The sequence below is a fragment of the Ceratotherium simum genome, chromosome 6 (assembly GCF_057802395.1).
Source record: "Ceratotherium simum simum isolate JZ-2026a chromosome 6, ASM5780239v1, whole genome shotgun sequence".
Taxonomy (NCBI): domain Eukaryota; kingdom Metazoa; phylum Chordata; class Mammalia; order Perissodactyla; family Rhinocerotidae; genus Ceratotherium; species Ceratotherium simum.
In genome coordinates this window covers 61342445-61480841 of record NC_141905.1, presented here as the reverse complement: position 1 = coordinate 61480841, position 138397 = coordinate 61342445, and the positions used below count along the sequence as shown (strand labels likewise).

The 138397-nt window shown below is 48.3% G+C and overlaps 8 protein-coding genes across 18 annotated transcripts; 2 read left to right on the top strand and 6 right to left on the bottom strand.

The window, feature by feature from the left end:
• Nucleotides 1-279: 279 nt before the first annotated feature.
• Nucleotides 280-3958, bottom strand: KAZALD1 (Kazal type serine peptidase inhibitor domain 1). Its single transcript, XM_014785661.2, has 5 exons — nt 3778-3958; nt 2834-3390; nt 1538-1698; nt 1311-1458; nt 280-1123 (listed from the first exon to the last, which is right to left on the bottom strand). Exons 2-5 carry the CDS (start codon nt 3336-3338, stop codon nt 1029-1031), a joined length of 909 nt encoding a protein of 302 aa, XP_014641147.2. The 5' UTR covers nt 3339-3390; nt 3778-3958; the 3' UTR covers nt 280-1028.
• Nucleotides 3959-22221: 18263 nt separating this feature from the next.
• On the bottom strand, nt 22222-30548 carry SFXN3 (sideroflexin 3). 3 transcript variants are annotated; one of them, XM_087432472.1, is made up of 11 exons: nt 30330-30548; nt 27997-28160; nt 27150-27324; nt 26698-26792; nt 26251-26326; nt 26003-26088; nt 25606-25733; nt 25401-25450; nt 24438-24487; nt 23921-23968; nt 22222-23656 (listed from the first exon to the last, which is right to left on the bottom strand). In XM_087432472.1, the coding sequence occupies exons 2-11, from the start codon at nt 28155-28157 to the stop codon at nt 23560-23562; spliced, it is 966 nt and encodes a 321-aa protein (XP_087288598.1). In that variant the 5' UTR covers nt 28158-28160; nt 30330-30548; the 3' UTR covers nt 22222-23559. The 3 variants fall into 3 exon arrangements, with proteins under 3 accessions (XP_087288598.1, XP_087288597.1, XP_087288599.1); XM_087432471.1 differs by lacking the exon at nt 30330-30548 and adding an exon at nt 29394-29623; XM_087432473.1 differs by lacking the exons at nt 27150-27324; nt 30330-30548 and adding an exon at nt 29394-29965 and having other exon boundaries at nt 26698-26796.
• Nucleotides 30549-31491: 943 nt separating this feature from the next.
• On the top strand, nt 31492-49930 carry PDZD7 (PDZ domain containing 7). The gene is given in 16 exon segments (XM_014785658.2): nt 31492-31903; nt 36055-36195; nt 36522-36696; nt 37222-37398; nt 37566-37713; nt 38920-38980; nt 39361-39768; nt 40290-40484; nt 42068-42118; nt 42711-42886; nt 46568-46659; nt 46786-46877; nt 47046-47117; nt 47951-48544; nt 48859-48959; nt 49373-49930. Coding segments are annotated over 16 exon segments (3105 nt in total). The 5' UTR covers nt 31492-31680; the 3' UTR covers nt 49772-49930.
• A 476-nt stretch (nt 49931-50406) lies between these two features.
• Nucleotides 50407-60554, bottom strand: LZTS2 (leucine zipper tumor suppressor 2). Of its 3 annotated transcripts, none has more exons than XM_014785657.2 (5): nt 57691-58972; nt 54636-55085; nt 53356-54003; nt 52550-52807; nt 50407-51749 (listed from the first exon to the last, which is right to left on the bottom strand). In XM_014785657.2, the coding sequence occupies exons 2-5, from the start codon at nt 55041-55043 to the stop codon at nt 51066-51068; spliced, it is 1998 nt and encodes a 665-aa protein (XP_014641143.1). In that variant the 5' UTR covers nt 55044-55085; nt 57691-58972; the 3' UTR covers nt 50407-51065. The 3 variants fall into 3 exon arrangements, with proteins under 3 accessions (XP_014641143.1, XP_014641141.1, XP_004428023.1); XM_014785655.2 differs by lacking the exon at nt 57691-58972 and adding an exon at nt 60418-60554 and having other exon boundaries at nt 50408-51749; nt 53341-54003; XM_004427966.3 differs by having other exon boundaries at nt 50408-51749; nt 53341-54003; nt 57691-58971.
• A 2359-nt stretch (nt 60555-62913) lies between these two features.
• Nucleotides 62914-68139, bottom strand: TWNK (twinkle mtDNA helicase). 2 transcript variants are annotated; one of them, XM_004427964.3, is made up of 5 exons: nt 66201-68139; nt 65770-66010; nt 65510-65617; nt 65041-65182; nt 62914-64109 (listed from the first exon to the last, which is right to left on the bottom strand). In XM_004427964.3, exons 1-5 carry the CDS (start codon nt 67441-67443, stop codon nt 63795-63797), a joined length of 2049 nt encoding a protein of 682 aa, XP_004428021.1. In that variant the 5' UTR covers nt 67444-68139; the 3' UTR covers nt 62914-63794. The 2 variants fall into 2 exon arrangements, with proteins under 2 accessions (XP_004428021.1, XP_087288595.1); XM_087432469.1 differs by having other exon boundaries at nt 65770-66060; nt 66201-66608.
• Nucleotides 68140-68198: 59 nt separating this feature from the next.
• MRPL43 (mitochondrial ribosomal protein L43) lies at nt 68199-69410 on the top strand. Of its 2 annotated transcripts, none has more exons than XM_087432474.1 (3): nt 68199-68367; nt 68441-68565; nt 68680-69410. In XM_087432474.1, exons 1-3 carry the CDS (start codon nt 68237-68239, stop codon nt 68919-68921), a joined length of 498 nt encoding a protein of 165 aa, XP_087288600.1. In that variant the 5' UTR covers nt 68199-68236; the 3' UTR covers nt 68922-69410. The 2 variants fall into 2 exon arrangements, with proteins under 2 accessions (XP_087288600.1, XP_004428020.1); XM_004427963.3 differs by having other exon boundaries at nt 68200-68367; nt 68459-68565.
• A 638-nt stretch (nt 69411-70048) lies between these two features.
• Nucleotides 70049-83773, bottom strand: SEMA4G (semaphorin 4G). Of its 4 annotated transcripts, XM_087432466.1 has the most exons (17): nt 83687-83715; nt 81329-81410; nt 80261-80736; nt 80017-80165; nt 79673-79735; nt 76742-76840; nt 76532-76625; nt 76267-76380; nt 75930-76099; nt 75679-75848; nt 75235-75379; nt 74884-75106; nt 74376-74491; nt 74077-74237; nt 73814-73875; nt 71297-72352; nt 70049-71170 (listed from the first exon to the last, which is right to left on the bottom strand). In XM_087432466.1, exons 3-16 carry the CDS (start codon nt 80379-80381, stop codon nt 71523-71525), a joined length of 2517 nt encoding a protein of 838 aa, XP_087288592.1. In that variant the 5' UTR covers nt 80382-80736; nt 81329-81410; nt 83687-83715; the 3' UTR covers nt 70049-71170; nt 71297-71522. The 4 variants fall into 4 exon arrangements, with proteins under 4 accessions (XP_087288592.1, XP_014641139.1, XP_087288593.1 ...); XM_014785653.2 differs by lacking the exon at nt 81329-81410 and having other exon boundaries at nt 83687-83773; XM_087432467.1 differs by lacking the exon at nt 83687-83715 and having other exon boundaries at nt 75679-75767; nt 81329-82996.
• A 4160-nt stretch (nt 83774-87933) lies between these two features.
• On the bottom strand, nt 87934-128767 carry SLF2 (SMC5/6 complex localization factor 2). 2 transcript variants are annotated; one of them, XM_014785652.2, is made up of 20 exons: nt 128476-128767; nt 125857-125900; nt 124624-125351; nt 123199-123256; nt 118107-119101; nt 117060-117130; nt 113892-114014; nt 113349-113516; nt 112249-112351; nt 108421-108496; nt 107479-107620; nt 102734-102836; nt 101934-102110; nt 100153-100250; nt 99497-99584; nt 98362-98493; nt 97822-97899; nt 96064-96150; nt 93957-94025; nt 87934-91242 (listed from the first exon to the last, which is right to left on the bottom strand). In XM_014785652.2, exons 1-20 carry the CDS (start codon nt 128613-128615, stop codon nt 91207-91209), a joined length of 3516 nt encoding a protein of 1171 aa, XP_014641138.1. In that variant the 5' UTR covers nt 128616-128767; the 3' UTR covers nt 87934-91206. The 2 variants fall into 2 exon arrangements, with proteins under 2 accessions (XP_014641138.1, XP_004428018.1); XM_004427961.3 differs by having other exon boundaries at nt 118107-119104; nt 128476-128766.
• Nucleotides 128768-138397: the final 9630 nt, after the last annotated feature.

Sequence of the window (138397 nt, the reverse complement as noted above, 5' to 3'; positions counted from 1 at the left end):
AGAGTGAGCTGAAGAGAGGGGCAGGCACTTGATCTCTAGGCCAGCCCCAGGGGAGTGCAAACTCGGATCCTCTCCCTCCAACCAGATGGCTCCAGCCTTCCTTCCTAGAAGGCAGGGTAGGCTCCAGCTCTAGCTTCCTCTCTGTACATCTGGCAGGCAGGTGCTTAGAGAGCAGGGCCTACAGCTTCTGGAAACCGGAGTCCTACTACCATGGGAGGTCTCCCAGAGAAATTCGGTCTTCATGTGCACATCTGCATGAACCATCTGTGCATTTGTGTCTCAGTTTGTTCATAAATCTTTATTGCATGCCTACTGTGCCTAGTCCTGTGCTAGGCATTGTCCAATACAGAGTGGTATAAAATATGATGCTGGTCTTTTGGAGTTTCCAGAATGACAGGAGAAATTAGACATGACCAAATGCCCATCTTACTGCACTGAACTAAACCATGATCCACTGTGCTCTCCTGGACAGCAGATGGCGAATAGCAAAGAGGACTGCAGTTAGTAAGTGCACTTGGGGCTTAGCAGAGAGGGAAAATTTCTAGAAGGTGAGTTTTGAGTAAGGGTAAACTGAGGCAAAGCTCAGGAGCAAAACTTAGGAGTAGGAAAATATTAGCAGGAGCTGTGGGGAAGGGCAGTTAGGAAGACTGGCTGAGCAGGGCTGGAGGGAAGGCTGCCAGAAAGAAGTGGAGGATCCTAGTGTCTGTACCACCACCCACCCCGGCCCCTGACCCCAGCCTGGAGACCAGCATGCAGCTGTTGCCTTCTGCCTGGTTGGTCCACACTGGAGACTCTCCTGGCCAGGGCATCTCCTGCATGGGCCCCTTTGCATCCCACCTCCCCTAGTCTCTGCCTCTCTCCTTACCCTCCTCCAAGTTTGTCTCCCCCACACACACACACCAGATCTCCCCTACTAAGGGCACTAAAGCAATCTATGAAGGGGCCCTACTCCCTCCTTGCAGATGTTTCCAAGAGCAGGGATGAACACTATCCCTACTCACCCACCCCCATGGGCCAGGGCTCCAGGCCTAGTAGTAATCCTCGCCCTCTTCACTCCCAGCCTCCTCCTCAGGAACCAGGTGCAGGGACAGCAGCTGGGGGATGCCTGTGGAGTTCAGCTGGTCTGCAAATACATGTGAGTAAAGAAGAGAGAACAGGAACGAGGGGCTGTCAGTGCATTCCAGTCTGGGGGAAAGCCAAGCTTGCGTGTGCACCCACATGCGCATACACATATGGACACATATTCAAGGGCCTGAATCCACCACCATCCCCCCAAGCCCCAGGGCCCAGGGCCCAGGGCCCCCCCTTACCCGGTGTGAGCACTGTCAGGCTAGCTGGGGCCTCAACCTGGCCCAGGGCATTGCGGGCCAGGCAGCGGTAGGTGCCCTCATCGCTGGGACGCACAGACTGGATCTGCAGCCAGCCCGTCACCTCAAACCTCTGGGGTCCACCCCTAAACTAGAGCCAGAGGAGGAATCAGGAGGGTCCTTCTAGGGGACTCTGGGCAGCCCGGGGAGGCTCTGCTTCTTGCCCCTACCTGCACAGAGATGTGGGGGTCATCCCCTGGCAGCTGAATGTCCAGGCCGTCCTTCCTCCATTCGATGGAGGCCATGGGGTAGGCAAATACCTCACAGCCAAAGATCACGTCCTGCCCCGTCACATTCCAAATGTCGTATGGGTGCAACACAATCTGGGGCTCTGGAGGTGGAGGTGCGAGGTCTGAGAACAGGATGGCACATCCCGCCCAGCAAGGACCCATATACAAACCACTGTGGATGTATTTGCAGGAAACACAATACATGCTGAGGTAAATACACATCCCTAAACACCACATGGCATGTACACGCAGGTACACACAAATGTAGGTGCAGGTACACACAAGGGTACAAACGCAGAGATGGAGATGTAATGCAGACAGAATGCACAAACAAGCACACAGACCCACACTTTATCTTGGCGGCCACACTCTGTCCCTGACTGCTCTCCTGTCCTCATTCCACCCTCTAGGCGCCTACCCTGCTGTGCTTGTAACCAACACCTCCCTCCCACCCCTCCCCCTTCTCTAACCAGGTCTAGTTCCCACAGGCCGGAAGAGCAGTCCTTCCCCACCCACCCTGCGGGGGTGGGGAGTCCACTTGGAAAAGGCAGAGAACCTGAAACCGACCCGGGCTGCAGGAAAAAAGCCTGGAGTTGTGGGGGAAAGTGTTGGGACCCCCCGCGGGGTGTTTTTCCCGGCAGCCCCAGCCAAGCCAGACCTCTCAAAGGGGCTCAGGAAATGAAAGTTACTAAAGCCGCCAAAGAAAACTTTAGGCTCAAATGGCCCTCAGCCCCCTGGGATAGGAGGAGGGGGAGCTAGAAGAGCCCCTCCTTCACTAATTTCTAAGCGCTGAAGTGGGGAGGAGCAGAGGCGGGGAGACTGAGGTAATTGCTCTAGGCATCCGAATCCACCCAAACGAATCCTAACTGAGTCTCAGGAACCCAAGTCTCGCTGGCTCCAGGGGTCTAAGCAAAGTCTGGCAGTCTCTTCACTCTCTCAATTTTGAGGCCAATCATTGGCTATGTGCCTGCTCGCTCAGAGGGTTGGTCCCTGCCAGCCAGGTCTGGAGCTTTCACGCTCCTGAGAGCACGCAGCTTGCCCGCAAAGCTCGGGACCCGCACCTTCAGGCGGCGGTCTTTGCGGACTAGCAAGGAGAGCAGGCTTATATTGGACTCGAGGCTTCTCTGGCCTCATCTTTTTCGCTCCGCTGGCCAGAGAACAACGCCGTCGGGGTTCAGGGAGTAGTGCCTCGAGGAACCCCAAGTGCTGGAGGTAGGGGCCCCAGGCCGTGCGTACCCGATTCGCAGGGCCCTGGGTGCGCCACAGTGAGGTTGGCGTCGGGCCGAGCGTGGGCGGCTTCCTGCAAGCGGCAGATCTGCGCGTAGGTGCGGCCGTCGGTACCGCAGAGCGGGCGCTGCGAGCGGCAGGCACACACCGGCTCCGGCACCTCTCCGCGGCTCAGGTCGCCGCCTGCATCCAACTGGCACTCAAGCTGCTCGCCGCAGCGCCCGTAGAAGTGGGCGCTGGGGTCCAGGTCGCAGAGCTGGCCCTCGAGGTTGGCGCATTCCCAGCAGCAGCCGCACGCGTCGCGCACCCTGCCGGCCAGGCAGCCCCGTGGCGCGGCGCAATCCTCTGGCCGGCAGGGAGCGCAGCCCTCGCCCTCCGCCAGCAGCCGCAGCCAGCCGCGCCGCAGGTAATCGGGGCCAGGGGACGGCCGCGCGCCAGTTGGGGGCGGCGTCCGCACCACCAGCAGTAGCAGTAGCAGGGGCAGCGCCAAGGTAGCTGCCGGCGGCTGTGGCATGGTTAGCTGGGAGCCCTGCGAGCACTCGGGGCATCAGCGCGTTCGTGGCACCCTGCCAGGGAGGGAAGCCAGTTCAGGAGGTCAGAAGCAACCTCACTGTTCCTTGTACCAAAGTTTGACCTCAGCACTACCCCTCCCCTGCTACCTTGGAGTTAAGTAGACCCTCAAAACAGAGGCATAGTGACCCTCTAGAGGGTCATCCAGTTATGCTGGGTGGTATTGATTGGGCTGTTCTTGGGGGGTTGGGGAGAGGAGAGAGGAAGGGGTGATAAAACTCAGGCACACACACACACCACCAGCACCACCACCACACACCATCCAACTCTGAAACTTCCTGCCCTAGAGGTGGATGGGAATGGATGGCCCCAGGAGAAGTAAGAAGTTGTTAATAAGGTGGGGAAGGGGGGGCGGGTGATGCCTTGGGACCCAGAGCGCTCACCTAGTGTCCGGGACTGAGCCCTCCAGAGCTGCCGTGACTCCAGTCCAAAAAAGCAGGCAGTGGAAAGAAAGCAGAGACGAACAATCAATCAGCTGAGCCCTCCGGCCACCTCTGCTATGGCTTGAGGATCTCCGAGAGAGCCCACGGACTTGGATTCACAAAGCAGCTCCTCCGCCCCCTCTCCCCGCCCCTCGACGTCGGACACCACCCCCTCCCCTAGTTCTGAAGCTGCCAATTTTATGCAGTCGCACGGGACCCTCCTGGGCCACTTCCCCTGCCCTGGGCCAAAGTCACAGTGAGAACAGAGGAGCCGTAACCGGACACCGAAGCTGGGAGGGGACCAGAAATGGGGTAGAGTGGGGGGTTGGGAGTAGGGGATGGAGGGGTGGCTGGGAAGCTCGAAGAGTTGGTTGAACGGCTAGGCCCTGTCCCATCTGCCTTTGCAGTCCCTGGGGTCTGCCAGAGCAGCGGCATAATGGGGAGGCGGTAGGAACTCTGGTGCCAAGACGGGCGCTCGTGGAGCGCAGGGCCAATCAACGTCGTCTCCCCGCAGCCCAGGGCCAGCTTCCTGGGGGCGATTGTCATTCCAGCTTCCCCACCAAGGCGCCGACCAAAGACTCGGCGCTTACATCTGCTTTCCCACATCTGGCCTCCTCCTCCCTCCCTACATCCGGCAGGTGCTTCAACTCGCGAGATTAGAAGTCCGAGCCGACTAGCGGCCGCAGGGAGAAGTGAGCCGAGCGTCTCCCCAGCGGGCGTCGCTCTGGGTCGGGATTACATGTTACGGTTGCGCGGCTGGCAGGGCCGGAGGCATTCGGTGCCACCGTGGCACTTTGGGCTGGGGGCAGGGAGGAGAGTATTCCTGGAGGCCCGCCCGCCTTGCCGGGGGTCGGCCAGGCCCCGCCCCGGCCTGCCCCAAGCGGCTTACAGAAGCCGCGCCGCAGTCCAGTATGTAGGGGGCGGAAACAGTTTTGCAGCCGGGGAGGGGACTGTATTTAGTCAGGCTCGGCCCAGAAGGACCTGGCTGCCAGCCAACCGGCCTGGGCTGGGGCCTCCTGACCAGCCCAGAAGTTCAGGGCGGGGCCGCGGCCTCCCGACCGCCCAGGGGGATGGGCTCCGCATGCGCACTGGAAGCCTGGAGAGTCCAGCTCCCCGATGCGGTCCGGAACTCTCCCTCTGGGCCTGAACCATGCCAAGCCCTTTCACTTAGGGGTTTCCTAGCCGCATACACTCCTGGCCACAGGGTCTTTGCTGAGGTGGACGAAGGCACGTACACTGTCACCTTGATCTCTAAAACTCAAAAGAGGGACGGGAAACGAACTTCACGCGAGGTCTCACAAACCGTCGCGAGAATCAGCACAGGAAGTCTAGGAATTCAGAACAGGAAAAGCCCGCGGGTTTTACACCGGAAAAAGAATGGGCGGAGCCAGTTGTGGCTGGAGTTGTTGGTTGTCTTTAGCCGTGGGGGCAACTGAAGTGTAGACTTGGGGCAGAAGTGAACTGTAAGAGAATTGCAGGAAGACCTGAAAAAAAAAGGGAGGAGGCCTTGAAACTGCAGAGCTGACTAAGGAGTCACCCAAGGAGAGGCCTCTGGCTCTGACTTACAGAATACCTTGAGGCAGAGAGAGATGTCCCGAATACAGAGTGGAAGCAGTCCGGGATCTCTTAATGAATTGTTACCGGCTTCTAAGGCTTGGAGCTACTATTTAAACTAAAAACTCCACAGACCTAGAAACTGTGCACTTACCCCACTTTATTGTAGCTGGTTGTTTACTTGCAGTCTTTGCTATGCTCTAAGCGTCTGGTGGGGCCAAGCCCTGGTGGTTTAGTGGTTAAGATTTAGCCAGGGTTTGTTTCCTGGCCAGGGAATCACTCCACCTGTTTGTTGGTTGTCATATGTGGTGGCTGCGCGTTGCTGTGATACTGAAAGCTATGCCACCAGTATTTCAAATACCAGTAGGTCACCCATGGTGGACAGGTTTCAACGGAGCTTCCTAAGACAGATGGAAGAAGGACCTGCCACCCACTTCCGGAAAAATTGCCCATGAAAACCCTATGAATAGCAAGGAGCATTGTCTGATATAGCGCTGGAAGATGAAAGGATCGCGCAATAAGACGGGAAAGAGTTCTGCTTTGCTGTACACAGGGTCCCTAGGAGTCAGAATCCACTGGATGGCACTAACAACAAAAGCATCTAGTATTAGGAATTGTGCCTAACTCACCGCTGTATCTTGTGAAATTAGCCCCCTGCCTGGTGGCACAGTAAATTCTTGGTAAGTATTTGTAGATTAAATGTGAGAGGCTTTTCCTCAGTGTGAAAGTCAAGTTTACCCTGGATTCTCTGAGTTGCTGATGAAGAAAACTGGATAGACAGGGAAGGAGCGCCCTCTGGTGGGCTTGCGGCTGGTGATAAGAACATGACCGTGCATACAGTAGGCGCCAAAGATGTTGCCTGTACAGATCTGTTTTTTTAGGTAGAGATTTGTTCCAGGAAGACGCCACATATTGTAAAAATACTTTTAGAAGGGAATATTTTGCATAAGACACAATTTGGAACGCTAGGTATGTTCCCTGATCATCTGACACTTTATCCATTAAGGCTCCAAAACACATTCTATAACATCTATTTGCATCATGAATAGTAAAGAAATAGCAAAAAATTTTTGTATATTCATACTTTGAAAATATCAACTCCGTTTGACCGGGTCATGCAAAACTGTTGGGCCACAGGAAAAGGAGTCTCTAATTTAGATGATGTGAGTATTGCAAGGAGAGAAGCCAGGTAGCAGCATCCTCTGCATCTACGTGAAGGAGGCTAGACTCAGAGGAGAAGGGTCAAGTTAAAATTTGTTGAAGAACAGATAGTCCTGCCTCTTTCCCCTCCCAACCTTTCCTGTAGATGCTTGTTCTGAAGAAGGAATGAGGTATAAAACGTAGTTTGCTTTCCACTGTGAATCATAGCCTGGAACTCACAGGTTATCATACCTTCACTTTCTTTCAGCCACTGACTCATGAAATAATTGTTAAATATAATGACAGAATGAAATGGGTCCTATGCAAATGAATAACATAAGATGAAACAAGGCATAAAAGATCAATATATAACTTGGTAAGAAATTATTGGGAGGACTTACACATTCTAACCTGTCGCTTCTTGAACCCTGTTTTGATACAGCTGGTGAAAATAGTGGGTTGCAACTTTGAGGAAGCAGAAGTGAAACAAATGGTCCAGACTGACCCATTAGGATACAGAGAAATTGTACTTCCTGTGAACATTAGAATCAGTTAAGTCAAAAAAGGCTCAACATAGATAATTAAGACGGAATACCTTGTAGCTACCTACTAGGACAAATAGGTGAACTCAGTCAAAGTGAAAAATATGTGTAGGAAAATAAAGTTAAGTGAAAAGGGGAAGTATATGAATACTGATCACAACCATGTAAATATTTATCATATATATCATTAATAAACACCATAAGAGAATTTGAAATGAGGCAAATGGTTGAGTATAATGCTATTTTTCATAATAAAAAAGTAGAAGCTATCTTTATAGGTAAATTAGGATGTTGAGATAAATGTGGAAAGTTGGGACAGCCGGGTGGGAAGATAAGCATTATAGTTCAGCTACAAATAATGTTACCAAATGGAAGCTGGAATACCCAGGAGACTAGCTCTCTGGAATACCTAGTCTCCTGGAATACCCAGGAGACTAGCTCTCTGGAATATGAGCTTTAAGAAATGCAGAAAGATATTAGGTGAAAAATTTCTTCAGTTTACCTTTCTTATATCCCAGAAGGCAACTCCACCTCCAACCCCCCTGCCCACCAGTTTCCCATCCCATCTACTGGAGGTGGAGTCAGTAGCTCCATCTGACCTGATGACTTGGCCACATTTTGTATTGATAAACTTAGAAAAGATGTTTAAATCATTTAGACTCTCTCTACATTTCTTCTTCTCTTTTTGTTTTTAACTTTATTTCATTTTGAAATATAACAGACAAGCAGAAAAGTGCACAAAATAGATACATAGTTTGATTAATTATTACAAAATGAACACTCATGTGACCATCACCCAGGTCAAGAAATAGAACATTATTAACACCCCCAGAAGCCCATCATGCCCCCTCCCAATCATTAATCCCTCCTTTTCCCCCTAGATATCTACTTCCAACTCTATATTTTAATTTTACCTGGTTTTGACTTTTATATAAATTGGGATACACCTAGGAATGGAATTACTGCTTCATGTGATATGCACGCATTCAACATTAGTAATTAACAAATGGTTTTTCCAAAGTGACTGTATCAATTTACATAGTCACCAGCAATTTATGAGAGTTCCCATTGTGCCACATCCTTGCCAACACTTGGTATTGTCAGTCTTTTTAAGTTTAGCCATTAAGTAAATATTTTAGAGCCTAAGATTCTAAGATGGCCAGTTCCACAAGGATTTCCTCTCCTGGATTTTTTAAAAACTTTTTTTGAAATAATTTTAGACTTGCAAAGAAGTTGCAAAAATAGCACAGAAAGTTCCCATGTACCCTTACCTACCCTACCCCAGTGATAACATTTTATATAACCATAGTATAATGATCAGAACCAGGACATTGACATTGCTACAATACTAACTAAACTATAGACCTTATTCAGATTTCACCAGTTTTTATATTTATTCATATGTGTGTGTTTATAATTGAAATTTTATCACATGTATAGGTTTGTGAGTAAATGGGTTTTCTGAGATATGAGAGGCTAAAATTCACGCCAAGGGAAAACCTAGTAGAATCTAAAATACTAGACAAAATGTCATTTAATATATAAGTTGCTTTTTAAATTATTATCAAAAGTCATTGAAAGGAAATGAGGATAGTTGTCAGGAAAGCTAAATACTCTCACACATTTTCACAGTCTACATCTACCTGTTGGCGCAGCTGTGGGCACAGGTAGAGTCGCAGGGTCAATGGTTGAAGTCTACTTTTCATTATGTGACACTCAGAAGGAAAGATTTGGTGATGACCACTGATGTTCCCCAAAGCGGCAGGCTCTTCAGTCCCACCTCACTTTTTTCTTGAAGACAATTTTCTGTAAGTGAAGCCAATGAGATAACTTTCTGCTGCCCCCCCTCAGGGATTCCTCATTCCTTCCACCATTATTTTATATAATGTCCAGATGACCCCCAAATTTCTATCTCTGGCCCAGACCTCTCTCCTGAATGTCACACCAATATATCCAAACTGATGAATGCACTTCTCATATTTTCTTCCAAGCGGCCAGGGAAGGCCATAAACAGCTCCAACCTGCATCATACTAATGGCTCCCAGAAAAAGCATCAATATTTCAAATCACAGGGAAATATTTTATTGATTCTGCTTGGGTGATGCGCTCAAGAGGAATTAATCATGTGGCCCAGGCCTAGCCAGCCTGGAGCATGAGTCTCCCCCTGTAGCAGGTGCAGTTGATGCCCAACCCATTTACCCTTGGCCACACCAAAGGTCACCTGCAGACAGTTCCTGTACAATCTCATGGGTCTCTCTGCCTAAGGGAGTTGCTATTCTCTAGAGTGAGTTCAGCTAGCAGGGCAGTCTAAAAATTCCACAGAGTTAACTCAGGAGCAAGCCATGTCCAGTGAGAGCCAGGAGTTGAAGGATAAATATCCCTGCTTCCTTCCCTGTCAGTGGGATAATTCAGAGGTGTATTCTGTCCACTCTTGCAGAAGGGCTCCAGTGGGACTAAGCCCCAGTTACCCTCCATGGTAACCCATTCGTTGATGCACACTTTATTTGCCTTCCTTCCCTTCTCTCACTTCCCTTCTTCCCTTCCTGTGTTTTCTGGGATAACCGCCCAAATAAACTACTTGTACCCAATCCTTGTCTCAGGATCTGCTTTCTGGGGGAACCAAAACTAAGATAACCCCTGTAAAGGGAGGAGGCCATCTGTCCAAGAGCCCCATCAAGACCATACAACCAGGAAAAGATCTTGGACCCCAAAACTACATTTGTTTGTGACGGTATCCATACTCACATCCCACTTTAAACCTTTGCTCTTAAGACATAGAGTTTAGTGTTGGCTTCTGTAGGGAGCTGGGCAATAAGTTAACGTCCAAGACTCCTCTGAACTGACCGCGTCTCTGAAATCAAAGAAGAATCTGGGAAATGTATGCTCAGAACTCCAAGGAAGAAATGATGGGATGCTTTCTCAAGGGCTGATGGAAAACAAAGAGGACTATTGGGCAGGAACTACTTGGCTTTTAGGCAACCAAACCACATAGAGAATTCTGGGCCTTAGGAGAGCATCAGAATATGGTGAGTATAATGCTGAGCAGAGAACAACTGCCATCTCTGTTCAGTGTGGGCAACTCAGTACTAAGAGAACAAACATGTTAGAAAGAACGTGGGCTAGAAGAACAAACGTGAGGCTCAGCATGAGCCTCTTCAAAAGTCCATAAACCTTACACGTCGATGTGCTCAGCCACACAAAACCCCAGATACGTTCATGCATTTTCTACCATTTTCCCCAAGGATAAGGTACAGGAAGAGAGGTACCAAAAGGTGGCAATCAGGAGAACTGTGCCTAGCAAACCTCCTGCTGGCTCTGTCCCCTGACTGGGGGAGACCCAAGTGGGGAATTTGTTGAGTAGAATCACACTGAAGTTGAGCTCAAGAAAAGTGTAGAAATATGGTGCTTTAAATTAAGAGGTTGAGGTCTCCAGGGTCCTGGGACTTGCTCTCACACTGCCCTCTACAACATTTTAAAAGAATTTGGATTTATTACAAGAGAGAAGGCTGTTGTGACCCAGGTCTTGTGCTTCAAGAGCTGCCAAGTCCTAACACAAGTCCAGCTGCTGAGTGCTATTGGCAAAGTGGGCAGCATCCGCAGTGGGTGACAGCTAGAAAGGCCCCACAGTCTAGGAAGGGCCTCCTCGGAGAAATTATTATTTTAACTTAGAATCCATGCTTCCAGTTAGCTTTGCCAGCAGCTGCAACCCATCTGAACCTCAGTTTCTTCTGAGAAACGAGGATGAATTCAGCCTTCAGACATGTTGTATTTGGCACAGTGTTTTTAAGTTTTTACTTAATTTCCAATATTTAAATAGTGAGAAATTTATGTAAAAATCCAGAATTGGGGGGCCAGAGTCATCAGGCCAGAATTTTCAGAGAGGCCTGGGGGAGAACCCTCAGCTGCTCCTAGTGCTGAGACAGGGAGGTAAGAAAAGTCAGAGATAATATCTAAGTGTCTGGTGCTGCCAGACTTTTTGAAAAAAAGAGAAAAAAGAAAAGAAAACTGGGGGAATCTGGCCCACCCAGCAACCACTGAAGATGAGCACTGGCTGCTGTTTCAGGTGGGGCTGGCCCTCTCCAGCTTGCCACAGTCTCGATGGGGCCTACTTCCCTCATTTAAGATTCCTGCCTGCCCCTGTAGCCTTTGAGTTTATGACGCTTGAACTAGATGGTTCCTTTAGCTCTAACATGCAATAACAACAACAATAACATCTACCACTTATTAAATGGTTCCAGTGTGTCAGGCACTGTGGCAAGCAATTTACATATATTAGCTTGTTTCAGATGTACGAAGTCTTCTAAGGTAGGATTATTAACCCTACTTTTTAAATAAGAAAACTATGGTTCAGACCTGTAGGTAAGTTTGCTCACTGGTACACTGACTAGTAAACAACAGAGCCAAGACTTGAACCTGGGGCTGCCCAGGTCCAAGGCCTGATTCTAACCACCACGCTATCCTGACACACTCAGGGCATCTTTGTCAGCCTAACTTCAGTGCAGCTGGAGCCAGACCTGCAGCTGGCGTTTTATAAATTTAAATACCCCATATTCAGAAGCTAAGCTGTAGAAATACAGGTGAGTGTGTGCCCAGACAGCAGATCAGGAGGTGGGGAGGTGATGGGAAACATCATTGGTCACAGCATCTGGGCTCCTGAGGCCAAAGTGTTTCAGGGCTGGCATCAAGAGAAGAGGAGAGAGGAGCTGAGGCTTCCGGCGAGGTGCTAGGGGGCGGCAGGTCAGACTCTTGTGAGGCCAGGACGTTTGAGAGGCCTTGGGGAGAACCTCCAGCTGCTCCTAGTGCTAGGACAGGCAGCTGGGAGGTGAGAGCAGTTACAGCTAATATCTGAGCTGCTGGTGTTGGCAGGAACTCTCCTGGCTATGGATGGTTGGGGTGAGGGGAAATCAGGAGGCTCTCTGAGCCATGGGGCGCAGGGGTCCCACCCCAGGCTTCCTCATTCTTGCCCCTGTCCCCTCCTTGCCTGAGTGATCTGTGGTAACCAGCCAGGTTCCTCAGCTACTTCATAGGGAAAAATATGATCGGAGCCCTTCTTAGGTGCAGAAACAGCAATTTACCTAAGACCTCGAGGCCACCGCCCTGTGCAGTGCAGAGAGGTGAGAAGGAAAAGGAGGAAAGGACTTGTGTCCAGAGGCCCTTCACCTCCGCCCACTTGCTTGGCTCCGCGGGTAGCATGGAGGAGGAGGCGCCATCCGGGGGCGAGGGCACCGCGCGGTTCCGCTGCCCAGTCAGGTGGGTGGCCCGGAGCCCAGAACCCGGTGGCTTGGCAGGGATCCCGCATCCCAGGCCTGGAGCGCCCCTGTGGGGGCCGAGAACACCGCAAGCAGGCGGTAGCGCGGGGCGAGGAGGCCGGCGGAGGGAGCTCCAGCTCCGCCGGCAGCGTGGTGCGCCCCATCCCACCTGCGCGAGGGCACCCCGCCCGGGGGAGGAGGGGCGGGAGTCCGAGGCGGGTCGGATTCCCAGCCAGCTCTCTCCTCACAGGAGGCGGCCCATTATCCGGCGTCGTTAAAGAGCAATTAGATGGAAATTAAGCCGAGAACAAGTATTGATTATCTCATTAAGGCCGGGGGAGCCCGCTCTGTCGGTGAGAGTTTACCGCCGCTCACCCCATTATATGCAAGGTGAAAGCCTGCGGTCATTAAAACCCAGTGAAGTATCGATCTTACCCCCATCCCCAAACCCAGTCCCGCCCCCTCCCCCTCTGCCTCCCTCTCCCCTCTAGACTAAGTGGGTTCTAGAGAGGTGACACCAGGGGTGTGATGAGGTGGAGGAAGAGCTCAGGCCCCGCTCTCTCCGTCTTAGCACTTCCTCTGTAGTTCCCTTCATTTTCTGCTCCCAAATCATTATTTTTCCCTCATGCTCCTGGGGTTGGGGGGAGTGGGAGACAGTTGACATCCCTCCAGGGCGGGAGAGAGGGCGCTCCCCTAGTTTTACACCCAAGGAATGGAGGAACTAGAGTTGAGACTTAATGGAAAGAATTTGCCCTGTTGACACAGAGTATAGGGTGTCCCTGGCCCCAAACCCCTTACCCTGGAGGGAGGGGGAAAGGCTTAGTTCTGAATCACCACCATCGGGGAGTAAGAGATACCTGGAATCACCCCCACAGACTCCCCAAGGCTTAGAAACCTCAGAGTTCAGAAGGGACTTCCTCAGGGTCCCACATGATATGACCTTTGGAGAAAACGCATAGTGTGTTAGAGAGAAAAGTTGTTTTCATCCTCGCTTTGCTTCTAGCTGGCTGTGTGACCTCAGGTAAGTCACTCACTTCTCCAGGCCATGGAGTCCTCAAAATAATGGGGTGGGAAGATCTCTAAGGCTCCTGAGCCCTCAGACACCATAACTGTCAGACTATGTGCTGGCATTGGGGATGCAGCTGTGTGCCCAGTCCCTGCCTGCCCTCCAGGAGCTTATGGCCTCAAGGGGAAGAACTGATAATCATGGAAATAATAAGTTACAATTATGATATGAATTAGAAGGAAAAGTGCAGGTGCTATGAGGGTGTTTAGGAAGTGGGTAGGGGGCCCTTGCACAGGAAGAAGCTATTTCAATAAAAACACAGCGACAAGCCTGTTGCCCACTCATTCATTCAACACACAGTTACCAAAGGCCTCCTCCAGAGCCCGGGGTGAGCAAAACGACAGTCTCTTCCCCCTGGAGCCCACCATCCAGTGGGGGAGACAGATGTCAATGATAAAATCACAAATATGTACACATATGGCACATATACTGAAAAATATGACGGGGAGCAATGAGCGAGAATAAGAGGAAAAATGGGCTTAGGGGAGAGGGGGTCAAGGAAGCCCCTCCGAGAAAGCGATGGTCAGTCCATCAGTCAAGATCAGAAGTCTTTCAGTCGAGCCACGGGGAAAGCTGGCGGAGGCCCCTGGAGAGGGCGCACCTTCCTCCCCTACTCGCCTTGCCCTTAAGCACGCCCAGATCGGAGACCGAACAGGGAATAGGGTTCCTGTCTCTGACACTCCCAACCCCACTGTGGGGCTCACCTGAGAGTCTCAGGTGCGCCTGGGGGGCGGAAAAGGAGGCGGAGGGAGGGATGGCGGCGGCAGGTGGTGCGCCCGGCCCGCACCAAGTTGGCCCACGCGGAGCGAGCGGCCCTGCAGCGGTATCTGGGCTCATCTGCCTGCCCCGGAGCCGGGCAACTATTAATCTTGGTTGACGGTTTCTAATGTCCTAATTGGGAGGTGGGGATAGCGGCCCAGTCCGCCCTAAAGGTAGAAGCGGCTAATGGGCCTCTTCATCACCGCCAGGAGCGGGTCCCTGGCGAAGCGCGAGGGGCGCTGCAGCAGGTGAGACTCGGAGCTGGCGGCGGCGCTTAATGAAGCTGCCCTGGCTGGGGCGGACTGAGAGGCGAGCTCGGGAGAGGAAGGCGGTTCCAGGCGGAGAGGACGGTTCACCCACCCCCGCGCGGACAGCCTAGCTCGCGGGCTCACTTGGGCGCCTTTTACCTGAGAAAGCCTCCTGAGGGCGCAGCGCTGGGAGCAGGGGTTGGTGCCAGGTTAGACCTGCGTAGATATGGATCTTTTCAAAAGTGACAGGAGTTGGGTGGGAGGGAACTGTCTGAAAACCCGGGTCGCCCTGCAATTAAGCGAGGGCCGGGCACGAAGTAGGCGCTCCCAAATGTTTGCTGACCTACAATGCCTGTGTGCGGGGGCGGGGAATGTCAGGAGCAAGTGTGAATTCGCGGGCGTCCGGGACCTCAATGACGCCAGCGGCCCTGTCTTTTCGTAGCCGCGCCTCTTCCCCCTCTGTGACTCAGTTTCCCTTCTGGGGCGGGTTTGTGAGCTCCCAGCCCTCCAGCTCTCAAGCTCATGCCCTCCTCCAGCACATGCTAGTGGGACCTCTTGGTAACGCAGTCCTCCCAATGCAGTCTCCCTCACCTCCCCGCCAGTCCTGGCCCAAACTGCCTGGGGGCGGGGGCTAGGGGGTGGCTGGGCCCAGCCAGCCGGTCAGCGCCGCTCCTCCGCCCTCCCCTGGGACACGCTGCGTCCTAGAGCCCAGGCTTCTCTTCGAGCTTCGCTGTCTCTCGCTCGCTGTCAGCCTCGCTCCCACCTCCTCCCCCCTCCAGCCGCATCGGAAATATATTGTAGCATTCTCACCTAATCCTGTTCAATTACAGCATAATAAAACACATAATAAAAACCTAATTCATTTTTCTCCCGCGGCCCCCATCTCCTGGCATCTTCTTGCTCGGGATTGAAAATTTGTCTTCATGTTTGTGGCACTGCAGTCCGGCGCCTCGGCATCTTTAATGTATGAGCGAGGGAGCTAGAGACCCGCCGGTTCTGCGGTCTTTGCGCCGGGAAGGCACCCGCCAGTCACCTGAGGATGCAGGCAGGAAACGAGGGAGAAGCATAGACTTGCGTGGGGCCCTAGCGGTGGCCACCCCCTCCCTTCCACGGGATGCGGGCTCAAAGGCCGCCAGATTTCCAGCGGCAGAGAGAGAGTACGTCCGTCCAGTCCAACAGACCCAGTGTGGCCTCCAGGGGGCGCAGTGCGGGGCAGATCTCTGGGAACGAAGTTTACTGAGACCCCGCTACCTGGTGCAGCCCAACCCCAGATGCAGAGCAGAGCCAGGCAAGAAGGGGTCCCACTGTCCTCAGCATCCATTCTCTCCTTTGCTTCTGATCTGAGCTGGCCCGGCCAACACAGCTCTGGTTTCCAAAGTTACCACCACCATCCCCAGTCCCTAGGGACTCTCTACCACCCCCTGATCACATTGTAACAAACCTGGATCACTGAAACAAGGTTAGACTTCCCAGAAGGAATTATTAAGAATTCAATAAGAGGCCTGCAGAAGCCCAGTACCTGGTGAGTTTACAGAGGGTAGGTCTGAGACCCAAACACAGCCCAGTGATATTCCCTCATTCCTTCATGGAAACATTTTAGCTTTTCAGTAATTTGTTCACAGTACCTTAGGCCAAAAGAAAAACCTAACAGTTCCCTTTAAGTACTTTGGTCCGAACAACTTACTAAGCATTTACATCCTAACTCCTTTGTAGCTGTCGGAAAAACTAATACACATAAATTGGAAGAATAAAAGAATATTTTAATGTCATTCTTAACCTCGATTACTTACTAATGGAAGGTGTGCACCTGTTGGGCTTTGCATAATTTCTCAAAACTTGGAATTAGCTTGGACATTGCCACCCTCATTTCCTGTTCCACATTGACTTTTGTGTCGTTTTTGCTTTTTGTCACAGCGACCATCAAAAACCCAGTTTTGCAAAGACATCATTGAAAGTAATGCAGCACAATCTAATTTTGAAATTGTGAAGTAACTTGAGCTAGTAGTTTGTGCGTGTCCAACAGATGTTGAGGATTGCTGGATTTCCCTCGAAAACTTAAAATGTCCTGCAGCCATCCTTTGAGTTCACTGTGGCACTCTGGGGTGCCTCAGTACACAGTTTGGAAACCGCAGATTTAGGGCTTCTGCCTGTTTTCTTTAAGCAACAATCCTCCTTAGTGGTCTTGGAAAGTTTGGGACAATTGAACAGAGGTCATCTGATTTGGCCAAAGGAAAAGAACTTGAATCTTACCCACAATTTGGGGGTCAGATATAATACAGCAGGAGAGTCTGACAGCCTGGGGGTTCACAGTTGGAAGCCAGCTTGCAGGAATGGGGCCCTGAAAGAAAATCACTAGCAGTGATGAGCAAGTCCAGCAGGATGAACCAGACTCAGCAGAAGGTTTGATATCATAAAAAGCAATGCTTCCAGGTATATTGTAGGGTGATGCTTAATCTTACACCACCACGTCCAGCACCACCCCCACCCCACTGTGCCTTGGTGCCCTGGAAAGGAGGTCATGAAAATGCAACTGTATCACCAGAGGCCCAAGCAACTCTACTGTGGGACTGCTCTATAAGAACTGGACAAAAAGAAGGTGAAGGTGTCTCCTTTCCAGTATGCTTTAAATGATGGCAGCTCAGTGCCAGCCCCAAGGAGCTGCAGCGGTGGAGGGTAGGTCAGCACCACAGGGAACTAACCTCCAAAGGAAAAAGGCATTGGCATGTGCAGGGAAGCAGAGGGATAACAGAGTTGAAGACAGTGGCTCTGATTACCTGTGAGACACTCTTTCCCTCACCCCCCTGCATTTAGGACTCTCAGAGAGACACAGAAGAGGGAGGGCTGAGTTCCTTCTCTTGCTGGCTGTCATATGTAGGGACATATCTAGGGACACGCTTCACTTTGCCTGGGGGACTTTTCAAGCCATACTGCCCCCAAGATTCTGATATGCCTCCCTGGGAGGATGTGCTCCCCCATCCTTTGGGCTGAAAATCACTAAAGCTGTGAGCCATTGTTTCTGTTGTGAATATGTCACTCTTTTAGGTTTATTGAGAAGTAAAACAAATCAAGAACCACAGTGCTGGGCCGGCCCTGTGGCTTAGCGGTTAAGTGCGTGCGCTCTGATGCAGGCGGCCCGGGTTCGGATCCCGGGCGCGCACAGACGCACTGCTTCTCTGGCCATGCTGAGGCCGCGTCCCACATACAGCAACTAGAAGAATGTGCAACTATGACTTACAACTATCGCCTGGGGCTTTAGGGAAAAAAAAAAAAGCTCTATGTGCATTAAAAAAAAAAAAAAAAAAAAAAGAACCACAGTGCTAGTAACCTTGCCTTGGACCAACATATGAGTGGAGTTTAGGGCACTTTTGGATTCCACATTCATTTATTCAGCAAACATGTATTGAGTACCTATTGTGGATCAGGCACTATTATAGGTGCTGTGGGCATATAAAAGTGAAGATATGAGTTGTTCCCTGAGTGTAGAGTTTCAGATGTGCAAGATGAAAAAGTTATGGAAATCTGTTTCACAACAATGTGAAATACTTAATACTACTGAACTGTACACTTAAACATGGTTAAGGTGGTCAATTTTATGTTATGTGTTTTTTATCACAATAGAAAAAAGTGAAGATATGCTGCCTGTTCTCAGGGAGTCTTTCATTTAAACTGGAGAGAATCATCTGTTTAGGACCAATAATAATACATATTGTAGTAAATACTAATCAGGGGAATTCCCAGCTCACAACAAGTGCCCTTCTTTGGGAACAGCCCCCACCACAGAGGTGGACCTGAAGTAATGATGCCCAGTGTCCTTGCAACTTGACCCTGACCTCTGGCCACCTCCTAGGGGTAGACAACTGATCTAAGCTGTACCAATTATTGCAACTTGAATGGAGAGATCAGAGACTGAAGCTGGTTGAAGCTGTTACCTTAATGGCAGTGCCCATAAACTCCAGTTGCCGAGGACCCCAGAGCTGCTCAGCTCCCTGCCTTTTCCAAGGCCGGGTTGGTTAGCTCCGTCTCTGGTTCTGAGAGCTACCGCGGAATCCTTCCCATACATGCCGCTACTTACTGAAGCTAGCCACAATCATTCTCTGTTGCTTTCCACAAAATAACTTCAGTTAAAACCCATACGTAAGCGTGCTCCGCTGCAGCGGGCCAGGGTTCGGATCCCAGGATGCACACCCACACACCGCTTCTCCGGCCATGCTGTGGCCACGTCCCATATAAAGTAGAGGAAGATGGGCACAGATGTTAGCCCAGGGCCAGTCTTCCTCAGCAAAAAGAGGAGGACTGGCAACAGATGTTAGCTCAGGGCTAATCTGCCTCACAAAAACAAACAAACAAACAAACCCACACCAGAAGTGCTCCTTCTGGGAAATAAAAGTTGTCAGTTGATTATTTGCTGGTGATAGGGGAGGGGAGGTCTTCAGTCAGAAAACAACATAGGTGGTTAATTGGTTAATTTATAGATTAACAACATAGTTAACATAGCAAACTCTTGCTCCATAAGCAAACACTTTTAACCTGAAGGAGCTGCTGGTTGCTCCTTACAGGCACGGGGTTATTTCCTACTAGATGTATGGAGGTGAGGGGAGGACGAAGTTGTGTGTGTGGCCCAAGCTATGCAGAGTTCCTCCCACATTCTTCTGGTCGTTATTCAGTTACAAAACTTCGCTGGTCTGAGAAGACTGGAAGGACGAAGCTAGAGGCGGCTGTGGCCTGAAGCTGAGGCTGCTGTTGTCCCTCTGGCAGTCTGAGATGGGACTGCCAGTGAGGAAAAAACATCTGTGTATAAAGGAAGAGAGACGAGAGCCGCCCAGGAAGCTCTCTTTTGGGGAAGGATCCAACTGGGTCAAGATTCCTCCACAATTCCTAGCGAAAGGACGCCCCAGCATCTGAGATCACCGGATCACAGCAAGGTGCGGGGAGACTGACGAAGAGGGAATGGGGAGACGTGCCTTAATAGACAGCTGCGCTGTGCCCCTGCAGATGGGAAGGGACTCTGTTCACCCAACAGGCCATTTATACACAGCGCCGGGCACACAGCCACACTTAGCAGAGCTCAGTAAACGTTTTCTGAACTGGAAGATGCAATGGCGTGGAGAGGCAGAGGGGGAGGATGGAGCAAGAGCCGCGGCCAACAGCCTCGGAGGCCGCTGAAAAAAATCTGGGCTTGGGACCCAGAAAGAGAGGCCTCGCGTGAATCCTCGAAAACCTCGCGCATTTCTGGGCAGGAAGTCAAAGGGGGAGGGTGGGGCGCTGGGGCGCTAGTCGGTTACTAAACTCGAAAAGAGGGTTGGCATTTGGCGGATTTAGAGGACCGAGGACGAGGACCAGGTCCGAGGTCACCGGGAAGCGGATCTGAAACGAAGGTTCTAGGCTCCGGTAGGGAAGGAGAACTGTAGTCCCGGGCTCGGCGCCAATGCCGTTGCCCGGGTAACGGGAAGGAGGTGGAGCAGAGCCGAGCTGAGCTTTGACTGACAGGGCCACAGCAGGGGCGGAACTCTGCTTCTAGCTGGCTATGTCCCCCAGAGGGGTGTGGCTTACTTATGACTGGCAGGCCCCCGGGACCGGGCTGGTTTGAGACTGACGAGTTTGGGAGGAAATGGGGCTCGGCTCGACTCGTAGGGCACCGGACCCAGCGGGAACTAGGCTAGTCTGACTGGCATGAGGCCACAGGGCCGGAGATGAAGCTGGCCTAAACCACCTGCCTTAAGACGCCGGCCTCATTAGTCCCAGTGACCCTAGAAAAGAGCAGGATATGCCCAGTTGGCCCCCTCCTCATGGCTGGGCTAAGCTAGGGCTCTAGACCCAGGCCATTTTTCTCCTTAGAACGTGGGCCAGGAGAGAGGGAGGGTTGTGGTCTTTCTTATAATGGGCGGAGTGGGAGCTCTGGAGCAGATGAGGCCAGGCAAGGGGAAGAAGGCTGTGGAGGAAGGCCAAGGATGCTGATGCAGGCTCCCAGAAAAGGTTCCTGGCCGCTGAGCACTAGGAGGAAGAGAGGAGGCCCAAGAATGGGGCAGATTACTTTCCAGTGAGAAAAGTGCTATCTCTGCCCAAACGCTGACTTCCGAGGAAAATTCCAAGTATGTGGAGGCAATTTGGAAAACGTACCTGGCTAGAGAGCCTGTGAAGTTAGTCTAAACCTAACTTTTTTGCTTTGAGGAGCTGGTGTGGAATTAGGAAGGAAAGATGGCAGGAAAGCATTACTTCCAAATTGGCCCGTTGGCGCCCTGGCCAATCTTCTCTCTGATGTGGCTGAGTGTTATCTGCAGAGCACAGATAATTCTGTTATAAAATGTTCTTAATGATTTTGTTTTACAGAGATCCCTGCACCTCACTCCCCAAGTGGGTTTATTTTACATAGATTTCCCAGCAAAAGCACAAGCCCTGTTTTCAAGGGGCTTACCAAAGGCCAAAGCTATAACTGCAGAGAGAGGCTTCAAGAGTTGACCCAGGGCTCCAGTGGGCTTGATGGGAAGCACTGGTCCAGGTTGGCAGAACAGGGTGGACTTGAAACTGGTTATCTAAATGTCCCATATTTAATCAAGAATAGGAATCTTCGCTTATACTCCAGCTATAAAATCCTCATGGTTGGCAATTCCTCAGTGGCTTTAATAAAAGGTTTGTGTACACTTGTGGGCCTGTCAGTTCTGCTGGCCTGTAAACAAACTGGGCCCAAGGAGGAGATGCCTTGGAATGTCAAAGGGACTAGGAGAATGACCTCAGGTTTGGCTGGTGGCTGGAAGGGGAGGAAGAAGCATAGCACAGTGGCTTCAGAGTCACACAACTCAGCTTGAATCCTGGCTCCCTCACCTCCTAGTTGTGTAGCTATGGGCAACTTTCTTAATGTCTTTAAGCCTGTGTCTTTGCTAAGAATGGATATAACATGTCTGGCCTCACAGGGGTGGTTGTGAAGACCAAAAGATATAATGGACTTAAAGCACTTGCCTTCAGTAAGTCTGGCACCACACAGTAGGACTCAGTGAGCAGTAGCCAATGTCGCCCCCCTGCCCATACAGGTAAACTTCTACTTCCTAGGAGGAGTGCGTGAGTCCAGGCCAACGCAGCAGGTTCACTTTCAGCCCTAAGGATTTCTCCCCACCACCTAGTGTGAGAGCTTTGAGCTGAAAAAGGGAGATGAGGGGTACTTCCTCCAGGGAGTAGGGACTGGATTTTATTATAGGTTTATTCATGTTTATTCTTTTGAATCTCCCAAAGCCAAGACTTAGGGCAGGAGAGCCAACTATAAGCTCTTTAATAGTGGCTCCCTCCAGCTGCACACAGGCAGGAACTTTTGGCCTCATTTTTCCCAGAAAAAAAAAAAGAGGTTACATAAGCAGGGAGGGAGTGGAGGGCCCTGGGGCGGGGGAAAGGGGTGTTAGCAAAGGGTCCCTGCCAGGCTTGTTCCCATGTGGTATCAGCTGGGGCGTGGAGGGCATGCTGGTGCCCTAACAACTTCTCTCTGATGGAGCGGGGCAGTCCTTAGCCTTCCTCTCTCCAGAGGCCTCCTTGGGGACCAGAGGCCACCACCCATGTCAAATGCCTGAAGGAAACCAAGAAGCAGAGCCTGAGGAGTGTGATCAGCCCCCCTAGCAAAGAAGGAAATGAGGCCAGGACTCTATTTGCTGAGGAATAGAAGGTGGAGACATCTACATCCCCCTCTACTTTAATACTCAGGGCGCAGATGGAGGACTGATTTTCTAGTCTCAGAGCGCCCTCTGCTGGAGGCTGAGGCTCCCTACAGAAAGGGAGGGAAGAGACTAAGACCTGGACTCCGAGGGGAGAGAAGAGAAAGCTGTAGGCAGGAGGCTCTTCCTGGGTACTCAGGACATGAAATCAAGTGAAGTAGACAGGTTTTCAGTTTATTGAGTAACAATGGCATCATAGCTTTTATCACTCGTGGCGGTTGGGTGGGGGAACAGGAAAGTGTTCTTAGAGGATCCCACTGAGGCCTTCATCCGCCCCACCCACCCCTTCAACCAGAGGTCATGGGAGTTGGAGTCAAGGTCCAACTCCGCACTCTGTGAGTTTACCACCACATATTCCATCCCCAAGCCCACCTCCTCTTTGGACCAGGGTCCTTTGATGCCTGGGTCCTTCCTCCTCTTGGGAGTGGGGTGGGTGTGGGAGCAGGGCCAAGCCTCAAGAAAGAGAAGGAGCTAAGGTGGGAGTTCAGCTGAATGTCTAACAAGGGGCAATGGAACACAAAATTCTCAGTCTTCAGATTGTACACTCTGGGCCTAGTTGCCCTTGAGGGTGTCCTAGTTACACCCACTCAGATACCTGTGGAGTTTAAGCACCGTTCCCACAACTGTGTCCCTCTGTAAGAGGGTGCCATGGGAGCTCTTAAAGGGGAATGCTTGCTTTGTCTTCGTGGATTTTTGGTTGATGGAGGGGGTTGGGATTGTAGGTTTAGATTTGAGGTTATGATGTCAGAGTGGACCAAGAACTCCTAGGATTGTTCCTGAAGATGCCCACGTTGCAATGTGGGGAAGATGGGAAGACAGCAAGAGCAGTACAGGATACCAACACTCTGTTGTTCTGGTAGAGAAGAAGAGAAGAAATGATCTAGTCCAGGATGTGGGGTATGGCATAAGCCTCCTGCCTCCCTTATCCTGACATGTCTTCCTCTGCCAGCCCCGTTGCTGAGTCAGCTTTGGGAGCCAGGAAGCAGAAATCTGAAGTTTGGCCTGCTAGTGTCCCTCAGTCTCTGTCCTGAGATTCTGGGGCTCCTCTGTGTCCAGAAGGGGTTAGATGCTGTCAGAAATGACTTGGCTGGTGGAACTGTTTAGGCAAGGAAGTCCTGTAGCCTGGCTGGCTGGCAAGTGGCAGGAGGCCGAGAAGGGAAGCCAGATATCAGGACGTCCCAGGACAGCATGTCTGCTCCTAGCTTCCAAGACAGCACGTACACATGTTCACACACACACACACACACACACACACACACATCACATATATATGTAAGTAGACACACAAGCTCAGGAGAAAGGAGAGAGGAGAGAAAAAGGTTTACGGGGGCACCTCTCGCAGCCTAATGGAATGGATGCTGGTCTCAATGGCCACTCCCCCACTAAGCCCTCTGCCCAGAATCAGGCAGACAGGCAAGTGGTAGGGATGGCAAGGCTCCACTGAAGCAGCAGCCCAAGGGGGTGAGGGAGAGGCCAGGGGCTGCCCCTCCCTCAAAGCCCCTTGTTGTAGTAAACCACTTCGATGCTGGGGTTTTGCTCACGGATCTGAGCTCTCAGCTCCGGCTCCAGCCTGCTCACATGTATGGAGCTGCAACAGAACACACAGGCAGGCTGAGTGTCCCCTGAACCCAACCCCCTCAGGCTAAGGGATCGCCATCCCTCCTCCTTCCAGGCTGAAGAATCTTCTCTTTCAACTGCCAGAAGTCCAGCTCACTGTCATTCCCCAACCCCCAGAATAAGTCAAGTGCCTGCCAGGCCTCCTCCTGGAACACACTGAAGGAACTTAAGGTCAGCTGGTTCCAGAGAGGTGGAGACCAGCCAGAGCCCCAGCCCAGCCCAGGGCAGCACTTACCTTCTCTGGGGGAACAGGGCACAGCACAGGGGGGTGGCAAATACCAGGCTGGGGAGAGAAGAGTGTTGGAAGGGTTCGTGAAGCTTGATGTACAGGGTTCCCTCCCTGTACCCCACCCCCTCTCTGGAGACAGCCCTTAGGCGTGGAGATTGATTAAAGCCAACTGACATTAGGTTCTGGCTGAGGAAAGAGCTTCCAGAACAGTGACCCGGAGCTCCACCGCCAGCAAGTGACAGAATCAGGAATTAAATGTGCATGAAACTTCTGGATGGTACCAAAAGATTTTTCCATGGTTTCCTCTTGTAGATGAAGTCTGGAACCCCTTCAACTAGACTCTTGACCTTCAAGGACAGGGATCACCCTAACACACCCAGTATTCTCTGCAGGTATCCAAGACCCCTACCAGCCGAATGTATGAATGAATGTGTATACAAACATCTTAAAAGCAGTAATAACCACCCATGTCCACCATGGAAAGGGCACTCCCACACACCCTCCTAACTCCCTGCACACTTACCAGAAGCCCACCAGTCCCACTTGCAGGGGCGCCCCCAGCCAGGGGCGGCGCTGTGGGGAGACAGAGACAATGGAATGGCATGTGTCCCCTGCCCCCTAACCCCCACCCCATTGTACCCACCATGGCTCTATACCACAGCCCTGCCTTTGAGCCTCTGATACACGGCCCTTTTCTTTCTCCCAAGCCCAGGACAGGGTTGGGACCTCCAGATCACCATCCTCCACTCCAGCCAGGCCTGTTTGCTGACACCCTCCCTAGTGTCCCCTCACCCATTCTCGCCTCTCAGAATTGGTTCCCATAGCACTCCCTGCCCCTTTCTCTTCCCTCACTTCCTCCAGGAGCGGCTTTCTTCAGGAAGCCTCGTCTAACCCTCCACTCACTTCCTCCTGCCCCACTGGCACGAATCTGTCCCTTTCCAAACACATGTCCTGCTCTGTACACCCTTCTTGATTCGCTTCAGTCACAGGGACCACCATTCTGTTTCTCCAGTGTGCGCAGCTGGTGCTCAATAAATGTTTGTGAATAAATGATTGAATGAGTGAGCCAGGGCTTGTGTTCCTCTGCCTTGCTTCCCTGTCCTGTTTGTGCATGTGTGAGCCTGTGTGTCTGTGTCTGTGTGTCTGTCTCGCTGTTGTTAGTGGGTGACAGCATGAATGTCATATCAGGTGTGACTGTGATAGTCCATCCCTGTGTGTGTCAGAGGCGTCTGGAGTGACACCAGTTTCCTTCAGGACAGAAATCATTTTTCTCCTTCCCTTATCCTCTTCTCCTGCTCCCTCAGTGTTCCTTCACCCCAGCCTAATTCATTCTTGCTGAATGAATGAAGGTGGAGGGGGTAGCGCCAGGGTGGGGCAAACAGGTGGCAAGTCTTAGACTCAGGTCAGGCTGGAGAGAGGGCTAGGCACTGGTCACTTCTGCTCCCAGCCACTACCACTTCCAGGATGGGAGAGGTGAGTGACCTACCTTCAGGAAGTCTTTCTTCTCCAGAGCATCCATGATCACGGGGGGAATGGCTGAGGGGAGAGCAGGGCAGGGAGGGAAGCAGTGGAGTGAAAGTTGGGACCCAAAGGAAGGGAGAATCCCCCCACGGTCTTATGGCCCCCCTTAGAGAACCGCACCTCCCTTCTCTCAGAGCCTCCCGTGCCCCACCCCGCCACCCCCGCCTCACCCATGGCTGGAATCGCCATGCAGATTCTTGATACCACCACCTGGAAGATTCCCCGCTTAGCTGCGGCCACCGAGTGGCCAAGCCTCTGACCCGCCTCATCAGTGACCGGGATGCCCACCTGCAGCTCCCTGGGAAGCGAAGGGAGTAGGGGTCAGATCACAGGCCCCAAACCCCACCTGCAATGCCCTCATGGGCAGCTATTGGGGTTCTCTCAGACAGCCTAGATCCAAAGGGTGGTTCTCCCCACTCCAGGATCCTAGCATCAGACTGAGACTGGGCCAGCAGCTCATGTCCAGGGAGGGAGAGGAGTGTCCCCACTCTGGGCTGGTCTACATGGCTGGATGGTGTGTCCAGATGCACCCTGGGCACACACACGCCAGGAGTCGGGGCCACTCACCTCTGCCTCATCAGAGGGATGTTGATGCAGTTGGCAGCTGCCACAGCTGCAAAGGGCACAAATCTGCTGACCAGCGGGGGCAGGTGCTGGGGGAGGAAAGAGGTCATTTAACGGCCCTAAGGGCTATGGGGTGGTGGGGAACTCTGAGGAGACATGTGGGGAGGCTATAGGTCAGGTGGTGGGGTGATGGGGAAGAAGGAGGTGGATAAAGGGTGAATGGGGTTGCAGTGGAAGGGGGGGGCATTTACCTTTGTGAGGGATTTGAGTCCCAGGGCCGTGGCCACAGCCCCAGTGGTGGCACTCACATAAGCTGTTCCCAGCTGCCTGTGGGTGGAAGAGGCAGGACACAAGGGGAGAGGTGAACAGTTCAGTATGTGGTTCTTTCTTTCAGGGACATGCCAAATCCTCAACACATGAGGCGTGGGAGGGTGGCCTTATTGCAGAGAAATGCCTCCCAGGCTCCAGTGTAGACTTGTCTGGAAGCCCCAATCCCTCCCCTTGAGGAAGAGTGAGTCCCCAAAGGACACACAAGAGGAACCCATGCCCTCAGTTAGGCCAGGAAAGTGGGGAAGGGGGGCAGGCTGAGAGGAGGGCGCTGAGCCACTGGCTGCACGGGCCCTCTGAGAACAGGCGCAAAGGGGAGAGAGCAGTGCTGGGCAAGGAGGGGAGAAGCGTCCCTGGGGACGGGCTCTCACCTCACAGTGATGGGAGCGTCGCCACTGCGGTTGGAGTAGTTAACAACAGCATTGAAGGACTGATTCACCCACTGCCAGAACACCACAGTTGGGGTCTTCCTGAGGGAACAAAGACACTTACTTCTGCCTCCTCTACAATGTCCCTCATCCTTGGACCCAGATAATGAAACCCCAAAGGTTATTCCCAAACACTCAGGAGGGACCCAGTCAATGACCCAAGAACCTGCTCTGGTGACCCCTGCATGACCCTCCTCACTTACACAAACACAACCACTGTCTCCGGGTTGGGAGGACCCCCCAGGGCTGAGTTCTGAGGAATGGAAGGGATTCTGACACAAGATCTCACCCACTCACTATTTTTTGCCCAAACTGGCCCAGAAAGGAAGCACCTAGTCATCAAGCCACACTCTGGCTAAGACAGAGCGCTCAGGGAGGGGACACCGGGACAGGACCTGCCTGTAGAAGGTGAGCATGCAGCCAGTGATGGTCATGTTCATGGGCACCTGAGCTGACATGCGGCCAATCAGGACCACCTTCTCCCCCGTGTCCGGATGGAAGGCAGAGTCATACACATACTTGGCCCTCCACAGCTGGTCCTCGGTGAGCCCTGGAGTCACCACGCCAGCCCTGCAGAGGTTGGCAGGGAGCAGACAGGCAATTCTAGAGGGCAGATCTGCCCTCCCAAGCCCTGCCCACCCAGCTCAGGGGAAGTCTGGGCAGAGGACCAGGCACTCTGGCCCCCAATCTTAGAATAAAGGAGCTCCTTGTCTCTGGGGGAGAGTCAAAGCTTCCCAGAAAGTGTGTGGGGGGGGTCCTATTTCTATTTCCCTTCTAGCCACACAAAGAGGGGTGCCCTTCTGTTTCTGCCTAAGTGCTGCGTCATGGGTACTGGTGGTTTCCAATGGGTCAAAAATGGCTGAGGGCATTGCAAGGGTTTTTCCTCCTGCAGACAAAGGGGATGGCCTCCTACCTTGTTGGGACTCAATTTTGAGCCCCTCTGTCCTTGCAGAGGGTGGCCCAGCAATGGGATAGGTCTCTATAGAGGGTCTGTGAGGCACAGAGCAGCGCCCCCCCCATAACTATCAATGCCACATCCTCAACCCAAACACCCTAAAATCCTTTGGGTTAAAACTCTGTGCCACAGCTATCTGTGATTCCAGCAGACAGGGCCAGGGAGTGAGGGGACTGATGAGTAGGACAGGCTCACTCTCAAGCTTGGGGAGGCAGGTACAAAAGGTACTGTATTAATGGCAGGGAATGAGACCGTGGGGTACAGGGTCAGACGGGGTAGGGAGTCACCTGTAGTTCTGCACAATGTTCCGGGAAGCTTCCAGCTGTGCCCCAGACAGCAGCAGATTTCGGGGGTCGGTAACAGTGAAGAAGTGCCGGGCTCTGCCCAGGAATGTGCTTTGGTCCCAGCGAGGTTCTTGGATGTTGATATCTAAGGGCAATTCACCCATTTTCTGCAGAGCAGGGACCAGAGTGAGAGGACTCCAAGGAGGGGGTCCAAGGGCTCCACTTGGGGGAGACTTTGGTGGCCCTGCCCTGGTCCCTGGGCCTATTGCCAATCCCTTCTAGAGCTCAAAGTGACTCCAGATAGGTAAAGCAAGGGTTGGGGGAGGAGCTGTTTTCTAGGCATTGTCTTGGCCCAGGCATCTGCAGCCACTGGGGGAGGGGGCGAGGAGAACAGAACCACAAAAATAGATCATCTTATGCTGTGGCCTGGTGCAGATTTTCATGAGTGAGGATTTATATGTGTGTCGTCGATGCATGAGCAGCAGCTAATCCTATGCAGCTACTCTTGTGCTCTGTATTCACAAAAATGCATTCTATATGCATCACACATCTCTGTTCCTGTCAGCTTTAGGCCCCAGTTGCCTTGAGACCTAGATACAAACCCCTAAGGCTGTCTGGGAAGATAGCATACGCCATCCCACACCCCAGCCCCTGATTGGAGGAGAGCAAGATCTCATTGGCCACTCTAGGGCTTATCTATTCCAGATCTCAAACAGGGGACTCTGATGCCAGCCGTGTGAGAGTGTGTGTGTGTGTGTGTTCATGGGCATGCACAAGACCCACCTTCCTCAACCCCCACTAAAGGCTCAAGGCTCTCCTTGTTCCCCAGCTGGGCAGGGCTGGCACAGACACTCATCTACCTCTCCCCGAGCTACCTGCTTCCAGAAAGGAGCAGGATTCAGTAAGTGCCCCCTCCAGCCAGCACAGAGAGCCTGGAGCAGCCATCTGGCTGCACTGGGCAAAATCCTACAGAATGACTAATCCTCTCCAACCACACTTCCTCCCTCACAGGCAGACACACCCTCCCTTCTCTCACACACTCACAATCACATACCCACACACAAAGACACCATCACACAGCCCTACATAGACATACAAACAGGGTGGACACGCCCTGCATACAGTGGCCCACAAAGACTGTTACTTGCACGCACAAACACACACACACAGCCCATATCCATCAGTTGCAGACGCTTGAATGTGTGACCACTCAGAGCCCCACCCTGACATTCCTCCCCGCTACCAACTTCCTCTTATGTCCCTTGAACCTCCTTAGAGCCAAAGATGCTGAATGGGACAGGACAGAGAGCACCCTTCAAGGCAGGCCTCCCTCTCCGACTCCCAGCCCTCAACTCCCTACTCCCCTGACCCCCGAACCCGCCCAGGGCAGCAGGACTCACGCGCTCCTGGGCTCCTGGGGTCCTGGCCTCTGCAGCTCTCAGATCTGCCTTCTTCTTCGCGCATCACCCCCGCCCTCCAACCCATCACGCGTAACGTCACGCGTGACGCTAACCAGCAGGAGGGGCGGGGGCTCCCCTGGCACGTCCGCCCGGTGTGCCCCGGATTGGCAGAGTCCGGGGGCGGCGGGTGTCGTTTGGGGCGACGCCCCCAGCCCCGGCTACTGGGACTCAGCCTCACGCTGCCTCCCAGAGCCAATAGGGGCTGAGGGATCAGTTCTGGCCGGATTCCCAGCGGGAGAGAGGAGGGGAGGAGCCGCGGGTGCTGCCCGCTTTGCTTGCAGTCCCCTGGCTGGCCTCGGGAGGCACCCGGCCTCTGCAGCAAGGGGTCTAGGTACCCAGGGCGAAGGCGGGCGGCGTGGAGAGGCTATCCTCTGGTGGTGCGCTCGGAGGGACTCGAGTTACTTCCCGGCTTGTTTACTTGACGGCTACCTTGGCAGTGGCCTCCGCCTACTTGGCCCCCTGGGCGCCTATCCCGGTTCCCACAAGCTCCTTTCGCAGCACCTCGGCGTTCGCACCCCTTCACAGTCCCGTTTCGCTCTTGCTTGTGCCCCTTCTATGTCCCCAGCCCTTTCCTCCTCCCCAGGCCCCTTCTTACTCGCCTCTGAAACCCCTAGCTCCTCTGAGTCCCCAGTTTCCTTGTGCTTCCAATCCCTACCTCTGCACCACAGACCCTAGCCCCAGTCCTTGCCCTGCGATGTGAAGGGACAGAAGGCTCCAGCAAGTGAATCAGAAAGAATCTTCCGCCCCCTAGTGTTCTGGGACCAACTGCCCCGCCCTGCGTCCTTTCCAGGACTGGCTGTCCACACACTTTCTGACATAGAAGGGGGATGCATGTGAAGAAGGCAAAGCTCAGCCACACAAACACTCACAACTCACCCAGTCACCGTACAGAGCACAGCTGCTGCACACCCAGACCCCAGTCCACGCTCCTGCCCACCGCAGGCTCAGGCCCGCTCTGCCCAGGTGACACTCCCTCACTGAGGCCTCAGGGGTGACCGCGGAGGTGTGGCAATTCCATGAGCCCTGGGAGCTGCCTTGGCCTGGAGAAGACGGGGTTCTGGGCTTTCCCTGCGCTGAGTTCGCGGGGCAGGGTGGGGCATCAGAACTCGAACTGTAGCGGATATAACTCAGCCGCCGCAGCCTAGGTGACAAACAGCTGTCCTGGGCGCCCAAGGGAGGTGGCAGGAGAGAGTGACTGGCGGCCCTCCCAGCCAATGGGAGCCCGGGGCTGCGCAGGCCAGCCTTGTTCCTGCAGCCTCGGCGGAGCGTGGGCGGGGTTCCCCGGCTTCTGCAGTCGCTCGCGCCCGCGGGCGGGCGAGGCCGGCGGCTGCCGCACACGCGAGCAGGTGAGGGGGACCGAGCTTGAGAGGTGGGGGCCGGGAGGACGGAGCCGGGGGTAGGATGCTGCATTCTGGGTCCCAGAGCTGCTCTGGGGTATTTGGCCCCGGGTTTTACGCTGGATGTCGTGGGGCTTTCGTCAGCAGGTCCTCACCCGCAAGCCTGGGAGAGATTCACGCAACCTTTTTAGATAGGAGAGGAAGAGGGATGAAGGGGACAGCAGCCTGGGGCCTGGGGACCTCTGGGGGCCAGGGAATCTCTGGGGCCCTGGGAATCTCTGGGGGCCTTGGCTACAGCTGTCCCAGGTCCTGAAGCCCTGCCCTTGAGTCCCACGCCCCAGGAGCTGGCCCCCTACCCACATACACAGGAGAGGTGGTGCAGTGAACTCTCCTGGCCCCACTTTCTCTCACACCGCTTGAAGCCCTAGGGCCCTCAGTTATCCCATCTCCACTCTCTCAACCTCTACTGAGGCCCAGGGACGGGAGTAGATGACTCAGCTGAGAGCAGGAACGAGAGGTGAATGAGAGGTTCCCACCTACTTTGTTGTATAAATATCTCCAAAAGTCCACGATGGTGCCTGGATTGGGGGTTTCTCTGGCCAGGGATGGGAGAGGTGAGGGGCCTAAGGCATGGGAGGTCAGGATGCTCAAACTAGGGGGAAGGGTGCAAATTCTGGGGGGCAGCCTTCACACCCCTCCCCCAATCCTTGCTCTCCCTGCGCAGGCCTGGAGCGCACACTCCCGAGAGGCAGCGGAGGTGGAGGGCTTAGGGTCACTGAGACCCCAGTGCCGCACAGAAGGCTCATGGAGCTCGGAGCACGCCGGGCCTTCCTCTTGAGAGCTAGCAGGTTCCTTCTGGACCTGTAGGGCGCCATCCCAGTCTAGCCACCATGGCGCGCGGTTTTGCAGTGGGCTTCGACCCCCTGGGCCTCGGAGACCTAAGCTCTGGCTCTCTGAGCTCCCTCTCCTCCCGAGGCCACCTGGGCAGCGACTCGGGCTCCGCAACGCGATACCTGCTGAGGAAGAAGCGGCGGCTGCTTAATGGGCCCCCCCGTGGAATCCGAGCCTCATCGCCCATGGGCAGAGTCATCCTCATCAACTCCCCCATCGAAGGTGGGAGTGGGGCCCTGCCATGGTCCTGGGAGCTGAGGGGGTGGGTAGGGGACAGCGGGTGCCAAGTAGGAGGAGGCAGAGCCAATATGAGTGGGGGAACTCAAGAGATGGGAGTCATAGGGATGGGGGGCACCTGGAGACCCATACTCTCTTCCTCATCTATCCTTTTCTCACTTTCAGGCTAATCCTTTAGGGTTCCAGGATCATAGAGAGGTCAGAGGTGGGAGATAGGGGCATGGAGGGAGGTATGTGTGGTATGCTAGCCCCCAAGTGAGCAAGGCAGGATATTGAATTGGCCCCTCCCTCCCATGGACTCTGCCTTTCTCCAAACCCATTTGTGGATGCCTTTGGGGGTGGGGCAGGATGGAGAAGGACATCCTCCATCAAGCAGCCCACTGTGTGACCAGCTCTGTGCTGGGCTGTGAGGTGTCAGTGCGCAGTTGGGCAGAGAGAATTAAAGGCTTCAGGTGCAGAAGGAAGGAAATAGAGGTAGAGCAGCAAATGAGGGAGGAGAAGAGGAGGGTTGAGGGTCAGGGAGGGAGCCCCATGGCTGGGCCCTGAAGGAGGGGGACACCTAATCTTATGCAGTTGCTTAATGCTGTTTCATTGCACAGCTATTTTATGCCAGCGCTAGTTAGGTCCTACAGGGGACCTAGAGAGAAATAAGGCTCAATCTTCACCTTCCAGAAGTTTACAGTGTAGCAGGGCTTAGAGACAGAGCAATAACAGCTGGTGGTGGGGTGGAGGTGTCGCGGACAAAGGTTGGAGGTGGAAAGCACGGAGCACGGTGGGGGGGGGCAGGCGGGGCACTTAGGAGACAGCTTGGCTGTAGTGACAGATGTGAGGCGACAAAGAGCCGGTGAGCAAGGCAGGACCTTGAATGCCACTGGGGGAGCGGGGGCCCCCTGGGCCTCGGCTTTCTGTGAGCAGGACCAGATAAATATCTCCAGCTCCCCTCCTCTCTCTCAGCCAGCAGAGCTTCCCTGGCTGGATCCTAGACTGGAATTTTCAGACCCTGCTCCTCCCCTCTGACCCAGCTGGGCATCTCTGTTCCCCTACCCGGGCCACTGGGGCAGGGGTGGAGCGTGTTGCTCAGGGAGCAGACTTTCCTGCACCTGGTGGCCCAGCGTGCTCACCCTCATCATCCACCATGCTTGGCCTCACCCTCAGGTGAGCAGCAGGGTGCTGCTGAGGGTCACCACTGTCATTCTGGTCATAGAGCAGAAGTCCCCAGAGGAGCTAGGAGACATGGAGGGGAGGGGGAAGACCCTGCAGCCCTGCCCCTATGAGTCCCATTGTATTCAAAGAACTATGCTCTACCTCACCTCACACACCCACAGGCACTGTGCTGGCTATGGTGCAAGGGCTATGTCCACTGTCCCTCTAAAGATCCTCTTCCAGAAGTTCCATGATTGCTCTGTCCCTCTGCCTCACTCTAGTGCCCTGGTGCAGCCAGGGGAGCAGCATCTTCTAGCAATGGAAGTACTGGGGCATTGTTCTGACCAGCTGGCCCCTAGCCTGTCTGGGCTGGGAGCCTCTGAGCTCAGAATCCTCCCCTCTGCCTGATTACAAACATCTCCCAACTCACTGCAGCCTGCAACCCCTCCCCCATGTTATTATTGAGACCATTCCAGAGGCTGAAAGTAACTGAAAAGGAGAAACAGTGGGAAGGGGAAGACTGCCACCCACATCACCCCCATGAGGTCCCACCAGCTCCTCAAACTCAACTGGTCCCAGAGAAAATGCATTATCTTTAATCCGAACCAGCCCTTTCTCCTCACTCTCCTAGCTCCTTGTTTATTCATTCATTCATCCATTCGTTCTTTTATTTATTCAAAAAATACTTAGCAAATATTAAGCACTGTGCAATATACTGGGGATATGTTGGTGGAAAGGAATTCCAAAGTCCCTACCCTGACTGAGCTTCTAGTCTAGTGAAAGGAGACAGATACTAAATAATAATATGAATAAGCAAATAATGAGCAAGGATGGTAAGAATCTTGAAGGTACTAATTTGGATGATATGATAGAGTAGTGGTTCTCAGACTTTAGAATACATCAGAATTGCCTGGGGGGCTTGTTAAAGACAGATTGCTGGGTCCTCCACCCAGAACTTCTGACTCAGTGGGTCTTTGGTAAAGCCTGAGAATTCACATTTTAGTATGTTCCCAGGTGCTGCTGATGCTGTTGGTCTGGGGACCACACTTTGAGAACCACTCTAACAGAGATGATGTGGGAGGAGGGGGAAGGGACTTTCTTAGGTAGCGTCGTCTAGGAAGGCTTCTCTGAGAAAGTGGTATCTGAGTCAGGAGGGACTGAGGCCTAGGAGCCAGCTTTCTGAATGTCTGGGCAAGATATTGCAGGCAGAGAGAAAGGACATGGCCTGCGGGAGGAACAGGAAGGAGGTCAGTGTGGCCAAATCTCAGTGAGGCCAGGGAGATGAGGGTAGAGAGGGGCACAGAGGAAAGCCCATGGAGGGCCTTGTTAGGCATGGGGGGAGTGTGGAGTTCCTTCTAGAAGCAGGGGCAGGCATTAAAGTTTTTCGTCAGAGGAAAGGCATGGTATGTTATACAGGCTGACTCTGGCCATTGTGTAAAGGATGGATTAAAGGGGGCAAGAACAGAAGTGGAGAGATAGTCAGGAGGCAACAGAGTGCCTGGAGGGAGAGCTTGGTGGCCCAGGCTAGGGCAGTGGAGGTAGAGAAGGTTCCATCCTCAGAGGCCCCAAGCTCCTAGGCTCAAAACCCCAGATTTGGCACCCCCTGGCCCAGGGCCCTAGGAAGGCCCAGGGAGGGACTGAGGAGAAAGAGCGCTGGCAGGTGGGAGAGCAAAAGTCTCCCTAGCTGGGCCGAAAAGGTCCTGAGGCCTGTGCAGACAGAATCAGCCAGGAAGCCCCAGGATCTCCCCTGTCTCTCCTGTATCATCCCTGCCCACAGGCTCCCCTTGGGGACTTCTTCCTGAGCCACCCTGGTCATGCATTGTAACCTGATTTCTCTTAGATCAAAGAGACGTGTGTGTGTATGTGTGTGTGGGTGTGTGTGATTTCTCCCTCTCAAACACAGCTAGAGTAAGCCTTGCCCAGGAAGAAATCTCACCTTCTCACCCGGAAGCCAACTTACCCCTCCAGTCTTCTCACTTTTCTCTAAGCAAAAGGCCTCCTCAAGGAGCCACCTCTGAGCCCTTGCTCCCTCCATCCTCATCAGTGCCCTCCCCTTTCCCTCCCCCCATCCAAATCCCACCCATCTTAGTCTTCCAAGAAACCTTCCCTGACAGCTCCAGCTAGGGACCCCCTTCCCCTGACTTGCCCCAGTACTGACTGAGAGGACTGCTCTGGGCTCTGGGTATGTACCGCAACATGGTGGTGTTTTGGGTTTCTGTCCTCGTGTAGTCAGGTAGCTCCTACATTCCTCACCCCCGGAATCCCAGAGTCTAGGAGATAAAAGGGTCCTCAGGGATCCTTCCACAACATCCCAGACAGGGATTTACCAAGTCTCAGCTTGTATACCTCCAAAGATGGGGTACTCACTCTCTGTCCTGGAAAATTCATTCCATTGTCTGACAGCTGGTTTTAGAAGGTTTTCTCTGAGTAAATCTGCCTCCATCTCACTCCACTATGTGGGCTTGGTTCTGCCCTCCAGCTTACACAGACAAAAACATCTAATACCTTTCACAGAATAGCTCTTCAACTATTTGAAGATAGAATGAACATACTCATTTCTGCTGCAAGCTGAAGAGCACAGACTCCCTCAACTGTGCTCTAGAGAGCGGAGTCTTGAACCTCTTTTCTATCCATCTGACCCTCAGAGTGGCAGGATTTTTAGGAATTTGGCCTATTCCAGGCCTGTGGGCATGGGAAGTTTAGTAAGCATTGGATACACACACATACACACACACATACCCCTATATTATGAGGGAAGGAGAACAGTGTCTTCTAGCATGGAGTCCTGTCCTACCTGCTTCTGCACCATCCTTGGCCCGTGGTCTCAAGATCACCCAGAGAGGACTCAGAAATTGGCTCCCCCCCCCCCATTTAGGGCCCTAGGTGCCTGTGCCCAGCAACCCAGCCTTTGCAGGACCCAAGCTGGGGAACCCAGGGTGTCCTCTGTTCCCAGAATGGGCGTGGAAGTCATGCCTGTGTCTCCCCCCCCACAGCCAACAGTGATGAGAGCGACATCATCCATGCAGTCCGGGTGGAGAAGAGTCCAGCAGGGAGGCTGGGGTTCAGTGTGCGGGGCGGCTCTGAGCATGGCCTGGGTATCTTCGTCAGCAAGGTGGAGGAGGGGAGCAGTGCAGGTGAGTGGGGCCCCCAGGGGTGAGGTCCTGGCTTAGGATGTGACCCCCACCCCAGTGGGGTGTGGGAGTGCTGTTATCAGGGATGGGAGGAAAGGGTCCTCAGATTTGGAGGGCTTGAGCCAATGGAGAGAAAGGGCTCCCTCCCAGGGCGGAGTGGGCTAATGGACCAGTCCCTAGTCTAATAGCAGATACTCAGCCCCTAGCTGGGAATCTCCAGTCTCATAGAAGTTTTACCCCAGGGAGCCTGGTCTGATGGGGAAGGCTCAGCCTCACGCTGAGGGACTTCTCCCAGTGGCCCACGCCAGCCACCCCCTCCCCCGGTGCAGAGCGGGCTGGCCTGTGCGTGGGAGACAAGATCACGGAGGTGAATGGGCTGAGCTTGGAGAGCACCACCATGGGCAGCGCGGTGAAGGTGCTGACGGGCAGCAGCCGGCTCCACATGATGGTGAGGCGCATGGGCCGCGTGCCGGGCATCAAATTCTCCAAGGAGAAGACCACATGGTGAGAAGGCCTGGCCCCACCCTGCCCACCCAGCACCACCACCCAAAGCCCTGGCAGAAGAGCCTGAGGGCGCAGGACTCTGCATGGGGCCTGGCTGGTATGGCTTCTGCTCTCCCTGCCCCCTGGCACTGGAAACACAGGGATCCTAAGGCATGACTTTGAAATGAGAAAAGGCCATGTCTCTCCCCCAGCCCTCTTCCCAACAGCTCTGCTGTCCCAGACCCCAGTGGCCCTGCCCCCTCGCGGCTGCTGCTGTGAGTCTGGGATAGTAACAGCGCCTCTCCCTCAGGGGCCTCGAGGGTGTGACATGGGGCCTGGCACTCTATAGCTGCTCAATAAAAAGAGGAGATTAGGATGGTTCCCCAGATTTGATGAGATCTATGTCCTACTGAAGCTCTGAGGCCTGGGGAGACCCTCAAAGGCAACCCCTCCTTTCCCATGCAGTTGTCGGGGTGGACGCGAGGAGAGGAAGTGGGTGGTGGTGGATGGGGGGCCCATGCTGAGGGCCCCTTGCTGTTGTCCCAGGGTGGATGTGGTGAACCGGCGGCTGGTAGTGGAGAAGTGCAGTTCGGCGCCGTCGGATAGCAGCTCAGAGGATGGCGCGCGACGCATCGTCCACCTGTACACAACCTCGGACGACTTCTGCCTGGGCTTCAACATCCGCGGGGGCAAGGAGTTTGGCCTGGGCATCTATGTGTCCAAGTGAGGGCCTAGGTCAGGGGTGGGGCTTGGGGAGGGGTCAGGGGTCACCAGGAGGAGGGTCAAGGAGTTTGCCTGGGGCATTGCTGTATCCAGGTGAAGAGAGTCTGGAATGGGGTGAGGGAGGGCAGGCCAGGTGGCCTATCAGACAGCCTCCTGTCTGACCCCAGAGTGGACCATGGCGGGCTGGCTGAGGAGAACGGCATCAAGGTCGGGGACCAGGTCCTGGCGGCCAACGGTGTCAGGTTCGACGACATCAGCCACAGCCAGGCCGTGGAGGTGCTGAAGGGCCAAACACACATCATGTTGACCGTCAAGGTGGGCAGGACTGTGGGAGTCAGGGAGAGGCCAGACTGTAGGAAGGACTTCCCAGAGCACTCTAGTACTTAATTATGCCCATTGCTCTGCAATTGATGACTTTTCCACAGCCACGTGAGAGATAGGGCAGGTACTGTTCTCATCCCTATTTCACAGAAGAAGAAACTGAGGCTATGAGAGGCAAAGTAACTGAGGAAGCAGAGTCAATTACTCAGCTGGTCAGTAGTAGGGCCTGGCTCCAGGCCTGTTCCCCAGACTCTTAGGGCAGTGCCCTTTCATATGAGTGGTGGAGGCCGGGGGTTGAAAGGAGAAAATGTCCCACTGAGAAGGGTGGGGTGGTAACTGGGCTTGGGGCAGAACCTGGGTGGCGGGCATCCTCGAGACCCAGGGCAAGGACTGGCTGAGCCAGAGATTGGATTTCAGGGGAGACGCTTGGATTCATTATTCATGTGGGTCTCACACTTGCCCGAGGATCAGGTCCTCTCATTCTGGCTCCTGGAGGAAGCAATGCCTCCCTCTCCCCTAGTGCCCAATCCCGGCCCCACTCCACCCTTCTCCCTTTCAGGGCCTTCACCCGTCTCGCCATGCAGTGCCTCCTCTGCCATCCCCCCACCAGCACCTCTATTTCTCGCCTCTCCCACATCCCCTGTCTCCCTTTCCTTCCTCTCAAATTATCCCAAACACTCCTCTCTCCCACCTGCCCCTCATTCATTCATTCAGTATTTTTGAGTACAGACTCCATGATGGCCTCTACGCCAGGTCCTAGGGCTGTAAGAGTGAACAAGACGGGCAAGGTCTCTGCTGCTGGGGGGAGACGACAAATAAACTAGATGCCCGCAGACGGTGACAAATGCTATAAGGAAATTAACGGAGAGATGGGATGGGGTAATTTGAGAGGCCCTATTAGCCAGGGGGTCAGGGCAGGCCTCTCTGAGGAGGCAACACCTGAAGAGGGAGAAGGAGCTAGCCATAAGATGAGCAGAAGAAGGAGAATCCAGGCAGAAGCATCCACAAGTACAAAGGCCCTGAGGTATAGAGGGACTTGGTGTGTTCAGAAATGAAGTGGCCCGGGTGGCTAGAGCATGATGAACTTGGAGGAGAGTAATGGGGCTGAAAAGTTTACTCCTGTCTCATCACTCTTCCGTTCTTACACTCCCTTCTCACCCATTCCTTCATGCCCTCCTATGTCCACCATGCCCTCCCCAGGAGACTGGCCGGTACCCTGCCTACAAAGAGATGGTTTCTGAGTACTGTTGGCTGGACCGCCGTAAGTGGCTCAGGCCCCCAAGGTTAGAGGGAAAGGGCTGAGGTCGGAGGGTGGGGCCGGAGTCTGAAGAATAAACAGGCAGGTGGACCAAGATCTCCGCGGGACTTTCACACTGCCCAGAGGCATGGGCTCTCCTCTGAGAAATTGCAGGTTCAGTTCCAGGCTCTCCTGGGGGCTGAGTCCCAGGGGGCGAATGGAGGAGAAGTGACTTGCCTAAGGTCTTGCAATGTGTCATTGGCAAGACCGCTGAGCAGCCAGTTCCCAAGACCCTGTTCTTCCAACCTTGGCTGCTGCCCAACGCGCCCCCACCCCCAAGCCCAGGGGTGGTCTGCAACCCAGGCAGGGCCCTGAGATGCCCCTGCCTTCCCCACTGCCCACAGTGAGCAACGGGGTGCTGCAGCAGCTGTCCCCGGCCTCTGAGAGCAGCTCCAGCGTCTCTTCATACGCCTCCAGTGCCCCCTACAGCTCAGCTGAGGGCTCGGGCTCCCTGCCCTCAGACCGCATGGATGTCTGTCTGGGGCCTGAGGACCCGGGCGGCCATGGCCCAGGCTGGGGCCGGGCAGACACAGCTATGCAGACAGAGCCCGACATGGGGGGCCACATGGAGACCTGGTGCAGTGTGCGGCCCACCGTCATCCTCAGGGACACAGCCATCCGCTCTGATGGACCCCCGCCCACCCGCCGCCTTGACTCTGCACTCTCTGAGTCCCCCAAGACTGCTCTGCTGCTGGCCCTCAGCCAACCCCGGCCCCCTATCACACGATCCCAGAGCCACCTGACCTTGTGGGGTACGTGGGGGATGGGTGGCTGCTGCTCTCTCTGAAGCCCCCATCCAAAACCTCATACCCTGTCCTGGGCCCCAAACCTCTCTTTGCCTCAGGCTTTGCCCCAGCCCCAGCCCCAGCCCCAAACTCAGCCCCAGAATACACTCAGACCCTGCTCTGGGCTCCATTTTAAACCAGTCCCAGGCCCAAAACCATCCTGTCAGCTCTGGGCCCCAAACCAGCCCTAAGCCAGCCCCTCCATCCTAGACCTCCCAGGCCTGTCTACACACACACACACACACAGCCACTCCAGCCCTCGAGGAGATTCCTCACATGGCCGTAGGTGTGGGGTAGGGGAGAGGTGGAAAGTTGGAGGAGGAACACTACCCCCACCCCCATCCCCATCCCATCCCTACCTCCCCACATGGCTGCAGATCCTGTCTGCCCCCTACTCTCCCTTCTCTCTGCCCCTCCCCACACCCCTGCCCCTTGGCCTTCCCTTCTGCCCACCCTCTAGCCCCCCGGGTGCTCCCTCGTGTCTGCAGAAGAGAAGAAGCAACGGAAGAAGAAGTCAGGGTCCCCTGGGGAGAAGGGGGCCCTGCAGCGCTCCAAGACACTGATGAACCTCTTCTTCAAGGGAGGGTGGCAGGGGCGGCTGGCAGGGGACGGGTGCAGAGAGGCCTGGACGCTGGACAGAGGGAGCCCGGCCAAGCCCCGCCCTCGCCTGGACATGCAGAAAGGTAAGTGCCAGGCGGGTCAGACGGGGAGGACAGAGGTGAAGTCCACTCTGGCGTCCGGCAGCTCTGGGTTGAAATCCCATACTGCCTGTTACTAGCTGTGAGGCCTACTCCACCCCGTGAGCCTCAGTTGCCCCATGAGTAAAATGGAGTAATAACACCTATTTCTTTAGGAACAGTGAGGAATCAGTGAATTAGTGTATGTGAGTCACTTAATACATTGTCTGGCACACACAAGGTGCTCAGAAAATGTAGTGGTCATTGTTGTCCTGCCTCATCTCCCCATTTCACAGAAGGGAAAGCTGATAGAGTCAGAGCATCAAAGGAAGTGGAAGAGCTGGGGTCAGATCCCTGTGCTCTTGGTGCTGACGGGGGAAGGGCACTCCTTTCCTAGAGTATTTGGCTTCACCTCCCTTAGCCAGAGTTCCACAGGCCCTGCCCAGTTCTAGAACCATCCTTGAGCAAAGCCATTTCTAGATCAGCGCCCAGGCAGAAGGGCCTAGGCAGGCTTCACTCATGTCAGGGGCTTCCCAAGGACCCTCACAGAGGGCCTTTCATCTCTTGGGTGAGATTCACAGACTGGACTAAGAGTGGCTGAGTTAAGACTCTTGGGGTTACCTGTGACAGAAACCAACTCCAACTGGCTTGAAAAAGCACTTCTTGGCTCGGCTACTGATCTAAGCTGGGTCTAAAGGTTTAAACAGTCAGATATCTGCCCCCTCCATCTTTTGGTTCCACTTTCCCCTGGATTGGCTTCATTATCATGCAAGCTGTGCCCACCTGGAGGGAAGATGGCCACTGTCACTTAGCAACCCAGGGACAAGAGAGCTTCTTAAATAGTTCCAGCTGAAGTCCCAGGCTCTCATTGGCCCAGCTGGGATTACATGGCCAGGGGAATCACTGTGCCATGGGAGAGAGGGAGGTGCTCTCATAGCCAGTCTGGGTCACGTGCCCACTGTGAAGTACCTGCACTGAGAAGGGGGTCCTCAGGTGAAATCAGGGTGCTCTTTCCAGAAGGGAGAATGGTTATTGGGTAGGCAAAAACAACCGGAGGATGAGGAGCTGGGCCCTGCCCCTCTCGGGGGTCTAAAGTGACAGTCCCATGGGAGAGATAATCTCTTCAAATTAGGCAGGCCAGGCCCCCTCCCTCGCTCTTTCCATCGCTCTTTCCACAGCCCCCGGGCCTGCTCTCTCCCGGCTCTTCCCCACCTCTCTGGGCACTCCTCCCTCTCCTTCAAAGGCTCCTCTTTTTCTCTCTGTCCCCTGAAGGTAGGTGCTCCCGCAAGCTTTGTCCTTGGGGTTCTTCTCTCCATACATTTGCCTCCAAATGAATCTCCATAAGCAGAGCTCAGACCGCACCCTCTCTTGGTCCAAACCTTCACTGCCTCCCCATTGCCTTTGAATGAAGTCCCTAGTTTGAGCCTGGCCTTCCAGACTCTCACGGCCTGGCCTCTTGCCTCCCTGTCCCACCTCCTTCCATCCTAAACTCTCCATTCCAGCCAGTGATCCAGCCAGTCCTGAGCCCCCCAACCCCCATTTTCAGATTGGAGGCCAGGGCCTCAGCTGAGCCTCTTTCTTCTTCACAGCAGTGGGAGTGGGGCCCGTACAGAAGTTTGTCACCTGGAGACTGAGACGCGGTAATTCATGCATCCCTCTACCAAGGCCTGGTTCACAGCAGAGCTGCAGATGCAGTGCATGTGGGGGACAGCTCAGGGGCTTTGGGCTAAACTCAGCTGGGGTCAAGCATGGGGGATCAGGCAGATAGAGAGGTACGTGTTGGCAGCAGCTCAAAGAATTGGATTGAGGAAAGGTAGGGTTGCAGGCAGATATTGGAGTGCCTTCTTGAGGACTGGGGAGCTTGAATTGGGACTCCCAAAGACAAATTTTGAGGAGATGAGGGAGCCTCTGCTAGAATTCCAATGGGGAACAGACTGTATGATGGTGCATGTTCAGGGGGTCCAGGGGGCATTAGGCTGGGATACCATTAAGGAACAGACTGGTATAGGGGTCTGTGTTGGGGGGCTGAGGGGCCTGGAGTGGAGCTCCCTTGGTGGGCAGATTGCTATGGGAGACCACGGCTGGAAGCATCTGGGCTAGGCTGGGATTCAGTCGGGACACCTGGGCCTCTCAGCCGGCCTGTTCTGGGTCTGACCACCATTGAGGGAAGCCCCACCTCCTCCCTTGATGGCTCCTGGCTCCTTCATCATACTCTTTGCTCCTGCCCTGCAGACCAGGAGAGGGGCCGGACCCTGCTCTCTGCCAGGTCCGGGAGCCCCTCCAGCCAGCTGCCCAATGTGGATGAACAGGTGCAGGCCTGGGAGAGCCGACGGCCCCTTATCCAGGACCTGGCCCGGAGGCTGCTGACTGACGACGAGGTGCTGGCAGTCACCCGCCACTGCTCCCGGGTGAGCCTCCAGCCTGCCCTCAGCCCCAGCACATGGTCAGTCAGCCACCCAGCCCCTCATTCATTCAGTCCACTGTTTGCTGACCAGTATCTGGTCTGGTCACCAATACTGGTGGGGCCAGTATCTTGACACAGTATCTCGATGCTCTGGAGCCAGTAGTCAGTAAAAGCAGAGTCACACACACACATACAAACTTGCTGACCTCACAGCCAGGAAGGGGAGATAGACAATAACTAGAGTGACACCCGTAGTGACAAATTATGTGAAGTGTGGTCAAGGAAAAGAGCATGAGAAAATAACCCAAGAGGCACAAATTAGATGGTACAGTCTGGGAGGGTTTCCTTGAAGAGGTGATATTTAAGCTGAGGAGAGGGCCTGCCCAGTGGCTTAGCGGTTAAGTGTGCGTGCTCCGCTACTGGCGGCCCGGGTTCGGATCCCGGGCACGCACCGACGCACCACTTCTCCGGCCATGCTGAGGCCGCGTCCCACATACAGCAACTAGAATGATGTGCAACTATGACATACAACTATCTCTACTGGGGCTTTGGGGAAGAAAAAAAGGAGGAGGATTGGCAATAGATGTTAGCTCAGAGCCGATCTTCCTCAGCAAAAAGAGGAGGATTAGCACGGATATTAGCTCAAGGCTGATCTCCATCACAAAAAAATAAAAAAATAAAAAAATTTCCTAAGCTGAGGAGAGGAGCCAGACAGGTGATGAGGAGGGGATGTGAATCCCTGCAGTCCCCTACCTCCATTCTCCTCTAACCCCAGCCCCCCACCCCCACCCCATGCCTCCATCTGCTCCTGGGTCAGACAACAGGCCTAGCCTCATGCCCCCTTCTCTGTTACCGGAGTAAGTAATCTTTTGTCCCCCCACATACCGCAAGCCTCCCCCAACACCTACACTGCTGTTTTCTGTTCCCTTCCATTTCGAACAAACCAGAGGGTCCCAGGGTGGGATGGAGGTTAGATTTGAGGGAGTCTTGTAGCCTGAATGTGGGGGAGGCTGCGGGAGGCACAGGTCACCCCTCCATGAGGACTGGAAGCCCCTCTCCTATTCCTCTGTCTCAAGAACCCGCAGGTTTCCTGTGATGGGCTCGCTGTGATGAATCCGTGTCAGTGCACACGTGAGCCTGTGGGCAAGGGCAAGCAGAGGAGTTTCAGGAGTCGTTTGTGGTTCCCACACTCCCTTACCTTGGTCAGGGCAGGGAGTTGTATGTCTGTGTTAATGTGTGCATTTGCGTGTCTGTGGAGTACCTGGGTTTGTGTCGACTTAACTGTGATTATATCTGGGTGTGTGAGTGTGCGTGTGTCTGGTTAAGGCATGTGTGTGTCACCTGGAGACTGAGGCGCGGTAATTCATGCATCCCTTTACCAAGGCCTGGTTTACAGCAGAGCCACAGATGGGGGTGCATGTTGGGGGGCAGCTAAGGGGCTTTGGGCTAAACTCAGCGGCACGCTCAGCTCTGAGCGCTAAGTGGCGGGGGGGGGGGGGGCGTGAGCCTGCAACTCTGAGGTCTGGCCACTAGGTGGGGCGCTATGTCTGTTTCTTTGGTGAGCTCATTTTCCCTCATCCCTCTGCCCCTCCCACCCTGCCCAACCCAGGACCGCCTCCTGCTGTGCCCCCGTAGCACCTGGGGAGCTCTGCATACCACGCAAACCCGACCCAAGCCCCACCCACACCAAGAGATCAGACCCTGTCTGGTGGAGTCCTGGCCGGAATGATTAGGAAAGCTCCCCTACTGACTCGAATGTGTGGCGGCGAACCCCAGCCTTCCTTCTCTCTCTCCTTCTGAGCCCTCTCTCCACAGCCGCAGACCAGGCACTGTAACCCACCTCTCTGATCACGTTACACTCCGCAAGCCCCCTTGTGACCTCTTATCTTTGGCAGAACACAGTGGAGTACAAGTTCCTTATCCTCATATTCGAGGCCCTCCCTGATTTGACTCCCCAACCTGCTAACCTCAGCTTTCCCACAGTGACCACTTCACCACGTCATCATCTTCCCCTGGTCAGGGCGTAGGTTTTTTTTGTTTCTTATTTTTTTTTTGAGGAAGATCAGACCTGAGCTAACATCCATTGCCAATCCTCCTCCTTTTTTTTTTTCCCCTTTTTTCCCCCCAAAGCCCCAGTAGATAGTTGTATGTTATAGTTGCACATCCTGCTAGTTGCTGTATGTGGGATGCTGCCTCAGCATGGCCGGAGGAGCGGTGGGTCCGTGCGCACCCAGGATCCGAACCCCGGGCCACCAGTAACAGAGCAGCTGCACTTAACTGCTAAGCCACAGGCCAACCCCATACCGTGTAGATTTATGCAGGTTATGAATTGCACAACTCACGTTGTAGTCACAACCTGCACAGCCTACACGGATGCCCTTCATGTACCCCCTGATCAAGTTAAACCTCTTTCTACCCATTACTCCACATCACTCTTGGAGCACTTTCCTCCCAACTTCATGCTGTTCTCTGCATTTATCCTTAAGAGTCAGTGTCAATGTCACCACCTCCATGAAGCCTACTCTGATCTTCCGAACTCTCATTGCCAGTGGTTTATAGTTCATTGGGGCATGTGGCTCATTCTGCCCCTCATCCCCACTAGACTGAGTTCCTGAGAATCTGGAACAGAATCTTTGTCGCTGTGCCCCCACTGCCCAGTACAGGGCCTGGTACTTACTAGGCGCTGAATGCATGTTTGTGGGCTTGAAGTGTGTGTACATATGTGACTGGTTCTGTGCAATTATGTGTCTCTCTCTCCAGACAGAAGGGGATGCATTGTCAATATGTGTATGTGTGGGTCCTTGTAACTTTGTGTGTGGTTTAGGGCCACACACATAGTTTATATTTATTCATTTCCGGATATTTATGAATGTCCCATTCTGACCACCAGGGCATGCTATTTCTGCCTATGCCCTACGGGGATGCTCTGTCATCCTGAATCAGTACGTGTCTCCCTCTCACCACCAGGGGGCAGTGTGCTATCCAAGTAGGGTGGCTTCCAGTTTGCCAGTTTGCGTCGGTAGGGTAAGGTGGGGCTAGTGGCATCTGGGCAGTGCCAGGCAGAGGGCCTCCACCCCGGGGTACTGGCTGGAGAAGCTTTCTGTGGGGCCACCCCTTCCCCAAGGTCCCCATTCCAGCCCAGAACAAAGCCTAATTTGTAGGTCTGTGTGCAGACACGTGCTGGGACAGCCAGGCACACAGCCCAGTGTTTGGCTCAAATTCCTTCCTTCTGCCTGGAGGTGGGGGTGGGGAGGAGAGTCCATTCCCTGCACATCCTCTTCCGGGACCAGAGCAGGCCAGAGCCAGACTTTTCAGGTTCCAGTCCCTGTTTGCACTTCCTTATCTGCATGGCCTTGGGCAAAGTCCTTCTCTCTGAGCCTCAGTTTCCTCATCCGTAAAACAGGAATAATTAACGCCATCTCTCAAGGTGGTTGCTAAATGAGAGACCATGTGTAAAAGTCTTAGAAAAGTGACTGTCCCAAAGCTGTTATTGTTGTCGTTGCTATTACAGGTCTGTTATTATTATTGCAGGCTTCCACCTATTCACCAAGACCATCCTGTGGAGAGCCTGGGGTTGGGGAGAACCTTTCCTAAACGTGGGGGGCCCCTGCCTGCCCAGGCATTCCCCCTCACCCAGTTCTGGAAGTCGCTGCTGCTATCTGACCTGTGGTGCCTCTCTCTGCAGTATGTGCATGAGGGCCGTGTGGAGGATCTGGTGAGGCCCCTGCTGGCCATTCTGGACAGGCCCACGAAGCTGCTACTGCTGAGGGACATCAGGTGGGGCAAGGATTGTGGGCAGGAAGAGGACCCCTGATACCTCCCCGAACCTCCCCCGGGTTGAAGCCCCTCCTGGCACCCCAGCACTGAGCCCTTGCCCACCCCCCATCTCTTGCCCTCTCCCAGGAGTGTGGTGGCCCCCACGGACCTGGGCCGCTTCGACAGCATGGTGATGCCCGTGGAGCTGGAGGCTTTTGAGGCCCTCAAGAGCCAGGCAGGTCAGCAGCTGCGGGGCAGGACTTGTGGACACTGAGCCCCAGGTGGGGGTGGGGGTGGGGTCTGCCAGTGGAGAGCGGGGCAGAGATTGCCTGAGCCTCTTCAGCTGTGTCCATCAGGCGGCCTGGCAGGGGGGATCCTGCCTCTGACCTGTTCTTCTCTCCAATCAGTACGGCCTCCTGCCTTGAGACCAGCCCAGCAGGACACACCGCCCAGGCGTCAACTCATCACGCCTGTGCCTGGTCAGTCAGAGTCCCAGAGCCCAAGGAGGGGGCACACCTCTGGGGGATTGGGGAAGGGAGAACGGGCCTTCTGTCCTTGCTCCGTGCACGTGGGGTGTCGTGGCTTCATAAGTACGTGTGGTTCCCTGAAGGAAATCCCTTGTCCACCTGAACCATTTTTATCACATCCACTCACTACCTGTACTATTATTTACTTAATAATTGGTTTTAAACCCACTTACTTTTTTTCTTTTTAGTGAGGAAGATTGTCCCTGAGCTAACATCTGTGCCAATCTTCTTCTTTTTGCTTGAGGAAGATTGTCCCTGAGCTAACATCTGTGCCCATCTTCCTCTTTTTGCTTGAGGATTGTCCCTGAGCTAACATCTGTGCCAATCTTCCTCTATTTTTTATGTGGGATGCTGCCACAGCATGGCTTGATAAGCGGTGTGTAGGTCTGTGCCCGGGATCCGAACCCATGAACCCCAGGCCGCTGAAACATAGCACGTGAACTTAACCACTATGCCACCAGGCTGGCCCCAAACCCACCCACTTTTTAAATCTAGTCTCATTCTATGCAGTAATCTCTGAGAAATCACCAGTTTGGTGTGCAAGTCGTATTTTTTCTTAGACACGTTAAAATAAAACTGTAACTATTACAATAGAAAGTATTGAGATACTATGACAATAGAAGCCGGGCAGTGTCCCTCACTGTGGGGAGCACTGCCATAGGGCCTGAGCAAGCCCAGGCCTGGGTCTCATAGACCCTACACCACCAAAGGCAAGGACTGGGCATGGCGAGGTGGCCTGGGCTGGTGAAAGGGGGCAGCCTGACCCTCTTGGCCCTCTTCCCCAGACAGCCGTGGAGGCTTCTACCTGCTGCCTGTGAACGGCTATTCTGAGGAGGAAGATGACAGGGAGCTGAGGGAGCGGCTGGGGGGCCTCCAGGTCTCCCTGGGTGCCTATGCCCCCCGCCACCCTCATAAAGGAATCACCCCTCTCCAAGACGTGCCAGTAGATGCCTTCGCCCCACGCCGAAGCACCTGCACACCTCCTCCCCAGCCACCCCCTGTGGCTCCCCGGCCCCTGAGGCCTAATTGGATGCTGACAGAACCCCAGACCCAAGAGGACCCTCGACAGAGCAAGAGCCAGGGCCCAGCCCAGAACCGCAGCCGCAGCCGCAGCCGGGGCCGAGGCAAGTCCCCAGGACGCAGGTGTTCCCCATCCCCGGCACCTAGCCCCACCCCTAGCACAGCCAACGGGTGCTACCACAAGCCTCGGAAGGCCAGGCCCCCTCTGCCACGACCTCTGGATGGGCAGGCAGCCAAGGTGGGGGGCAGTGGAAGCCCCTCTGAGAATGGAACTGGCTGGACAGCCAAGGAGGCAGCCACGAAGGCCCCTAGTGGGGAGCTGAAGACAGTCACGCTGTCCAAGATGAAGCAATCCTTGGGTGAGTCTGGGCGCGACTTGGCCTGGCAGGGGGCACTTGGGTTTGGATGAGATTGGCAGGCTTGGTGTTGGGGTATGACAAAGGGGCCTGGGCCTAGGAAAAGAATCTGGGTATGGGGGTGTAGTTGGGAGGATCTAGATTTAGGGGGGATGGGATCTAGTGGAGTGAGTTGAGGATTGAGTAGTAACAGAATCTGGGGATTTGGGAGAAGTTGGGGGCCCTGGATGTGGGTACGGGGTCTTGAGTTTCTCCTGGGAGCTCTGGGTTTCAGGGGTGTGGCTGCACTGTCACCCGGTGTTTCTCACTCTCACTAGGCATCAGCATTTCTGGGGGCATTGAGTCCAAGCTGCAACCCATAGTGAAGATAGAAAAGATCTTCCCTGGGGGGGCGGCCTTCCTCAGTGGGACCCTTCAGGTGGGTGAAGAGCACCCGGGCCCTCTCCCTAGGCCCAGAGTTGAATTCTGGCAGGAGGAGGGGCAGGTACATGCTCATCTTCCAGCCAGACATGCCTAGACCGGGTCGTGGGAGAAGACTTGAGAGCAGGGGGTCAGGCCTGCAGGATGAGCAGGCCTAGGAGAAAACTCTGTCCCCTCATGCCAGCCTGGGCCTGAGGGCGGCCCATCCTCTTCCACCCCTGGCCCCAAGGGACAAAGGGCCATTGTCTGCGCCCCACCCTGCCCCCAATGGCTCCAGGCACAACAGTCCCATTGTCCATCCTCTCCACCCAGATGGGGAGGAGTATCCTAGCTGGTGGAGGTGAGAGGTTGGGTGGTGGGGTGGGGGTGACCTGAGGACGGAGAGCTGTGATTCTCCCACCCCCATCCCAGGCTGGCTTTGAGCTTGTGGCAGTGGATGGAGAGAGCCTGGAGCAGGTGACCCACCAGCGAGCAGTGGACATCATCCGTCGTGCTTATCGAAACAAGGCTCGGGAACCCATGGAGCTTGTGGTCAGGGTCCCTGGGCCTGGCCCACTACCCTTACCCTCTGACTCGTCTGCCCTTACTGATCAGCGCCTTCCTGCTGACCATTCCCCTGCCTGCTGACCCCTTGATGGTTCTGCAGTTCCCTCCCACTCCCTCCCACCACCTCCCATTAATGGTCTTCCCAGCAAGAGCCAGACCCCTCCCACTGATGCCAGGCTCCTCCAGCTGACCCTCAGCCCGGTTCCCTCTCCAACCCTCCAGACTCCAGATACTAACCCCATGCTCTCGCCACCTGTCCCATGACTCTCCCCTCTGACCTCAGATCTGCCCACTGACCCCAGGATCCTCCTGCCGTCTCCAGACCTTGCCACCAGCCTTACCAGCCTCCTGAGGACTCGGGCCCTCCCTCTCCTGCTTGCCTCGCCTACTCCCGAAGCTCCACACTGGTAGTTCAGGTTTCCCTCTTCCCTCCCCCGTTGTCACTGAGGCTCTGCCCTTTCCAGATAAACTTGGTGTCAAGGACAAGGTGCTACTGGGCAGCCTGTGTCACCTGCTCACTGTCCTCAACCTCCCAAGACAGAAGCGGGGTTGAGACACCCAAGGTTGAAGCTTGGGATGGGTGGGCACTTGCTCATGCCACCTCTGATGCCCTAAGCACTGAGGGTCATGGACTCTCAGACAGAGCCCTCAAGGGGTCATTGCATCCATCCCCTAGCCCCAAGCAGTATTCTCTGCAAGGGACAGGATGGAAGGCTTTTCTACTTTTCTCAAGCCCTGAGAGACCATTTCATGTTGTGGTCCACTAAGACCTCAGACCTTCTACTGGATTTATCCTTCCCCCATCACCCTTTCTCCCCCTAAGACCTCTATGAGGGCTAGGGGACTAATCAGCAAATAAAGAGGGAGTGGGGGTCTAACAAGTTCCTGTAACCTTCATCCAGCACACTCATCTTTTTTTAAAAACAAAAAGGTTTTTAATTTTTTCTTTGGGTTTGTACAAGAAATTTACAGTGTGAAAAATATACAAGTGAAAAAGAGGCCATAAACCTGGGTGTGGGGAGGGGCCCCTTGGTCACAAACACAAATAAACAAGACATTTCTGAGTTCTTCCTTTGGTCTGACTACAGCCCTCACCCTGGGAGTGAGGCTGCAGAGCTGGAACCTGGGGATCAGACCCCAGTCCCAGCCCGTCCCTCAACACATGGGTGGGAGCAGGCACATCTGGAGCAGCTGGCGCTGTCTGGCTCTCTCTGGCTTTGGGGTAGGGGAGAATGTGGAGATGCGGGAGCCCCCTTCTCCTCCCAGCCCCCTGGTGGGAAGGCTGGCAAGCATCAGGGGTGGGTGGGTTAGCAGAGTGGTGCTGGCAGCAGTCGTGGAGTGAAATGGGTTCAGTGCGTAGGAGCCTCTGCGTGACAGTGAACACGGGGACCTTCAAGGAGTCTGATGTATCTCCTCCATGTCGTAGGGCAGCCCTGAGTTCTTGGCAGAGGCCCTGAGGCCTGAATCCCAGGGCACGGGTGGCTCTGGGGCCCTCAGTGCACCTGAGGCTACTGCCTCTCTCAGTAGAGCTCCCGGCAGAGCTGGCATGCCAAGGGCCCTAGATTTCGGTGGCGGTGATCTCCTCCAGGCAGATGCAGGGCGCTGGCTCGGCCAGGCCCAGGTCGGCAAGCTCGCGGGCCTCCAGCTCCAGGCTGAGCTGCTGCAGCTCCTGCTCCAGCTGCCGGTTGCGCCGGTACATCTGGATGTAGTTGTGCTGCAGCTGCTTCTGGTAGCGGATCACCTGCTCCTTCTCTGCCTGCCAGGCCAGCCGCTCCCCCTCGAAGCTGTCCCGTTGCTCCTCGCCCCGCTGCCGCTCCCGCTGCAGCTCTGCCCGCAGCCGCTCCACCTGGGCCCGCAGGCTGCCCCCCACCCCGGCTGCTGCCCGCTGCGCCTTGGCCTCATCGCTCTCTGCCAGGAGGAATGGGTCAGCAGTGGCAGGTGGCACAGGGGGTTCCCGGAGCCCGGCCACCTCGGTGTCCAGCTGCCCAGCTTTCTCTCGCAGCCGCTCAGCCTCCTGGCGGTGCCGCTGCAGCTCCTGGGAACAGGCCTCCAGCTCCAGCTCCCGGGCTCGGGCTGCCTCCTGGAGGCCCCGCGCCCGGCCCTCACTGACCCGTAGTGCCGCCCGGGCCTCCCGCAGCGCCACCCGCAGGGCCACCAGCTCACTGCCCTTCTGCACCAGCTCTGCCTGAGACTCCTTCAGTTGCTGCTTCAGCAGGGAGATCTCGCCTGACTTCTGGCACACCTGGGGGCAGGAGGGAGTCGGGAAGGATGGTGAGAGGAGTCCTCCCAGTGCAGGAGGCCCTGACAGCATGCTGGGCATTTGGGGAGAAGAGATGAAGACAGATGAAGACACTAAGGCGAGCCGAGTGACATGTCCAAGGTCACACAGCTACTAAGTGGCTAAAGTGGAATACAGACCCAGATCTTTTTCCTTCAAAGTGGGTGTCTTACAACCACCACAAAGCACCACAGAGCCCTGGGGACTGGGTGGTGACACGTTTTGTGGGAGTGGGAGCAATTGAGGGCAGTGCCAGCTGAGAGGCACTATAGTGTCTTGGTTTAAAGCACAGACATCAGAGTCAGACTGCTTGGGTTCAGATCTCAGCTCCGCCACTGACTAGGTGTGATTTTGGGCTCCAGCCTTTCTGGGCCTCAGATTCCTCATCTCTAAAATGGAGATGTTAACAATACCCACCTCATAGCATTGTTATAAGGACTGGATGATACACTCTACGTAACATGCTAAGAATAGTGCCTGGCGCATAGCAAGCACTACATTCTTATTCTTATTATTGGCTAGAAGGGAGTGGATGGGAATGCCACTGGCTTCATGGGCACTAGACCAGACCAATGAGGAGACCTAACAGGGAGGCATGGGGAGACCCCCACCCAGAAAGGGAGGCCAGAGGGGGATCCTCCTCTCACAGAGGTGAGGAAGGGGAGGCCCTCTGGAGGTGGCAGGTGGAGGGTGTGTGGCTGGGCCCGTCTTTCCAGGGCTTGTTCCGTAGGACCCCACTCCCTGCCCCTCTGGGTCTGGCCCACCTCCCACTTGGTCTCCTCGAGCCGTGGCCCAAGCTCCCGCTGCTCCCGCTCAAAGGTGGCGCAGCGCCGCTCCAGCTGCTCGCGTTCCTGCAGCAGCTGCGCAAAGTCATCCTGCAGCTGCCGCTTCTCCTGCTGCAGCTGGAACACCTGCAGCTGCAGCAGCTGCTGGGCCCGCTGTGCCCGCTGCGCCTGGGCCGCACCGTCCTCACGCAGGGCCTCACGCTCTCGCTGCCAGTGCCGCTGCCGGTCCTCGTACACCTGCAGACAAGAAGGCCGACCTGGGTCCTGGCAGCTCCTCCAGACCTCGAGCCCTGGCCACCCCCAACTCCCCAGTCACCGACTGCTCTGGTGGCCCACTGGCCTGGGCTCAAGGAGGGCAGTTTCCATTAACAATGATAAGAATTATGATGACAAAAATAACTGCTACTTTTATGATAACAGAAACAACAACAACAGTAAGCACTGAGGTAGCACTTCCTAGGTGCCAGGCATATTCTAAGCACTTTACACCCTTCGCCTTACTTAATCCTCGTAATAACCCTAGGAGGCCAGAACCAGCCCCATTTATAGACGAGAAAACTGAGGCTCAGTAGGATTAAGTAACTTGCTCAAGTCCAGGGCTGGGTTAAATCCTCACCCCTCTACAGGTTAAGCTAGACAGCTGGGGTGGGGATGGGGCCACATGGCAACTGCCCAGCCCCTGCCTGCCAGCACACATGGAAATGCTCCTTGGACCCCCAGCGCCTCTAGATGTCCTGCCAGGCCACCCCCACTATTGCTGCTGATCACACCTGACACGTGGTCACCTCACTCTCGTCCAGACTGTCCCGCAGCTGCTGCAGCTCTGCCTCCCGGTCACGGAGCTTTCCTTCCAGGACACAGTGCAGCAGGGCCTCGTCCGAAGGGGGTGGAGGGGGTGGGGGCGGTAGTGGGGAGCGCTCCTCACAGGAGCTGCTGTCAGGGGAGCCCCGGGGACCACTGCCCAAGAGCCCCACAGCCACGCGGCCCCCGAGGGAGCCTGTGCTCTTGCTAGAGGAAGAGCGGCCACTGTCCGAGTGGGAGGGCCCAGTAGGGGCTCCTCGGGCTGGCCCAGGCAGTGCTCCCCGCCCAGGGCCGTGGGAGGGCAGGTGCCCGCCTGGGGAGTTGGTGGCTGGCTCAGCACCCCCGGTGCTGTAAGTGGGCAGGCTGGACAGTGAGTTTCGGCCGGAGTCAGACAGCGTCCCCGATGGGCAGCCACTGGCCCAGCCACTCAATGCCAGAGGTTTGTCAGCAGCCGAGGAGGAGGAAGAAGAGGAGGAGGAGGCGGGGCCCCCAAACAGCTGTGTTAGGCTTCCCTGGCTCCCAGACAGTCCGGCGGCCCGAGGACCCAGGAAGCTAGGTAGGGATGGTGCCCCTCGAGGCTTGGGCAGGACTGGCTTGAAGGCTGTTGGGCGAATCAGGATTTTCTCCATGTTCTGAAATGAGGTGCCATGTGACACTGGGAATGAGCTGCCCAACCTTTCAAAGCCCTTATCACATTCCCTGCCCTCCCATTTGGGGTCCCCAATCCCCATATATTAATAGCAATTGCTACCACTGGCTGAGGGGCTCCTGAACGTCAGCTTTATGTCAAGCAATTTAAAAGGTTCATTTCTAATGATTACAACAGCCATACCAGCAAAACATTATCACTATCCCCATATTACAGGTGAGGAAACGGAGGCTCAGCAACGTTAAAGGCCTTGCTCAAGGTCAAACACACAGCTGTTGTACAATAACAGTAATTTAAGCAGCTAACATTCATTGACTACATATTACGGGCCAGGTACTAGGCTAAACATTTACATACATTATTTGATTTAATTCTCACAGCAATCCTATGAGAGCTGACCTATTACCTCCATTTCACAGATACAGAAACTTTGGCTTAGATAGCTTAAGTGACTTTATCCTTAGGTCGCACAGCCAGAATCAGGCAGAGCTGGGATTAGAACCCAGGTCTGGTGATTCTGGAGCCCATGGTTTCCTCTAAATAGGCTTCCAAGTTCCAGCTTCTCCAGGGGGCTCCTAATTCCACCCAGGCCCCAAAGGAAGGGCTGGTCCTCACCTTCTCCAGCTTTCCAGAGACAGGGATGAGCTTCGGTGGGGGACCGCGGAGATGGGCATTGCGTGCCCGCTGCTCTCGGGCATCCTCAATGTCACTGCTTGGGCTGGGGGGTGACTCCGTCCGGAAGTCCTCGTTGATGTAGGTGAAGCTGGTGCCAGGAACGGCCTTCCTGGGGGGCACAGCTGGGCACAGCGGCTCCTGTGCCTCATAGCCACCCCGCAGCAGCCCATCCTGCTGGCGGAAGAAGGTGGGCCCAGGGGGGCCGTGGTGGCGGGGAGGAGCCGGCCCCCCGGGGCAGGGCCGGCCTGAGATGAGGCTGCTCACGCTGCCCATGGCTGGAGCTTGTGAGGCTGTAGCGGCCTCAGGAGCAGGCTCCAGTGGCACTGGCAGAGTTTGCACGATGGCCATGGTGGCAGAGGCTCAGGCCTGGCCAAGGGCCTCCAGGGGAACCTGTGAGCAGGGCAGTGGTGTCAAAGTCCCTCCACCTTGAGTCCCTCACTATACAAGACCCTGAGTCCCTCTCCTGACCCCTCGTCCCAGGTCAAACAGCCCCCTGACATCAGTAACAAGCCCTAATGCCCCCAAGGCTCCCCCTCCAAACACTGGTACGAACCTCAGTTTTCCCTGGGCCCCAGACCACTGCCCAACTCTGGCCCGAACAGGGTTAAGGACTGAGTCTCTGAGCAGGGATGACGAGGGGATGGGAGGCCTGTGGTTATACAGGGCCCTTGGCAGCAGAGGCCCAGCCTCCAGCTCAAACCTGCATCGCCCACAGAGGCCAGGACTCCAGTTAGGGAGGGAGCCCTCTCTACCAGCTCCCACACAGGTCCTCGGTCCCCTGGGACAGGTGGCTTCATTAGAGGGCAGTTTGGGGAGAGACAACCTCAGGGATGCAGCCAGCAACTCAGATGGTAATTAGAGAACAAAGAGCCAAGGCCAGGCAGTGCCCAGCCTCCCCTAGTCGGGCCTCAGTTTCTCCCAGACAGAGAGGCGACAAGGGTGGAGCCAGCCAAACGAGAAACCCAGAGCTCTTAGGGAGCCCACAGGTGCCTTCTGGGGTCTCTTGCCTGCCAGAGGTGGATGCAGGCTCATGCTTGTTTCCATGACAACTGCCAGCGTCACCATACCCAATCGGTCACGCCTAAAGGAGCCTACACAGGCCCACTGCCAACCTCTACAAAACCCTCCAGCTTTAGCTATTCCCCAGAGTCACGTCAGGGGATGAAGACAGAAGCCCCACCATCACCTCTGGCAGCTGCTCCAAGATTTCACTTCCCTGGAGCTCAGGGAAGAGAGCTCCACCTCCCAGGCCTGCTCCTTCCTGGAAGGGGACAGCAAGTCTCCACCGGGAACTCCCTCCCCAGTCCTGAGGCCAAAGACCAGGGCTCAGGCATCTGCTGAAGTCATCAGGCAGAGCAGGGGCCAAGAAGTGGACAGAGAATTGCGTAGGAGCAAGAGTATGTGCATGTATTTGTTTGTGTGTGTGAGACTGTGTGCACAGGAGCATGAAAATGAGAACTGTGCGTATATGAAAACATCACGACCGTGTGTGAGTACACAGATATGTTTGGCTAGACGTATCAGTACATTCATATACATATGAGTATATGTCTGAATTCATATGTGCACAGCTTACAAGAATATGTGTGTACAAAGGGGGTCACTCTTAGAAAGTATGTGGAAATTATAAATGCATATGTAATAAGTGAATTTGTGGTGTATGAGTGTGACTATACGAGAGACTATGTTGGGATAATTGTCCATTCGTATATACGTAAGTTTATGTGTAAACTCACATGTATCTTACATGAGTGTGTGAATAGGAAAGTGAGTGTGCACAAGTGTGTAAGAGGAGTGTATGTGAATACGAGCATATCTGAGAGTGGGTTCTGGGTGGCATGCAGGGCCAACTGGGTGAGTAGGAGCCTGGTTTTTGTCACTCACTGGAGTGTGGGGGGAGGAGACATCCTTTGCCTGATCTGCTTCCTTTCTTGCTTGCTTGTATTCCATTAAGTCCATCCCCCATCTCCCCAATAAAGTCAAAAGACCCTGAGAACCAGGAAGATGTCCAGACTGAGGGAGGAGGAGCTGGGAGCTGGGGATGGGGGTTAGCAGTGCCCATGGAGCAATCATAGGCCCCTCTGCAGGGGTGGGGGCTGAGTTCACCCCACAAGTACCAGCCCTGAGCAAAGCAGATGGAACACCCCTCCTCTGCCCTGTCCCAGACCACTCTAGGGCATGCAGAAAACAGTGGGGAAGGGGCTTCTTAGGGGGCAAAGAGGGCTGGCACCTCTGTTTGCACTTCCCCACTTCAGTGAGCACAGAGAAAGTGAAAACTGAGAGGAGGAGACAGACAGACTGAGAAAGACAGGGGCCCAAGAGACAAAGACTCAGAGAGGCCCCAGGGTCAGACAGATAAGGAGACAGGCAGACCCAGTGAGCTGGGGTTCCTGAACCCCATGGAGCCAGGGGCCCCTAAACCCAGAAGAGACATAAAGCTGGGCCCTGAGAGCCAGACACCCAGGGAGCCAAACCCAGGCGTCTGGAAAGCTAGGCCGGGCCAGCCTGGCTCCCGCTCTTGGAGCCCGAGAGAGGAGGGGCAAGTGGAGGCTCCATTTTGAGAAATGCGTTTGTGGCTGTGGGAGCGGGAACCCCTCGCTCTCCCCAGCACTCTGAGTACTCCCTCTGGCACAGCGCACACAGCCACCCTGAGCGGGCTGGGGGGAGCTGAGGGCTGGGTTCACCCAGGGTTCGAGAGAGGTCTGGCCAGGTCCGGGCTCCCGCAGACCTGTTTTGGGGACTGAAGAGTTGGGGCAAGTCTCCCCCTCACCAAACTCCAAGGACCAGTCAAGCGGGATCAAGTCTGGGATCACGAGCCCCCATTCCGCGACAGGAAGCCGGGAGCCCCCAACCCACCCTCCAGAGTCCAACCCCCCCCCCCGCTTCCATAAAGTGGGGGCAGCCGTGGAATGCCACCTCTCCAATGGACCCCCGCCGCGCAGAAGTGGGGGGCGCCCCAGGTCGCCTCCCAGCCCCGGCCCCGGCCCCCCCTCACCTCCGCCGCGCTGCTCCATGCTCAGCCCCGGGCCGCCCCAGCGCTCCACAGGCGCGCCGCCCGGCTCCAGCCCGCGCGCGGCCACTCGGAGCAGCCCAGCCGACCCGGCCCCGCCTCCGCGGCGCCCCCCACCGGGGCCAACCCCCACCCGGCCCGAGTGGGCGGTGCAACGCGGGGGAGGGGTCCGAGGGGCGTCCCCGCCCCGGGGGGCGGACACGCGCAAGCAGCCCGCGTCACGCGTGTCCGGCGGGGCGCACGCAGGGCCTGCACGGCTGCATTCAGAGTCCGTTCCTCCGAGGCCCGGTGGTTGTGTGTCTAGGGGTCGGTCGGCTCAGGACTCGGCGGCGGCGGGTCACCCTCTACCCCTACCCGGGCCCCGGGGCCAGCGGCAGCTGGTCATTGTCCAAGCACAAAGGGCCGGGTTTCGCGGCGGCCGCCCTCCCCCCTCCGCTCCTCTAGTCGAAGCCTCCCCCAAGACACAGGCTTCGGAGTCCAGAGGGGGAGGCCGGGGGTCAGCTGCCCCCCACAGTCCCCGGCTGCCCGGGCCCTGCGCCCCATCTCAGGTCAGGGGCAGAGGCTCGGGCTGTGCCTGCCCCACCCTCAGCGGGTTGGAGGAGGCACACTTGGATCTGTGGAGGCGGCGCCCCCTGGCGGCCCATCCAGAGAACACACCCAGTCACCCCGCAACTTTGGGGGCCCTTATCCGACTCCTCAGCGCTGTACCCTCTCCCCCGCCAGCCCAGGCTGGCCCCAGGCGTGGCTCTGTGCTCCTCGACCTTCCCCCAGAGTCATTTGCTAAGAGAAAGGTCATTGCCCAGAGAGAGGCAGCCCTATCCCCCAACAATCCCTGGAGTGAGCCGGTCCAAACCTAAAGTCCAAACCTACAGCAGCCTCACAGTGGACAACATTCCACCTGTCTTCTCAGGGTTACACATATCCTCACCCTCTCGCAAACAACACAAGCTTCTTAACACCCACACGACCTTTCCCACATTCAGGCTCACACGGCCACAATCACAGTCTCATCCATCACGTGATTCCGTGTTCCTTCTTTCCAGTCTTTTAGGCTAACTCACAGAGACACACTCGGTGTCACACACCTTGTGCCCAGTCTTTCACAAGTCGCAGTCCTTCCCACCCAGTCACAATCTTAAATACACTTAGTCTTCTAATCATCTGTCACACATTGAGTCTTATTCATAGTCACACAGACAACTTCTTACATATACACATACTTCACAAACATTCTACCACACAGACTTCCCCATAGGGGTCTCTGTGACCCAGTCATGTCAGCTGATGCCTGCACCCCTGGACAAGGACAGCCTCCCGCCCCCTAACCACCCACCCCAGGGCCAAGGTCTGCCAGAGCTCCTCTGCCCCAGGAAGAAGCATCCCCCCCCTTCCAGGCCACAGCCTTGGCCAGCTCTCAGCTCTATTTTTAGCTCTATGGAAAGGGTTGTTTTTCTTTCTTTTTCCCTGGAAAGGGAAACACAGCCCAGCCACCCTCAGGCTCACCCCAAGACAGACTGAGAGCAGACTGAGACCCTTTCCCAAGTAGAGACCCCCTTCTCTGGCCTTGCCCTGATCCCAGCCTCTTGGGGCACCAGGAGCCTCCTCCTCTTTCTGGCAGCCTGCCCAGAAGCTCAGGCAGCAGCTGGGCTCAGCGTGTGTGTAGGGGTGGGGGTGGGGTGGGGAGGGAGGCCGAGGACCGCTGCCCACTCCCTCATTCCCTGGGGGGGAGGGGGGTTCGCCCTCCCTTCTACCGGAGGGAGATAGGCCCACTCTGGTACTGAGGGGATGTTTACACACATGCATTCTCTGGGGACGGGGGACTCCCACTCTTGCACGAGTGGGCTTTCTGCTCCTGCACTGGGGGGAGGAGCTCCTAGTTCTGCAAGGAGGAGTGGTAGTAGGAAGGGGACCCACAGGCGCTCAGGCAGCTGCTCCCCAGGCTGGAGGCATGTGGCGGGGGCTGTTGCACACTGCCATCAAGAATAGCGCCCCCCTCCGATACCTTCAGGGAGGAAGGCACCGAGAACGTATTGGGGAGAAGGCAGGCGAGGAGCCCAGGTAACCCCATCCCAGCACAATCTTCCGTCCTTCTGCGCTACCCCAACTCCAGGGGGCGTTGTGCTCCCATTTCTGGGGGAGGCGGAGAAAGGAATACTGCCCGGCATGGAACCTTGCAAAGTTGCCCTGGACTCGGGGGGGGGGGGGGGGGGCGGGGCACAGCCCACTTGTCTGCGAATTGATCACGTGCTCGGCGCTTGTTTATGTCTTAGTCTTCACCTGCGGGCAGCTGGGAAGCAGGAACCTCCAGAGATGTCTCACCCTGCCCGCCCCCGTCGGCGGTCACCGGGGCGGCCCTTTTCTCCCACCCCCGTCAAGTACGCGACAGCAGAGCGCCCTGTCTGCTGGGGGTCCGCGCGCGCCAGTGGCGCTGCTCCAGGGACTGGAAGGATAACCCACTGGGCGCGTTCTTCCCGAAGTGCACGTGTGTTCGCTTGTCCCAAGTGCACGCGTGGGTCTGCGTACACGCGTGTGTGGGCCCGTCAGTGCGAGTTTCTGTGTCGGTTCCCTGTTCAGACTCCTCGCCTGCGCCCCCCAGAGTGAGGACTCCCTCCTCACCCCAACCCCCAGTCTCCCCAGACCGGGAAAGTTCGCTGCGGAGCGGGGATGTGCGAGAGGCGGGAGATCCTGCACCTCCGCGGCCCCACTACTCACCCAGCGCCACCTGCGCCGCGGCTCCAGCTCCTGCCCGGGTCCTGCTCCAGCGCAGGCGACTCTTCGCCGCGGATCCGCCGGCTCTCAAGCCCGCTCCGGGCTCCGGACTCCGGGCGCCCGTCTAGCCGGGCCTGGTGGAGCGGGGCGGGGCGGCTGAGGCCGCGCCCCCGACCCAGGGAGGGGAGTGGTCTGCTCAGCACCCCCTCAGCAGCCGACCCAGTAGCCAGCCCGGCAGTAGTTCGATGGTGACCTGAGGCTGCCCCTCTGGCCTCTGACTTCACAGTTTACTGGATTTGACTTTCGACCTGGGGAAGGGGCGAGCAGCACGTGACCGAGAGCTAAGCTACCTGACTGCCCTAACCAAGCCGGCTATAAGACTTTACTGCCACCACTTTACTACTGCCAAACCTGGTCCACTTTAAGCCCACTCACTAGACACAGGGAAAAACCCTGGGAAGCAGACAAAGAAGGCTCGGGTTTCACCAAAACAGACACCCCACCCCCCAATCTCTGGTTGGGGCTGCCCAGGTAGAACCAGCGGCTCCCCCACCCCTGGAGTAGGTGTCTGCCCAGGTGAGCAGGCCTGCCAGGTCTGGCCCTCCACAGAGCATGGCCAGGTTTCCTTTAGACTCATAAAGTTCCACCCACAGGCACAAACAGGAAGTTGGCCTGTATTGCAGGGAGGCACCTAGGGCTCCCTCCCTTCATGGCACCCAAGGCGGCCTGTCAGAAGGCACAGACTGGGACGTCTGCAAGTATCAGGGCCAGATTTCCAGCCTGAGTACTTGGGCAGCAGAAGACCGGTGAGTTTAGTCCTTTCTCAAACCCATCCTAACTAAAGAAGCTGCTGGAAGACTACAGCTGCCCCCTCACAGCCAAGTGTGACACAGCCAAGTGTGACACTGAATCTGAGGAGAAGGCTGCAGATCCAGCTGGACTCCACTCAGCCAGGCCCTTCCTGAGCTCTCAGGGAGATTCTTAATATCCATAGGCAGGTAATTTGCCTCAATCCACTTTGACTGGGTACAGGAATAGTGGCTCCTAGGGACCTCACACAGGACCCAGGGATCCCTCACTGCTTTCTAGGCTCCAGGGACTCCTAATATACTTTGGGCTAATCTTGATGTGAGGAGTTTAAGACAGGTGTGGAATGGAATGTGTTTGTGTAGGGGGTGGGGCTGGGGGAGCATTAGCTTCCCCTCCCCCCCATCACTCTGGTTTGTGCTGTGTGGGGGTGTCTGCTAGGAGGGTGGGGCAAAACAAACAGGCAAGTGTGTATCTATCCCTCTATCCCCAATTCATACACAGACCTCACAAAGGTCCCCTAATGGAAACCCCTAAAGGATTTCCTGAGAACACACCAGGTATTCTCGGTAGACCAGAATGTGGAGCCCATGTCCTCATAGGTAGGACTGACCTGGTGGTATGCATCTGGAAGATATGGCTGACATTCAATGTTGTAGACCCTGGATGAGGCCTGGACCAGCCAGCGGCTGGGAATGATTACTGAGGGATTAGGAGGCTTGGCTCCAGCCAGTCTGGGAGAGACCCCCAAGAAGGAGGCCCTGGAGGAGCTACACCCTCCCTCCCCCCAGGTTCTTCCTCAGAGAACAGCTTTGCTCCAGGCTCTGTTTCAGGAAACAATTGTAGCCACAGTTCTCAGACACAACAGAGACCCATGTCCTTCTACAGGGTCCCAGAAAACCCCTCTTAGGTTAACAGAGAGACCTGGATAAGGCAGACCCTGCTTGCAGGGAGCAGGAAAGCATGCCCCTCCCCTTACAAAAGTTTTCTTCCGGGCCCCCTCAGAACATCTTGCATTCTCACCACTCTTCCAGGCCAACCTGAAGGGAAACTGGGACTTTAGGATATCAGAGGAAGTGAGGTGGCAAAGTGTTATCATTTAGGAATATTTCTGACAGGGTCTCTGGATAATTTATTTTACAGTCTCCTTCACGGCTTGTTAAACATGAGGAATCCTGTACCTCTTCAAACCTCCAGAATCAGAAAAGTCTCTGTGTCAGGGTTGGGGGAAAAGTAGGGCCTAGGTTCTGCATTTTTAACAAGAGCCCCAGGCGTTCTGACCGGCACTTAACAAAAGAGAAACACTGAGAGGGCATGAGGAGGGAAATAGATGCCAAGCCCAAGTCCACATTTTGAGAGGTCAGTGAGTGGCTCATATAAAAGAGGGACAGCTGGTCAGGCAGGGCCTAGGCATGTGGTCCAGTGACCCACACCTCTGCCAGGGATCACATGGAGATCCTCAGGGAAGATACAGATAAAGAGACACCACCCTGTCTTCCCTAGGCCAAAAAGAGGTGTAAGGGGATGTGTCTGTGAAGGCCCTTTAACGCCCCTGCTTCTTTGGGAGTACACAGCTCAAAGACTGGAGGTGGGACTGGGGACCCATCCACTCCCAATTCAAAGTGAGAGGAAAATCCAGTTATAGACTGGGGAGACACCTGGTGGACAAATAAGAAAAAGCACAGAAACAAAGGCAATGGAAAAAGATTTTTTTGTAAAACTGGAAAAGTCTTTACAAAAAGTCATGACTTCATTTACTCTAGTGGTCTGAGGCAGCATACCATGGAATCAGTGTCCAGGTGGCAGGCACTCTGGGCTCAAAGCTTCCTTCCATGGCTCTCCCACCTTTGGGGCCCAAATATTACAGGGCCGAGCACCTAGAATCCAATGGTAGTGAGTACCACCTCATGGCAGGCCCCAAAGTGGGGAGCAGAGGAGCTTGGTACCCACCCTGTCACCCTTTGGCTCTGCAAGTCTAGGCTGGAGTTTTGGCAAGAAGTCTCCTATTCCCCTCCAGGTCCAGGGGGCCTGACCCCACTGCTTTGAACTCAACATGTTCATTCCCACCTCAGGGCTTCTGTATTTACTTTACCCTCTGCCTGGATCCCTCTTTCTCTAGATGTTCACATGGCTCAATCCTCGTTCTTTAGGCCCCCGCTCAATGTCCTCTGCTCAGAGACACCTTTTCAGACCTTAATCTAAACTAGCTCTGTAAGCACTATCACATTACTATTTTATTTTCTTTATAGCATTTTCACTATCTAAAATTATGTTGTGTGTCTTTGTTCACTGCTTGTCCCCCACCAGACTGCAGGTTCCGTGGAAGCAGGGACCTTACTCTCGTCAGTGCTGTACTCCCAGGACCTAGAACAAAACCTGGGACACAGTAGGTTCTCAAATATCTGCTAAATTGAATTCTCTCCCTATGAAACCCTGCCCTAGGCTAGGCCCCTCAGACTAAGAAGGGCCCTAGCTCAGGACCACAGGACAGAGGCAGCCCAAGCAGAGGGCCAAGAGTTTAGGCCCTAGCCTATCCTGTCAGGCTCATGTCAGTGTCCAGCTCTGCACTGCCTTCACCTTGAAGGCTTGGAGGGGTCTGATTGGGAGGGGATGGGGGCCCGGCCAGTCTCAGAGCTCTGGGGCACAGTCCCCTTTTTGCCAGAAGAGGGCTTTTTGGCCCCCAGCTCATTGTCGTCCTTGATCTTCTTGAGCCGGGCCTTGCTCTTTGGTGGCATGGAGAAGGTGAGAGAGCTCTTGTTGAATTCAAGGGGGAAGACACCTATGTCGCCATCAAAGCGGTTCTTGGACACTTGCAGATACCGTTTCCCTGGCCCGGTTACCAGCTTCCTGTCCTGCAGAATCAGAACATTGTCTGCTTCCTGGCTTGCCTGAGGACAGGGGGAAGAGGAGGAAGGAGCAGTGAGAAGACGCAAGAGAGAAGCAAAACGGAAGGCTGAGGGTGCAGGGAAGAGCAGCACGAATGGGGGAAGGGAGAAATATGCCCCCTCCCCCATCACCAACGCTCTTTGAATACTGACCACAACGCAGGGCCCACCTGAGTCTTTCAGTTCCTTGACCACCTTGCTGCTGTCCCAGATTTTGTGTACACGCTGTTCTCTCTACTTGTAACACTTCTCCTCCACAGCTTGCCACCCCACTCAAACCCAGCTTCTTATCATTCAGGTCTCAGTCTAAATGTCACACTTCATCAGAGAGACCATTCTTGAAAGAAGGCACCACCATCTTTCCCTTTCTGTGTTATTCTCTTCCCCAGCTCCATGTTTGTTTCATTGTGGGACATAGTTTGTATATAGTTTGTGGCTAGCCCAGGCCTGGCATGTAATAGGCACTCAGTGTACCACTGGAAGCTCCAGGATCAGGCTGGTCCTGCTATCCAGAAGGTCCTCCCATTTATTTGGTTAACACCTACTATCTGCCAAAACTCAACCCAACCTTTGTTAACACCTCCTCTAGGAAGTCCCCTGGATGTCCCAGGCTGACTCAGATATCTTTTCTCTTTGCTCCCCAAATACCTGTGATGCCTGTCATAGCTCTTATAATACTGAGTTGTAATTACTGTCTCATTGTTTCCCCACTAGAGGATGTGAGCTCCTAGGAGGCAAGGAGGGCAAAGGACCAACTATTATCAGCCTTTGTATTCCTAGCCCTTGTATTCCTCATGTCATGGCCCCAGAGGCAGCTGCCTCCTGCTTCTTCCAGAAGGAGAGTCAGAATGATTTAAGGCTGAATGAGGGCTGTCCCCACTCACACTTGCCCCTTCTAGTCTCCAAAGCTTGGGCTCCTCTAAAGGCCACTTACTTTGGCTGAGCCAAAAATGGATGCTGTCTGCAGTTCCTTATCGTCATCCTCCTTCCGGGGATGAATGACTAGTGTCACATGGCAGCTATTGTCTGTTGCAAACTTCCGAAAGGCCCCAACGATGTAGTCTTGAGCTGCAATCCTGTCCCCACCCCAACAGAGCAAAGAGGTTACTGGACACACACAGAAAGACAAGAACATACACATACTCTTGATTCATTCAAATCTCCCCACAAACCACCACAACCCACTCTACTTCCCTCTACCCAAGGACTCACTCTTAGATCCTTGTCCATACCTCCCGCCGCCACACCCCACACCTCTATAAAGACAAAAATACACATGGGGTGGTATGTGCTTGCAAACACATCAGAAAATAAGAGAGTACAGCGTGTGTGCCTAGAGGCCAGCTGCCTGAGAAGACATGTGTGTTCGAGTGGGTTCCAGCTAGACAAGAGGAGGATGTCACCTGTCTGTGGACAACTGCTCGTGACCCATCATGAACTGCAGATTGTCGATGACCACGTGACAAATGTCATAGACGTAAACTGCATGTTGCATTGTGTCTATTACGGTCCTAGGAAGAGGAAGAGGCAATGAATTCAACAGTCAGCTACAAGTAGTCTCCAGACCACCCCCAGGCAGAAAAACCCGCATCCTGAAAACTCTGCTGGAGGTCTGTTCTCCTGCCCTCCCATTCTTTGAAAACCCCAGGCCTGGGAATCTCACCTGATGCTCTGTTGCCCATGGAAAGTCATGAAATAGAGGGGCAGGTCCTCAAAGCGGTCGGCCCACTCATCGTATTTGTCCAGTTGCTCTTCTAGCCGCACCACAGCAAACTGTGTCAGCATGACCCGGGCTAGTCTCACGTTGCTGATCTCAAAACTACCCCACAGCGTGTTCACCCCCTGGGTACACAAATCCAGGGCATACTCACTGATGAATGTCGTCTTTCCGCTGCCTGTCGGCCCTGCAGGGAGGGTTGAACACAGACCTGGGTGAGGGAGGAAAGTCCTACCCCTGAAACCAAGATACAGAGCAGGCCTTCAAAGTTGGGAAGGGAAGCCTCCACTTCAACAATTACCGTGGCCCAAACCCACATGCGTTTGTCAGCTGATCCTCTGCCCCCTAACCCAAGCAGTGATCTCCCAAAAGGTCACCTGTGAAGACCGTCAGCTCGCCCTTCCGATGTCCCTTTAAGAGACGATTGAGGTCTGGAAAGCGGCTCCAGCGGATGCCAGCTGCCTGCTCCACATTTGACAGTTCTCCTAGCACCTCCTCCCGGAGCTGCCGGAAAGACACGATAGACTTGTGCCAGGCGGGCAGGGCAGTACGCAGAATACGAGAAAGATTTAAGCTTCGGTTCAGAGCCTCCAGGGGACGGGGCTGCTGGTCTCCAGGTCGCACCAAGGAGCATCGCTTCGGGTTCAGTTTACGGGCAAACAACTTGGCAGCTTCCCAAGCCCGAAGGTCATCCCCCAGCCAGAGCACAATACGACGGAACTGTTCAAGGTAGGGGAGCAAGGCAGGGGGTAAGCAGGCTGTTCCTCGGGGTAGGGCAAGGGTGGGCAGCCCAGTGGATTGGTTCAAGGCCAGGCTGTCTATCTCACGACTTGTGAGTACCACCTCAACATCTCGACGACTGATCAGTGGTAATCCAAACAGATTGTGGTAGGCACCAGGCCGGGGAATAGTGGTCTCCACGTAGCGTACTCCATCCCCCTGGCTTTCAGCCCCTAGTAGCTTCAGGCCTCGTAATCCCAATCTTCCAGGGGAGAACCAAGGGAAGACAAGGCTGCGAGCAGGCCGCAGATACCGCACACTAAAACGCCTGAGTGTGTCATCTGTCACTTTGGTGAGGCCAAACATCACACGAGCCAGTTGGGCCTCCTCCGGCTCAGGCAGCTCCCAGAGAGGTATCGCTCGGTCCCAGATCCTCCGGACCTCCTCACTGTCCTCAGCTTCTGGGGCCTCACTAAGCAGGACCCCCTCTCTGGCCCCATCCCCTCGCCCCTCCACGCTGGCCTGGAAGTCTTCCCAGCTCCCCTCTGCTAGGCTGGTCATGCAGAGAAAGCGGCCTGTGGTCTTGTCAATGAAGAGGTTGAAGGAAGTGGTAGCACTAGTCTGGTCCTTGAGCTGTGAGGCCCCCACAAAGGGGCTTGGTGCCCGCAGGCAGCTGTGGCCATCTTGGAAGGGGATCCCATGCCCCCGCAAATATTGGCGGATTTCAGTTGCAGTTACAGGCAACACTGGTACATCCAAGGCTGGGAGAGCCTCCTTCCTGTACCGTCTGCGAGGAGGGCCTGGGACCAAGCTTCGGGGCAGGCCCCTCCGACCCATCCACTCCCCACGTAGGGGAAGCAGAATACGGAGGGGGTACCCACCTCGGAAGAGGACCCACATTCCTAATCAAATGGAGGAAGTCACTATTTGAAATGCGTTAGGTGCGCAGTTCAGGTGCCTTTACTAGGGATCCTAGGCATCAGACCCTAGGGATCCTCCACACCGCACTCTACCGAGCCCACTCTAGGTGGCTTCTTTCTCTCTTCATCAAACTTCTTCCTCATAAACATCTCTCTGAATCCTCTTCAATCCCTCTTCATTGCTATTTCACATCTATGCCCGTCTACACGACCCTTTCCCATCTATGTCCCTGTATCTGGCTCCGTACCTCTACGGTCCTTTACAGCTTCTCCCCACCACCGCCTCACCTCTACGACCCTCTCCACTGCCCCTCACCGATATGGTTTCTCTAGATCATCTCTCCACCACTACTGTCCCTCCACGGGACCTCCTCGTCGGCCTCATCTCTGCAGCCGTCCGCGTCCTTTCTGGAGCCCCTCTGCTCTAAGCCCCCGACTAGACGCCCTCTTCGCCGCTCCTTCCCTCAAAAGGGACTGAGCACGACTAGAGCGCCAGTAAGTGGCTCCCGCCAATTTCCGGGCCCAAAGGGACGCCCAGCTCTCACCCGCACCATCTCCCCCTCCGCTCTCCTACTAGGAGCTCCGCTGCTCCCGACCCTGGCTCCGAGTCACCACTCTCTCGTCTCAGCTCTTTCGCCGGCAACGTGGGTCACACACACGCACCTTTCGCCATGACCTCGGAAGCAAAACGCCACCTGGCGCGAGTGTCCCCGGATCCGGAAGCCTCGGGGTTAGTCCCGCCCCCCTTCTCGAGGCAGGCGGGCGCTGTAGCCATGACGGCGCGCGGGACCCCGAGCCGCTTCCTGACCAGTGTCCTGCACAACGGGCTGGGTCGCTACGTGCAGCAGCTGCAGCGTCTCAGCTTCAGCCTCAGCCGCGACGGGCCCTCGTCCCGCGGCGCCAGGTGAGCCGGGCGAAGTGCGCGGGGGTGCGACTCCGGGCGGAGGTCGTCCCGGGTCAGGGGTCACCGTACTCAGGCTCCTTGGGTCCCTCAGGGAGTTCGTGGAACGGGAGGTAACCGACTTCGCCCGACGAAACCCAGGGGTCGTAATATACGTGAACTCGCGGCCGTGCTGTGTGCCCAGAGTAGTGGCCGAATACCGTAAGTGGGGCCGGGCGGGGGCTGGAGGGCGGCGTCGGGGGGCTCGGCGCGCTCGCCTTCCTCCTTCACACCTGACTCGCCTGCTCCCTCTGACCCCCGCCTCCCTTCGGCCAGTTAACGGGGCGGTGCGCGAGGAGAGCATCCACTGCAAATCGGTCGAGGAGATCGCGACGCTGGTGCAGAAGCTGGCTGACCAGTCGGGCCTGGACGTGATCCGCATTCGCAAGCCCTTCCACACAGACAGCCCTAGTATCCAGGGTCAGTGGCACCCCTTCACCAACAAAGCGACAACATTGGGCGGGCTGCGCCCCCGAGAGGTCCAGGATCCTGCTCCAGCCCAGGTGCAAGCGCAGTGAAGACCTGCCCCACCAACTCCAATCCCAGGCTTTGGGCTCTTAGCCTAGTGGAGGTGGTTCCTCCTCTTTTGGTTCAGGGGATTCCAAGCCCAGCAGACAGATGGAGCCTACCAAAGGGGAAGTTGACACCAAAGCTTTTGCTTGAGATGAAGAAGAGCTTGCCTGTTTCTTTCCGCTGCCTACTGCAAAAGGCAGTGATTTTGTATCTCCTAATTCTTACCCAGTTGACATCCCTGAAACCTGAGAGTCTTCAAAGATTTTACAGGGTCCTCATTTCTGAAATCCAAATTGATAATAGTGATCTCAAATCACAGGGAGGGGTTTCAAGGATGGCTTGTGAAGAATCTGTTGATATACTATTTTTGCAACCACTGAGCTAGAGAGCTAGCACTTCATAGGCTGCTGTGAGCCTGGCATTGGGTTAGGCGCTTTGTGTGAATGTTTCTGTACTGATTGGAAAACTGAGGTTAATAAACTTGCCCAAGGTCACACTTGAGGTCTTATTTCAAAGTGTCTGCATATTTTAAATATAATCCTCTTTTTCATTATCCTAAAACCAGAAGCAGAAAAATAATCCTGCAGGATGCTTAGTATCAAGGCCATGTGATTAATCTAGGCCTGACCCATGGAGAGAGTGATTCTCAGGCCAGGCCCCTGGTAACAAGCTTGCCCTGGTCCCAACTGCTCCCCTGAGACAGGCTCCTCTGTGCAGAAATGAAGTCATGTTGTCCCTTGTAGGGGGAGGGGAAGTACTGAAAAGCTTTTTGGGGAAGAGCAAGAGGGCTGATAAACAGGGAGCATTTTCTAGGCTTAGCTAAAAACATAAGGGATGGTGAGGAAAAGAATCCGGAGTTTCTAGAATCTAGAAACCTTTGTGTGAGTTCTTGAACTGTTGTCGTTTTGTTTGTCGTGCCCTTATCATCACTATGAGTGACTAGTGAGAGCCTTAATAAAGCCCGGTGTCCCTGCCCGGGGCAGCCAGGATGGAAGCTGAGGATCACTATTTCCTCTGCAAATGGTTTCATGGGGAGCAGAGCCAACCCTGCAGCACCTTTTCCATTGGCTCAGAAGCCTGTCCCCTGGTGTTCAGGGGAAGGCCAGTCTAGACCAAGCAGACCACTCATAGCTGTGGGGAAAGACGGTATTTATTAACCAACAGAGCGGGGAGGAGCTGAGCCCAGGCTCCCCACTCTATCCCATGCCCATTCTGCCCACCTGAGTGGTGTGTGAGGGCATTCCTAAAGACGAGTAGCCGTTCTCACAATAAATACATTCATTGTAGGGTGGAGGTGGGAGAGATTGGGTGAAGGGCAGTAAAAACCCGTGGCATTCCACGTTCTCAGCTACAAAAATAACAGTCATCCTCACCCAAAGGGAATGGGGGAGCTCAGTCAGGATTTGATTGTCCCGTATGGGCCTGGAGACTTCAAAGGCCCCTGGACCCTGAAAGTGCCCCGGTGAGGTAGGACAGGGGTGGGAGCCAAGCATCCAAACTCCCAGCCTCTGCCCTTTGCATAGTTCCAAGAACGGGCTTCATGTGCCAGGTGAGACATTGGATGTCTCCTCCCCCTGCTCTGGTCTAGGGGTAGCAAATGTTTGGTCTCTAAAAGGGAGGCTGGCTCATTGAGTGCAGTGTTGGTCACCCGTCCTAGGGAAGTGTCTGCAAGGACAGTTGAATTGGAGAGGGCTCTCCCTCTGAAATGTCCTTGGACCAAACCCAACAGACACAGGTCTGGGGCAGCAAGGGGAGGCTCAGAAGGTGCATGTGACTGGAAATGTAAAGTACATGTGCACGAGGAAGGGACATGCCTAGAGTTCTGTCTCGGTCACTCTTGAGAGTGGCCAAGGGGGTGGGGAGGCCGACTCATAAGGGCTGCGCATTAAGGGAGGAGAAGAGACGAATGATGCAGTCTTACCTCCCCAGGCTGGCCTGTTTCCAAGCTCTTGCCAAAGAGGTCACCACATGGGGCTGGGACTAGGGGAGAGGACTAGATAGGATGAGATGTGGCAATTGGGAGGGCATCCAAAGTCCAGAAGAAGGGATGAAAAACAAGAATGCACCAGGAGGTGGGGATGGGGGCCCTGCAGCCCAGCTGATAGACATTCTTCCATGTGCGCATGTGAATGTACGCAAGGCTTGGGTGGCTCTGGTGGCTGGCAGAGGTCTTGTCTGGTTTCTGGACCATCCAGCACATAGGGCCATGCAGAGGATGGTGACATTGAGGCCATCTGGACCTGCAGAGCCCTGCCTGGGAGAAAGAGGAAGGCTTTGAGCAGAAGAATGGGGCAGGAGGATGGCATCCTCTCCTCTTAAGTGCTTAGGTTAAGGGAATAGGAACTGGGGCTGGGTCTGCAGAGCCTGAGGGAGCACCTACCTTGAGGAGTACCGGTTGGCCTGGGCTGCTCACAGTGCGTCTGTGGAGACTGAAGAGGGGGCTTTGGCTGGGCCTGACTCTGGCCAGCCCTACAGGGACATGAAAAAGTTGGGAGAAGGGCCTGGAGTTGAGGGAGTGAAGGTAGGGTGGTTGTGTTGGGGAGGCAGCGGCCCAGCCTGGGGCAGATAGGCTGGCTTGGAAGAGCATTTGTCCTGCGAGGCTGGGCTCAGACAGAGCTCTCATCCAGGTGCTCGACGAGCTGTGTGTGCTTCCTCTTCTCCAGGATGCGGCTAAGCTCCTCAGCGAAGGAGCAGGGCCCTGTGGGCACTCCATTGTTGCTCTGCCTCAGGAGCACATAGCTGCTGCCATTCATCCTGCGCAGGCGGCTGGGCAGTGCCACCAACCCATTGGTCAGCTCAGCCGGTGGTGGTGGGGGTGGTGGAGGTGGTGGTGCTGGGGCCCCCTCCCCAGGGATGATCTGGAGGCAGCCACCCTCCAGGCCTCCAGCCCCCTCCCCATCGTCACCCTCATCTTCCTCTCCAGGACACTGGCCTGAGATTGTCTGCAGCTGCACAGCAGAGCCCCCTGCCCGGCTGGCCCGACCCAATGAGTATTTCCGTCGGCGCCCTCGTCCACCTCCCCGAAGACAGGCCACATAGAGAAGGGAGGAAGCCAGGATGAGGCAGAGGCCACCAAGTGCAGCAATGGCTAGCACATAGAACAGTCTCACATCAGGTGCCAGTTGTACCCCAGGCAGGGCAGGGGCTTGTGGAGCCGGGGCAGGAGTGGCTGGCCGGACCTTGAGGCTGTAGGAGGCCAGCAGGGTGCGGAGGCCATTCTCCTCAGCATAGCAGCCATAGTTGCCACTGTGCTCAGGCTGTGTGTCTGTTACCAGCAGCCCATCCACGCCCACGCGGTAGCCATCCTGCCCATCGCTCAAGCCCATGCTCCCATTGAGCAGCCACAAGGCCCGGGCCAGGTTGGATGGCTGATCACAGGGCAGGAGGACATCATCACCCCGGAGCACAGAGCGGGTCTTCAGTGGTGGTGGTGGCCCTGAAGGGAGCAGGGGGACAGGAGGAGCAGTCAATGCCTGCCTATCACAGGGAGGGCATCGGAGGTGGCAAACCAGATGGTCACTGTTATGTCCCCAGCACCAAGCACAGAATCTGGAATCACAGTGACAACTGACCAAGCTCTCTGCACTCATGTTCCCACAAAAGGTTCACGTTGGCCCTTCCCAGTGGTTTTAATTTCTGCCATATGCTAATGATTCCCAATCTCTACCTCCAGCACAGAGTTCTCTCCTGAGCATCAGACTTGAATATCTTCTACATGCTGGACATCTCCATGTGAGGTCTCTTGGGCATGTCACAGGAACTAAGGCCAAAGCCTCCCTCCCAAACTACACCAGGTCTGTTTCTTGAATTGTCATCACTGTGAATGGCACCATCAGCTACTCAGTTGCCTAAGACAGAAACCTGGGAGTCTCCCTTGCCTCTCTCTCCCCCTCACCTTTGTATCTAACCCTCACCAAGATTCTGCTTCTAGAATCTGTCTCAGACCTGTTCACTTCTGTCCTCCAACTGCTGGCCCACTCTGGCCCCCATCTAATTCATTCTCCATGCAGCAGTGGGGTGATCTTTTAAAAACACTAAGCTAATCGTGCCCCTCCCCCACCTCCACATGGTCCCTGCCCACCTCTCCAGCCTCTTCTCTTGTTGCTCAAACACACCAAGCTCGCTCTGCCTGCTCTTCCCTCTGCTTGGGTGCCATCTCCCTCTCCATGCCCTCCACTTGCCTGGTTAACTTTGGGGATTGAGCATAGCAATGATCAAAAGAAGAAACTCCAGTCAGACTGCTTGGAGTCAGGTTCAAATTCTGACTCTGCTGCTTAATAGCTGATTAACTTTGGGCAGTTTACTTATTCTCCCTGTGCCCCAGAGAGGTTGCCCCTCATGGGGATGATACTAATGGCACCTCTCTCATAAGAATGCTGTGAGAATCCGTGCACTCGTGCATGGAATGGTTTGGTCAGCGCCTGCACATAGTATGTACTTGGTACATGTTAGCTCTGATTATTCTCTTTTGCTCCTCCTTCAGATATCAGCTCAGTCATCTCATCTTCCTTGGGCAAGTGCCCATTACCCTTCAAACCCTTGTCATAGTTGTAATTGTTCCTTTTGTAACAAAAACCAATGAAAATAATTATAATTATTTGTGTGATCATTCGATTGCCTGCCCTTGCCCGCCCCCCACACACATACACACTTGGCTATAAGCTCTAGAAGTGACAAGAAACTTTACATGTTGAGCCTGTCTCCTCATTTATAATTCTTTTGGGCAACAAATGTTTGTTGAGCACTTCCTCTGTGCCAGACTCTGTGCTGGGTCATCCTCGCCCAGTGCACACAGACACAGCCCTTCAGCTACATACTTGCACAGACAAATGACAGTAAATGGTAAAGAGGACAGGCTACACAGCCAGACCCACACACTTCCTTGAATGTCACTTACCTGTGTTCCTGTTGCCTTCACAACCTCGGTTTCCTCTCTCTATGTCCTGTATCAGTGCTGTCCTGGAGACAGAAGATCAGGACTCATTAACAAGGGGAACTGGGCTTTGGTTTCCCCAGTGGAAGGGTCAATAGACCTGTTACCAACAACTGTTCCCCACTCCCCCTACAGCTGGCAGGCCTTCCTCCTTCCCTCAGGCCCTGATCCCCTGGGCACAGGGGACCCTCACATCCCCCACCACCCCCCACCTGCTACCCTGGGACCTGTTGGCTACGGTGGTGGCTGCCATGCAGGCATGGGTGCTAGTGTCCCAGCCGCAGTAGGGGTCTCGGGACAGGATGCAGTCATAGCAGGAGCAGTAGCGGGAGCAGCTGGACAGTGGTAGCTGGATGACTCCACCAGGGGCCCCCACGTAGAGGCTGTGCTGGGACCCAGAGAGGACAGCTGGTCAGCAACACCCTTAGTCCCACGTACAGACACACACACAACCACTGCCCAGCCTCCCCACTCCCTCCCCCCTATTCTGGCAAGGCTATATTGAGGGTCACAAGTGAGGGGCTACCTGCATTGGAGAGATGACCAGACTCTCCACAGACTGGGGCTCTTTGAATACTTGTGTCTCTTCGATAATGTGCATCCCAGAGCCCAGGACCACGGCCTTGTGGATCCAGCCATCAGCTGATATGGAAAGGGCAGAGGGTCAGACCCCAATGATGGAATCTGCTCTCGGTCTCCTGCAATAGCCTAATGGGAGCAGCTTGCTAGTCGTGAGGTCAGGGACAAGGATTCAACCAGTAGCAGTTCCCTCAAGACATTGGGAACTCCAGGCTAGTCATGGCAGGAATTATTGGGTTTGGAAGCATTAGCAATCAGGGTCAGATGTCATTGTTGGTGACGGGAATCAGCAGTCACCAAGAGCCAGTGTCACCGGGGGCCAGTAGTGAATGTTCACTGAAGAAATGGTCACCAGGGTTTTGTGATCAAGGGTCATCCATGAGGCTAGAGATCAACAGGGATCAAGGACTCAGGTCAGCAGTCACCATAGGGCTCAGGCAAGGGGTCAGAAGCACCTGTGCCCAGAAAGAGCAAGTCATAGGTGGGTCCAGCAGGCGTGGCGACAGGTGTCCCTGTGAGGTGTGTGTAGCGCACACTGCGCTTGAGCAGCAAGGGCCGTCCGCGTGTTGGTACCACGGGCCGAGCCATCAGTGGGTGCAACTTCACAAAGTCCAGGACCAAGGATGGCAAGTCCTGGGATGAGTTGTAGCCTCGGCTGCGCAACGAATCTGTGATGCACTGGGGTGGGGGGATGGGCGGTGAACGTCAGGACTCCACCACCTGCCCATCCTCCCCACAAGGCTAGACTCTCCTGCCCCTCCAGGGGTTCTGTCTACTCAGCACTGACCCCAGGCCTGGGCACTCACCGAGCCAGGCCGGGGCTCTGGCACCTCGCCCTCGTAGCGGCCCCAGCGCCGGGCACCATCCTGGTATTCCATGTAGGGGCCTGCAAAGACACCCTGTACCTCAGCCAGGTCGTAGCGGCAGATGGCCGAGGCTTCCAGGGTCTTCCTAGGGATGAGACATAGGGGAGGAAGCTGAGTCACACTGAGCGGATTGTTACCACCCTGCCGGGAGCTCACTGTTATCCTGGCCAACCCCAGCTCCAGGCACACGGGGCCTCTCCTGAGGGTCAGCAGACCACTGTGGCCTCTGGCCCCAGGCTAGCTGGACATGCCTGAAATTCTCTCTCTGCAGCCAGCCCTCCCCACAATGGATCCTATCTCATCCTCATTGACCTCTGCTCCAGCCCCTATGCTGTCCCCAGTTCCTTGCCCCACCCCCCACCCCCCCACTGTCCCTGCACTGACCACTGAGTGGTCAGCGTGAAGGCCGCATAGAAGTGTGTGCGGGATGAGGTGTCAGCATCCAGGCTGCAGACACCACGTAGTGTCTCATACTGTGGAATGTGGCAGATAAGACGCGCCTTTAAGAAGGAGGTCCACTTCTTCTGCAAGATCTTCTTCCCTCCCAGGTCTCCCTGGGGAGGTAGGGGCATGGGGTCAGGGACCAGGGTCAGAGGTTGTCTCTACACCCTTACCCCGACCTCAGTCCTCCTCACCTTGCACACACGGGCCACACGGGCCACACGGTGGCTGCTGCGGCTCTGAGCAAAGCTGCTGGAGCCCTCCTCAGCAGCGCGCTCCGTGAAGAAGTAGTAAACCTTGTCATCGTCACCCACTGCACTAGCCTTGCTTTCCCGCACCAGGACGGAGAACACAAACTCAGCATCTGTGGGTCAGGCAGTTCAGATGGCTTCTGAGATGGGCTGGGATCTCGCCCCCCAACTCAATAACACACACCTGGGGTTTTGGGGATGGGATGGTCAACTGCCTAGGGGAGTAAAGATGAAGAAATAGTCCCCTGCCCCCCATCATCCTGTGCCTCATCCTCCTAACCATTCAGCCAGTGCATCGGTGCCTCCTCCGTCCTCAGGGATTGCGGGTGGCGGCTCCGGCGGATGTCAGGAATGCTCCGGAATTCATACCGTGTGGCTGTGTAGAGGCCTCCATCTGGGGCAGGGACACACCAGGCATGAGAGACATGTCACATACAACAAGGCACATAACACACATGGGTAGCAAGTCCTGCCGATGAGATCCATGTCTCACAAGCAGCATGCGTGTGGATGAGGGGCCAGGGTGGGGAGGAGGGCACGCTCACCAATGATAAGGCCTGTGAAGCCACGGGCTGGGTCGTAAGGACACTTCTCTTTCCCCTCCTCGAAGCTGGTTGGCAAGGTGAAGGCCTCAGCGTCCTAGGGAATGAGGGGCCAGAAGTCAGTGGTCCTGAGGTCAGGCAGGGGTTGTGGCCCAAGATCAGACCAGTCTGGGGTCAGGGACTAGCGATCAGGGCTGGGGCAGGCATACTCACAATGGCTGCACAGAGGGGCTGGAAGGCGTGAGTCCCGCATGCGTAGAGGTGGGTGGCATTGAGCCGCTGTAGGAATCGCACGTGGTTGAAGCACTCGGTCTGTGGGATAGGTGGGAGAGGGCTGTAAGCCCTGGGCCACCTTAGAGGCCTCTTCCATGAGTCCAGCTCTGTAGTCTGGCTTTTACCCCCACCCACAGGACAATAGTTATTTCCAAGATCCTGGTAGGCCTTCTCACTGCCCAGGACACAGAATATTCCCTGGAGTCACCGTCCTTTGGCCTCCCGGTGGTACGACCCCTCTTCTCTCCTCTATCTTTTGGATTACCAGCTTCTCCTGCATTTTCTACAGGCCCCTGCACTCCCAGTTCAGGGGATTCTAGGGCTCTCACCACCCTAAGATGCTTCTCTCACATCTCCTTCTCAGCCATGTCCCCCAATCCTGCAGTTTCCATACCTCCTTAGGGGTGACACTACCAAATCCATCCCCAGGCTCCAGCCCTCTCTCCACCTGATATCCCACAAACAAATCAAATTCACCTTTTCAGAAACCAAGCTCATCCCCTCTTCCCTAACCTGCATCTACCCCCCTAAACCTGTTCATCTAGTCTTTCCCACCTCACTTCATCCGTCCATCCTATTACTCAGTCCAGAAACCAGGAGTCATCCTTGCAGCTTCCCACTCCCTCACCCCCACATTCAGTCTCTCTCCATGATGAAGTCTTTGTCCTAAATGTCTCTTGACTTGGTCCACTTCCCCTCCACTACCATCACCCTTGGTCCAAATTACTACCATCACCTCTTCCCTGGACAATTGCAGCGACCACCTGACTGCTCTCCTAACCCTTTGCCACTCTTTACAGAAACTACTTATTTATTCAATGAATGAGGAACACACGCACACAGTGTAAAATTCAATAGGTACAAAGGGATATGTTGTAAAAATTACAACAATTTGTAATGTAAAAATTAAAGGGAGAGTCTCCCTTTAGTTCCTGTAGCCTTCAAAGGGGACTACTGTTACCATTGTCTGGAGTTTCCTTCCAGAGATATTCTACCAGTCAGCACACTCTTGCAACCCACTTCCAAGGCATATTTTACAAACGTAAGCCAGATCATGTCACTGCTGTATTTAAAAACCCTTCAGTGGCTCACCAGAGTCCTGAGCACAGGGTCCCATATGCTCCCAGCCTGCGTGATAGGGCCCTGCCCTTCCTCTGGTGTCACTCACCCCACTTCAGCCACACTGGTCTTCTCTGCCCATCAAAAGCCTTAAGCTGCCGCCCTCTTGAATTCTTTGCCTTGTTGATGATTCCTGCCTATTACCCAGGGTTTGAATCCACGCAGGCCTCTTTCTTGTCCTACTCCCTCCCAGGCGCAGTACTTTGGCATCCATCCCTCCTCTCCACCAGCCTGTTCAGGCCTCCCTCCTCTGACCCACATGATGCCCCCAACCCCCCACTGCCTCTCCTGCCTCTAGACTCACTCTATTTTAATCCATCTAGTGCCTGTGGCCAGATAAATGTTCCTATAGTAGTGTTTCCCCCAGATGTTTACATTAAAAAAGTTGGGGAGGGAGGAATTCTGTGGTCAAATAAATTGGAAACCACAGGTAAACCTACCTTTATTGCAGGCTTCTCAGAGCCTTAAGGGTGTTACTGTGCATTGTGGGATTCAGCTTGCAGCATTTCTCAAACTCATCTGACCATTAAACCCCTCTTTTGAAAATTAATGCTCCTCAGAACATGCTTTGGGAAATGTGCTCCTAAAGCCTTGCTAACCAAAGTGTGGTCTGGGGACCAGCAGTGTCAGCTTCACCCGGGAACTTGTTAGAATGGCAGAATTTCAGGCCCTTTCCCAGACCTACTGAGTTACATCTGCATGTATAATATGCCCAGGTGATTCATGTGCACATGAAAGTTTGCTCAAGTATCAAAAGATGAGGGTGTCCATTGTCATAGAATAAAATCCAACCCCCGCCCCCCGCCCCGCCCAGCAGCTGGGTATTCACAGCCCTCCATGACCTGGGCTCCACCTGCTTCACCAGCCCCATTTTCTACCCATGCTGCACCAAAAGGCAGCCTTGGACGGAATCTCCTGGAGATACCTCTTTTTTTTTTTTTTTTTTTTTTTTTTAAAGATTTTATTTATTTATTTTTTCCCCCCAAAGCCCCAGTAGATAGTTGTGTGTCATAGCTGCACATCCTTCTAGTTGCTGTATGTGGGACGCGGCCTCAGCATGGCCAGAGAAGCAGCGCGTCGGTGCGAGCCCGGGATCCGAACCCGGGTCGCCAGCAGTGGAGCACGCTCACTTAACCACCAAGCCACGGGGCCGGCCCTGGAGATACCTCTTTAAATGCAGCTGCCCCAGCACCATCCCAGACCCACTGAATCTGAATCCCTGGGCTGGTGGACCTTGAGCATGTGTATTTTTAAAAAGCTCTCTAGATGGATCTGTTTTATAGCTAGACATGGGAGCCCTGCAGACACCCTGTTCTTAGCCAGGAAGGGCTGACACTTCACTAATACCCCTCCATGGAATACTGGGTACTTGAGCTATTCCTTGACCAAAGCCTCATTTTTCTCATCTGTAAAATGGAGGATAATATTTCATAGGGTTATTTTAGAATTAGGTGATATAATAGCTAAGTCAGCACTTAGTAGAGATTACTTATTGTGTTATCACGATTATTATTTGGGAGCCCAGAGGAGATTAAGATGCTATCACAGATGAAACTAATAGGTAACCAGATGTTTGGATTGGAAGTGCTGTGCCCAGGGCCTGCCACTCTGGCAGCACTTACAAAGTTTACTATGGTTGCTACAACTGATTGGCTGATATGTACCTCTCCATCTGTGTCCCCACCAACCCTGACATCCCCAATTGAGGAGGAGGAGGAAAGGAGCTAGGGACAGGGCAGACCACAAACATACCTGGTTGTTTTTCCCTTTTTGATGACATTTGCTTTGCATCTCTGGGGAGGCCTCCCAGCGGATCTGGAGGAAGAAAGGGAATGGGCTGATGCGTCGACCCCAATACCCTTGCCCTTCCCCGTTACCTGTGGGACCAGGTGATAGGATCCCAGGGAAATGGGGAAAAATTGGGGTGGGGTAAGTTTCAGCAGGAGTACTGGATGTAAGGGAGACTGGGGCTGGGAAGGGCAGCGCTGTCTGACCAGGGGGCTACGGAAGGCTGGCACGGTTTCCAGGAAGTTGAGGTCCTGGGGAGCTGGATGAAGCTGGAGACCCTCTGGGTGCTCCAGGTTCCAGGGGCTGACCTCTTTGTGAGCCCCATCTCCTATGTTGTGGGCACTGAGAGAAAACAGGGCGCCTCGGGCTCCCACCAGCAGCCTCGCCGAGGCCTCCTCCAGCAGCAGCGTTGAGTAGTTCTGGGCTTGGCCCTTGAAGTGCCGGGTCCCAGAGAGCTCTGGGGAGAGTGGGAGTTGTGAGCCCCGCTCTGGGGCTGCCTCTCCACCCCAGCCCTGGCTCCTGCTGCCTTTTGAGGTCGGGCGGGTGTCTAACCTTCATAGGGGATGGTCATCCGCGGGGTGGCATCTAGTTCTCTGGATGGTCTCCGAAGCGAGAGTCCAGGGAATGCAGTTGCTGTAAGGAAGCTCAGGAGAGGCCAGAGCCTCCCCCACATCTTCCTAGGGAGGCCCAGACCAAAAAGACCCCCAAGGGGAGCCAGGGCCAGAGTCAAGGGGATGATGGGAAGAACAGTCACAGAGGTCAAGGTCCAGGGAGGTCACTTGGAAGGTCAGGGGTCATGGGGCCAGGGAGGGTCCTGGAATTGGGGAGACATGGAATCACAGGGTTGTGTGGCCATGGAATCCCAGGTAAGAGGTCAGAGGGAGGGATGGATCACACACTGCCTATCTGCATCAAATACAAACTCCATAGTAAGAGGGAGTTGCGGGGTCATAGAGAGGTTATAGGTCACTGATATGGTCACCCTGCCCTGACAGCAGGGCTACTCCTGGTTCTCTGAGGTCCGTTTTCTGAAAAAAAAAAAGGAAAAAAGCCCTTTGATCTGTGTGTAGGTAGAAGGTAGATGGCATTACCCCCAGACTTCAGGGAGTACTTAAGGGAGAAGGCCCAGCATCTACAAAACTCCCACATCAGGATCGACTCACAGTCATTCTGTCCATCTCTCTGCTCTGATGCAGAAAGTCGGAGGGAACTTGCCCTCCTTCCAAGACCCTAGACTCCTCAACCCAAACCCAAGGTAATAGCCCTCCTCTGACAGAATCAGAAGCTTAGCTAGGCTTCCATCTCAGTGGAGCTCGGGTTCTCAGAGAGAACGCCTTCTCCTCCCAACAATGAGACCCAACTCGGGCAGCAGCTGCCCCTGCTGCCTGCGGGGGTGCCTTATGCAGGAAGGCCTGGGCAGAGACATTTAATAGGCCTTTGTTTATTTTGTCCTGTTTTCCCTTTGTTTTTTCTTTTCCCTGGCCTGAGCTCTCTCTGGAATTTCTATTTAATTAGACACTTCTTCTCCTCAGCATTCCTCTCCTAGGGGGTGCACATCTCTGCCCTGCCCATGCGAGTCTGTACTGCACCCTCTGGCTAGGCATCCACACGTGTCCCTACCTGCAAACAGGCACTCATAGGCATTGGCGGAGTGGGTATCTGGACCCTCCTGGCTGCACCAGTGTAATGTCTATGCAGGAGGCTGTAGTGTACAAGCCCAGTTAATTGAGACATGAGCAACATGGAAAAGATGAACGATGGGATTCCTGAGCTCTTGGCCACCTCCCCTGGCACATCTTGGAGACTGTTCCCACACCTGAACCCTCCCTCAAGCCAATCAGTTGAGGATGGGGTCGGGGTAGGTGGCAGGGCTCCTCTGACCCCTGTATAACAGGCCTGATTTCTGAGGTGGCTCCTGAAGACTTCCTGGGCTGGGCTAGGTGTGGAGCCAGCCTGATCCACCCAATCTCATTAGACACCCACAGACAGGGCCAGGGGCCATTGGCCTCTCCCCTCTCTTCCAGGTCAAATATTAACTATGTGGCCTTGAAGAGAGGGGAGGGACCAGGAGCTGGCCAGAGGGAGAATAGGAATTTGGAGCATTTATTCAAGAGGTAAAGGTCATCACTGCAGTGGGAAGAGCCCTGAGGGGGAGAAGGGAGTATGAGTAGAGAGAAGAGGGTCCCTGGACCACAGAAAGGGCATCAGCTCCTGGTTTGGGGGCTGGGGCAGCAGGAGGCCCCAGGCAAACTGCCCATGCCCCACCCCTCACTGTGGAGGCACACCTGTTTACCTTTGGGGCCTCCTATTTGCTTAGAGCAGTAATGGGGGGAGCCCTATGGCTAGGAGGGATCAGTCCCTAGGGTTGGGCTGGAGGAACACACGCCAGGTCAGAGGAACCACTCAGAGTGTGGTGCCTGGCACAGTTATACTGGTTTACACAAGAGTCACATGTGTCCAGAGGAGGGTGATGTGCATGCACACGATATGCACACACACATATTCACAGGTGGGCTGTGAACACATGAAATCACAGGAGAGACATGCACATGCACATTCACAGGGAGTTTTGTGCACACATACGTACACATAAAGGGCCTGCCACATATGTTTATACATATTCACATGTAAGGTTGTATTCTCATGCCCATTTATTCAGCAGGTCACAGCCTCAGAGGTTGACAAGGAGGTTTATACACCCACACATGTGCATATGAAGGATTGTACACCTAATCACAGGAGGGTCCTATACATAGACACGTATGTGTAGGGGACATACATACAAACCCACTGATAGAGTGGGTCAGTCACCGTCATGTTCACATAAGGGTCAAGTACACGTGTGTTCACACAGTCCTCAAACACACAATTACATCTATGCAGAGACAAGCATATGTCCATACGGGGGTCCAGTTCTCACTGCAGGATTGGAGGCTGCCAGTGTCCACTGGGGGTGAGATGCAGAACAGAAACCCGCCTCCCTTCCTGAAAGTCCCAATTCTAAGGCCAGATTCCAAGTGTGTGTGTAGTGATGGGGGGAGGCTTCTGACCTCGATGCTCAAATGGGATGGGTACATGCCCACTCTGCAAGAGAGAGAGGGGTACCTAAACCAGAAAGAAGGAGGCTCCTAGTTTTCGCAAAAGGATGGAATGGAACGCATAGTTTAGCACTCCTGTACTCCAACGTATACTGCAGTTCTAGATAGGGGAGTTGGGCCGGAGCTCTCCGCCCTCATTGACCTGTTGGAGGGAGGGCGGGGCTCAATAGGGGGGGCGGAGATGCCACCCCCCTCCCCCAATGCCGACGAGGCTTCAAGGTCTCCAGTCCACACCCCACACTCCACCCCCAGTTCCATAGTCTGGGTTCCTCCCCGGGACCAGCCCCCTGAACTCTGATCCCCTTCCTACTATTGGAGCCTAGGGTGGAGGGAACTGAGGAGGGGAGACTCCCTCCCCCACCCCCCAAAACAGGATCAATGTAGGATCAGCAGGCTCTCGACCTTCATCCCAGATGTCCACCTGCTTAGTGTAGGTGGTATCTCCCTCTGCCCAGTAGGATGGCTGGCTCTCCTGGCCTGAGAGCCCCTCCCCCGCTACTCCCTCCCTCCACCATCCTGTACAGTCCGCGGTTCTTTCCTCTCCTCAGGTCTAACCTCACTCTCTACTGCTGCAGCTCGAGGACAAGCTCTCCTTCGATCTCGCCGGACGCCGGGAGATGTGACCCAGATCCCGGGGAACACTGCTCGCTACGCGGGGCCCGCCCCGCGCCGGCCCGCGACTCCAAGGTGGCGGGTCTGCGCCCAGCGCGGCCGGAGGCCTGGCCCGCGACCCTCTAGAGCCTTTATGCGGGACGAGGGGACTTGGCGGTGAGAAAGGCCTGGCCCAGCTTGAAGGGTGGAATGGACGTGCGGAAGGCTTGGCCTGACCTCCGCCCCCTGGCCCAGGCCCCGCCGCCACCCCGCGCTCCCTGCCTCTCACCTTCGCGCTCCGATCCCGGGCCATAGACACGGCGACGCGCTGCTCCGCGGTCCCACAGCACCAGCTGCGGGAGGAAGGGGCCGCGGCGGGAGGCGGGGCGGGGTGGAGGCGGAGCCGGGGGTGGGGCGGGGGCCTGGAAGGCGGGATCAGGGAGGCGGGGCCGACAGGGTGGGGTGTGGGGGAGGGCGCCGCTCTCTTCCTTCCAGGCCCCCACCCCCCGCCGCACACACAATAGAGACCGTTTGAGGCTAGGGCTCAAACGGAGCACCTCGGGCATCTGTCGTACCCCGCCCCCAAGGGCCACGGCCCTGGTATCGCCCCCTGGTGGTAACCTCACCACCCTGCGCCCCCTCGACGGGCTAAGTCCACCTTCCCTCCCCTATAGCCCTAGGACCCCTCGGACTTGCCTACTGCTGGGGACGTGCAAAACTGCCCTCTGGGGGCTTAACTCGCCGAGGGACCTCTGGCTTGTCCTCTAACCTGGACCTCACTTCTTGCGCTCCTGCCACCCCCTTCTGCTCTCTGCCTAGGGTGTGGGGCCACGGTAGGTGGAGACCAAGCGTTGGGGCAGCTCTGAACACAGAACAGGGTCTTGATTCCCAACTCAAGGGCTTCCAGCTCCCTGGTCCTTCAGCTTGAGGTCTGAGTGAGTGAAGGGGGTCAGGCCTGGAGGAGTGAAGTAACAGCTTGACTTGAAGTGCACACAGAAAATGCTGTATTTCTGGATAAATAAGCCACAACCATTTGCACCTGTTCTACTCCACCAACTCTTAGACGTATAAGGGTTCATCTCCTCAGGGACTGGGTCCCTCAGACACCTGCCTTCTCTTCCAGCTCATCTTGAACATCATTCTTACTCCAGATCTTCCAGTGAACTCCTCCCAGGCAATCAAACATCCTGTCCTTCCTAAGTTCAATCACCTTACCCAGCAGCAGTCTAGGAAGCCCCCTCACAACCAACTCCCCAACTTCTTTAACTCAGCTAGGACGGTCCTCCCATGCAATCTTTGGCCTTGCAGTTTCCCCTCAACTCAGGCCATGCCTCCTTCCCAATGCCTATTCAAGATCCCTCTAGGCTTTGAATCAAACCCGAGCTCTAGCCATGACCTGACCTTGATCCTCCCTCCCTCATCCATGACAGTATTGATAGGAGTCCAAGATCAAGACCAAAATGAGGAGGCCATGGGGACGAAGGAAACCGACTCTTGCATGTTGCCGAGGAGTCTGAGCTCTCGGTGGGGCAGGGGGTGAGAAAACAGGTGGATGACCACTGGCCTGAGAGAAGGTGAACGAGATTCAAGTGGCTCTGTCATTATTTAACTGAAGGGACTCGGGGAAAGACACATCATCCCTCTTTTCTGAATTCCCCAAAGCTCAGTTGGGCACATCATCATATACAGTCTCGTAGTTTGGGCTGCTCTGTGTGACTGCAGACTACTACAACAGCAGGGCCCACGTCACACTTCCACCTCCCCTAGCACCCTGTAAATAGGATGTGTGTATGTGGAGGGGGAGGTAGCTGGGGAGAAATGCTTACGTTAAGTGTACACATGCTTTTACAAAGAGTGTCCAGCTTCGTGTTTTTATTGTAACCTCATTCCATCCTGACGGATTAATAGCTCCATTTTATAGATGGGGATACAGGCTCTAATAGGTTAAGTTACTTGCCTTGAAAGTCATTCTCATGTTTAGAGAGGACAATCAGGACTGGAAAAGCCTGAGAATAGGGAAGCAGGGTAAGCCTGAAGGGGATTATCAGAGCAAAAGCAGAAACGTGCAGGTTTATGCACAGACGTGTTGGGGGAGTAGGCAGAAGGGAAGGGACATGAAAGAGGAAAGTGAGTTTGATTTGATGAGACGGGAGGGTTCCTAGTGGGAAATAGAAAGGAAAAGTCAGCAAGTAGTTTGGAAAAAAACAGAAGAAAATCCTGAAAGAGCTGATAGATTGAGTAAGGAAGACCAAGCTGGGAAGACCAGGAAAGACGTGGCTAAAAAAACAAATCTGCAGTCCTTGTGGGAAAGTGGGGTGGAGGTGACAGTGAAGGGAAGGCAGGAAGACTGCTGGCTGCCCCCAGTACCAGACAGGAGAGAAATTAAACTGCAGGGGACCAGTGGGCTAAGGGACACAGCTCTTGTTCTCACAGAACTCACAGTGCTGACTTCAGATACCTCAGGAGGTGGCAAGTACGCCAAAAAGATGTGGTGGTAGGTTCAACATCCCACTCATCTACACCCTATGAGGCAAGCTTTCTCCTCTAAGGTGCCTGATGGTAGACTCAGAACCTCACATATTTTCCAATGAACAAAATGTGTGAATCACACTCTTTCAGCATGGCACCTGCTAACCTGTAGTCGGGCAGTTACTTCAGTACCTCTGATAATATAGATTCAGACCACAATCCATCTCTCTGCCGTCCTCCCACTTCAATCTCGGGACCTAATGAAACGATCAGATGTGATGGCCACCTAACACCAGCGTTTGGCTCTAGGCTTTGTGTAGAGCAGTTACTCACTGTAGCAGGGATCCTAGGTGAAGGGGGTAGGTATGAACTCCTGAAACTGGAGCAGAGGTGCCCTGAGGCAAGAGAACTCTGGCCTAGTCAAGTTGTCCTGCTTCCTGTTCACTGTGGGAGCATTTCTGTTCCTGCTTTGCCATCTCCACCTCTGGTTTGCCCAGCACTCTCCCTTTCAGTGGCGTGATCTTTATTTTGGCCACGTATACAGCTGAGGTGCTTCTTCAGTAGGGACTGTCACCAGTGCAACAATGCTGTAGTCTCACTGTTCCACTGTGCCTCAGAAGCCTGTTTTGCCTGTTAAGTTTTCCTCCCAGCCAGTCTTCTTGGAGTCAGACCCAAAGCTGGGCCTTCTGGTTTGCCCTCTCTTGACTCCAGCCTGAGGAATGGTTAGCAAGGAAAAGGGAGTGTCAGGACATGTCCGAAAATGCTGGAATATCACCACCCACCACCCCTTTCTCAGCTTTAGCATACTGGACTTTTAAAAAAGTCACAAACCTAATTTTTTACCAGCAGAGACAGCACAGGACAGAGAAGCCTCTGGAACTCCCTGTGTCAGAAGGAATAGAACACACACACACTACAATTTTAAGAGATATGGTTTGCTCAGATGTCAGTGAACCCCAAAGTGCCTTAAGATCAATTTTATCATCTGAGAAGACCCTTAAGTAATAACAGCTAGCATTTAATTCAGTTCTTGCTATATGCCAGGCACTTTGCTAAGCACTGTTCACGCATTAGCTCATGTAGTCCTCACAAACCTGAGGTAGACACCGTTATTATTCCTTTCAACACATGAAGAAACTAAGGCTCAGAGAGGTTAAGTAACTTGCCAAAGATCAATCGGCTGGCACAGTGAATCTGGGATCTGAGGTCAGGCCCAAGGGCAAGGGCAAGGCCCTTAACTTGTACAAGGCTGTGCTGCCTGCCTCCCAGTGAGTACTTAAGGAAATGTCTCTGCTTTTGCCTGGGCTGTCACTCCCCTACCCCACCACCCCACTGTTGAAGAAAAATGCTCACAGGTGGTCTTCTCCTAACCAGCCTGTCAGAAGGAAGAAATACTGGCATGGTTCTGGAACCTGAGGCCTCTGGTTCCATGCAACCATGCCTAGCTCTTCTATGAGCTCATGAGAACAGTTTATCCTGTGAGGAGGTGTCACCCTATGTCTGCCCCTAGCTGGCATATCCAGAGCTGTATTTGCCTTGCAGGATGGAGGTGGTCCTAAGCCCTGCCTCGCATTGTAGGCCCTTCCCCTTTCTTAGCCCTGGGCTCTAGAATGAGGGAGCCAGGCCAAGGGTATTCTTTTCCAGTCTTCTTTGCCCAATAATAGTAAGTATTTTCACCTGGATACCAGGAGGTAAGATTCATGAGAGCTCTGTTTATGTTGTTCACCACTGAATCCTCACTGAATCTTCAAAAGAGTGCCTAGCATGTAGCAGGTACTCAATAGCTGTTGAATGAGCACACTAAATGAGGTAATATAAGAATGAGATTACTGAACTCCTGACTGCAAAGTATACAGCAAATTATTAATCAGGTTATATAAAAGTGAACTGTGTACAGCTATGGCTTTATGTATTCCAGAAACAGGAGACATCAGGCTAAAAAACTTATTGGAGAATCCAAAGCAAGACGAAGAAAGGAAAAAATTAGTTTTAAAAACTAGGAGATCGGGCAGGGGAAGAAACAGGACATTCCAGATACTTAACCAAACGAATATTACCAAACACATGTTCAAACTGAGAAAAAGCCATTTTAATAACACACACATACATTCATAGGACTTTAAACAAGATATAGTATAAAATATTTAAAAAAAAAAAAGGAAAGAAAAAGGCAATCTGCATTTACTTGTCAACTGCCTAGGAGCTGGTGGATGAACTGGCTGACAGAACTGCCTAGGGAAACGAATGCACAGACAACGAGGTGCACCCACACTGCAAATGAGTAATAAATCACCACCGCAGAGCAGGCACTACACGCCCAGCCACCTGTACCCTAACCTCCCCTCCTTAGAGACAAACCAGGACAGTCCTCCCCTAATTCTCCAACTCAGTCTTAATGGGTCACCTCTTAAAATTTTTTTTAAATTTAAAAATTACTCTTGGTTTAAAGACTCCACACATTATTACTGGCCAGTCCCCACCAACCATACTTGTTTTGACAGAAATAAAAATGCAAGTGCTCCAGCTGAGCCTGGATGACAACATGCCATTTTCTATCTTTTACATTTGGGGAGATTTTTGTGAAGTCAAAAGCAAGCTATTACTTGTACTTCAAAACAAAAACAAAATGCCAACCTTCCAAAAGGTGACAAAGGCACCATTGCCATCAGGAGACAGACAGAAAATGTACAAATGCTGTTACTTTACTGCTACATAGATGTGTTTTGTGCATGGAGAGCTTCTTCACTTAACATGACATAATTAACAGAATTATATTTTTGGATAACAAGAGAAGCAGTTTAGAAAAGGCAAACAGTAACACACAAAAGCATAAACACTTACAAGTACCTTAATTTTCAGCTTGCAATAAGGGTAATAAGTTTGACACATATAACCAGAAAATTAAGACAAGGTGATTTTTGGCACAGTAGTATTGCCAAACACACCACCACTCAGTGCAAGCTTTGTTTGCCAAGTCCCAAAAGTGGCCTGACATTCTCTGTGCAATGAACATTTTCTCCCCTACTACCATCCCATTCACTGGGCAACAACAGCAGGAGGGAGACAAAGCATAGAGACTCAAGAGGGAGAAGAATACTACTTGCTTTGAGAGAAAAACCATGGGCTACTTGTGCCAGAAGAGAATCACAAAATTTTTATGAGAACCCAAATGCAAATACTGACTGGAATATGACCTGGAGACTGAAGATATCTACCAGAGTCACAAATATAAGGGCCCAAACTGATGTCTGGCCATTTATTTTAAAGGGACAGATGAAGTATTTAAGTATTTTTCTCTAATGGAGAAAGACAATTAAAAATAGAGACTTTTCTTATTGGATCTGCTAAATAAAAATGTATCAAAGTGGTTTTATATTTGATGCGCAGTTATCTGTTGAAACTGCAATATAAAAGGGTCACTTAAAAAAAAAAACCTGAATAACCCACTTGTCCCCTCATCAATGTACACGATTAGAAAATATTTACACACTGTAATTACAAGCAATATAAGCAGTATTTTATACTTTGAGATTTTGTACACTTTACACAATGCAAAATGAGAAAAATATGAACACTTATAAAATTACACACAAATAATGTATCTACAAAGCATTAAATTACAGAGAGTGAAAGCCCCCATTGTTGGGCAGATAGATGCCAGAGTTTCAAGCTTCTGTCAAATATAACTCTTTGTATCTATCTCATTAACCGTAAGTGGCATTTTCTAATAATACCCTTGAGAGGTAGTATCAAGATAATATTCTTACTAGTAAACTCAACACAAAATACAACTTTTGTTGGTCTGACTCTTAAGAGGCTCATTCAGCCAGGGTTCTTGGGAACTGGATTTATTTAGCCTTCTCTATAAAATCTCTAACTGCTCAATGCTTGACACGGGCTCAAAAGTTACTGATACTATTTTAAATGATAAATTTAAGATAAAATGCTTTTTACACCTAAGCCTCAATTTAGAGGTAGAAAGCTATTTTTCAAAATTTATTTTCTCCCCTCTCAAACCACAAACATCAAGTCCAATTCCCTTGCCCTCCATCATCTTTTCCCCCACAACCAGAGACATTAGAGTGCTCAGGAGAGCAGTGTCATCCAAGTCAATACTGAAAGAAAGAAGAAAAACATTGGCATTCTCTTTTAAGAAACAAACCCTCCTAAAAGGGACACTCAGTCAACAAAAGAATTTTTCAGTTAGCTAGTAAGTGTCTATTAACTATCAAAGGCTTCAAAGGGCCCTTAGGCTAAGACCAGCATGTGCACTTCTACTAACCCTCCACCATTTAAACCAAAGGATGGCTTTCCAGTGTTTAAGAATTTAGAGCAGCTGTGGTTTTCAAGTGCAACAACTTTAAAATACAAGCACACGTGTGCGCGCACGCAATTACAAATGCGCACACAGTGTCCCAAAGAATAAACACCATCCAGGTCTCGGCCAAGGTTATATATTCATGAAAGAAAGATTTTTGGAAAGTTGTACAGATCTTTAAGCTTTTACAATACGGACTTCTGCAATATGGCTACCAAGGGCCAGAATTCTAAGATTTAACCAGTATTTAAAAAAATATATGCACTGAAAAGGAAATCCAAAACAAACTGCATATGAATGTTTTGGCATAAAATCAGAGGCACTATTTTATAGCTTAACCTCTTCCTCTTAAGGGGATCTTAAGTAGTTTGGACAATATACCAAACTTCTGTTTCTCAACTGTTTGTTTAAATGTATTTTGAAAACATAACATTTATAATCTTGATTAGTGAAGGAAAATGCATGGATTGAAACTTTCCTGTGCTTTACAGGAGTTACAGAAGAGATTTATCCTTTTTGCTACTGAACTCGGTTCTAAGCTTTCCCTTTGAGTCCTAAAATAACCAAGAGGGAAAATTAAACCCAACTGGAACTTGTTCTTGGTTTGCATGTCCAACTCCTCAAGTTGGTCCAAACCCTTTCTTACATATTTCCTGTAATTATCCAAGTGCCACAAATACAATCCAAAAAAAAAAAAAAAGATAACTGGCTTACAATTTAACAAAAGGAGTTAATAGGGGCAAGTTAGACATGCAACTATTAGCTGCTTCTACCCCTCCCCTCTTGTTATAGGATTCTGCTCTTTTAAAAGGCCAGTTGCCTTAATTAAGCAGACCGTGTTTCATATCTGCTTCAGAAACGGCAATTTCTTCATTACCAGCTTCATACTAGATATTCAAGTGGCACATTTGCTGCACATTTTCTTAGCATTCCACTGGATTATGTAGTAATCCTTTCTGCTCCTCTAGGAAAGACTCTTACTGAATTTCTCTTGGTTCATATTTTTGCTGCTGCAAGTCTTGTTAAGAATCTGGTACCCAGAAGTCATGAAGCTGCCCCTAGAAAAGGGAAGGGGAAAAAAACAGGATAAAAGAAAATCAGATTATGAATTAATCCTTATAAAACTACTAATCATCAGACAATGGGCTTTGATAATGAAAGTAATAAAATCTTTATATTGTACGTTTCTCTGAAAATTTATGATAATCAGATTCAAGTTTCACACTTCGTGGTCTAACAATAAAAAAAAGTATAAAATAAGTACAAAGACTTTTTTTCCTCACCAACATGTGGAGGGTCATATTTAAGATTAGGTAAAATGTTAAGCTGATTAATATATACGGTTTTGGTATTAAATTCTTTTCTGTTTTAATGCCACATCAGCAAAGATGGCTAGCTAAAAAACAGTCTATTGAAGTTAGAAGCTAAAATAAAAACAACAAAACATTAACTTAAGATCTCTCAAAGACTTCTCTAAAAAAGCACGTATATCTTATTAAGGACACCAACACAAAAGAACCAAAATGTCATAAAATATTGAGATTGCTTTTCCTAATTAATCTTCAGTGTTCCTATTACTTTGATATAAAATATAAACAACTTCTAGGCCCTATCTACTGGAAGTATTGTCCCTGGACCAGCAGCACTGGCATTAATCTGAGAACTTGTTCGGAATGCAGAATATCTTTAGGTCCCACTCCAGACCTATTGAATCAAACTCTGCATTTCAACAGGTTCCTAGCTGATGCCTATTTACATTAAAATTTGAGAAGCATCATTTTAGACAATCCCACATCAGTTAGTATGTAAACAAGCAGGATGGCAAACTTAACAGGTGTTTGAACAATGCCCCTCTTAAACAAAGTCTCCTTAGATATGACACCAAAAGCATAAGTGACAAAAGAAAAAAATAGATAAAACTAGACTTCATCACAATTAAAAACTTTTGTTCTACAAATGATACCATCAAGACAGTGAAAAGACAACACTTAGAATGGGAGAAAATATTTGCAAATTATATACCTAATAAGGGACTTGTATTTAGAACACATGGAGAATTCTTATAATCCAATAATAAAAAGATAAGAAACCCAATTAGAAAATGCACAAAGGATTTGAATAGACATTTCTCCAAAGAAGCTATATGAATGGCTAATAAGCACAGGAAAAGATGCTCAACATCATTAGTCATTAGGGAAATGCAAATTAAAACCACAATGAGATTCTACTTCCAATGCCCTACTATGGCTATAGTCAAAAAGACCGAGGGGCCAGCCTCCTGGCCTAGTGGTTAAGTTTGGTATGCTCCGCTTCAGCAGCCCGGGTTCGGTTCCCCAGTGCGGACATACACCACTCGTCAGCGGCCAGGCTGTGGCAGAGACCCACGTACAAGATAGAGGAACAAATGTTAGCTCAGGGGGAATCTTCCTCAGCAAAAAAAGAAAGAGAGCAAAGAAAGCAAGACAGAAAGCAAGAAAGCAAACAAGCAAGCAAGAAAGCAAGAAAGATAGATAATAACAAGGTCGGCAACAATGTGAAGAAATTAGAAACCTCATACATTCTGGTGGGAATGTAAAATGGTGCAGCCACTTTGGAAAATAATCTGGCAGTTCCTCAAAACATTTAACACAGAATTACCATATGACCCAGCAATTCCAACCCCAGGTATATGCCCAAGATGTCTTCATTTGAAGACATATGTTCACACAAAAACCTGTATCCAAATGTTCATGGAAGCATTATTCATAATAGCCAGGAAGTGGAACTAAGTCAAATGTCCATCTAACAAGTGGATAATAAAATGTGATATACCCATACAATGGAATATTATTTGGCTATAGAAAGGACATACACGCTATGACATAGACTCACTTAACATTATGTTACATGAAAGAAGCCACTCAGCTACTCATAAAAGACCACAAAGTATATGATTTCCTTTATATGAAATGTAAAGAATAGGCAAATCTACACAGACTTGTGTAGAATAGTGGTTGCTTAGGGCTTGCGGGGAGTGGGATGGGAGTGCAGGTGTTGGGGAATGGGGAATGACTGCTAATGGGTATGGGATTTCTTTTTGGAGTAACGAAAATGTTCTCAAGTTAGACAGTGGTAATGGCTGCACAACTCGTGCATATACTAAAAACCACTGTAGGCTTTATTATTTTTTTTGTGAGGAAGATCAGCCCTGAGCTAACATCCATGCTAATCCTCCTCTTTTTGCTGAGGAAGACCGGCTCTGAGCTAACATCGATTGCCAATCCTCCTCCTTTTTTCCCCCAAAGCCCCAGTAGATAGTTGTATGTCATAGTTGCACATCCTTCTAGTTGCTGTATGTGGGACACGGCCTCAGTGTGGCCGGAGAAGTGGTGAGTCGGTGCGCGCCCGGGATCTGAACCCGGGCCACCAGTAGTGGAGCACGCGCACTAACCGCTAAGCCACGGGGCCGGCCCAACTGTACACTTTAAATGGATGAAATGTATGCTATATGGATTTTATCTAATAAAGCTGTTAAGAAAAATGCTCCTCAGGAAACAACCTCCATTTGATGCAATGCAACATTTTAAAATACGCTCAAGCACCTCTGGAAATAAACTAATAAATAGAAAGCAAAGAAACCTAAAAAACATACATAAGCTATTATACTGGAGTTTTCAGTTTACCTTAAGATACCTAGAAGCAAGTGCTCTGTCATACTTTATTCAAAGAGTATGGAGAAGTATCATTTAGCAAAACTATTAAGAATAAACAAAATCGTTTAATAAAATGACACCTGAGTAGGCCGACAGTTCTGGATTATTTCCTGCCATTTTCCATGTATCCTGGCAACCAAGTCTTTCACCTTAAAAATATCAAAAAGGGGGAAAGGGATCAGATCAAAACATCCTCACCTAAAATCAATTTAATGCTTGATACAAAAGATCTGATAGCTGTGACAGGCCCACACCCAACAACTCAATTTGATTTTTGTCAAGAAAGAGAAAATAAACTACTCATCTTCCGGAGGGACTTTCAAATCACAGTGACTAATGAGACTTTTCTTCATCACCATAATCTAAAATACTGAATGCTTAGGACTCCATTTTCCCATTAGTTATTAAAGATCATCCAGAAAAATATATTCCCTGCTTTCAAGACACTTACATTTTCAACTTGCTGGCTTTTGAACACCCAGATAGAGAAGCTGAAGGGTGGGCTTTGTTATGGGGCCCAAGGTTTTTGTTTGTTCCCTGCCTTCCCAGCTTCTATTTGAAAGACTCAAGGTGACAAAAAATGGTTGTCATTTATTCCTTTCCACATTATTAGAAGATCCAAAATTCGCAATTACGCTTCCTTAGGTTTTTGCAAAGTACTATGAATCCTCTTTAAATACCTGGTATGTTCCTACATTTAGAGGTTTAGCAAGTCTTTGTGCGAAACTCAAACTTTCCTACCACTCTAGAGGTTCTCAATTAGCTCTTGAACATAACTGCTTAAGAAAAAATGTTTTAAACAAGTCAGGAATTTTATAGCTGCTCTAAGTTTAGAAAGTAAATTGCAAGGTCTGCTTTTCTCCTCCATTTAGAGTTCAGCAGATTCAGTTTCTTCAAAACAATCACCACCTCTACTAGAGGCTTGTGGGGAGGCATGCAACTCATCTATTTCAGCAGGACCATCCCCTGAAGCAATCTCCATAGACCTCTGTGTCACTCTCCACTCTAAGTAAGAGGAGCCCTGGCACCAATCTATGCCCAGCCCTTGGCTTTAAGAAACAAAAACCTTGGGTGGTCCCCTTTTAGCATGTCTGTCAGCAGTAGCCACTACCACCAACTTCTATGGGCCAGTTAACTCTAGTCAATGTTGAAAAGAATGTGCTTCTGAAACTATGACTTCAACTCTAAAGCAAAAGAGCTATCCCCTACACATAGTCGAAACTCTGCAATCTGATACAATTTCATTAATTGCTCATTTTTGTATTTAAATTAAATCTACTAAAATAAATAGATACTAAATCCAAATGGGCATTGTTGAAATGACTAACCTTTATAGCTAATTAATGCAAGATATAAAGTTACAAAGCTGAAACTTCACATTCAACGACTATCCAAAAACACAAGTGGCAAAAAACAATCAGCTTTACATTATAAAAGCTAAAAGATGTTTCAGAATAAAAAAAATCCTTAGGAGAAAAAGTTTTTTAAAAAGTGTTGTTTAATTTTATTTTTCATAAAAAATTGTCAAATCATTTTATTAATAATAAAATTGTTTTCCTAACTCCATACTCATATATTCAGCTTTTCTACTGTCTTTGAAGATACCAAACCTTTAAGAAAAAAGCTTAGAAACTTTACTGCTGAATCATTTCCGTCCTAGAGCTCAGACTGGGTGATGTAGGACTCAGAGATTTGAAAAGTCCTTCCTTTAACACATTCTCTAATAGAATAGTCAAAGGATAGCAGCTATACTAATTCTTCTCTATGAACAAAAGTTTTTGACCATCACAAAATTTTATAACCACTGTTTTCAAACTTACAGATTTATTTAAACAAGGCTTTAATCCTTGAAGCTAACTTAAGCATAAAGGTCTTAATTTGTACAATGGGAAAAAACTAAGAAGTTTCATTAGTACTGGAAGAATTTTTCTCCTTAGGTGTCAGGAGTTTTAGAACAGAAGGTATACTAAAATGAAAAATGTGTTTGCTTTGAGATTTCTTCCTTTGACTTTTACTCTGGCTAGAAGAACTTAGTAAAAGCTGATTTCTGTTACTAAAGAAGAAGATCGTATTTCTAATCTTATATGTTCTTTTTCATAAAGAGAGGCTTATATGTTTCTCTTCCTCAAATATTAATGTAACCAAAGTTAAAAAAACTAACAATATGTAAGAAAAACACACACTTACCTTAGTTCTATAAAACAGCCTTGCATCTTCCCTAATATCACACTTAACATGCTTTTCCAAAGCCCCACAGAGATGCACAAAGTGTTTCTGTGCAAAACAAATGCAACGGATGAAAACAACTCTGAAGTGTTACAAATTAACAAAGAGGAGACTATGTAGTTAAAACAAATAATAATCATTTAAAAATCTATCATCCTCCCATTAGCAATTTCTGATGTTAACTCTTCAACATAAAAGCAGTCCTATCAGTGAAAGTAGTAACTGCCACAACAATAAGACTGTTATGGTTTATTACTAGTTAATGTAAAAAATATATACAAAAATAAAAGTTATTTTGCTATGTATTAAGGCATATTAATGAAAATTAACCATAGAGCTCAGACTGTGACATAACACTCAGAAATTTAAATGAAGAGTCCTTCCTTTAACACCTTCTCTAATGGAATATTCAAATAACAGCTAACCTATTTTTTCTTCTATGAAGAAAACAAGCTTTAATAATAGTTCCTTGAAAAATTAAGTGCCTTAAGTTTTAGAAGTGTATAGTCCAAAACAGTCACTCTCATACATATAGTAAAGTTGAATATATTAAGGTGAGAATATAAATGGACACTTCTTGGGAGGGAACTGTGATAACAGCTATCTTAAAATAATTAAAATTTGAAAAATTTATAACCTTTGATTTAGCAACGCTACTTCTAGGAATTTACCCTATAGAAATGCTTGCATAGGCTGGTAGAGATATATGAATAAGCATGTTCATGTTAGCACTGAGTGTAATCACAAAAAGTATAATGTTCATCAATGAAGGTTTTGAAATACTATAGTTATTAGACAGAAATGCTAATATATTAAAGTGAAAATAAAAAGACAAGTGGCAAATAATATGAATAGTATGACTCCATTTTTGTTATAATTATGTTAGTACATGCATACATTATGGAGAAATTTACAGGAGGGCACTGGATTGCAGGAATCTTTCACTTTCTACCTTACATGGTTTTAGAATAATTGAATTTTTAAATAACGATTATTGTTTTTTAATCAGAAAAAAAATAATTAGAAGAAATGTAAAGACCATATAAGAACATTATAGATAGACGACTATATTAGGTTACAATCAGGAGCGCAAACATAGTTCTATGTACAACAGTGTTTATAAAAACACATGAATCAGTCTTGTGTCCTTTTCATTATGCCTAAGAAGATACTAAATTTTAAAACAGGGGTTGGATTACCTAAGGTGTGAAACACGAGGAACTAAACAAGAACTGTCCCGAGGAGTATGGATCATGGTACTATAGGAAGAACAGAATAATTCAAAACGAAAATCTGAATAGGAGATAATTTAGAAATGTATATCTGAAGTAGCCTGACTTACCGTCAGTTTAATTTTGAAGGCAAATATTTCTAAAGAAAAAAAAAGTGGAGTGGGAGAAGAGATGGAGAGAAATCAGCTAAGAGCTGGCCCAGGTGGTATTTGGTGACCTTGATATCTTATTAATGTATTACATTGTTGCCAAGTTGTAATGGCTAAGTTCCACTCCAATAAACAGAACTAACATTTATGGACAAATAATTCTTGTCAATGATATGGCTGCAAGGTTACTATTACTTCCCTCTAGTGAGTGTACAATGGGATTTCTATAGCAAATCCAAAGTTAACTTTTACTAAGTTTTCTCCTATATGAAGAATGCTTATGCATTCCATCAATAGTGACACTTACTAAAAATAAAAAAACACTAAAAACTACCTACCCGTTGTCCAGAAGAAAAAGAATGAGAACAACTAACTTCACCGACTAAATGGAGAAGAATGTAGGTCAGGTAATATGCCTGTTAGAGAAATGAATAAAATGAACACCCATAAATTAGTTAGCATAGACGTCAATCCAGTTTACACATTAGGAAAGTTGCCCAGGAAGGATTAAGGATTTGCTAAAGTTAACCAAGCTGGTTAAGTGGGGAAAAGCCAAGCATTTAACTCAGGCTTTCTGATTTCTAACTCAAGTGCATTCCTTTTACCACCTCATGACTGCCCTAGTCAACGGCCACAAAAAATATTCCCAGTATTAATTACCAACAATCATCCTTTTATCTCAATTCGCAACTCTCAAGTTTACTGAAGAATTTCATGACAGCGAAAAAGAAAAAATATCATTCACTTTATAACTGTGTTTGCTAGAATGTATCTAGTCTCTAATTCCAGAAATGCCTACGCTATCAGTCTGTGTTAGGAAGTTGGCATCTGTTATGCTCATATGTACTCTTCTGAGATGATCTAAAAGCCCTGGATACCTGCTTTTCAAGTTCCAAATGCAGACTGTCATCAATAGTGCCATTTGGTTGTTCAGCCCTTTTCTTCAAGACCATTTTCTTCAACAAGTCAGAAGGTTTCATTTGCACAAGATAGCGATGTAGGACTGATACCTATCAAAAGAAAGAGGAGACATTATTACTAAGCAATACAGTTGCTCTTCCCTAGGCCACCTTTTTTCAGTGTGTCCTCTGTTCATTTTGCCTTCTCTAATTTTGCCCCTTTAGTTTTCTTTGTAGTCCAGTGACATCCATTTCTGCTTTACTTAAAAGTCCTCAATTGCTTAAAAGTGCTTTTAAACGAAAGATTTAGTACTTGTAATTGAGGATAAAAGCTTAAGGGGGAGACCAAATGGCATAACAATAGAGGTCAAAGGGAGTGCTTTCTCTATGAAATTATTTGAAAGTCGGCAATGCTGAATCTCCCTGTGAGCAGAAATCACTGAATTCTGAAAATAATTCTTTTTTTTTTTTTTTGTGAGGGAGATCAGCCCTGAGCTAACATCCACGCTAATCCTCCTCTTTTTGCTGAGGAAGACCGGCTCTGAGCTAACCAGCTCTGAGCTAACATCTATTGCCAACCCTCCTCCTTTTTTTTCCCCCAAAGCCCCAGTAGATAGTTGTATGTCATAGTTGCACATCCTTCTAGTTGCTGTATGTGGGACGCGGCCTCAGCATGGCCGGAAAAGCAGTGCATCGGTGCGCACCCGGGATCCGAACCCGGGCCGCCAGCAGCAGAGCACGCTCACTTAACCGCTAAGCCACGGGGCTGGCCCTGGAAGGCAACCATATTTAAGCTCTTTTGATAACAACTGCTAACCTTAATGAGGTGAATTTAATAAATAATGTCATATTATTATGATTTTCCCAGCAGTTTTTATATATTATTTCATCTGTCTACAACCATCCTATGTGGTAGAGAGTGTGATACCATCTCCATTTCACAGATGAAGAAACTGGATCTCATTAGTTAAGTACCATTCTAAAGCCTACATGAATAGTATTATGCCTGAGAGTTGAGATCTAACACCAGGACTTCTGACTTAGGATCCATCAATTTTTCCTACACCTCACTACTTCTCCATTTATTAAAAGAAAACAAAAATGATATTTATACCTGCAGATTAGTGGCATTAGGGATATCTTCACGTTTCTCATCCAAAAGCTTTGAAATAATCACTAGGCTGAGGCACTGTCTCAGTTGCCTGGAATTAGAATTTCAAAGTATTTAGAATGTATTTTAATCAATACTGCTTGAGAAGCAAATGAATGAGCCAAAAAGAGTTCTTCTGGTTCTTCTTATTGGAAATATAGCTAATGTTTCAAGAGAAGGCTATACAAGAACATATGAGCTTTAATGGAACAGTAAAAGTTTCATGTAAAATATTTCTACATAAAGTTAGAGTTGCCTGAAGCTCAGGCAAATCATTAAGGAGGCTTTATCTTTGACACTGCTGATTTACTGATAGAAAATCTATTTTATTGCTGGAATTTCTTTTTACTAAAGCAAAAAAATGCTAATTCATTCATTTTCATGGTACGTGCCATTTAAATTAAGTTATCAGATAAGCTAAAATTAAAACTCAAGAATATTACAAAATGATCTGAGTATCAGAATCAGGCTGCCAATGCCTTTTCCCACAGCTGAATATGAAATAAAAGACTCTGATCTAACATTCGAGGAATGATGAAAGGAAATAAAGGCCCCCAAAGCTTTTCCTTAATGTAAACACTATAAAATTTTCTTAATGTCTAATTCTCACTTTTCAATACCTTCCACGTGGCGTCCAGTTAGGGACCAGCTGTACCAACCACAGAAGGTTGTGAGGATGACTGGAGAGTTCATTTATGGCCAGACAGAGTTCAGGCACCTGAAAACAAAGAATGAGCAAGATTTTCCAATAAGTCAATGGAATCAAACATCTAATAGATCATCCACATCTTTTCTTGCCCTGATGAAAGCGTTATTACAATAAGAGCACTCATTTTTAGAGATAGCGTGGACTCTAGAACCTGCTAAAATGTACACAGTCAGTCTTAAACTCCAGAACAGACTAACCAGATACATTTATCAGAATTTCATTTGACGTTCATGTTTTGTGCTACGTCACATCTATACCGGTATTTAAACAGTACTTCTTGGAAAAATAAAGTGATCTAAATACAAATATCAGTTTCCGAAGGTGTATAATGAGAGTTGTACAAGATCGTACATGTTCCTGACCTGGGATTTCTTGCATTTTAGGGATCCTCAACTATTCTAGTATTTAAAGTCTAACAGAATTGCTTCAAAATGATCCCTGAGTAGTGGAAGGAAGCATGGCAAGAGGGTAACAGATGAGACAAAATTATGTCTTGACAATTGTTGAAGCTGGGTGATAGGTACTTCGGTGTTCATTACACTCTTCTACACTTTTGCACGTTTGAAATTTTCCACCAAGAAAGGCTGAAAAATATAATCTTTAAAAACCTAGGGCCAGCCCTGTGGCTTGGTGGTTAAGTGCGCGTACTGCAATGCTGGCGGCCCGGGTTCGGATCCCGGGTGCGCATCGAGGCACCACTTCTCCGTCCATCCTGAGGCCGAGTCCCACATACAGCAACTAGAAGGATGTGCAGCTATGACATGCAACTATCTGCTGGGGCTTTGGGGGGAAAAAATAAAATAAATAAAATCTTTAAAAACCTAACAAAAATTATATATGTTTACTCTCAATACAGCTGCATAAGTTCAACTCAAGTTCTTGCTGTATATGTGACTCACTCCATCATTTCATTTAGGTCTCTGCTTAAAGGTCACTTCAGAAAGGGCTTCCCTGACTGCCTCATCTGAAACAGCAGAGCATCCCTGCCTTGCTACTCTCTTTTCCCATGTCCTGCTTTATTTTAATCTGTAGCACTACATTTACTTTATTATCTAACCCTCTGACTAGGATAAATCTGCCATGAGGGCAAGGGCTTTATCGTTTTCACAGCTGTATCTCTAGCACCTACATTAATACTTGGCCCACAGTAAATCCCCAATAAACACATTTTTTGTTGAAAGAATAGCTGCAGTTTTAGAAAAGATTCAGTTATCATGACTTTAAATAATACAGTTCCAGCAAAGAAAGTCTTTTCCTCAGTTTATTTTTCATCTGCCAAAGATCTTAACTGAGCTTAGAAACTATTAATTCTTTTTTTTTTTTGGGGGGGGGAGGAAGATCAGCCCTGAGCTAACATCCGTGCTAATCCTCCTCTTTTTGCTGAGGAAGACCGTCTCTGAGCTAACATCTATTGCCAATCCTCCTCCTTTTTTCTCCCCAAAGCCCCAGCAGATAGTTGTATGTCATAGTTGCACATCCTTCTAGTTGCTGTATGTGGGATGCAGCCTCAGCATGGCCGGACAAGCAGTGCGTCGGTGCGCGCCCAGGATCCGAACCCGGGCCGCCAGTAGCGGAGCGCACGCACTTAACCGCTAAGCCATGGGGCCGGCCCTATTAATTCTGCATACATTATGAAAGTCAAATTGTGATGCTATACAAAAAAACCAATACTCAAGTTTTAAGTAATGTTACCTTTGTGTTCCAATCTCTGATGTTTTTCATCAGGTTTATCAGGAGGCTTTGAAAGTCCACTAGAGGAATCTGTTTCAGCTGTTTCTCCAAACTCATTTTAAACAACATTAAAATCAGCAACATTATTTCATGATCCTGGTAACCTTCTGGATGTATAGATGTACACAAGCCTAGAAACTTTGACAGAAATGCAGAGACAAAATAACTTAAGGAGATATGTTTTACTTGAAGAGTTTAAGTTACAAAAACTTTTTCGACAAAAAATGCAAAAGAGAACTATAAGGAAAACAAAACATCAGCTGACTACAAAAAGGAAGGCAAGAAATAGTCATGTTAATAGTTGGGTTAGGTGACTGGATAAATATTTTCTTCTCCATTTTTCATTTTCAAGATTTTCTTCTCAACTGTTCAATATTATTGATTTGATTCAGCCACTAAAAATATTTTAACATTATTAATTCTTGATCAGTAAGTTATATTCTAAGTGATAATTTTTTTCTTTATACATCCTCTAAAAAATTATTGGATTCAAAAAATATTTGTTTCAAAAAGCTTTTTGGTAAATGCATTTCTAGAACTATTTTAATTACATAACTCTGATCTAAAGTTCCCTTTCACTCCTAATATTAAAACAAAAATAAAAACAGCAAAAACAACCTGTAATACAAAGATTATTGCTAAAAACTTTCAGAGACTGGAAATCACCTGGTAAAACACTAGTGATTTTGTTTTAAAACCATTAACCACAAAACTAAATGGTAGCTCTGTGCTAAAGACATACAATAGAGTTTTTTTCCTACCTTAACCACATTTAAAATGTTGGTTTCAGGAAAAGTTGAAAAAATTGGCTTACAAGATGAATCTTCACTTCCTTTTACCCCCAATGTCATCAGTGTTTCAGAACTATTGAAAAGTGAATAAAGCAATGGGAAAATTAGGCACAAAATTATTTTAAGAAATACTGAACAACGAAGAAGTTTTATTGAGGTATAATTTACATACAATATAAAGAATATACCCATTTTAAGTTTTGATAAATGTATATCTACTAGTGTAAACACCATCCAAATCAAGAAATAGAACAGTCCCATTATCCCCAAGAGTCCCTTCATGCCAGATCCAAGTCAATCCACTATCTCCTACTCCTGGTAAACACTAATCTGATTTCCCTCTCTATGCATTGGTTTTCCCTTAATGCTACTCTTTATAAGGCACTATCCTCATTGACCTTGGTATCAGAGAGCTATGCAGAAGGTGGCTCTCACTATAAAGAACTCATCATATTTAAAGGCCTCATGAGTGGCCTAAAGAAACTGCCACAGCAATATAAAGACACAATTCTAGGCACCTCAGTTTTGGTTGAGGTAATCAGTGAAGGTTCATGGAAGAGGAGACACATGAACTTGGCCTTCAAAAAATAGACAATACTTTCTTGTTTAATTTTTTGAATAAATAACACCTTCATATGGTTAAAAAAAGTCAAAAAAAAAGGCACAGTATGCTGTGAAGAACTGTCCTCCCAGTTTAGCTCTTCAGCACCATTTCCCCTCCTCACAGACATTCACCACTAGTTTTAGTCCTTCCTACCACAAATAAATATGAATATATGCCCCCTCCACTTTCAATACAAATGGTAGCATACTATATACTCTGTTGTGCACCTCTCTTTTTTCACTTAATATATCTTGGAGATATTTCCATAACTATATGTTAAGAACTTTCTTATTTTTTAAAATATCTGCTTGGTAGTCCTGTGTCCCTTCCTAGCTGTACAAACTAATGCAAGTTACTCAGTCTTTCTGCTCCTGACTCACCTGTAAAAGGGGGATGAAAATACTATCTAATAGTTGTAGTGACTATTAAATGAAGTACTCTATGTTAAGCCCTTAGAACTGTGCCTGACACATAGTAAGCAATATGTGTTTGCAGTTGTGATGATTGTTATTAAAGTAGCATGGTTTATTTAACCCATCCCCTACAGACAGACTGTCTTTTGCTCTTATAAACAGTGCTTCAACAAGTGAGACAGGAAATATTTTGGTGAGCAGACACTGAGGATGGAGGTAAGGGAGCAGCATGAGGAAGAGCCAATGGAATAACAGCTAATGTGGAGCAACAGCAAGCAGATCGATTTGGTCTGAACAAAATAGAAAATAGGTCCGAGTCAAATAGCAGAGTCTTAAATATGAGGTGTAAAGGTTTGAGAATAGAAAGAAAGAAGTTCAAGGCTATACTTTCATAAAAGGAACCCTCCAATAGTGAAAAGAATAAACATCTTAGAGGTGGAAGCTCCTGGGGGAAAGGAGATTTTTGCCAGGCTAGGCATGCAAAGGGGATCTGAATTAGACTGACACTGAGAATGAAAGGGAAGGAATAGCTGTGAGATAGGTAGAGGAAGACGTGAGACTGAAAATTGATGGATATAGAATAGAAAGAGGTTAGGACTCAAATTTTAAGTCTGTATATTTAGCAAAATAATAGTCAAGAAGAGAACCATACTAGTATCCTTTAATATCTTACTCTTCCTATCTGAATATTTACTCTAACAACCTTCAAGTATTTTTCACTCCAAATCTACTGTTTGCATAGAAACTTGTTATTATGAAGATGCATGTGTATACATCAGTAAAAACAAGTAAATTGCATGTGAGCCCCAGTGAGAGAAGAGTGAGTTGTGCTCCTGTCTCAACTGGATTCAGTCTTGCGCTCATGCTGTTTGAAGAGGCATTTCATTATGTTTCACTCATTCCTTCACCAGCTCACCCTTGGGTACCTGTGCTCATCTTTGCCTACCACTCACTATACAGCAACAGGGACTATGGCCACCACCTCCCTGCTCTGGTCACCAAACCTGACTGAAGCAACTCTTCAACCGGTAAGTAATAAAAAAAGCCTATTTTACCAAATATTATTTGTATTTATTATGTCTTAATGCAATCATTATATATCTTTATTTCACTATTTCTACTATGGTACCTGCTCACTACAGTGAAGAAAGAAATTCAAATCTGTTGCATACGACATACAAAATTACCACACACCACTGAGTTTGTTAAATGTTAAATAATAAAACAGTTCGTATTTTATCTTTTTAAATATGGGTGTTTGAGTATTTTAGTTATGTTTGGGGTTTTTGGATGGGCTGGGAAAGCATTATTTTTCCTATGTTTAGTGATGGAATATAGTCTTTATCTGAAAATTTCCAACATATTTTCAGATACAGATTACAACTGAGCAACAAGGGATCCTGTGTGGGGTGGAAAGAGAACTGGAGAGATGAAGAGTTTGGTTTTGGATATCCCAAGTAACAAGAATTCATATTTTTCTCAGAAGGGAAGATGAGTATACTCTCATAACGTTTAGGAACTGTTTTTATTTCTTCTTCTGTCATCAGTCTATTCATTTCCTTTCTTCATTTTTCTAACAGGTTATCAATCTTTTTCTTATTAATTTGAAATTAAGCCTTTGGGATCAGAGTTTCTCACACATACACACACACACTCCCCTCCCTCTCATTTTGAGTTTTTTTTTTTTTTTGAGGAAGATTGGCCCTGACCTAACATCTGTTGTCAATCTTCCTTCTTTTTTCCTTTTTCTCCCCAAAGCCCCAGTAGATAGTTGTATGTCACAGTTGTACATCCTTCTAGTTGCTCTATGTGAGAGGCTGCCTCAGCATGGCTTGATGAGCAGTGCGTAAGTCCGCACCCAGGATCCAAACCGGAGAACCCCGGGCCGTCGAAGTGGAGCGCGCGAACTTAACTGCTACACCACCGGGCCGGCCCCCCATTTTGAGGTTTTTCTTTTGACTTTATAGTGATTACTGTCATGGAGATTTTTTTTTTAAAAATGTGGTCAAATAAGTGAATCTTTCCTCTTACGGCTTTTGAATGTCCATACATAAAACCAGCTTCTCTTCTAGGCTTATTAAAAAAAATCTGCTAGTTTCTTCCATTATTTTTACGGTTTCATTGTAAACATTTAAATCTTTGATTTATCTATCAGTTTGAGTTATGGATGCAAAATTTTTTTCCAGGTGGTACCCAGTTTTCCAAATACTGGATATAATACCAGATACTGACTAGCCCACTCTTTCCTCATATTTTGAAATACTACTTCTAGCATTTACTAAATAAGTCTATTTTGGACTTATTTTGTTCCACTAATGGAGCTTTGTATCCTTGTACTTGTCCCATACTATTATCTGGTGAAGCCAGTCCTGCGTCATAACTCTTCTTTCTCAAAACTTTCCTGGATACTATTTTTTCCATATGACTTGAGAATCACTTGTATAGTCCCAACTCCTCTCCTCCTCACAAAGAATCCAACTGGCATTTCTTATTAGGATCTCATTAAGTCTACAGTTTACCTTATGGAGCTCTAGTATTTATGATGTTGAATTCTCCTATCTGAAAGCATGGTACACTCCTCCATTTATTAAGGTCGTCTTTTTTGTCCCTTAGTAATGTTTACATACATGCATGCACACACGTTTCTATTTAAGTTTATCCCTAGGTATTTCCTATATTTTTCTTACTATTGTAAATGAAGTCTTTTCTTCCAGTGTATCTTTTTTTTTTTTTTTGTGAGGAAGATCAGCCCTGAGCTAACATCTGATGCCAATCCTCCTCTTTTTGCCGAGGAAGATTGGCCCTGGGCTAACATCTGCACCCATCTTCCTCTACTTTATCCGGGACGCTGTCACCGTAAAGCTCGACAAGCAGTGCGTTGGTGCGCGCCTGGGGTCCGAACCGGTGAACCCCGGGCCGCCGCAGCAGAGCATGCACACTTAACCACTTGCACCACCGGGCCGGCCCCCAGTGTATCTTTTAACTAGCTACAGTTCACATATCTGAAGGCTACCAATTTCTCTTTATTAACTTTGTATCCCAGTATGCACACCAAATTCTCTTACTTGTTCATCATAGCTTTTCAGTTGGCTCTTAGGCTTCTATGTATACATTAAAATCACTTCTGCAAATAATAAATCTTTCACAATCTAATTTCCAATTATTATATCTCTTATCTTTTTCTCTTGTCTAATTGCTTTGGCCAGTACCTCCAAAACAATGTTAAATAACAATGGGCAGTCTCATTTTTAAAAAAAATTTTTAGGGCCGGCCCTGTGGCTTAGGGGTTAAGTGCGCGCACTCCGATGCTGGCTGGCTGGGTTCGGATCCCGAGCGCGCACCAACGCGCCGCTTCTCCGGCCATGCTGAGGCCACGTCCCACATGCAGCAGCTAAAAGGATGTGCAACTATGACATACAACTATCTACTGGGGCTTTGGGGGAAAAATAAATAAATAAAATTATAAAAAAAAAAAATTTTTTATTTTTTAAATGTTTCTATTTTTTCCCCGTTAAACATGATGATGGCTTTTAGATTGAGAGATGTTAAGAATGTATCTAATTCAAGATCCATTTCAACTTTGAGAGATTAAAAAAAATCAAGAATGGATATTGAATTTATCATAGGAATATTAACTGTTATTACATATAAATTGTTTAAAAGAATGCTTTGGAGTTAATTATGAAAAGAAAACTTACACAAGATTGTCTTCATTAAAGTCTGGCTGAAGATTCTCCAGAGGAAACAAAGATCTAAAATCAATTCCCATATTGAAAAACACAGCTGCTATGTCAGATAATGATGGGATCCAGGGCCAAACTGGTGAATCACTGAAGGTATCTAGTTAACAAAAGAAAATATTTTATCCCAAATCTGGGTTCACAAATCCACAGTTGCAAGGTGATAGTCTGCATGTGAAACATGGACTATTATGATGATTTTATAGAAATAACTGGTAATAATATGCTAACAATATAGTTATTTAGAATGATCATACAGAAATTATAGATTTTTCAAATAAATGTGAAGGAGAGGACATTTATGAACAAAATATCTGAGAATGATGGATAAAAGGATCTAACTCAGGAGGAAGTAACAGATTTTGAAGACTGGAAATAACAATGATAAAATACCAACTACTGCTAACACAGGAAGATTTTACCATCTTCAGTGCCTATATAGTTCCAATCCTCAAAACAAGTAAAACAGGTAAATCACAATGCTTGTTTCATTATAAGGGATCTCAAAGTTAAGAAAGCAACTTCTACACTTTTGCAGTGGATACTTTCAATCTCCTTAGTGCATAATTAGTACAATACTGTTGCTCACCAATAAGCCAATTAAAGATAATTGGCTAAATAAATAAACTTACAACTATTTCCACTTACTCAGCACAATAAGCCATGACTTGGTAAATATGAGTTAAGGGCTGCCACATGCAAGATCTTATAACCTTTTTCTCAGTGCAACTAAAAAAATGCAGATACTCATTTCTGATTGGAGTTTCATTTCATTATTAACGAATTACAAAAATAATTTTTATTCTATATTTCCCAATATCCTAATGTGTAGTAATATGAAAGAGACCATGTACATAGCAACCAATAATTCACACTGTTACAGTAAATTTATATACTTACCATTTCTAATTGTTATTTCCATCAGTGTACTTAAAATCTGCACAGACACAATACAGTCTGTATGAACTGACATCATCTGTCAAAAGTAGATAAATGATAGAGAATAAAGAAAACATATGAGCATTTACTATTTGCAGGCACAAAGGTGTTTTATGTGCCTTTCATTTAATACATACAATAACCTTGTGAAGCGGTCGTACGTTACACGTATGAGCAAACAGGCTCAGAGAGACGAAAATACTCTACCCAACGCAATACATGAGGAGTTGGAATTTAAATCCAGGTCTGATTCCAAAGTCAGGGCCCTGCATTCTACATGCTGCTTGTTTTTAGAATTTTCATTTATAATTAGACAAATATAACATCTGAACTACCAAAAAATGCCTTTCTAGTTCATATCATGCCATGAAACCCAAAATCCATAAAGGAAAAGGCTGCTAGGTTGATCACATCACAGGCAAAAATCAAACCATAAACTAGTAAAAATATTTGAAAAGATACAAACATGCAAATTAATCTACCAATATACTTCTAAAAAGATGTTCAATATCACTAGTAATCAAAAAAATGAAGAGGAAAATGGTAAGACATCATTACTTGACTTCAAGATTGGTAAAGATCAAGAATATTAAGGGGCTGGCCCAGTGGCGCAGCGGTTAAGTGTGCATGCTCTGCTGCGGCAGCCGGAGGGTTTGCAGGTTCAGATCCCTGGTGCACACCAAAGCACTGCTCCTCAAGCCATGCGGTGGTGGTGTCCCAAATAAAGTAGAGGAAGATCGGCACGGATGTTAGCTCAGGGCCAATGTTCCTCGGCAAAAAAGAGGAGGATTGGCATTGGATGTTAGCTCAGGGCCAATGTTCCTCGGCAAAAAAGAGGAGGATTGGCATTGGATGTTAGCTCAGGGCTGATCTTCCTGACACACAAAGAAAAGAATATTGACAATCTTCAGTGTTCACAAGAGTACTAGGAAAGATGAAGTATGCCCAGTTGGAGTGTAATTTGGTAAAATTTTTAAAGTAATTTGGTAATGTTTATGCAAAGTTACTGTCCTTATGCTTTGATGAGTCAGCCTTTTTACATACAGGAATTTACATGCAGAAGCATATAATTAATATAATTTTACAAGAAAATTTTTTGGAACAAAATCTCAACTTTAAAAATACTTTTAAAAATTACATACATACATATTGAAAGTAATTTTAAATGGTTTTGTAGAGGAAAACACATTGTATTTCTCTTTCTCTTTTGCTTTGGAGCCACAGATTATGATTATAATAAATTTAAATCTAAAAGGTAAGGGGGAATAACCCAAACTCTGGTTTCAATCAGGCATATGGCTTGTGTCATTTCAAAATCAACCTACGTGAAAAAAAAGTCTTTGTTATGATGTTTGTGTTATTACGTTCTGCCACTAGGGGGCAGCACCATTCAAAGACATGTTGGACACAGGACAAGTTCTGGATAATAATCTTTTTGCAGAGGGTGATGAATTCTAAGATGGACAACTTTGAGATAAATAAGTGTGTAAAGAAGTGTATACAACAAGCTAATGTCTATCAACTGAGATTGGGTTAAATAAATCATGGTACAGCACTACAAAGGAATACTATAAAGCCATTAAAAAGGATGATAATGTATCTATAATGAGATGAAAATACTCAATAATTTGTTAGCTGAACTAAGTTATAAAACAGCACATATTCTGTTTATATTGTTTACAGAAATCTATGTACATACAGAGAACAATCTAGAAAACACTAAAATTTAACAGCCTCTGGAAATTGGGAGTTCAACCTTTTTGTTTAAATCTCCCTTTGATTTTACTTGAACTTTCCACAATCAAACATGAACTCCCTTTGAAAACAGTAAAAAAAAAAAAAAAAAAAGTAGTAAACTGTCTTTCTGGCCTACTACATTTAAACACTCACGATAAAATCACGAAGATGCAAACATTTTAATAATTAAATTTATAAAATATTAGGACTATAGAATTAAAATGAATTCTAACATGCTTTCTAAAAAAACAGTGATAAGGTGGTAAGTCTCGCCATCATGAAAAATGGACTTGGAACTGAAAAGGAGAAATGAGACAAAGTGTCTTATACAGAAAAAGTGCTTAATGAATAGTTATTAGTTTGATTTTCAAAGAATAAATATGAAAAGTATAAAAAATTGCTTTCACAAAGATATGCTTGTATGTCATCTTTAGGCTTTTTTAAAGGCCTAATGATGGTCCCACATCAACGAGATGAAAATTAACACAGATACATGTAACAATCTTACTTATAAGTTTAAGAAAAGATATATTACATAATTAGAGAATAATGAAGCCCTAGTGTGACAGCAAATGAAGTTTTGAATAAACAGAAATATGTGGGTGGGGTAGATGGGTATGAGTCTTGCTAGAAACTGCTGGTAAGAAAGATTTTATCTGGAGCATACGTCCATTTATGGGGAGAGTGGGGAAACACTTTAGGAGTGACACTGACAAGCTAAAGGTCATTCAGAAAGATGATCAGTAAAGGCACTGGAAATTTAGTAACTGAAGAATGTTTAGTGTGAGGAGAGATGAGGGTCATTATAGTTATTTTAAAATAACTGAAGGACTATTAGACAGATGAGGCATATTCTGGGAAGCTATAGAACAGATAATAAGTACCACTAGATAAAAACCATAGGGAAGCAAATTTTGATTTAGTTAGGACAGTTAAAAAAAAAAAAAATTACTGGGGCCCAAGCAGTGAGCTCCTAACCACTGGAAGCAAATGTTCCCGCCCTACACTCTGTACCACCTGTTATTCTCTCTGCCTAGAATGCTCTTCTCCTACACAGTGGGCAAGTCTCCTTCTATCGCTTTCTTCAGGTCTTTACTCAGACCTCACCTTATCAGTAAGGCCTTTATCAACTACCTTATATATATATTTAAAAAAGCAAACTTTCTTTTCCTCCCCTGATACTCTCTATATCTACCTCGGCCTACTTTTTCTTCATAGCATTTACCATTTGACTTAATATATCTATAAATGTGCACACATACATACACACATTTACTGTCTGTCTCCTCTATACTAGAATGTGGGTTTCGTGAGATCAGAACCACTGATTTTTTCATTGCTGTTCTCTCCAGTGCCTGGCACAGTTGGCACTCAAAAATGCCAGCTATATGAAAAACTGTACGGGAATATCTAGTTCCTGCCAAATATAAGATTCTTTGAAATACTATCTTAAAGCCCAGAACAGAAACTCCATATGTTTTTCCCACTTCTCAATTCACATGTAATAGTTATAGTTCTCTGATACCACTGATATTTATAAAGTTACCATGTAAATAATACAAAAATTAACATAATTATTTGAGTGGATTTAAGAATTAAGTATGAATGGGGAAGAGAAACAGTCAGTTGGATTTGTATCCAAAATATATATATATATATGTGTATATATATATGAATGGGAAAATACTAGTATACAAGCCAAATCTTAAAAATGTACGCAGGTACCTCCATAAAAATGTGGTAAAAAAGGTAAAAAACTCCCAGGTATGTAAGCATTAGATCTCTTCTAAAACTAACTATCATAGTGATTTACCAGTGTGATGAAATGTCTCACAGCACAACTAGCATTACTGACTATCCTGCACATTAGCTGCGTTAGCATTTCCTTTATAATCTCTTCACACTGACTTTCTAACCCACTGAAATCATGGGTTTGATGTGCTCGATTTGTTTTTTCTCTAGTAACATGCAAGTCAGATTATATTTTAAAACTTTGTTTTTGACTGGGAAGTACAGTAGGAGGCAACTGTACCCCCCAGACATTTCTCTTACCCGAAATAGCCACTTTAACACAGGGACGGGACACTGGACATAGTGATAGGCAGAGGTAAGGAAGCCTTGTGTTGTCAAAAAAATCTGATCTGTTTTTCCTGATCTGAAAAAATAAAGGAAAATCAATAAGACTGTAACCCTGATGGCAAGAAACTTCTACCACCACTACATCTTGACATAATTAGGGAAATGAGCAAGCCCACCATCCACAGTGCACAGAAGTGAACTCTGTCCCAGTATGGATGGGTTACTCACAAAAGAAATTCTATTGATGGCATAAAGCTGATCCAATCTGTTGGCTTGGCTCCAGATTTATCTGATGGACACATCTACCTTAGCTGGTGGTGCTGAGAAGAAGCCTATCAAATCTCAGGACATCATTTGCTTCTGCCAGCTTGGGTTTGTACTTCCATAAAACTCAGCAGCAGAATTAATGAGATCTCTCTGGATTTGAGACATCATGCACTGAGAAAAATTAGACCAGATTGGGCCTTGTGGTAGAGACTGCTAACTGCCCATCCCAATATCTATTCTTGCTTTTCCTCTTGGTAACTGAACTCTGATTTTCAGCTGGGCATGAAATAAAAATCACTTCCCAGCCTTCCTTTTAGCTAGGTGTGGCATGTTGACTAAGTTCTAGCCAACTAACCATAAACAGAAATGTTGTGTGGGGCTTCTGGGAATTTACATGTAAAGGCTGGAGGTCCAGTAGCACCCTGAAGCAACCTGTGCTAAGGATGGTGGAGAAGAAAGATTATTTGGTGAAACACCAGCCCTGGAACTTCCTACCTCTGAACTTCTTTCACATAAGAAATATACTTCTTGTTTAAGCCCCTCTTATTGTCACAGTCTCACAGTCGCTGTTATTATATACTAATCTTAAGTCCAATTAATAAAGGCATGTGATGTGCCAAACGACTCTCTTACACTGCTTCTGATAATTAAATAATAAAACACAAAGAACAATAGCAATAAGTAAGAGGATTAGGAAACTGGATAGGTCATAATAGAAATTAACCATTTAGAAGATTACATCAATCAGAAATCTTTTAGAGTAATTTTTATATAGGAAAAAGTAAAATGTCTATTTTTCTACTTACTTAAGAATAAGCTTTTCTACAGCACTTTGTCCAACAAAACCAGAGTCTCTTAAATCCAAGGTATACTGATTGAAAATTTTTCCAGAATTGAAGAAATTAAATATTTCTTCACCTGGATGATGATCAGGAATAGCATCTATTGTAACTGAAAATTTCTTTAGAAATTCCCTGAAATAAAAAAAAAGTTACTGAATACCAAAGAGTTATACTGTATATGGTTTTGTATTTAAAGGTTGTGTGCACAGAAAACTTTTCTTAGGACCAATGTTAATTCCAGATTGAAAGACTAGCATGAGAACACGTGTTTTGCTCCTCCTACTTTTTGCTAGTAGTTAGTCCAAAGCCACTAAATGTGTCTGTGTGAAAAGAAACAACAACCAGGAGAAAAGACAAAAGACGTAACTTGGCCTTAACATTTGCCTTTCAAATCCATCACAGATTATTCAACTAAGTAAATAACCATCAGTGGCCCATTTATTTTACAAATACACAATTTTTAAATGTATAAACTTAATAGAGTATACATTATGAAAAATGCTGTACCTGTGCTCTTCCAAGAGGCCATCCTCATCATCTGTACTGTCTTGATCTCCAATTCTGATTGGAGATTTAATGCCTCGGCCCTGCCTTATGTCTTCCTGTAGTTGCTTCTGCAGTTCATCTAGCCTGAGCAATAAAAGAACACTATAATAAATGGTTTACCTCAAAAATAAAAAAATCTTTAGTTTATGTCTAAAATCAACACCAAGGAAAACTCTTATTAAGTACCTTGTTATATAACAAACTTTGTTACACTTTAGGTCAAATCATGTCTCCCAAATATGTCATGATGTACAATACAGTATACTATTTTCACTAAAACACAGAAAATCTATTTTAGGTCTTAGGCTTTTACCCAGCTACCAGTACGGTATTAAAACAGTGTTCCATAGTATAAAGGACTTGAATATTTCCTTATAGCTAGAACTTCAAGAATGATGCCCAAATCAATTACAGAAAAGAGAAGGAAAAATGGCCAAGAATAAACATCACCAATTTGATTATCCCCTCTTTTTTTTCTTTTTGTGAGGAAGAGCAGCCCTGAGCTAACATCCATTGCCAATCCTCTATTTGCTGAGGAAGATCGGCCCCGGGCTAACATCCATGCCCATCTTCCTCTACTTTACATGGGACACCGCCACAGCATGGCTTGACAAGCAGTGTGTCTCAGTGCCCGGGATCCGAACCTGCGAACCCTGGACCACCAAAGCAGAGCGTGCGAACTTAACCACTACGCCACCAGGCCGGCTCCTATCCCCGCTTATCTTTCATGTTCATTTGACTTCTAGTAGGCCAACAACCTGATAATGTTAACTAGGCTTTCTAGTAGCAGTAGTCATAATCATTTTCATCATCATTATCATAAAAACACCTAACACTTACTGAGTACTTACTATGTGACAGGCACTGTAATAAGGACTTTATGTATTAAAATTTTTAACCCTCACAACAACCTCACGTGGTAGTTTATATTACCCATTTTATACATGAGGAAACACACACTAGAAAAGCTAACTTGTGGGCCGGCCCCATGGCTTAGCGGTTAAGTGCGCGCGCTCCGCTGCTGGCGGCCCGGGTTCGGATCCCAGGCGCGCACCCATGCGCCGCTTCTCCGGCCATGCTGAGGCTGCGTCCCACGTACAGCAACTAGAAGGATGTGCAGCTATGACATACAACTAACTACTGGGGCTTTGGGGAAAAAATAAATAAATACAATTAAAAAAAAAAAAAAAAAAGAAAAGCTAACTTGTTCAAGCTCACACTGTGAGGAGCTGGGATTCAAAGTCAGAGAGTCTAGCTCTGGAGTCCTTGCTTATTATACATAGCTCACCAAGATTAAGTTATTTTAACCAACGTCCTTATTGCCAGCTCCAGTCTCACAGTAAATACGATATAATACAACAGTAAATGACCAGGAAATGTACTGCTCTATCACTACAGGAAAGAGTCAATCATCAGCTCAAACTAGCATCTCTGCCTTTGGTCTGTGCAATATTCAATGTTAAATAAGCAACTTCAGATTTGACATCACGAATTACATGAATTCATGAAACGTTTAAAGAATTTTACAGTAAGAGACGATTTCTCTAAATTCAGAAAGGGGAACACTACCGACCTACTAATTGTCTGCAATTCCTATGGTTATCAAGTTTGAGACGTGTATATAACAACCAGAAGCCAGCTGGTCTTTTAGTAAAGTTCTCTGTGCTAGTTTCAAGAATATTCCTTGAATTAATAAAGAATATATTTCCCCCCTCATTAGCAAAAGCAGTTTGCAACTAGTCACCTAAATTTCATTAGGGTCATTATGATCCTCAAACCTTTTGATTTCTGTGTGTGTGTGTGTGTACACAGGGTGGTTTCAGTCACAATTCTACATTTCTTCCTCAAAAGAGTAACTTGATGTAGAAATACCTTGTCTGGTTATGCTGGTTTCAAAATTTGGGACTAAGTGGGCATATGAACGTTTATAAGAATTCTACCTATGCAAACAACAAAAAAACCAAACAACCCAATTAAAAAATACACAAAGGATTTGAACAGACATTTCTCCAAAGAAGCTATACAAATGGCCAATAGGACATGAAAAGATGCTCAACATCATTAGTCATTAGGGAATTGCAAATCAAAACCATAATGAGATACAAATTCATACTCATTAGGATGGCTATTATCAAAAAAACAGAAAATATCGAGTGTTGGTGAGGATGTGGAGAAACTGGAACCCTTGTGCACTGCTGGTAGGAATGTAAAATGGTGCAGCCACTATGGAACAGTATGGCAGTTCCTCAAATTGGCACAGAATTACCACAGCATCCAGCAATTCCACTTCTGGTATGTACCCAAAAGAACTGAAAGAGGAGACTTGAAGAGGTACTCATATACCCATGTTCATAGCAGCAATATTTACTATAGCCAAAAAATAGAAGCAACCCAAGTGTCCATCAATGAATGAACAGATAAACAAAATGTGGGATATACACACAATTATTCAGCTGTAAAAAGGAAGGAAATTCTGACACATGCCACAACATGGATGAACCTTGAAGATACTGTGTTAAGTGAAATAAGCCAGTCATAAAAGGACAAATACTGTATGATCTCACTTATATGAGGTACCTAGAACAGTCAATTTCATAGAGACAAAAAGTAGAAAGGTATTTGCCAGGGGCTGCAGGGAAGGGGAGAATGGGGAGTTACTGTTTAATGGCTATGGAATTTCAGTTAGGGAAGACGGGAAAAAAAAGTTCTGGAAATGGATGGTGGTATTGATTGCACAATGTAGATGTACCTAATGCCAGTGAACTGTACATTTAAAAATGATTAAAATGGTAAATTTTATGCCATATATTTTATCGCAATAAAAAAATGCCAAAAAACTCTATCCATGCTTTTGATCAAGAATTTCAGCTATCAGTTAGATACTAGTTGTGGTAAGCAGAAAGGAAGTTATATTATTAATTAATGAAGTATAGCATAAAAATCTGGATATTCTGATGCAGCCTATGAATAGAACATCTTATTTCTAACACAGGTGACAACAAAACCGTTATAATAGTACTAGCACAAAATGTATGCTAATTTCTCATGATTTTTTAAGGTGAATTAAAAGCCAGTCGTACAAGCAAGTAGTATGTTAAATTTAGCTAGGTAGTCATGATGCTAACTAACCTTTGTGTGTCTTCCTTCTCCTTCACTAGACGCTCTAAAGTATTTGTATAAGTTCCACTATGAACATGTTCCTAAAACAAGAAGAAAATTTAGGAATACTTTATAACACACCAATTGGAATGTTTTAAGTTATTCAGAGTACTAAAGAATATTTTCTATTTCAATAACCTGGGCCAGGAGGATACCTTTCTTAAAAGAGAATATTCACCATCATGCTTTAAATCTACTGTTTTGTACTACAGGCAATTTGATTTCACCATCTATTAGGAAAGGCACTACTTATAAAACCCTGCTAGACTTAGGAACTGACTGCAAACACCCAAGGGCTCCATGGCTACCCTGTCTTTATTTCTAAATTCTAATTTAGTGGACTCAAACTACTAATTTTTAGGTGTTACCATGGAACATTAACACCTTCCCCACCAAATTCTACAGACATTTTAGAATTTAATTCAGCTTATTCCCAAGATAGAATGAAGCACTTTATAAATAAAAATTGCACACCACAATTAACAACATTTCTACACTCTACCTTCATTTACAGCAGTGGTCTCCAAAGCAGAGGGTGTGCAAGGTGATCCATTGGGGTGCAGGAAGAAAATAATAGAACTTCTATTTATATGGAACTTCTATAGAAACTCCAGTAGAACTTAGTCTATAGTAACTTCTACATAACTTCTACAGGAAAATACTTTTTTCTTCTTCCTTTAAATTCTCTTTTTGCATATGCTTTAGAAAGTACACAGAAGTATAATGGTACACGTATAAAATCTGTAAGTATACATATATATTGGGGTACATGCTCAAAAATTTTTTTACTAATGGAAGTGTATGTGATCAAAAAAGTTTGGAGACCACTGATTTACAGTTATAAAACTAAAGGTATGAGAAACCCATTAACCAAACCAGAACTAAACCAGTTTCAGTCCAATTATGAGTCGTAACAAATACTGAATTGTAAAATAAGTTCTAACAATCTATCCCTCTTTCACTAACCAATCCATCCTTCCCTATTCAAGTAAAGATAAATGTCATAGAACTACTTACTGTATAGTCTGATGACTGAGATCTAAGCCCCTTGGAAAGAGCAGAAGGCTTTCCTGTAGTTGCAGGAGTCTGATTGAAGTTCAAAGCCATTATTTCTTCCAGTGATTTTAATGTTTCCTCTTCCTCATCACTGTCTAGGTTGTAACCTAAACTTTCTTCATCACTATCAAAATCACCCCTTAGCTTTCTTTTCAGTGCATTGCTACTACCTGCATTGGAATTTCCTGAACTCGCTTTATCTGAAGGGGCTTTATCTGAAGATGCTGTAGGGCTTGGGATACATGGCACAACTTCAAAAGCAGCTGGGGGAGACTTTGTAGGAGTGCCATATTCTGAACACAAAGATCCCCCAGAAATTTTCCCTGAAGATACGTTAGACTCAGCCTTATTATTATTAGTCTTTGCTTTGTGTTCCTTGTGTTTGGAGGACTCTGTAGAATGCCCGGAACACTCTTTAGATGAGGAATGCTCTTTATCTTTTTTAGGAACTAGAAGAGTGCAATTTTTAGCATTTAATGGTACCCGAGAGGAACCAGCACTTGGAACACGGGAAAGTAAAGGTAGAATTTCTGTCTCCTTTGATGCCACAGAGCTAGCAGTTTTATTTTTCTGAGGGTTGCTAGTTTTTTTAACTGCAGACTTTTCCTGAGGTAAAGATAAGTGGGGTTTCTGCATCTTAGTCTCTTTGGTACTTTCCACACGTATTTGGTCACTATTCCTGGAAGAATGGTGGCCAGAATTTGAAGGTGCCAAGCCTGCAGATGAGCAATCAGCTTCTTCATTCGGTTCCTTGGATATATCTTCCAAGCGCAATACACCACCAGGTGTCTTCAGTGCAATGTGTTTTATAAATTTCTCTCTCTGATGTGGTCCGTCAGGACGCTTCTCAAGGAAGGACTCTTTTGCTTTTGGCATTATAGATTCTCTTGTGCTTTTCAGATCTGAGTCCACAGAGTTCCTTTTTCTTTTGTCAGGGAATTTATTCTGCTTAGAGCCTGCTAAAATTTAATTTTTGCCAGATTAGTGAAAAGCATATTTTCCTATCTTAGTAAAGTTTATTCAATGAGTGTCTAGAACACTGACAGAATGTTTAAATTCTGAAAGTTTAGGCTGAGATTGTTCACCAGATATGGAATTAAAAAAAGAGCTAATATTATCATTTATTAACTGATAAATACTGGTGTCCAATAAATTTAAAGCTAATGAAAAATGCTTATTTTCATTCCAAAGCTATTAAAATAGAATTAAAGGTGTCACTCCCCAAAACATAAAACACTGCATATTTGTATCAAAGCAAGGATTCCAACGGCACTTTCCCTCAAAGTGCATACACTCTTTCTTAGACTAAGGACTATCTGGTTCCAGAAATGTAACACTTCTACATCTAAATTTATAGTACCTTAAAACACAAATACCATAACAAGTTGAAGGCAAATTTTAATTTCTCAATCAAAAAAAATTCACCCAAGTCTTTCTCCCTAGTATTCTTTCCCCTGTATCCCTCTAGTCTTCAGCTGTGTTATGGGTTGAACTGTGACTCCCAAAATGATATGTTGAAGTCCTAACTCCCAGAACCTCAGAATGTGACCTTTATTAGAAATAGTGTCTTTAGGGCCGGCCCAGTGGCCTAGCGGTTAAGTGCGTGCGCTCCGCTGCTGGCGGCCCAGGTTCGGATCCCAGGCGCGCACCGACACACCGCTTCTCCGGCCATGCTGAGGCCGCGTCCCACGTACAGCAACTAGAAGGATGTGCAGCTATGACATACAACTATCTACTGGGGCTTTGGGGGGAAAAAAATAGATAAATAAAATTAAAAAAAAAAAAAGAAATAGTGTCTCTATAGGGGTAATCAAGGTAAAATGAGGTCATTAGGGTGGGTCTTAATCCAATATGACTGATGTCCTTATAAAAGGGGAAATTTGGACATGGAGACAGAAATGCAGAGGGAAGGTGATGTGAAGACACACAGGGAGAAGATACCATGTGACTGGAGTGTTGCATCTACAAGTCAAGGAATGCCCAGGATTGTAGGCAAGCACCAGAAGCCAAAAGAGGCAAGGAAGGATTCTTCCCTAGAGTTGTTATAGAGAGCACGGCCCTGCTGATAACCTTAATTTTGGATTTTTAGCTTCCAGAACCATGCAACAAATTTCTGTTGTTCTAAGCCACCTAGGTTTTGATACTTTGTTACAGCAGCCCTAGGAAACTAATACAAGCTGTCTGTGTGTTAGGAGCTCCATCCAGAAGCACTTTAATAACCACATATATTTGAGTTAACCAGTTTTTAAAAATTTCTTATTGTGTTTAAAAATGTGATGTTTCATTGACTCTTAAAATTCATTATTCATTAAAAATTATCTACTTATATAATCAGTATTCTCAAAATCAAATTTCCCTAAATCAAATTTCTTTCTGCACATGGACAGATGTCCCCAAAAGTCCTCAGCAGTTTGATTAAAAAAAAAAAAACACAAAATTCATGAGTTAGGCAATTACTTGGATAGCTTGATCAATACATAAACTGGAAAATTCCATTTATAAGAAATAAAAAAGATCAATTAATAAAAAAATGCATCTACCTCCATTCTTCTACAGCTATCTCCTATTACCTGAAAAAATCATTCCATGCCCACTCAGCTCTCTGGGGTTAAACGTCTTGTAAAAAAGGACAGGGGTCCCTTATAGTGTAGGATGAGAAATCAAATAACTAAGAAAAAGAGCAGACTTGGGGTAGACGTACACTGATTATCTTAAGTTTGGGGTTACAAAAAAAAATTAGCTACAGAGTTGCCAGTTTGAGTTTTGTTCCATTTTCCTAGAGAAGTCAGACAATTTATATATAGCTAGTAATGAGGAGAAATTCCTGCTTTGGTTCAGGAATTGAAGACTTATCCAGGAGGAGAAAAAAATTGTGGGCAAAGTTTAGGAAAAATCAGCTTATCCAGAGCTTTTAATATCTAGAATTAGAGGAGGGTGAACTGGTAATGGAGGTAGGCTCCCCTTTTGCAAGCTCTCTAGGGTAGTGGATTAAACTGCAAATATTTCACGATTTCTTTTTGCACCCCTTGTACAACCTGTAGACTGAATGTTTGTTTTATGACATTTCAAATATCTATTAATATATAAAATACTCAGATAAGACAGGGATTGAGTTTGTAAAAAGAAAAAAAGGAAAAATCCAAATGTTCATTAATAGGGGATTGATTATTAATAAATTACAGAATAAACTAGCGATGGATTAAGTTGGACCTCAGAATTAAGCCAAAAGACAGGGCTCTGGAAGACCAAAGAGCCAAATGCCTACACGACCAACATTTCTGAAGTCCTTGAACTTGTGTGTGGTTAATGATTGTGTAATTATGTATATCACCATCACAATCGATAAGTGTAATAGCAATAATATGAGCAAGACATAACATCTAGATTATTAATATCTATTCACTATCAGATGAAGATAAAACATTCTTCACGTTATGAAGAGTGAAAAATCCCCTTATGTCCTTTATATTCTGTTGATAGTCAAGTGAAGTATAAATGTATATTTCTTAAGAATACAATACCATAATTCTTGAGGATTATGAATATGTGCAAAAATATGAGAAATAAAAATATAAGTGAAGGTAACCATCTTAAGTCTGCCTCTGAAAATATGCAGAAAGCATCTTTTTCAAGCAGTGTTCAGACCTGAGGATGTAGGATTGTACAGATGCAACCACTTCATTACCACTGATGAAATGTGCAAACCCATGAACTGAAGAGAATTTTTATCTTAGTCATTATCAGAGGGAAAAAAAAAAAAACATGAATAGCTTGGTGGCAACACCACCACCAGCAGCCGCTGGCAGAGCTGGCCTAAAATTATTTGTTCTTCCATTCACCTAAGCACAAAGTGATCATTTTCGTACTACAAAGGTGTAATAAAATAGAGAAAGTGCAAGAGCAATCTCATGGCTGAGAAATTATTTTTCTTGTACTATATATAATGTCAAAATTCACTAAAATTTGATCACTAAAATCAACATTATAAAATTAAATAAATTTTTAAAAAACATAAAATTTCAAATTTATTCCTGTATCCTAGAAGCTCCATCTATGATGATAAAATATGGTTTCAGCCTTGGCTGAAGATTGATTTTAACACTCGAGATCACTTGGTCAAAATGCACTGCACCTCTAGAATATATAAAAAATAGAGTTTTACATGAAACCGGAAGAATGAGTCAGAACTCTCTCTCTGTACCTCTGTTTTTTGTCTCTAAAAGTAACCACCTTATAAGGATGTGAGGATCAAATGAATTAAAAGTACATAGAACAGAGTATGGCACACAGTAAGTGCTCAATAAATATTGGCTATTATCATTATGTCCAATGTATCTTACGGAGTGTGAAAATTTGTAAAGTCTATTTTTCAAAGTTTGCAGTCATAGCAGAAAAAAAAATTCTGATACCAGACTATTAACAATTGTTATTTCTGGAGGCCTTTCATTTTCCGTGTTACAAACTTCTGCAATGTTTGAATGTTACACTGTTCTATCTTCTAATTTAAAAAAAAGATAAAGATACTTTAAGAACTACTGAATTAACAGTAGCTGTTTGTTATTACGTATTGTCTCAACCAATAGATACTAAAACTACAAACTAATATACAGGTGTCCTTGAAATTTGATATTAAAAAGGGATCTTGGTATTTGAAATATTAGGAGACACTGTTTTGCATCATGATGTTTCAACCTTATACAAAGCATCTCTAATTCCAAGACCTCAGATAGTTAGTCCACAATTTCAAGAATATAAGATTATGCTTCTTAATGTAGCCAAGGATTCAGAAGTAGAACAATGACTACCAATATGAGAAACACATTGTTAGGAACTCTTGACGAAGGCAGAGAAGAGTCAAGAAAAACCACAGGTTACATATAATAAATGCAAGGACTATTTCTTTTGAATATAACTTTACCAAACTCTTTACTATCTGAGATACTCAATTCACCGCTAGGAAGGAAACTGCATATTTAAACAAATTTGCTTTAAAAAACAGAGCCATTAAGATGTAAATTTATCTTAAAATTCATAAATTTAATTTTGATTCTACCTGAAGCAGGTTCCCATGAATCAGAAGAGGATCTTTTTCTTGAGAGATGTCCATTTTCCTATTAGCAAAATGAGAAAAAATATTAGCAAAATGAGAAAAAATAAGTTAGGAGTTAGGGGCAGTAAAAAAATGTGAACTTTTCTTCGTAACATTTAAACAGATTTCTAGACTGAATAAAGCAAGTACATATATTTGAAGATAAATTCAAACTTCTATAACAAAATATTTTAAATTCTTAAGTTTTAGCATAAAAACGAAGGGCAATAAATGCAAGCGATTTATATTAATAATTCAAGATTAATATTATATTAGAGCAATGTACTATTATTTTGATAAAGAAATAGTAAGCCTAATATCTGCCAATCAAATGGATACAACTCACTTTTCAATACTTCTGTTTAAGTACTGATGCACCACCAAATACTGAGATCTTACAAAAATGGACCAAATATTACTAACCTCTATTGATCATTAGTAAATCTTGCAGCTAAAGGCACCAAACTCCTTGCAAATGAACTCTAGAGTTTACAAATATATTTTCCAGCAATATACAACGCAACAATCTCCATTCACTCCTAGAACATCATAGTTTGGTCTATTTTTGGCTATCTGGTTTTAAAATCTCATGGCATCTTATCAAAATAGCACTTTCTTGATATCTGATCTTCCTTTATTTGCTCTGTATATAGAACTCTTTGAAATAGATGTAGTTAACAACTTGACTTTCCAGGAGAGAGGAACAGCTTTTATGCTAGCCTAAGTTTGGTCTATTCTCAAAAGAGAAATCTGATGTTGTTAAGATGTACTTGGATGGTTTTCTAAGTCATCTTCTAAGTTTTCTAAGACCCATATTCAATTATTTAAGATTTATATATAATCTAAACCACTGATTCTCAAACTTTAAAGTGCATCAGAATCATCTGGAAGGCTTGTTAATTGCAGATTGCTAGACTCTACTTCCACAGTTTCTGGTTCAGTGGGTCTGGGCTGGAGCCTGAGAATCCGCATTTCTAACAAGTTCCCAGGTGATGTTGACGTTGCTAGTCTAGGGACCACATTTTGAGAACCTCTGTGCTAAACCATTTCCTGCTGTTTTAGATTTTCCATTTCTCAAGTATCTCCCTTCAGCACAGCCTAATTAAAAAAATGACTATACCTGTCTTAAAAAAAGAATGCTTACTTTCCTGTTTACGAAAGATCTTTGTTCTTGGTCTGAAAAAATCAAGGGCAGGAAATACTGCTTTACTGAGTTCCATGGACAGTTGGAAGAAACCTAATGAAACCAGCTTCTACACAAACTATGTATCAGTATTTCCTTAACAAAAGATACTAATATGATGTCACCAATTATTAAATATTTTTACATTTAGTATTTTAAATATGATAAAGCAGTACCCAAACTAATTCAGTAATTACTGCACTTACCAGGTTTGAAAGATTACTCTTTCCGGGTGTGACATCATTCTGTTTACTTTGTTCCTGCTGAGGTTTACATTTTCTTCCTATACTAGAGGATTTTAAGGAAAGATTGCTTGCTTCTGAGAAAGAATTTTCTGAGTTGATTCTCTGCTCCATTTGCTCCCTTCTCAACTTCTTTAGTTCTCTTTCTTTGCAGTAACAAGCTAGTGACCACTGGAACTTAGCTCCCAGTGGGCTTTCTCCTGGGTGGTGCCTGGATAGGCTGCCCCTGCTGCTGAGACTTCTGGAGCTGTTCTTGAAGATGTCAGCTTCTGTCACCGTGGCCTGCTTTTTGGAATCTGCATTGTTCTTGCCTCGATCTCTATCATTCTTCTCCCTGCTATTTTCATGAATGATCAGTGACTTCCTTCTCTCTGGAGAGCGATGTTTTTTCTTTAGTGCCTTCATCTCTTTTGATGAGCGATAGGAAGGAGGAACAAAGACCGTCTTTGGGTATTTGGTGGCTAGTGACACATAAAGCCGATGTGACTCATGTATACCACGATCTTTGTGGTGCTCTTTAACACCTTTCATGAAAGCCTCTAAAATAGGGCTCTTTTCTGATGGCATCCTTTTGGGTTTAGATTCTTTCGGTGAAGATAGTTTCCTTTCAAACTGCTCTGTTCCAGTGGTGGACAATCCACTTCCTCCATATTTGATACTTGATCTTTGTGGAGAATCCAACATATGTCGGTCTAAGGAGCCAATTAAAACACATACAAACTGCATGTTATTAAAAATAACACAAACGATTACATTTTATATAAATATTGCAATTATTAATATTTAAAATACTATCACAAAAATTTTCAAATCAATATTTAAATGATACATTTTATGGGGGGCAGAAATTAAGACATGGTTTATTTGTTAATAGCCTTACTTTCATAAAGCTCCCTTTTGCTACATCATGTAAGCTCCCCGTGGCTCCATTTATGAAGTTATTGTATTAGAGGATCAAAATAGTATGCATTATGAACATTATTGACTGGAATAATAAATATAAGAAAGCATAACAGCAAAGAGTTTCTTCATGATGTTTGGAACTTGTTTATCCTTGTAAAAAACACTGCATCTTCACTGTATTTTCAATTTTCAACACGTTTAATCAAATTAATAAGAATTTAGAGTAGATTTAAAAACTGAATCCATCTCCCTCCCCAAAAGATGCCACAAAAAATGCATTAGTAGTATCCATACCTTGTTTTGAGGCTGGTTTGAAGAAATCTATAATTGACTGCTTCCTGAAAATAAAAGCATAACTAATAGGGTATCACATACGCAAATATTAAAACCTTATTTCAGATTAAGTGGAGAATACTAGTAGATTTATAGACTATAGGCTGGATTTCACTATCTGGTTTAATCAAGTTCTGACAATGGCAATAATGCTTTGCTAAGCTGATTATAAAAAATTGAAAATATAATTCATTGTAGGAGTAAATTTATAAAAGAACAACTGAGGTTTATATAATCTATAGTACTAAAATGATAAGATAGGAGTATGGATCCAGGGAAGTGGGAGAGTGCTTCATAGGACTGAAAAGCTTGCGTTTACACAGTAGAATAAAAGATATTGAGGGGATCTGATCCTATTCCTTCATATCTCCAGTGACTGGTACAAAATAATGCTCAATAGATGTTTGCTGCAAACTCATAACAAGATTAGATGGTAGAACGGCAATACAAGTGATTTGGCCGGTTTTGGGGAGGCAGTTGAAGAGTGTGCTGGGCAAAACGCAGAAAGGATCAAGTACTAAGCTTATACTACCCTCTTTATACACTACAGTGAGATGTTAATCCAAGTAACAGCAGAAATTGGAATGAGTCTTCACAACTAAATAAGCAGTGTTTCAAAATCTTAACTTTTTACCTAAGAATTCTTAAGATATTTACAAAAATAACGCATTGCCTGGGGAAAACAAAGAGAAAAAGAAGAAAGTTAACAAGAACAAAAACCAAATTCTTTTAATTTTCAAGGCTTTCTGCACCCTACAGTGGACACAAAGTGCAATAGGACCATATTACCAGAGTTTGTATTCTGATTTGTTCATGTATTTAATTTTTCAGCTGCATAAAGAGGGATGTTATTACATGTAGAGTAAAAAAATTAACTTTCGGGCAAATTTTGCTAGTATTCCTTTTACTGAAAGACAATAAACGGTAGACTATGAGCTTCCCTAAACATTTACCCACCATGAAATACTCAGAGAAAAGAACAATCGAAGTCCCTTGAAGGTTGAAGTCCCTTCCACATTTTGTACACTCTACTGGTAACATTAGAAGAGCAACGCCCATCTCGGATGGTTTACTCCGAGTCCACAACGTTTGTTTGAGATGTTGTTAGAAAAGCTAAGTGGTTATGAAATGAATAGGAGTGACAGGCTAAGGAAGAATCTATGCTTTGTTTTCAGAAAATAAATTATATCAGGCAAATTAACTCCATGAGAGAGTAAATGAGGAAACGCTAGAGGTTCTGCAAAGGGGAGAAGGATGATGCCCTTCAGTTACTGGTTGAGGAAGGTGAGATAGGAGAGGATTAAGCAGCAGCTAATTAATTCCACACAAGATAATACTATTTTTTACATTAATTACTAAAAGTAACACTGTATCTCTCTCCTAAAATATTAGATCCCAGGCTCCTTTTCCATTAATAGAGCAGAGAAAAAATGGTTTTGGATAAAACATACAAGAAATCTGTAAAATAAGCATGAATGTAACTTTCAAGAAGGAACAGTTCCCTAAGTTCATATGTACAGAAATGTACATTACTTATATTTGTAACTAGTTAAAAAAATTATTTGTAACAGCTCATAAACCCTTATCTGAAACTTTTGGGGCCAAATGTGTTTTAGAATTCTGAATTTACTGGATTTCGGAATGGGGGTTTCTTAGATGCATTATGTAAAATCCCCAGTGGGGTCTAACACTGCACCCCGTAAGCAAAACTTATGAGCACTGACACTTAATGGGATAAAGACCATATATAGTCTTCCATTAATTCTAGTCAGGTTTGGCTGCCAGGTAAGATGTGGTGCCAAACTTACTGAAAACTTTTGGTTTTCATAGCTTTCTGGCTTTCAGAATTAAGATAAGGGACTGCGGACCTGAACCACAATATTAGAAGATAAATTTAGTCTTAAACTTATGTTACAAAGTTTTAAAGTTAAAATAAAAAAGACAGTACCAAGTGCATAGAGAATTTAAACATGTTTTATTGTCAGAGGATGTCATTTGATGAAACTCCCCATCTCATTACATAGCTCCCGCAAAATCTGTACAAAAAAAACTGGCCTCTCGGAGAGGCGTCAAGTTACCGAAGGAGAAAACATATCACATTCCAAATCTGCATGTTCTTTTAACTATGCGTACCGTGTATAGTGGACTATACAGTAATTCGTAGAAGGGTTTTCCTCATCACCTCTTATGTAATTTCACCCATAATACAAAAAAGGTTTCTATTATTCAACCACTAGGCTCAGTACAACTGACAACGTACAGAAAACCACCTAAATATGCATTCAATAGTTAGGGCCCCCGGTCCAGCTATCGCCCGGGACAAGAACCACGTTCTACCTAAGGCGGTTCTCGGTAGCCGTCCCGGCTGTGGTCAGACCGAGAACAGCGTCCCAACTACGAGAAGGAAACTCGAACTCCCAGAAGCCCCCGCGCGGAGGCGGGGCAGGGGTTTGCCAGGCCCGGAACGCCGAGGCCCGAGCTCGCAGAGGATGGCGGGAACTGGAAAAGCGGCCGTCCGCAGTCCTCCCTCATACCCTTGCCCCCGCGACCCGGCCCCTCCTCAAGCCCTCTGCACGGTACCTGTCCCCAGGACTCTCTGTTCTCTTTCCCGCTGCAGCAGGGGCGGTACTACCGGGTCTCAGATGGCAGCGCGGGGGCGACGACCCCGGGGCTGGGGATGAGGGGAAACCTGGCCTAGCGGACATGCAGCGCCTTGTCATGTCGGCGCCGCTGGCGACGGCGGCATGAGCTGTGGCTGGAGAAGTTGGGTGCGTGGTTGCCGTCTTGCTGCTGGGACTCGGGGAGGCTGTCGGAGCAGAGGTGGGCGGCACCCCCTTCTCTCTTCATGGCGGTTCCCTCTCTTCGGAAATGACTCCTGTGTGAGCGGGAAGGAACCTGAGGACCAACAGGGGGCGGGTCTTGCTAGAAGAGTCCGTTCTGATTGGCTGGCGTGGCGGTCATTCCAGTAGTGGAGCAATAGAAAGCCGCAGCCTTTCAGGGGAAGGCGGGGTTTCGGGAAGGGGGAGGGAGGAAGGAAAACTGCCCTCCCGTCACGTGCGCTGGGGGCCGCGCGCCGCCGCGTCCTGGCCGCCTCTGTCTTGGCCGGTGCGCGAGGGCGGGAAGGCGCGGGTTGCCGTGGGCGCTGCGGCAGCTGGCGACACCCGCCTGGTCAAGGGCAAGGGGCGAGGTTTGCAGAAGCAAACCCGAACCCAGCAGCTGCCCTCAGCGAGGATGGCCAACAGTTGGGCTTCCTGTGTCACACAATCGTGCCTCAGAAATCCCCAGCTGTTCATTACATCGTGTCCTTAACATCTTAGGCCGAAGTGCCCTAATGCTGTCACCATTTCCTCGGTGGTCTGCACGGCCCAATTTGAAGACTTGTCCATTCTGTGAGATTTCTTGTTAAGTGCTGCAGTGGATTCTTTTTCTCTTTTTAGAAGGAAAAAAACCCCCAAAAAACCCTTGAAATAAAGACTGTTTTGATTCCACAAAAGCATTTTGTTTCTCAGCTGCTGAAACAAGTTATCCATGAAGTCTCTGCAGCCAGATTCCTTGGAGATTTTTGAAAGGAACATAGGGTCAGCTTTCAATTGCTCATGTGGAAGTGTGGACCACATAGACTAGTGAAAGCCAACAGCAATCTCCAATCCTCCTTTGTAAAGGGGTTGTGCTCTGGAGGCTGTTAGCCAGGGTTTTCCTTACAAAGACTGATCAGAGTATCTCTGAGCCTCAGTTTCCACGTCTATAAAATGGGTATTCTACTTTTCTGGGTAATTGTAAACCATAAAAGAGTTAAGCAATGTAAACTGCACAGTTCAGAGTCTCTTGTGTAATAAGTACTGAGCAAATTAGTGTTCCCTTTTCTTAGTTCTTTAGACAGACTCGTACACTTGAACTTACTGCAAGGTCTTCCAGAGACAGGTCAGATACTGTTATAGTAACTATTAACCAAAATATCAATCTCATGGATGTCCAAGCTTTAATTGGCAGGCCTGTTCAATCAGTTGGATGGAACAAAATCTTAAATGACACAAAAGAATTTAGACAGGTCTTTAAAGTTTATTGTACTGAGATTTAACTGCTTCCGTAGCTAAGCATGCCTGACTGACCTGAAGTTTACCTCCTTTCCTTCCCTTTTAGCCCTTAGGAGGAAGAATTAATGAGGAATAAAATGGCCAATGAGGTGGCAAAGTGGAGGGTAGAAGGTAAACAGTGAACATACAGGTCTCTCATTCATCCAAAAAGCATATATGCACAGCTCTATCCTGGGTAGTAGTGATGCGAGAAAGGAAATACTAAAATAAGAGGTATTTTCTGTTCCTAATAACTGAGAAGTTACTGTATCTACCATTGTTCCTTACATAGACCGTAATAGATGCTCAAAATGTGTTGAATAAATAATAACTTAAACGTTTGTTTATTAAGGGCTTTTTACGTATATTATTTCCTATCTCTTGTATTAGAGCTTTCTGCTGGATGTTTCCACACTAGTAAATTCCTGCTTCTATAACAGCACATCTACAAAACATTTAATCTGATTCGTTTCATTGCATGCTCAGTCCATAAAAAAGAGTAATGCATAAAAACATGTTCCGCATGATCAATTAGTTGCTTTTCTTGGATTATAGTATTTGAATCATCCAGCATCCAAGATACCACTTTAAAGTCTGTAGTCATGCTGCCAAACAATAGTTTTCACATTTTCTTAATCTGAGCAACAGATTATGGAGTTAAGTGAGGCAAGAAATCCCTTGATCAATAAATGGAGATGGAGGCATAATGAAAACACAATTTTAAAAATCTCTTCTTAACAGGGAAGTAGTTATCTAAATCCTCAGTAAGTATCAAGGCTCTTCTTTGTTTAAGCTGCGTTTGAAAATGATACAGATTTGGGTTGCATGGTAAAATATGCTCAACATACTAACCAGAATTGCGGGGAGCCTCTAAGGCTTTTCCCCCCAGAGTGTTGGACAGTCTATTTTGTGTTTATACCCCTTTTCCCACTTTGAATGTGTGTGTATATATATATGTGCACCACACACACATACACACACACATGGTTAATGTAAGAGCTTTTTACACGTTAATTTTTAGTGGGCCAGAAATAGATGGCCAGGAAGCTGTACACTAGGTGAAAGATGTTAAAGAGCTCAGGTATTTGCACGTGGGGAGACGAGCGGAGAGAAAAACTGGGGTGGGGCTAGAAGGAGAGGATGATGGATAAAGTAGACAAGACTGAATTAGAGACAAGACAAAAACTTCAGCCAGGATTGGAAAAATAATTTGGAGATATTAAGGTCAGATGACCAGAAAAGGCTAGTTTGAGAAGATTTCTGGGCCTGGGGAGGAGGAAGCAAAGACCACTGAGATGGAGTGGCTTCTATGCATGAAGCTACTATGGGGTAGTACCATAGTACCTAGCTTAGCACCCTGAGTTGTTAATAGGAGCGCCAACTCTAGCCTTGATGGGAAGGGATGCAGCAGCAGCGGAAACAATGTTACGTGAACGACAGATCAGGTTTGCTGGGAGCCTCAAGGCCACCGTGGGAGTCCTGAGAGGAGTGGCAGTATAACTGATGCCAGAGATCGCAAGCAGTCACCAAGAGAGAAAACAACTTGGGCAGATTGGCTGGCAGAGTACCTTAGCAGGCAGGGACTAAGAGAACAAAAGATTAATAAGTTACAAAGAATGTTACTAAAATGCAGGGAACTCTAAAAGTAACTTCTGATTCTGCAGTAATGACGCACTTTTGCTCTGTGATTGCTATAAACTCCAAGGCTTTTGTTGGAGGGTGCTCTAGGGTGGGGGGAGAGACAAAGATGGGTTTGCTGCAGAGCAGCCTGCCTTTGGCCAAGAGTGTGTGTGTGGAGGGGAGGGTAGAGGGTCACCTGGGAAGGGGGATAAGAAATAGACTCAGAAACAGGAAATAATTAACTTGAAAGCCTGACAGAGAAAGACGGACCACGTGATGATGTTAAGAAGGGAAGGCAAGCTCCAGAGTCTCAAGGTCTGCACAAATTACTTTGCAAATGGATGCCGAACTCAAAACTGCCCTACAAGTGCTTGGAAAACGCACTGGCTTGGTTTTAAGGGGTTGCTGGGGGAAAGCCAAGTGTAACATAAAGTAATGTTATGTAACCTAAACTTCCTGGGAGTAATTAGTAAAACTGCAAAAGCAGATCTGATGTTAAAGGAAAGTAAGTTTCTTGTTATTTCATTATGGAATGGTGCAAGATAATGTTTCCCACACTTTAGAACATGACTAACGTATTTATGATTTTTGACATACCTGAATATTTCCTATACTATTATTTACTTAATATTTTTCTTTAAATCACTTTTTAAACTTAAATACATTTTTAGATGAAAACTTAAAATCATTTCCGTAAGTGGAAAATCAGTATCACTTGGAAAGTGATAACTTGCCAAATGGAAGGTGTGTAGAAACTAATAATAACTAGAAAAAAAATATCGCCACATTTCTTCTAGAGTCATCTTGTTTACTAGTGGTGGTAGGGATAGATATTACTCGTACATCTGAAATATAAGAGACTCTTTGGGAAATATTGCTTTTAGGGACTCCAGCCTGTAATCAGGTGTTTTTTTACACATGGTTAGCAACCTATTAGAGGGTTTTAAAATTGGTATAATGGGCCACAGACCACATTGGAAAAAAAAAAAGAATAGAATAGACAATATTGGTGTACTGCACATAGTATATGGGTATGTGTTGTTTTGCAAAACTTCTTCAGTTGTATATATATTTTATACGGTAGTGATGTACATATACTGTGATGTATATATATGTAGATATATTCTGTGGCCTCTGTCAGAGGCAGTAGTCGAAACATTTGAAAGTCGTTGCTGTAATCTGTATTCATATTTCACACTTCTGTGTATCAGTGGCATTAAACAGCAGAAGCTGTTTGGGACAAAAGAGATGGGCTTCCTTTGGTCACTCCTACTGGTGGGGAGGGTGGGAGAGACATAACTCAGGCTCTCCTGATGCTCTTTTAATGCCATACCCTCCAGGAGTGGGAGAGACTTGTAGAAGGAGGCAGACTGTTTCTCCAAAGAAGCTTGCCTTTACCCCTCCCATGCTATAATTGTTTCTAGATGGGGAAGAGTGGTTGCGGTGGCCCTGTCAGGTCCTGCCCTGTCCTCAGTAATGTAGGGACTGTGAGTGAGAAATGGGAGAGAGGGGAGAATGATGCAAAAAAGGCATAAAGATCTTATATCTCTTGTCCAACCTGCCCCTCACATAAAACCCCACTACCCTGGAACTGGAGAGAGTCTGCTGGGAATAACACATTTAATCTCAGACCTTTGCAATACTCTTCCCAGAATTCAACACACCTATCATGACCCATACGTCCTTTCTTCACTGGGCTCTGACCTGATTCTTCAGAGTCATTTCCTACCACCACTACCCTTAAGCTGTAAATTTCCATAACACCAAAATACTGAACCTCTATGTGAGGCATGATAAGACGGCCTGCTGAAGATGTGTTTCTTTTAGTTCCCAAAGAGTTTTTTAAAGATGTGGGGCAACATTTGAAAATCAAGAGATTTCACACACAATTCTAGATTTCTGGCCTCAAGACATACCAAGAGGGGTCTCATGCTCATGCCAACAGGGCCTAGGTAGATAGTAAAGGTACGTGAATCAGGTCCATTTCCCTATCTTTTACGGAGAGTTGAGATCAGAGAAATATTTCTTAACAACAACAATGACAATGATGGCAAATACCTATTGGGTCTTACTAGGGTCAGGCACTGTTCTGAGCACTTTATGATTACTGAACCATTTAATCTTCACCACATTCCTACAAATTAGGAAATGGTGGTGTTTGCTCAGTTTACACAAGAATGATGATAAATGGTACCGGGAACTCAGCCTCAGTGAGCAGAGAGGTGGGACTGTGGGAGAACCGGAGGGCACATTCCCCATTAAATGGGGACAGCATCTCCAGGCCATAGTTTCTATGTGGGAGTGTAGGCCCAGTGTTTCCTCCCTTCTTTCAGTGTCAAACCCCAGGAGTGTGTGTGTGGGGGAACACGACACAGACCTGCAGGAGGAACCTGCAGCCTCCTAGTTGAGCTGCCTAGATGTTTTGTTGTGTACCCTCACATTTGTTTCTATACTTCTGTGAGATTATGCTCTCTTAAAGGGAATGTCTCTTGGAACCAAAAGAATTGCAAAGAATGAGTGCTTTTGGTGTTCAGAGGAGTGTTACAGGGAGTAGGCAGGATTCTCACTCAGGCGTTCTTAGTGAAAGAAATTGCTGATCAAGACCTGCGGGCATTTAACAATCCAGCCCTGATGGCCCAGTGGTTAAAGTTCAGTGCACTCCACTTTGGTGGCCTGGGTTTTGTTCCGGGGTGTAGAACCACACCACTTGTCTGTCAGTAGCCATGCTGTGGTGGTGGCTCACGTAGAAGAATAGAAGGACTTACAACTGGAATATACAACTATGTACGGGGGCTTTGGGGGGAAAAAGAAAGAGAAGAAGATTGGCAACAGATGTTAGCTCAGGGCGAATCTTTCCCAGCAGAAAGAAAAAAAAAAAAGATCCATGGGCATTGAAAAGGACCAAATGATGGTATGTATCAAAAATATAAAATGTGCATGTCCTTTGATCCAGCAATTCCCCTTCTAATGTACAGAGACAGATCTATAACGGTATTCATTGCAGCACTGTCAGTAGCAAAAGACTGAAAGGGAACTAACTAGTCCAGCAATAGAGGACTAGTTAATAAATTATGTCACATCCATACAATACTGTAGTTAGGAAGTCTGAGTTAGATATACAGGATGTGTTGTGGTTAAACGTGCAGGCCCTAGGGTCCTACTGCCTGGGTTCAGATTCCAGCTCTGCCATTTAGCAGATTTGTGACCTTGGGCAAGTTACCTAACCTCTCTGTGCTACTGTCCTCATCTGTAAAAGGAGATGATGATAGTACCTGCCTCATAAATTTTTGTGAGTTTTAAATAAGTTAATACAAGTAAAGCTCTTAGAACAGTGACTGGCATATAGTAAGTATATGGTTTAGCTATTGTTACTTGTTACTGTGACTTCGTTAAATTAACATTTGTTAAGTAGAGCCATGGGATGTTGGGTGGTGAGCCCACGGTCAACAAAAGACCACAAGGGAAATTGAAATAGAGAAGTTTATTACTCACAGGTCCTGGAGAAAGTACATGGTATGCCTCGAGGGGCCACATGGGGAGTTCAAGGCAGGGTGCAGGCAGAGAGATAGCTGCAGGACCTGGGGCACATGGCTTTACTAGGGTCCATGGATGGAGTGCTTCAGGGTAACTGGACTAAGGCTTCATCAATTCAAACCAAAAAGAGCCAGGTTTTGGTAAGCTCTGCAGGGGTCTTATTAAGGAGTGCACAAGAAAAAGGCCCTGGCAGGCAGGGTGAGACTGTTGACCACAAGGGCTGTTTGAGGAGTTACATCAGAAAGTTACATTTACTTGTGACTCTGCAAGTTGTTATCTAGGCATGCACTTGGGAGGGCTAGTGTCAGGTCAAGGCCCCTGCAGGCTGCTTAGCCACACAAAAAACAGATGCCGAGGCAGCAATGTTAGTGTAGCTGAACTCTTGACACGTGTTAACAATATAAACTGGTATGGAATAATCTCTAAGATATAGTAAATGAAAAAATTAAGTTGCAGAACAGTATATGCTACAATGTATACATATATTGTTATTGTTTGTATAAATAAAAGGGGTTATGTGCGTGTATATGCCAAGACTATCTCTGGAAGGATGCTGTGCTTTCCAAGTGACTTCTAACTGCAGCATAGTATTCTACTGCAGGGATGCGCCATAATTTACTTAAGTAGTCCCTATTGCTGGAATAGTTAGTTTCCTTTCATTCTTATGCTACTGACAGTGCTGCAATGAATACCTTTATGTATCCATCTTTGTGAACATAGAAGTACATCTCAAAGATATATTGGGAAGGGAATCCTGGGTCAAAGAACATGTACATTTCATATGTATATATAAATATATATGAATAAATTTAGTGTGTATATATATATATATTTTTTTTTTTTGGTGAGGAAGATGGGCCCTGAGCTAACATCTGTTGCCAATCTTTCTCTTTTTGCTTGAGGAAGATTGTCCCTGAACTAACATCTGTGCCAATCTTCCTCTATTTTATATGTGGGACGCAGCCACAGCATGGCTCGATGAGCGGTGGGTAGGTCCACATCTGGGATCTGAACTTACGAACCCTGGGCTGCCAAAGCGGAATGCATGAACTTAACCACTACACCACTAGGCCAGCCCCGCATTTTATATTTTTGACCGACATTGGCCATTGGTCCTTATAAGTGTCCGGCTTGATCATAGGTAAAGCAGCTCATAACAGTGGTTGCCTCTGGAGAGAAGTTTTCCCCTATTTGTGAAATTTATATTTTTACCAGGTTCATATATTACTTTTCCAAAGAAACATATATCTCTATATCTATCTATCTATCTTAAAATAAAAGGACCAATGGTTTTAGATGAAAAGTTACACTGTTAGAGTAATTGTTTTCAATGAAGACCTTGCCAGATAGCCTCTGGTATTTCTGTTAGCCTTTGCTCATTTCTCCTTCATCTCCCTTCCAAAGGACCTCATCACTGACACCTCTACCTGGTTCCTACTTGCTCCTTGTGGGCACTGTAGCAGCCATTAAGTTATGTTGCCTGACAAAGGATTTGGTAATACAAACATCTGTTAGGTTCTCAAACTCAATGCGTCTTAAACATAACTTGTTATCTTCCCTCCCTAACCTCTGAATTTGATGCTCTCTCCTCCTATACTTCTTATCTCAGTGAATGGTGTCATCATCTCCCCTCACCTGTCACCCGAGCCAGAAACCTGGGAGTCCTACTAACCCCACCCCTCTGTCACCCTCAGCATCCACCTGTTATCAGTCACCAAATCTTAGTGATTTTATACCCTAAATATCACTTGTATCCTTTCTTCTCTCTCTCTCTTTTTTAAAAACGCATAGCTCATTCCTTTTTATTACTAAATAGTATTCCATTGTATAGATTCACTACAGTTTATCCATTCACCTACTGAAGAACATATTAGTTCCTTCTAGTTTGGGACAATTCTGAATAAAGCTGCTGAAAACATTCATGTGGAGTTTTTTGTGTGGGCATAAATTTTTAAGTCAGTTGGGTAAATATCTTTAAGTGCAATTGCTGGATTATATGGTAAGACTGTTTTGCTTTGTAAGAAACGACCAAACTAACTTTCAAATTGGCTCTACCATTTTGTATTCCCACCAGAAATGAATGAGAGTGCCTGTTGCTCCACATTTTGCCAGAAATTAATATTTTTATTATTTAAAAAATTTAGCCATTCTAATTGGTGTGTTTCCTTTATTCTCTCTTAAAAATACATGGGCGCACACCCATATTTCATTCTTTTTAGAAATGTAAAAGATATAGACAAATACAAATAATAATATTACAAACACATATTCACCACTCCAAACTCACAGCTGTTAACATTTTGTCCAGTTACTTCTCCTCTTTTCTGGTCTTTTTGTTTTTATAATAAAACATTACAGCAGTGGCTAAGTCCTTTTTAACTGACACCCCAGTTCAATTCCCCTCCCCCTACTATTGTGCTTTTCAAGTCCACACGTTCTCCATGCCTCAGATTCCTCATTTTTTACATACATGTGTATCTAGTCATAAAGAATTTATCGGATTATTTTGTATATGTTTTTTAAAGATATTTTATTTTTATTTTTATAACATTTATTTTTGTATACATTGATTTTTACATATACATTTATTTTTACATATACATTTATTTTTGTACATTTTATTTATATATGCAGTTCACATGCCAAATTTTATTTGTCCGTTACAAACAATGCTGTCATGGATATCTCTGAACACATTTCTTTGTGCCCATGTGCAAAAATTTCTATGGGTTATATAATCAGAAGGGAAATTGTTGGGCTATAGGTTATTTGCATTATCAAGTTTATTGTATGCTGCCAAATTGCTTTCCATAAATGGCTGGATTAGTTTACAGTCCCACTAGCAATGTATAAGAGCACTATTTTCCTCATGTCTGCTCAAATATTTGATGTCATCATCTTTTTTTATTTTTGCTAATCTGAAGGGTGGAAAAGGTTTCTCATTGTTTTATTTTGCATTCCCTTAATTATTAGGTTGAATATCTCTTCAAATATTTTTGAGGAGTCCATTTGGATTCTTCTTTTGTTAATTGCCTACTTCTATATTTCACTCATTTTCTAAGCTGTTTTTGTTTTTCTTATGGGTTGGTAGAATTTTAAAAATACATATTTTGTATATTAAACAATCCTTTCCATCCCTCCTGCTGTACCCCAATACAGATCCTAATCATCTCTTGCAAAGTCTCTTGCAACAGCTTCCAAATTGGTCTCTCTGCCTTCACTTTGCCCTTCCTCAATCCATCTTCCACCCTGCAGCCTGAGCTATCTTTCTAACA

Bases quoted from the DNA above. Each gene is read 5' to 3' on its own strand.
- KAZALD1 (XM_014785661.2), bottom strand. From the start codon at position 3,338: ATGCCACAGCCGCCGGCAGCTACCTTGGCGCTGCCCCTGCTACTGCTA. The intron at 1,699-2,833 runs GTACGCACGGCC...CTCCACCTCCAG, and splicing joins CCCAGGGCCCTGCGAATCGG to AGCCCCAGATTGTGTTGCAC. The intron at 1,124-1,310 runs GTAAGGGGGGGC...ATGTATTTGCAG, and splicing joins CCTGACAGTGCTCACACCGG to ACCAGCTGAACTCCACAGGC.
- SFXN3 (XM_087432472.1), bottom strand. From the start codon at position 28,157: ATGGGTGAATTGCCCTTAGATATCAACATCCAAGAACCTCGCTGGGAC. The intron at 26,089-26,250 runs GTAAATGCCCCC...TTCCTCCCCCAG, and splicing joins GACTCAAATCCCTCACAAAG to CACCTGCCCCCGCTGGTCAG. The intron at 25,451-25,605 runs GTGAGGCGGGGG...CTCTCCCCTCAG, and splicing joins CATGGCGATTCCAGCCATGG to CCATTCCCCCCGTGATCATG.
- LZTS2 (XM_014785655.2), bottom strand. From the start codon at position 55,043: ATGGCCATCGTGCAAACTCTGCCAGTGCCACTGGAGCCTGCTCCTGAG. The intron at 54,004-54,635 runs GTGAGGACCAGC...ACCTCATTTCAG, and splicing joins TCTCTGGAAAGCTGGAGAAG to AACATGGAGAAAATCCTGAT. The intron at 52,808-53,340 runs GTGTGATCAGCA...TCTTGTCTGCAG, and splicing joins GTGAGGTGACCACGTGTCAG to GTGTACGAGGACCGGCAGCG.
- TWNK (XM_004427964.3), bottom strand. From the start codon at position 67,443: ATGTGGGTCCTCTTCCGAGGTGGGTACCCCCTCCGTATTCTGCTTCCC. The intron at 66,011-66,200 runs GTGACCTTTTGG...CCCTCCCTGCAG, and splicing joins CGAGCTGACGGTCTTCACAG to GGCCGACAGGCAGCGGAAAG. The intron at 65,183-65,509 runs GTGACATCCTCC...GGGTGGGGACAG, and splicing joins GAGCAGTTGTCCACAGACAG to GATTGCAGCTCAAGACTACA.
- MRPL43 (XM_087432474.1), top strand. From the start codon at position 68,237: ATGACGGCGCGCGGGACCCCGAGCCGCTTCCTGACCAGTGTCCTGCAC. The intron at 68,368-68,440 runs GTGAGCCGGGCG...CACCGTACTCAG, and splicing joins CCCTCGTCCCGCGGCGCCAG to GCTCCTTGGGTCCCTCAGGG. The intron at 68,566-68,679 runs GTAAGTGGGGCC...CCCTTCGGCCAG, and splicing joins CAGAGTAGTGGCCGAATACC to TTAACGGGGCGGTGCGCGAG.
- SEMA4G (XM_014785653.2), bottom strand. From the start codon at position 80,381: ATGTGGGGGAGGCTCTGGCCTCTCCTGAGCTTCCTTACAGCAACTGCA. The intron at 75,849-75,929 runs GTGAGGAGGACT...CTACCTCCCCAG, and splicing joins GTGTGGCCCGTGTGTGCAAG to GGAGACCTGGGAGGGAAGAA. The intron at 75,107-75,234 runs GTGAGTGCCCAG...CCCCCACCCCAG, and splicing joins CAGAGCCCCGGCCTGGCTCG to TGCATCACAGATTCGTTGCG.
- SLF2 (XM_004427961.3), bottom strand. From the start codon at position 128,615: ATGACAAGGCGCTGCATGTCCGCTAGGCCAGGTTTCCCCTCATCCCCA. The intron at 112,352-113,348 runs GTAAGTAGAAAA...TTATTTTTTCAG, and splicing joins GTAGAAAAGCTTATTCTTAA to ATCAGGAAAAACAGATCAGA. The intron at 97,900-98,361 runs GTATCCAGGGCT...TTTCTCTAACAG, and splicing joins ATTTGGAACTTGAAAAGCAG to GCATATTACCTGACCTACAT.